The sequence below is a fragment of the Hemiscyllium ocellatum genome, chromosome 26 (assembly GCF_020745735.1).
Source record: "Hemiscyllium ocellatum isolate sHemOce1 chromosome 26, sHemOce1.pat.X.cur, whole genome shotgun sequence".
Taxonomy (NCBI): domain Eukaryota; kingdom Metazoa; phylum Chordata; class Chondrichthyes; order Orectolobiformes; family Hemiscylliidae; genus Hemiscyllium; species Hemiscyllium ocellatum.
Window position 1 is genome coordinate 20,310,435 of NC_083426.1, and position 144,179 is coordinate 20,454,613.

General features: G+C 40.8%; 1 protein-coding gene across 5 annotated transcripts; it reads left to right on the top strand.

Moving 5' to 3' along the window:
- Positions 1-41,079: 41,079 nt before the first annotated feature.
- On the top strand, positions 41,080-99,760 carry LOC132828382 (membrane cofactor protein-like). Of its 5 annotated transcripts, XM_060845436.1 has the most exons (13): positions 41,080-41,324; positions 51,687-51,878; positions 52,406-52,502; positions 53,500-53,573; positions 60,045-60,227; positions 61,784-61,969; positions 64,706-64,753; positions 71,365-71,385; positions 84,748-84,810; positions 91,680-91,709; positions 93,853-93,931; positions 94,853-94,923; positions 97,504-99,760. In XM_060845436.1, the coding sequence occupies exons 1-12, from the start codon at positions 41,270-41,272 to the stop codon at positions 94,899-94,901; spliced, it is 1,077 nt and encodes a 358-aa protein (XP_060701419.1). In that variant the 5' UTR covers positions 41,080-41,269; the 3' UTR covers positions 94,902-94,923; positions 97,504-99,760. The 5 variants fall into 5 exon arrangements, with proteins under 5 accessions (XP_060701419.1, XP_060701421.1, XP_060701420.1 ...); XM_060845438.1 differs by lacking the exon at positions 94,853-94,923; XM_060845437.1 differs by lacking the exon at positions 71,365-71,385.
- The last annotated feature ends 44,419 nt before the right edge of the window (positions 99,761-144,179 follow it).

Genomic DNA, 144,179 nt, shown 5'->3' on the forward strand with positions numbered 1-144,179 from the left:
TAGAAATGGTTTGTAATGAAAGATAGTAACAGTGAGGATACAGAGAGATTTCCAGTAGAATGAAGAATGGTACTAAATAAATTGGTGGGACCTAGACATTTCAACAGCCTTGCAAGAGTGGTCCCGGTTTTCTCATGTTCAGGGTTCTCTCCTCATAAGGCCTTAGGAGCCTAATGACAGCCATGTCTCCACCTGTCGGACCATCTCTGCCCTTTTGTGAGTTGTCTTCTCCTGTAATGAGAGAAAATTAGAAATTAAGTGAGATGATAGTGAGTGGTATGGCTGTTAGTCCTGATGCAGGCAAAAGGTGTTAAGATGTCCTGAGCAACTGAGTGGGCCGCACAGAGAGAGGCCATGCAAGGTTAGTGGAAAGTTGGTGGGGTGGATGAGAAGTTGAGGAAAGATGTTGCAAGCAACAATTCCAGAGCATGAACTTTGATAGGAGGTAGGTGCAGTAGAAGAGATAAAATAAGTAAGATAGAAAAGCGAAAAAAGTGGCTCATCCCTGGCACAACCACGAAAGTAATTAATATTCTTGTGGCATAGCTGGCCATTCCTCCACATCATGGAGATGCTACTGGCCAGGGTTGTTACCTCATACCGAGCCGCGGGGTCTGGTGGCATGACGTCCTCTACTGGCCCTCTGGGAAGAGGCCCCCTTGACAAGAGACTATATCCATCAGACAATCATAGCACCATCTATCACTGACCCAACATCGTTTGGAAACATTCTCGAAAGAGCAGGAAAGCTTTGGAATGGCAGTGCTTATTTCGGTGCACAACAGTCATTTAATGATGGTGTGGACACAAGCAATGCTAGTATTTCAGTGGAGAAGTTGCTCTGAGAACACTCATAGTAAGATGAAGATAGAATCATGATTGATGGATGTGATTTGTGTGCGGCAGATAGTTAATAAGGTGAATTTGTAAAGGTATAGTGTGTACCCACAAAAAACATTGAGACATCTTTCACTCAATCAAAACAAGGCAGATTCAGCCTGTTAAGTTTGTTTCTTTGCCAATGGATGCTGATAGATCAGCTGAGTGTTTCCAGCATTTTCTATTCTTAATTCAGGACAACTTCCCTGACATTGTACACTATGTCTCTGATCGGGAAAATTAAGATTTAGATGCTTTCTGATTAGAACATAGAAACGTACAGCACAGAACAGGCCCACGATGTGCCGAGACTAATTCCTAACCTAAAATAAAATAACCTAACCTACGCATCCCTGAATTCACTGTGCATGTCCAGCAGTTGTTTAAATGTCTTTAATGACTCTGCTTCCACACCACCGCTTGCAACGCATTCCATGCATTCACAACTCTCTGCATAAAAAACCCACCTGATGTCTCCTCTATACCTGTCTCCTAATATCTTAAAACTATGATCCCTCGTGTCAGTCAATTTTGCCCTGGCTATTGACTCTATCCATACCCCTCATTACCTTTTATACCTCGATCAGGTCACCTTTCCTCCTCCTTCTCTCCAGAGAGAAAAGTCCGAGCTTAGTCAATTTCTCTTCATAAGACAAGCCCTCCAGTCCAGGCAGCATCCTGGTAAACTTTCTTTGTGCCCTCTTCAAAGGCTCCATATCTTTCCTAAAACAGGGCGACCCGAACTGGACATAAAATTCCAAGTGTGGTCTCACCAGGGTCTTGTAGAGCTGCAGCAACACCTCGCGGCTCTTAAACTTGATCCCCCTGTTAATGAAAGCCAAAACACCATATGCTTTCTTAACAACCCTATCCGCATGAGTTGCAACTTTGAAGGATCTATGCATTTGAACACCATGATCCCTCTATTTCTCCACACTTCCAATAATCCTGTCTTTAATCCTATATTCAGCATTCAAGTTTGACCTTCCAAAATGCGTCACTTCGCATTTATCCAGGATGAACTCCATCTGCCATTTCTCAGCACAGCCCTGCATCCTGTCTATGTTGTGCTGCAGCCTGCAATAGCCCTCGATACTATCAATGGCACCTCCAACCTTTGTGTCATTGGCAAATTTACTCACCCACCCCTCAACCTCCTCATCCATGTCATTTATAAACACTACAAAGAGCAGAGGCCCAAAAAAAGAGTCCTGTGGCTCACCACTCACCTCCAGGCAGAATACTTCCCATCTACACCACTCTCTGCCTTCTGTCAGCCAATCAATTCGGAATCCAGACAGCCAAATCTCCCTGTATCCCATACCTCCTGACTTTATGAATGAGCCTACCATGGGGAACCTTATCAAATGCCTTGCTGAAGTCCATAATCGCTACATCCATGGCTCGATCTTTGTAGACCTGTCTTATCTCTTCCTCAAAGAATTCAATAAGATTTGTGAGGTGTGACCTACCCCTCACAAAGCCATGCTGACTGCCTTCAATCATGCTCTGCTTTTCCAAATAGTCAGAAATCCTATCCCTCAGAATTCTTTCCAATACCTTGCTGACCACAGACGTAAGACTGACTGGTCTGTAATTGTCATAGATTTCCCTATTCCCCTTCTGGAAAAGAGGAACAACATTCACCTCTCTCCAACCCTCCGGGATGACTCCAGTGGAGAGAGAGGAAGCAAAGATCTTCGCCAGTGGCTTAACAACCAAGGGTAAATCTGGTCTGGCCCTGGGAATATATTGGTCTTAATGTTTGCCGAAATTTCCAGCATATCAATTTCATCAATCTTGATTTGTTCAAGCCTGTTTCCCAGCTCCTCAAAGTTCTCATTCACAAAAAGGTCCCTTTCCTTCGTGAAAACTGAAGCAAAAATCTCATTTAAGGCTTCTATCTGCTCAGACTCCACGCACCAGTTCCCTGATCATTTTCTTATTCTTCATGTATGAGTAAAATACTTTCTCCCTAATCCTTCCTGCCAAGCCTTTTTCGTGTCCCCTTCTAGTTCTCCTCAATCCATTTCTGACCTCCTTTCTTGTAAGCCTGTTGTAATCCTGTAAAGCTGTGCTAGATCCTTGCTTCTTCCACCTTACGTAAGCTATCTTCTTCCTTTTGACAAGAAGCTCCTCTGTTCTCGTCATTCAAGGCTCCTTAAACTTACCCGTTCTTGCCTGTCTCAGAGGAACAAACTTATGCATCAGTTGCAACAACTGCACCTTAAATAGTCTCTACATGTCTGTTTTGCCCTTTCTGTGGAACAATTGCTCCCAATCTGTATTTCCCAACTCCTGTCTGATCACATCATAATTTCTTTTCCCCAATTGAATACCTTCCCTTGGTAACTGCTCCTTTCCCTCTCCAAGGCTATTGTAAATGTGAGGCAGTTGTGGTCACTGTCATCAAAGTGTTCTCCCACTGCGAGATCTGACACCTGTCCTGGCTCATTGCCGAGCACAAAATCCAAAATGGCCTCTCCTCTCGTCAGCCTGTCTACATACTGAGTAAGGAAAATCTCCTGAACACACCTGATAAAAATGGCTCCATCCAAACCATCTACACTAAGGAGGTTCCAGTCAATATTGGGAAAGTTGACATCACACATAATAACAACCTTGCTACATCTGCATTTTCCAAACTCTGCTGACCCATGAGTTCTTCAGTTACTGTAATCAACCTTGAAGAGTGTGGTACTGGAAAAGCACAGCTGGTCAGGCAGCATCCGAGGAGCAGGCAAGTCAGTGTTTCGAGCATTTAAAATCCTCGACTCTGATCTCCAGCATCTGCAATACTTGCTTTTTCTTACTTTTTCAACCTGTCAAGTATATGTGCACATTGTTGATCTGCTAAATGAGACATTTTCACAGCTCCTGTAATTGATCAGCCAGTTGCTCGCTGATGATCGTGTTGTCACTCTCAAACAGCAAATGTTTTAATGCGAAGTATGTTACTCATGCTGATGCCCCCACCCTCTTCAGGATGTAAGACAATGATGACATTTGTATGTATCCAATTCCTTCCCATCTCAGGTAGTTTTATTCATCCATGTCAAGATTGTCTTTTATGAATCCTATAAAAACTTTATTGCTTTCTTTTCACCAACATTTTATCCATTCCATCTGCACACAGTACTGTCTATAATCATCTACCGTTCGAGTACTTTTTGATACCAGTTGCTACTACTGCTGGACAAGTCAGATTCCAATTGAAATTGGGTTTCAAAGATAACATTTTGCTTTCTTCAATTTAACATGGTGGTCTTTCACTGAAACATAAGCATGCAATGCTTCAGAATTTAACAATAAAATAAATTTATTATACAAAATATGGTACTTAGGTATACATGACAATAAACAAAATCAAATTTAAAAAAAAATAAAAAAGGACAAACCAAGCCTTTACATATAATGTAACTTGAAAGCTATCAAAATATTTGGCAGAACAAAATCCCATCTTTCCCAATACCATCACATTATAGTACAGAAAACTTCTTATTATCTAGCACCTATGGGAAAAGGATTGTGCCAATTGATCAAATATTCTGACAATCAAGAGAGGTCTATATTATCAATGTAAAAACACATATTAAGTAAGAGAAATATATTGCAGGGGGGTATACACATCAATGTTATACTTTATTTATAGTATAAATCACTTAAATAATAATGCACTGTCGCCTTTTTACTCACACCCTTGACTGACTACACGGGCATAATTGTGGACCTTGGTATTTCAGGAGAAATTGACTTGAAATTGAATCAACTATTGGTATTTTGTGTGGCCATTCAATTGAACAACAAATATGTTTATGTTGAGGTAAATAAGTTTTTAAAAGTTAGAATAATTGGACAGAATAATACAGCACATTTTGCTGTATTTGATGTGCATAATTTTCGTTTGGTTGTCAAGAGTGTCAGTTCATAAATTGCCAGTTAAAACAAGGTTTGCTAGACTCACATGCCAGAGTAAGGTCCTTTCTCTCTCATATCTATAGATTGAAATTAACCTTTTTTAAACATTTTTTTTTAGCCTGATAGCCTTTTCCTTGATTATATACATAAACCTGAGCTTAGACCTTCTTAGCTACAAATAACCCTTTCTGGTCTGGAATGTTTAAACTAAAACCCTTATACTATGGTAACATATTCCAAATTATTCTGAACTATCCTTTCTTGAGGAGAAATTATTCTTACATTTAATCCCAGCCAGACGTTCTGCAAAATAACCAAGATCTTTCCAATTTATGGACTTTTCCTAAAGAAAAATAAATTCTTCATTCTCCCTAATGAAAAGCAAGATATTCCTTTCTAGTTTGTTTTCTCTGATTGTAGAACTCTCATAATATAACTAAACTCAGATTATTAGATTAGATTACTCACAGTGTGGAAAGGCCCTTCGGCCCAACATGTCCACACCGACCCGCCGAAGCACAACCCACCTATACCCCTACATATATCCCTTACCTAACACTACGGGCAATTTAGCATGGCCAATTCACCTGACCCGCACATCTTTGGACTGTGGGAGGAAACCAGAGCACCCGGAGGAAACCCACACAGACACGGGGAGAACGTGCAAACTCCACACAGTCAGTCGCCTGAGGTGGGAATTGAACCCAGGTCCCTGGTGCTGTGAGGCAGCAGTGCTAACCACTGTGCCATCGTGCCACCAAATTATCATGCCAGGAAGGTCACAGTTCCTTCCTTTTGATATATATAGGTTTGAAATCATGGTCCCAGAAATTCTGGCAAGTTAATTATTAAACCTCTTCATATATATAGTCCAAACCCAAATGTCACATCTCCATCGCCCCTCCCCCAAGTCCCTCCTCCCTACCTTTTATCTTAGCCTGCTGGACACACTTTCCTCATTCCTGAAGAAGGGCTTATGCCCGAAAAGTCGAATTTCCTGTTCCTTGGATGCTGCCTAACCTGCTGCGCTTTTCCAGCAACACATTTTCAGCTCAAAACCAAATGTCACTTGTTTAAATCAAGCTTTAAAATTTATTACATTAATTTATATAAATCACAAACGACATCACGGTATGTAAGTACAATGTTACATAATTATGTAACAACAACAAAAAAAACACATTATTTACACTATGAACCACTAGAACTGAAAACTAATAAGATGACCTGGGACGGGGGAGTCCAGAACTAGAGGGCCCAGGTTTAGGATGAGAGGGGGAAGATTTAAAAGCAACCTAAGGGGTAATCTTTTTCATGCAGAGGGTGGTGTGTGTATGCAATGAGCTCCCAGAAGTGGTAGATGCTGTTACAATTACAATATTTAAAAGACGTCTGGGTGGGTATATGCATAGGACGGGTTTAGAGATATATGGGTCAGGTGCTGGCAAATGGGACTAGATTAACTTAGGATATTTGGTCAGCATGGACAAGTTGGACTGAGGGGTCTGTTTCTGTGTTGAAATCTCTATGACTCTGACTCTAAATAGTTTAAAATATATATAAAAATGAGAAATGGATTGATCTTAAATATTATAGCATGAACTTGCAAGTATTTCCAGTGCTCCTACACACTCTATACAACTGTTGTTATGTATATATTGCATTTCCTGCTCAATTCTGACAAAAAAGACCTCACTTCTCTGCATTAGATTCTACCTACTGTTGTCTGCCCAATTTGCCAGCCTATCCACATTATGGCATATGCCTACCTGACCTTAGAAATGCTTCAATGACTTCCCATACATGAATCTATACATACAAATGTAAGAGCAGAAGTAATCCATTTAGATCCTGAAGCCTGCTATAACATTCAATAAGTTCATGAATTTATTCAGCTCTGTTAAAATATATAATAACTCTGCCTCCATTGCCTTTTGAGCTGAGTTCCAAAGGTGCACAATCTTATGAGAGAAAAAAAATCCTGCAATGGTAACACCTAATTTTAAAACAGTGTCCACTGCGTATAGATTCACTAACAAGAAAAAATATCATTTCCACCTTGTCAAGATTATGCAGGATATTATATCGTTCAGTCAGGGTGTCACAGTGTCTCAGTGGTTAGCACTGCTGCCTCACATCGCCAGAGACCTAGATTCAATTCCATCCTCAGGTCACTGTGTTGAGTTTGCACATTCTCCTTACATCTGTTTGGGTTTCCTCCCACAGTCCAAAGGTGTGTAAGTTAGATGGATTTGCCATGCTAAATTGCCCATTCTTAATTAGTAAGTGGATCAAGGCTAATGGGGTGAAGGCAGGAGAATGGGAATTGAGAAACATATCAGCCATGTTGAATGACAGAGTTGACTCAGTAGGCCGAAGGACCTAATTCTGATCCTATATTTATGGATTTGTGTCTTAGGAAATTCAAATATAGTACACGTATAGGCTCTCATTATCCACAACATATGTTACTGCTTCAAAGAACGCCAATAAATTTAATTAACCTTTGACAAAACAATGCTGAATTTTCCTGATTACTTTGAGATTTTCGAAGTGCATAACTATAATCTCTTCAATATTTGATTTTTACATTTCTCTGATGCCAGACATCAAGCTAGATGGCCTAGTTATGTATTTTCTTCCTCACTTTCTTGAATAAAAGGGTTATATTTGATACTCTCAAGTGCAATGGAATCTTTCCTGAATTTGGGTAATTTTGGAAAATTACACCAATGCAATTGCTAACCTGTAGGCAATATCTTTTGAGACCATAGGATGAAGACTATATGATTCCGAAAACATGTCAGTTTTCTGCAACTCCTGTGATTTTGTCTCCTCCCTTTCAACATCAGATTGAAGCTGAGAGAATCATTGATAATACATAGAAAGAGGTAGTCACATCGCAGGCTAAGACTCCACAGGCAGAAAGGGAATGGGTGACTACCAGGCAGACTAAGAGGATTAAGTAGGCAGTGCATAATCCTCTGTGGCCATTCCCCTGTAAAACAGATATACTGCTTTGGATACTATTAAGGGGAAAAGTCTTTCTGGGGAAACCAGCTACAGCCAAATTTGTGGCATCATGGTTGGTTCTGCTGTACAGGGGAGGAGTAAAAACTGTGGAAATGCAATAGTCTTAGGGGAGTCAAATGTCAGGGGATTAGATAGATGTTTCTGCAGCCACAAACTAGACTCCAGGGTGGTATATTACTTTTCTGTTGTTAGGATCAAGGATGTCTCAGACCAACTACAGGACATCCTGGATGGGGAGGGTGAAATAGGAAAAGTGAGGACTGTAGATGCTGGAGATCAGAGTTGGGAGTGTAATGCTGGAAAAGCACAAGCCAGTCAGGCAGCATCCGAGAAGCAGGAGAGTCAACATTTTAGCATAAGCTGTCCTGCTCCTCGGAGGCTGCCTGATCTGCTGTGCCTTCCCAGAACCACACTCATTGACTCTGATCTCCAGTATCTACAATCCTCACTTTTTCACAGTAAAAAAAGTAGTGGGAATGGGACAAGGAATGTTAAAAAGACAAACCTTAAGGCATTGTGCCTGAGAAAGGATCACGCAACCCGAAATATTAGCTCTAGTTTCTTTCCACAGATGCTGCCAGACCTGTTAAGCTTTTCCGACAATTTCTGTTTTTCTTTTTGATCTATTATAGGATTATTGGCAAGTTCCATTGTGGCATCAATGGGCCATCAAGAGCTAAAATGAAATCTGCTTTTGTTACATCACGTGGCTATACCAATGTCAAGTGATGCAGTTGGGTTAATGTAGCCTCAGCTACATTTCAGAGGAATATGAATTAGGTCATAGCTATGGTTCATAATTGTGTGGTTTGTTTAGATGATGTTTGTTATATTGTAACAATGAGAAGAGCGTGTTAGACAATTAGAAACCTATTTTACGTTTACTTAGGACATATTGTGGGACAGGGAAGTTGTTGCCAAGAATAGCAAAAGTAAAAGCTTTATCATAATTTCCCATTTTTAGTACCAAATAAGAAATCATGAGATTTTTATGAATGTGTGAATATGTATCAGATATTTTTGCTTAATTTTAACATGGTAGCACCTTCAATTTTGTTAAGCAATAATTAGAAGTGGTATGATCAGTGGAATGCTAGGTAGCCTTTGGCAAGCTGAATGTAATCCAAAAAAGTGTCCAAATGATGGCCACTTCAATTGTTCCATACGCTTCAAAATAGCGATGATGTGAGTGACTGGAGTTGGTGAAACTATTTGGAGGCTGATCAGATGGGGATGAGAACCCAGTGGGTACTTCTCCAAGAAACTACACCCAATATCTGAAGAAGTACTTCACCATAAAAAGTAGAATTTTAGACTGATGCTGGTTCTTCAACTCTGAAGTCTGCTAGACACAATAATAATGAAACACGGATCATTTACATGGATCATAATCCACAGTCCTTCACTGAAAAGTTTAAAATTTAGAAAGCAAGAATATTCAGGTAGAGTGTTTTGTTTCAAACATCTGTTGAAAAAAAATCTTTATGTTGGAATAAGTTAAAGGTTTAAGGAATGCTAAGATTATATAAGGTTGTACATAGGTTAAAGAATCATGAATGGATTTGTGTATCATATGCCTGACATTATTTTACGATGAAACATTTTTGAAATGGCTTCACATAATAAAAGTGGAGGCATGTAAAGACAATATCTTTTTTTTCTTGTATTTCTCATTGTGAACTTCCTTCCCAGTCTTTCCCTCTGCCCAGAACATGGTGATTTTTGTGCCTGTCTGTATCTGTGTCTGTACGGTAGGAAGAGTTTAAACTAAGGTTCATAATTATAACTAAAATCCATTTATTTGAAATAAATGGTCATTCTTGTTCAGTACAGAAACTTGGCTGATGTTGTCTGTCAACCTGAGTCTAAATAACATTTAGGTTGGGGAACTTTGCTTAGTTTTATGGAGATGCTTAACTTTTGTGATGACCTCAGGAATAGTGAGGTTTGATTTCTAGTGCGGTGCCCAGTGAGGTACAAGAAGAAACAGTTGAAACTTCTTTTTGTGGTTTGTATTAAGGTCTTTATAACTCTCGAGTGTGTGTACATAGATAGAGAGAGAGAGAGTTTTTTTTGATTGTTTCCTTTCTTTTGTGTGATAAACTTGTGTTCTGTTGTTAAAGAACACTGAATTCTTGTGAATATATTTCAGTGACAGACTACCATGCTAACCAACTTCAAAAACTAAAGAAATGATCTGTCAAGCTGGATTTCTTAGGCTCTGATTTGTCCATTACCATCAATTAGGGCCATAACATTTGTCTGGCACTTTGTTGGTGCAAATGTTACTTGCAATTTCTCAACTTTAGCTTGAATATTGCCCAAGACCTTGCTCCATGCAGGCACAGGTTATTTCATTATCTGTAAAGTTGTAAATTGACCTCAACATTGTGCAGTCATCAGTAAATATCTCCACTTCTGATCTTCTAATGGTCAGGTCATTGAACTAGCTGAAGATGGTTTGAGATGAGGGCCTGAGCAACTCTTGCAAAAATATCCCAGACTGAAATCAAAAACCACAACTTGTGCTGAAAACAACAAATACTGGAAATTACAGCGGCTCAGACAGCATCCATGGACAGAGAGCAAGCTAATGTTTCAAGGCTAGATGACTTTTCATCAGAGTAGATATGAAGTGTGGAGGGGATAGTGTTTATGCTGTAGTTTTGAGGGGGAGGCATGGGGTTGGTGGCTGTAGGGTACTGGTGGACAACTTGTCATTCTTTTTGTTAGGTATAATTCTGTCACATGGCTTCTTCATGTTGAGGGGCCTCAATTTCAACATCCCTGAAATTCAGTACATTTGTCCATGCTTAGCTGTAAAATAAGGTTTGGAACTGTCTATTGTGTCAAAATTGAACTGAGCGTCAGTGTGCAGGTATACCATGCACTTTCATTTTTCTGCAATGTCATGTTTTCTTCATCATTGTCCTATCAACAAATTTTCTTCATTCAATCAATACATGCCATCACCCCCAATTATTATAGGTCTTTCAATATTTGCAGAAAAAAAAATCAGAGAATAATTGATGGAAGGCTTATAATGGAATTTCCACAAGAGGTCGGTGTAAGGATTCAGGTGGAACCCATCCCATCTGAATCATTGCCAGGCCCAGAGTCCCCGTGAATTATATAGCAAGGGCTGTGGTTAGTGGGGTGTTTAACTCTATGGAAGTAGCGAAAAGGGGCAAGAGCAAAGCAGAGGTTATTAAAGTTTCCAGAACAAATAATGGGACAGAGAGAATGGAATGGGTCTGGAATCTAACTTCAGACACAGCAAATAAGGAAACAACTGGAAAAAAGTGCAGTCAATTAGGAGTCAGACAGGGAGTGTTGTATTTGGAAATATCTCACTGTTCCTTCAATGTTGGTGAGTCAAAATTGTGGAACTCTCACTCATGGCATTGTGGGTTGACCTAAAGCAGATGGACTCCAGCATTTCAAAAAGGCAACTCACCTCTGACTTCACAGCTGCAAGTAGGATGGGCCAGCACACTTCCCATGAATGAATTGAAAATAAAATCCCACATCACCATCTATCAATCTTCCCCTTCTGAGTTTCTGTATTCAGACTGCCAAGGAGCATTCCATGCCCAGCCATAATAGCCCCAGCAGGATGGAAAAGTATAACAGCACAACAATAATGGAAAGGTTTGTTGCTTAATATGATATTTGGAGCCACAAACTCAGTTACTGGTGCTGCATACCTTGGATACCAGTATACAGTTGGGATGAGTAGAGAGTGATTCAGGCAGTTGGCCTTCAATCCTGTTAGGAGTAAAGAATGGTTTTGTGCCAGCTTACTGAAGGTTGGGTAACAGACAAGTACTGCTGCAGAGAATTTGAATCAGGGCGTTGTTCTGAAAGCATACAGATGTATCCTGAATGAACATGCACATTGAGTTTCTGAATGCATTTTTTGAGTTGGAACATAAAGGAGTGCAACTCTAAATTGACAGGGGAAGTAATGTCACTTTGCAGACCAAATCCTATCACTCTGTCTTGCTATAGATTCAAAAACTCCTCTTGCTACACTCTTCATGACCTTGAGGATATGGCAAGGTTTTCTAACAAATCTAAAAACTCATCAAGTACTACAAAGAAAGCATTCCAAATTTCTTTGAAACACTTGGAATAAAACTGTACTTACAATTTGGGTACCCTGTCCATCTTGGAGCTCAAACCATTGTTTTCTGAGTGAATGAAAAGCTGCCCCATGTGTGGACCAGATTTGGAGTCCGTTGTCATACTAGCTCGTTGGACAATCTAATATAAGAATAATGCTAAGTCATTGTCTCCTGGCACATACAGGACATGCACTTCCTTGCATGTTTATCCTAGAAGAACAATGAGGAATGACTACTTGATAAATTACACATGAAAAGCTGTGCACAGCACTTTGTAAGAATTGATATACTTTGGGAGGATTACTTACTATAAGTACCAAAATTTGAAAAGTGTAGCTGAGCAAAGAAACTTTGTACGTATACATAAATCCTTAAAGGTGGCACAGCAAATTAAGAATGTATTTTCGAAGAAGAATATGTGTTTAAATAAAGAAATACTTCAAAAAAAGAAGGGATCGTGCTAGAACCTGAAATCACTGGTAATGCATGAGATAAAAGTGTATAACGGAGTTTAATCATTTGGAATTTGGATGTTAAGAGTATAAGTAAGTTTATTGTGCTTCTAAGAAGGTAACAGTTTTTAAGACATCAGAAAGTCATTTGGAAAAGTGACTTTAAAATGACATTTCTAAGAAAACCTGAAACTTAGTAGGTGCCTAGTCAGACACCTATGGTGTTAATTGTTGAAGTGTTTACAACATGGAACTCTTAAGACATACAGAGAACAGGAAGAAGGGTTACACCCTAAATGTTGACTTCTCCACCTCCTGATGCTGCCTGGCTTGCTGTGTCTGTCCAGTCTCCTGCTTGTTTACCTCATATAGAAAACAAGGGCCACTAACTTTTTGAATTCAGTTCAGAAAAATCAGGTTTTTCAGTTAAGGTAATGGTGAATAGTTTTGATAAAGTGAATAGAAAAAATTCTATGCAAGTGGGTCAATAATTAACTATAGGTCATTGATTTTAAAAATGGCATAACAAGTTGAGGGAAGATAAGGAAGTTCTGGAATGCTGTACCTGAAAAAGGTTTGGAAGTTGATTCTACAAATAATTTTTAAAAGGGAGTTAAATAGATAGAAAATTTGAAACTTACAGGGCTATGGCCAAAAACAAAACGATGTTGGATCAAGTGCCAAGTTTTTAAAAATTGTGTCAAATGGTTTTCTCTGCTGAGTTTTCATTACATATCTGAAAACTACAGTTAGGTGATGCCAAGCTGTATGCTTCAAAAGCCAGATGATAATATGTAGAAAGAAAAGCTGTTACAAGTGAGGCAATTTCCAGTCTTGGAGTAGATTTATCACATTCTGGGCTTCAGAAATCTCCTCAGTTCAGTGTCAGCTTCAGCTAAATGAATCATCTAACTTAGCTTTCTGATTTGTTTTATCTCTTCTTGACACTCTTCAATTAAGATTGTAGCAATCTTGCCACTATATTAGAAGGTTGTGGATTTAAGCCTCGCTCCAGGGTTTCAGCACATAATTTAGGTTTAGGCTGTATTGCAGGTGCCATCTTTCAGATAAGATAATAAACTCAGGCCCCATTTGCCTTCTCAGTTAGGAGCCAAATGTCCCTTGCCATTATTTGAAGAAGGTTAGAAACTCTATGATTTCTGGATACTGCTTAACCTTTAACAAACAGCATCAAAAAAAAGTAATAATTTACCTCACTACTGTTTGTGTGACAAAATAATTGTCATCCTTTTCTGGTTATTCTTCAAAAGTACTTCATTATCTGCAAAGTGTTATCTATGAATGTGTAAGGTATTTTAGTATTGCAATAATTTCTTGTTTCTTTTAAAATGTATCTACTTATAATTTGCTCTAAATGTAATTAATTAAATTATAAACATCAGATACATGATATAAACTACACATTTTCTGTGATTATATTAAATTTTGACATGTTTGCCACTAGGGTGCAGTTCTGGATATTCAGTGTTAACATTCCTGTTGAATCTGTAATGAACTAATAGCAATTTGCAAAGTATCAGATATGTGAAATTCATTTTCTTAATGAACAGAAGACCGAATATTACAGCTGCTTTTAGCAATTTAGAAGTCATTTCTAACTGTTAAATATTTTAGGTTTTCAGAGACTCTAAAGAAACTAAGTCTAGCATTTAAATTATAAATAGTATAAATAGTCATTATAATTATTAATACATTATAAATAGTCCCTTGTCCACAGAATGTTCCAAAATATCTCATTGTAAATAAAGTACTTTTGAAGTGTAGTCTCTGTTGTAATGTAGGAAATCTAGCACCTAACTTAAGGCACACTAGTTTCCACAAAGAGCATGATAATGACCAGATGTGTTTTTAAATCTTGATTGAGGGATAGATATTGGCCAGGATTTCAGGAATAATAACCCTGGTTTTCTTTGAAACAGTGCCATGAGAACTTTTATGTTCACCTGAGAGAGAAAACAGGCTGTGCTTTAATAGCTCATACAAAAGCCAGTTTCCCTGTCAGTATCACATTCCTTCAGTATTGTACCAAAATGTCAGCTTAGACATTAAAAATCCAGTCTATGAAGCCAGAATACCCAACCTTCTGATACAGAGGTAAGGGTAATATCAATTGAACCACAGCTGACAATAATACTAGTTTAGCTGCCATTGTTTCACTATTTTCTATGTGTATTAATTTTCCTCTTTTCCCCTCCAATAGGCAAACAATATGAACTACTCATCATTCGATTTGTACCTCTATTTCTGACTGTGTCCTGTTGTAACCAATGCTGACTGCAGAGCAGCTCGATTGAAACGATTGCTTCTCTATTGATTTATGGTTTGATTTCCAAATAACACACAAATATACAAATATGATGTGATCAAACTGAATTTCTTATTTGAATGCAAGCACTAAACAATATAAATTAGATAAAACTCTGCGTGAAAAACTGCAGGTAATTATTCAGCATGTGAACAACATGTTGACACAAAATTAGCACAAAAGGAAATAAATACCTTGTATATTACAAAATAGTTTTTGTTCCAATTTAGTCGTATTATTTTTGATCCTTGTGTTGTATTTCTCACAACTGCATTTCACAGAATTTGTAGATCCAGATCTTTCAACTGGAGGATGATTGTCACTAAAGTTTTTCAATGAGAGATATGCATCTGAACAATGCAGATGTCCTGATGCAGGTGACTCTGCGAGAATTGCCTAGGAAGTTTAAATTTCTGATAGGCAATTATCTGTTATCTGGAACCCTCTACAAAGCTTCCCAACTGAATTGGAGTCAGAGACTTCAGAAGGTTCAAACTTGCTTACCTCAACAGTTACCCAGGAAATGTTAGAGGAAGTAAAACCTGTTCTAATTCCTGGCTAACAATTAAAGCAGTTTCCTCATCTCTCCAACAGCATCACTACAATCCCCCACCATGGGACTGGTTTCCCAAACCACCTGAGGCTTGACATCGACTCTAATCTCACCTGAGCCCCTGGAATCCTCAACAATATATCCTGCAGGTATACCATAGTCCTGATTCTCTCTTCTTATATCCCTCCAACTACCACTTGCCAAACTTCCAAATCTCAACTCCTGGCCTTACCTTATTCCACTCCAATATGACCTTTGACACTCAAGCCTGACTCAATTCATCAACTAGTCAATAACCTTACCGACCTGAAATCTGAACTCTACACCCCACTGGTACCTGTATACCCTCACCAATTGACAACTGTGTGCCACCTCTATGATATTTACCCCTCACCTACTTGCCACCCTCCTCTCCACGTAACTGCTGCCCTACTGCTCACCACTTGCCAACATATTTCCCTCCTAATCTGGAATCCACCCCATCTCATCCACCCCTCACCTACATACTGCCCAAACCTGTCACTTATCTTACAGAATTACCTTCTCTCAGTAGCTGTCACTGTGGCTTTAGGATTTTAAACCATGGAATATGGCAGTTAATGCTTTAAGAGGGGGTATAGTTTCAGCAGTGATTCATTCTGCTACAGTCTATGTAGATCACTTGACAGACCTGCAGTACTTCAGCTGGGAAGGCTTCTGGTTCAAAACTCGGTTGGAAAACTCTTCCAGAAAGCAATTTTCTCAGTGGGGAATGGGGATTACAACCCCAGGATAGGAAGATTTAGACTGTGTATTTCATTGAAAAGTTCTAATGTTGATCAAATTTTCTCTCCAAAGATTTATAGTTTGTTCAAAACAGCTGAATATAAGATCATGAGTGGGTAATTTCAGCTGTAAAGCCAGTTCTGCCATTTAGTTGGATCATGGGTTACTTGTACCTTACCTTACCTTCATCTACCAGCCATTATTATGTAATCTTTAATAACCTTGGCCATAATATTGAACACAACCTAACTCCTTCACCACCAGAACCAACCCAACCCAGCCCCATACTCCGTGATAGACCAGACCCAACCATCCAGTCAATCCCTTGGAGACAGTAAGAACTGCAGATGCTGGAAGCAAGAGTCAACAGATGTGAAGCTTGAAATGATCAACAGGTCAAACAGCATTGGAGGAACAGGAAAGTCAACAGTTCAGGCCAAAATCTCTCATCAGGACTGGGGAGTGAGAGGGGAGCCCAGAAGTAAATAGAGGAAGGTGGGGGGGATATGGGGGTGGGGCGGATGAGAAAAGAGGAGGTGGGATGGTGAAAGGTGGATGCAGGTGGAAGTTATTGTTATTGGTCAATGAGAAGAGTGGAGTGGATAGGTGAGTGGGAAGATGGACAGGTTGGGTTAAGTCTGGGATGCGAGGAGGAGGGGAGAGCTTTACGTGGGACAAGGCAGGGGGTGGAGGGATTTTGAAGCTGGTGAAGTCAATATTGAGACCATTGGGCTGTAAGCTCCCCAGACGAAATATCAACTACTGTTCCTCCAGATTATGTTTGGCCTCACTCTGACAGCGGAGGAGGCCAAAGGTGGACGCGTTGTCAAGAGAGTAGGAGACAGAATTAAAATGGATGGCAACCAGAAGGTCATTTTGCTTGATGCGTGCAGAGGGCAGATGCTCCATGAACCGGACCCCAAGCATTTGGTTTCCTTGATGTAGAGGAAATTACATCGGGAGCAACGGCTGCAATTGAGCAGGTTGGGTGAAGTGCAGTTTAAGACACAAACACTCTCTTGCTCATGCCATAAATAATACTTTATTTATTGTTCATGTGTTTCATTATAGATTCAGAGATGTAAAGCATGGAAACACACCTTTCGGACCAATTCATACATGCTGACCAGATATTCTAAACTGAGCTAGACCCATTTGCCAGCATTTAGCCCATAGCGCGCTAAACCCTTCCTATTCATGTACCCATTCAGGTGCCTTTTACAAGCTGAAATTGTACCTTTTAGCCTGTATTGTCTCTCCATGTTTCTTTCACTAATATGCACTAACTTACATTTCTCTGCATTAAAGTGTATTTGCCAGGTGTCAATGTCCCTCTGGGGTCATTCAACATCATCCTCACAATTCACTATTGTGTTCCACCAGTATGCATGAACTCACATTTCTCTGCATTAAAATTTATTTGCCAGGAGTCAATGTCTGTCTAAAGTCATTTAGCATCATCTTCACAACTCTCAAGCTTTTTTCATCTGCAAATTTAAAGATGATAAAACCACCACCATCTGCGTGAAACAGTTGCCCCTTAGGTCACTTTTCAATCTTGCCCCCTCACCTTAAATCTATGCCGTCTAATTTTGTACCATGCTACCCTGGGAAAAAAGATCTTGGCTATTCACCCTATCGATGCCTCTCATGATTTTATAAACATCTATAAGGTCACCCCTCAGCCTCCAATGCTCCAGGGAGAATAACCCCAGCATACTTAGTCTCTCCCAATAGCTCAAACCCTCTGAACATGGCAACATCCTTGTAAATCTTTCCTGAACCAAACTTTTTTTTCAAGTTTCACAGCATCCTTCCTCCATCAGGGAGACCAGAATTAAATGCAGTAGTCCAAAAGTGGCCTAACCAATGTCCTATGCAGCCGCAACATGACCTCCCAACTCCTATACTAACTGCTCTGTCCAATAAAGGCAAACATACCAAACACCTTCTTCACTATCCTACCTACGCATGACTCCACTTTCAAGGAATTATAAACCTGCACTCCAAGGTCACTTTGTTTAGCAACACTCCCTAGGATCTTACCATTAAGTGTATGAGTCCTGCCCTGATTTCCCATTCCAAATGTACCTCACAATTATCTAAATTCCATCTGCCACTCCTCAGCCCACCACCCATCTGAACATGGTCCCATTGTACTCGAAGATAACCTTCTTGGTTGTCAACTACACCACCAATTTTGGCATCATCCCAAATTTACTAACCATGTTCACATCCAAATCATCTATCCTCTCAGCCTGGATTAGGAGCTGGTTAAAAGACAGAAATCAGAGGGTAGTTATAGATAGGAATTTCTCAGATTAGAGACAAGTTGAAAATGGTGTTCTCCAGGGATCTGTGTTGGCACCTTTGCTTTTTCTGCCTTATATAAACAATTTGGAGATGAGTGTTGAGGTCAAAATCTCTAAATTTGCAGATGATAAAAAAGCTTGAGAAAATACTGAATTGTCAGGATGATGTTGAACGACTTCAGAGTGACATTGACACCTGGCAAATGCATTTCAATGCAGAGAAATGTGAGTTAGTGCATACTGGTAGAAGAAACATGAAGAAAGTACAGGCTCAAAGGTACAACTTTAAAGGAAGTACAGGAACAGAGGGACTTCGGGGTTCACATGCATTATTATCTGAAGGTGGCCAGGCAAGTTGAAGCAGTTGTTAAGAAGTCTTATAGAATTTATAGACAAAAGTATCGACTTAAAAGCAAGGAGGAGATGCTACACCTTGACAAATCATTGGTCAGACTACATTTGGAGTGTTGTGTTCAGTTCTGGGCACCTTATTTTAAGGAAGAATGTTAATTTATTAAAACTAATTAATCATTTATACTCTCTTGTAACCTAACACATTCCACCTCACTTTAACCTACCCAGCCAATCTTTGTCATCCACAAACTTATTTATCATTCCTCCTGTCCACACATCAACAACATCATAAATTAATATCATAAACAATAAAAGACCCAGTAATTATCCCTGTGAAATGCCACTGCATAACAGGCTCCAGTCACACAAATACTACTTCTACCGAATCATGAGCCCCTTCTCATGAACCTCCACATCCACCCATGACTCAGCAACCTCTCTTACTGTACATCCCCCTTACTCAATTGAATCTGTTTTTTCATACCCTTCCCCTGAGATTGCTGAAAACCCTCAGGCTTGCTAGACACCTACATAAGACTGCGTCACCTTGATTATAGTCCACTCCTCCTTTTTGACTTGGACAAGCTGGATGCAGGACCCCCAACTCCAACTTGGCCTTATCTGGCACAGAATGTTGTTTCCAACTTGGTCCTGCAGGATGCCAGATACCATTCCACCACATCCAACCCAGACCTTCAGGATGCAGGACCATCATTCACCAATTCTCAAATTGCATCTGCCAAATCAACCTCCTCTTCTGCTCCCCACACCCTGTACACCTCTCCAATATAGCTCAGGTCTACCAGGACTTGTTATGTAAAGGTAATAGGACATTGGCACCATTTTTCTGTGAAGTCACAGAGGTGCACATCATTGGGTATAGGGTGGAGTTAGAGTCTGGAAGGAATATTGAAAAATGTATATTTAAATATATGACTCTGTAAGACTCAGAAGTATATATTGGTACATTTATTGCACTTTTATTTTCAAAACAGAAGTCAAGGAAACCATCATTCCGCTGCATCGCTATGACATACTCTGATGAATTATAATCTATTGGCCTGGTCTGAAAACTAAGATTGATAGCTGACTGATTTTGCTGCATCTCCATGCCAATGGTGACCTATTCAATCAGCACCCTCTTCTCATGCTGTGTAAAATAATATCCCTTTGTTCAACTCTGTTTTTTATGTTGTAGTTCTGATGAATGCAAGATGAAAAACTTCAACTTCTCTCTTTTTTCCAGCAAGATTTAACTCAGAGAGCACATAGATATGAACACACAAAAATAGATTAATGATTCCTATCACTGCTTATGAGAGTAGCATGCTGGAAGTCAAGCCCCTCTATTTCCAGAGTCATCCCAAACTTAAAGTGTTTAAGTACACATAATTCCTCAATTTATCTGATTTTTATATGACCCTTGATGGAAAGCACAGACCAGTAACCAAAGTTACTATTTATTACACATAATTAAACTCTAGCTGTAGGTAAACAGTTATAAACCATTGACATATAACACTAATAAAACTCTGACGTCCTTATAAACTGCCCCTTACATACAAACGTAGGTGGGAAAAAAACATGGATGGAAGAAGATGTGGGAAAGCAGCTCAGTAGTCTTTGTTTCTGTCGAGTTGGTTCTTGCTGAACAGAACGTTACTTCTTGGCCTTCCTTTTCCAAATACTTCCATTGATTTACAAGAGATACAGGGTGGCTACTTCACTTGTAACAGGGCCCTGACTTAGCAATTAAAATGTGCTCCTTACAGCAAATGCTGAAGGAAAAAAACTAAACTGGTCTCTCTTCATGTTTAGAATGAGCTTTGACTGCAGAGGACAAAGAGATGGATCCTCAGCCTGTGGAGAGTGGATCACTTTTCTGTGTCTTATTCCCAGCCCCAAATGTTTCAGTTACCTGACAGTCAATCTCATGATTGTTAGCAGGCAAAAAGTGTTTGTCATTGATTACTGGTCATGATCACTCATCAACATTTTGTTACAAAGCAGTGCTGTCTCTGAATACAGAACCCCTTTGATCCAATTCATCTGCAATCTAATCTTCAATTACTACTTATTCAAGCAGCTGTTTACATGATGCTTGCCATAAGTGGCAGATTACTTGCTTCTCAAGTCATGCAGCAATCCTGTAAAATGCTGGTTTCAAAACAGTCCTTTCTTATTTCAATCCACCACTTTATCGAGCACAAAAATAAAAATATAGTCTTTACATGATCTATTATAAGTTAGAAACTGGTAATGATTACCATGTACCATAATAAACCAGTAACAATTATATTCCTTAAATCCCACAAAGTTTACTGTATTATTCTGACCAATTATTACAGCTTTTGAATTTATTTACCTCAATGTAAATATACTTGTTCAATTGGATGGCTACATGAAACATCAAGAGTTGATTCAATTTCGATGCAATTTCTCCTCAAATACCGGGATCTACTGTGATGTCTGAGTAGTCAGTTGACGGTGTAAGTGAGAAGTCTCTCTCCTGCTAAGTTTTATTTAAGGCAAACGTATATTATTATTTAAGTGATTTATGCTGTGAATAAAGTATAGCAGTGATGTGTAAATTCCCTGTAATTATGTTTCTATTACTTAGTGTGTGTTTTTAAATTGATTATGTCACCCTCTTTTTTTATCTGAAGTATTTGATAAACAGCACACTTCTGGTCCCAAAAGTACCGTCCAATAAAAAGTTTGCTATATTTAGTATAGAGGTTTATTAAATATTGGTACTTTGAACTATAAGTCTGAAGACTATCCTCGGGTTTCTCTCTACCAATTTATATCAGACACAAAACCCATTGTAGAAGAAGGGATAAGGTCTCGCATCAAGAGTTCAGGAAGCAGTGCAATGGTTACGAAGTAGATCTGAAAGATTGAACTCTCAGGATGACATCTGGTGCCACATACTAGCGAGTACAGAAATCGGAGAATAAACAGGTGAATGTATGGCTTAAGAGTTGGTGTGGGATTGAGGATTTTAGTTTCCTGGATCACTGGGGGAAGTGGGACCTTGACAATCGTGATGGTCTGCATTTGAACCACAATGGGAAGAACATCCTTGCAAGACTGTGTGCAAGTGCTGTTGGGGGAATTTAAACTGGTTCAGCAGGGGTACGGGACACAGTGCATGAGTTCAATAATGGCAGCATAACTTAGAAAAAGAACAAATGCAGAGAGAGTTCACCTATGTAGTGTCTCAGTGGAGTAGGACAGGACTGAAGTCTCTAATGCCAGGAGTCTTAGAGCCAAGACAGATGAATTGAGGCTATGGATCGACATTAAAACAGCCATGTTGTGGCAATCACAGAGACATCGTTGAAGAAGGGACAAGATTGGCAATTTAACTTTCCATGGTATAGGAAATGCAGTCAGGGCAGGGAAGGGTACTAAATTAGAGGTGGTGTCATATTATTAGTTAGGGCATCAGTTACTGCGGTAAGGAGGGATGATATTTTGAAAGAGTTGTTGAATTAGGCTTTGAGGGTAGAATTTACGAATAAAAAGGAGGCAGTCATATTGTTAGGAGTGTATTATGTAGGCCCCCAAACAGCAGACAATTGAGGAGCAGATATGTAGTCAATTCACTATGACGTATAAAAATAGATCGGGGATTTCAAATAACCAAACATAAATTGGGATAGTCTTCATAAAAAGGGTTCAGAAGGGCAGATTTCTTGAAATGTATACAGGAGAGCTTGTTATATAAACATATAGATGGTCTTGCAAGTGATGGTGCAATGTGAGACCTAATTCTGGGAATGAAACCAGACAGTTATTAGAGATGACAGTGGGGGACTATTTTATTGATAATGAAATGATTTAGTGACAGGGGTCAGTAGTTGGTGGTAGAAGTGGGGCTTGGGGCAGAGATTGCTGAGTGAGTGGGGACTGGATTGTTAAGAGTTGCTTATCTGTTGGAGGAGGGAAGTCAGAATGGTGTTTAATGGTGAGCAGCGTGAAACTTTGAGGGAGTAGCATGCACAGCATTGATGAGATCGAGGAAGCAGTCTGTAATTAAATATTCTATATGTGCAATGTTGTACAGGGTAAGATTTTGTATTTGGGCAACTCTTTTGGTCTGCTCAACCTGTCAATGTTGTTATGCTGAACTTCCCCTCTTATTTACATCTCCAGTCACCCCAAATCTATATATGCATATCTCAACAGCCCTGCCTTCTTCCTTGGTCTTTCTGGTTTCAGCAGTCCCCTTCTCTGTTATCCCATTGTGTCATCCTACCCTTCCACCTGCCCTCAGTTCCATCTATTGAGCTGTTCCTCCCCTTTATTTTAGAGATGACCCACTAAATTAATCTAATACTAGAAAACACATATAATTGCTTGTGGAAGGAGTTATCTTAATTGCCTTGGAGTGGGAGGAGATGTGGGATTCGAGATTATAGGTCTCTTCACTAACCCATTCACAAACACTTTATATTTACTCATTCATATTTACTCGTTCATAAATCCCACTATAACATCGGCTCATTCATTTATTCAGAAAACCGTGGTTCAGTAGTGTTATATATTTTACTATCACAAGATTGACCAAATTAAAACAACCCATTAGTGCAGTTGAGGAGTTCAGCAGAAACCCATAGGGCAGGAAAGGATAAAAGGGGAGAATTAATTGAATCAGCGAAACCTCATTAGCTCAGAATCATAACTTCCAGTGGCAACAGTAGTGATAAAAAGAGAATTAAAGAGAGCAGGTGGATGTGATCATTTAACTTAGTAAAAGCCCTTGAGCACATAACAGGGAGTAACTAGGGTGGTTACGTGTGGTCTAAACCACTTAATTGAACAGACAGTTCTTAAGTACCTGTCTGAATGGGTCAGTTTCAAGCACTTTACAGATAAAATAAACAAACCATGGAAACCACAGAAAGGTGAATCATTTCAATGAATTGATAACTGCACCCTGTAAATGCTAGACATATCAATGAATTGATAACTGCATTCTGTAAATGTTAACACATTAATGAACCGATAACTGTATCCTGTAAATGTTAAACCTATGAATGTTCTGATACCTGTATCCTGAAAATGTTGATTATATTAATGAGCTAAAGTTATGATGTTGTGTAAGAAGGTCACTTCCACTCAATGCTGTAGATTCAGCTGAGAAACCTGTAACAGCAAGTTTTCTGAATAAAGACAACTCAAGGCCATTTTACCATCTCTGTCACTCACTCCGGTTCACAATCTAAAAAAGAACATCAACACGTTTCAAAGAAAGAGAAACCCAGACGGCAACAACATGAAATTAAGTCTTCTCACTCATTGAATTCAACCTGAAATATGTAACCATAAATAGGTTACGTGATGTGACAATCTCATGTTCAGAGAAACTCTTACAATTGATAATGCAGAATTTCATTCCACACGCAATAAAAGGCCGGTTTGTGAAACATAAATTAATCAATACTAGCTTGTGATTTAATTCTGACTAATATTTTAAACTAAGCAGAATACATTTTGAAAAAGTTAAAGTCATAATCAGTGACATTGGGACATTCATATTTTGCAAAAAAAACCCTCTTCTCTTAAGATGGCATTCCAAGTGATTATGAACTGAAGAAAAGGTTAACTTTGAAAGTGGAAAAAGGCTTCAACATTCCAAAACACAGATGTTAAAGAGGGTGGTGCTTACTATAACTTGGTGCCTCTGAAACATCCACATCAACTTCTTCAATGTAAGATATCCAAACTTAGCCTTGTCTATATATATTGTATATCATTTGTACTAAGCTTGCATTTCTGTTTTTCGAATTAGTAACTTGTGAATGGTTAACTTGTAAGTATTTATGTAGCCATGGTGATTTATTTTCAAATATTTTTTCAGGCATGGCTTTGGAATGAATTTTGTTTTTATTTATGTTAATTTTTTTTGACCCAGCAAAGTGAATAATGTATCATTGAGGCTTATTAGAGTATTCTGGAACTTATTTTAATGGTGAAACACCCATAACTGAAGAGATGGGGAGATTTGGTTTCTTTGTGTTTTGGAGCCCTCAGAATAGGATATCTATATAGACTTGTGAGAAGGGATGTATATAGACAATAGACAATAGGTGCAGGAGTAGGCCATTCTGCCCTTTGAGCCTGCACCACCATTCATTATGATCATGGCTGATCATCCTCAATCAGTATCCTGTTCTTGCCTTATCTCCATAACCCCCCTTGATTCCACTATCCTTGAGACCTCTATCCAACTCTTTCTTAAACAAATCCAGAGACTCGGCCTCCACTGCCTTCTGGGGCAGAGCATTCCACACACCCACCACTCTCTCTGGGTGAAGAAGTTTCTCCTCATCTCTATTCTAAATGGCCTACCCCTTATTTTTAAGCTATGTCCTCTGGTTCGGGACTCGCCCATCAGCGGAAACATGTTTCCTGCCTCCAGAGTGTCCAATCCTTTAATAATCTTATAGTCTCAATCAGATCCCTGCTCAGGCTTCTAAACTCAAGGGTATATAAGCCCAGTCGTTCCAATCTTTCAACATAAGACAGTCCCGCCATTCCAGGAATTGACCTCGTGAACCCACGCTGCACTCCCTCAATAGCCAGAATGTCTTTCCTCAAATTTGGAGACCAGAACTGCACACAGTATTCCAGGTGTGGTCTCACCAGGGCCCTGTACAGCTGCAGAAGAACTTCTTTGCTTCTATACTCAATCCCTCTTGTTATGAAGGCCAGCATGCTTTATACACTGAATCTGTGGGGCAGCATGGTGGCTCTGTGGTTAGCACTGCTGCCTCACAGTGTCAAGGACCTGGGTTTGATTCCAGCCTTGGATACCTGTCTATGTGGTGTATGCACATTTTCCCTGTGTCTGTGTGGGTTTCCTCTCACAGTCCACAGATGTGCAGGTGAGGTGAATTGGCCATGATAAATTGCCCATAGTGTTCAGGGATGTGTAGGTTAGGTGCATTGGTCAGGGTACATGTAGGATAATAGGGGAGGGGAATGGGTCTGTGTGTGTTACTCTTCAGATGGTCGGTGTGGACCTTTTGGGCTGAAAGACCTTTTTCCACACTGTGGGGATTCTAATTAACTAGGTTACCATAGAGTGAAAAATTAAATTTTAGAACCAGACCAGAAGCATTGGGATAAAACCCTGAAGATGTGTTAAAACTGAATTCATTTATGTTCAAGTGTGTGAAAGTGCCAGACAGAAGCCAGCTGTAGATCTAGTCAGCAAGTTGAAGTCTCCAGCCGTGGTGTTTTAAGTAATGCACCAGCAGTATTGTTATGATGTTGAAGATGTACTGTGCCATTAAGAGAGAGAGAGAATGCTGTTCTGAACTGAGAGATTACAAGCACCTGTATATATGACTAGATATTACTCCCACAGTGTACTGGAAAATTGAAATTTTATAACATTTGGCTATGAAATGGATACCTGAATTTTGGTTGCTGTTTTGACAACAATTCAAGGTGGGGGAGCAGATGGGACCCTCCAATCACATGGAATCAATGCATTTTTTTTTAATAAATATTTTTATTAGAAATCTTTTTAAATCTTTTACAAAATATCTATATACAAAAAAAAGAGGACTATCAAAAGACAGAAAGACAGAGGCAACACAACAATGTCATATCACAATCCTATTAACAATGAACTACCTACTATTCTACCAGAACAAATAAACTAAACTACAACCAAATTAAATAAAAATTAAATTGAGTTAAATTCAAATTAACTTAAATTATATCTCACTACTTTATTCTATTTCACTCATCACACCTCCAGTGAGGCTCCCATTCCTGGGAGCACGAGTCATTGTACCCATATTCTTTTCCCCCAGGCTCCACAGACGCCCGGGACTGATTCCCACGGCTATATCATGGCCCTAATTAGTATTGCTGATAAGTCTGTGTCAATATAATTTTAAAAGGCTGCCACGTGTTGTAAAACTGTTCCGTTTTGTGGTGCAGCATATTTGTGATGTAGTCTTGGGGGAGATGCTCCATCACCAGCCTACGCCACCCCATAAGATCTGGTGGATTTTCCAATGTCCAATTCATTAAAATGTTCTTCCTCGCACAGTGGGTAAGAATGTTATACAATCTCTTCCTGTGTTCCCCCAGAGAGGGCAAATTTGGCAAACCCAGAAGAAGAAATACTGGATCCACTTTAACTTCGATCTCCAGGATGTCCTTCAACTCCCTTACTACTTCAGTATCTCTGGATCTTACAACATGACCAGTAGCAGTGTGTAGGGATGCCTATACTAATTTTATATTTGGGACACGCTGGTGATGCTCCTCTCGAACGTAGCTAGCCTCTCTGGCGCCATATGAGCCCTATGTAAAATCTTCAATTGCATGGCCTGCGTTCTGTTACATACTGAAATTTTCCTTACATTTTCCCATGTAACTTCCCAACCCGCCATTGAAGTATCCTCTCCTAGCTCTCCATTCCACGTCTATAGAGTTCCTTCACATCCCCCAAGGCATGTCCTCTCTGTAAATGATACAAAGTACTAACTGAAAGAGCGCCCATACACTGGAGCACCCTTTTCTCCATGTCTGACTTGTAAAACTGATCTAGGAGCATGATCTTCCTCTGTATATAATCCCTTACCTAAAAGTACTGGAAAAGGTTGCTATTAGACGGGATCAATGTCAATTTCACCAGCTTCTTCATCTCCCCCCCCCCCCTCACCTTATCCCAGATCCAACCTTCCAACTCAGCATCACCCTCTTTAACTGCCTTACCTGTCCATCTTCCTTCACACCTATCAGCTCCACCCTCCACTCCAACCTTTCACCATCTGCGCCACCTTCGTCTACCTATCACATTCCCAGCTACCTCCCCCCACCCCAGTCATTTATCTCTCAGCCCCCTTAAAGTGACGGGAATACCCTGTAAAACACTTACGTTTGCAAAGGGCTGTGTAACAACCCTTTCTAAAAGATATCCAATCGCTGATGCTTGACCTGCTTGTGTTTCTTTGTTTTTGCCAGCATTTTCACATGTTCTTCAGTACAGGTAAATCGAAAACACTTACCTCTTTGATGTAACATTTTTGTGAGACCTTGAAATCTTCTTTGGATAATCCGAAATTCAGATAATCGATATTTGGATAATCAAGGTTCTTCAGTATTTGTGAGGTAAAAAGTTGAGGCTAACTACTCTTTTGAAAGAGATTCAAAAATATGATTTTTTTGTGGCTGTTAAAATGGAGTTATGTTACACACCAGGTGCTTTTACACACAGTGATCTGTGGTAAAATATTCATTCCTTGTGATGGGAATGTGGGTGGCTTTTCACAGGAAACTTACTGACATTTTTGATCCTGATGGCACATAAATGAGTTTGAACAATCAATCAGTATTTTTTACAGATGCAGGAGCAGTAACTGAAAAAGTGACAGGGACCAACACTGAGAAATGAATAACAAGGAACTGAAATCTCAAGATCTTTCGACACTTAAATAGTGAAAAGCTAGCTTCACGGTTGAGCTAATGGAGACTGGAAATGGAAACTATGCTTGGGAAGTAGAGAGAGGCTATAAGGAACAGAGGTTAATTAGACCATGGGATTCTTCATCACCAATCACGATATAGTAAGCTAAAGTTAACTTTAATTTGTAAAGAGATAAATATTTGAAACAAAACAATGTAAAAAACAATGATTTGGATGCAATGCAGTTACAGTCAAGTGCCAGCGTCAGGTGCTAGCCAAATCATCTTTTTGTGTATTTTAATTTTTAAAAATTCTATAAAATCTCTTCTTAATTGAGGCTGGGCCTAGTGAGTGACTATGAAATGTTGGTTTTCTGTTGAGAATGTTTTTGAGAAAAGTAACCCATCACTGAGCCCACTGTGCAACTGTCTCAAATTGATTCCAAATGGGTGAAACATAGTCACTTTAAAACTAGACATAATTACCAGTATATTTCAAAATATTTTCAATGCATTGTGTTTGCATTTCAGTCCTTAAGATTATAAGAAATAGGATCAGGACTAGGTTGTTCAACTCAAGTATGCTCCACTCTTCAATAGGATCATGGCTAATTTGATGCTCCTCCATAATATGCTCTTTCTCCATAATATTTCATTCCTCTACTGATCAAGACTCTATCTATCTCAGCTTTAAAAATACACAAAGACTCTGCCTGCCTACTACTTGGTCAAAAGTTGCATGACATCAGGTTACAGTCCAAAGATTTATTTAAAATCACAAGATTTCAGAGTGTTGCTCCTTCATCAGAAGAGTTGTAGAAGCACAAAATACAGAGGAACCTCGATTGTCTGAATATCAATTATCCAAATTTCAGATTATCCGAAGAAATCTCAAGGTCCCAATAGAAACATTACATCAAAGAGGTGTTTCAACACTGATTGCGTCTTTCGTTTACAATGATTAAAAATGAACCTGGCTTACTGAAATGATGCTGAGAACAGTCATGGACATTAATGGGAGCTCAGCCACTGTCTCCTAATGACGCCATTGGCCATGCGGCTGGTACAGCTGCCACCCCCATGCTGATTGATGATGTCACGTCTGCCCCCATTATGGCCACTTCCGCCCCCCACAATTCCTCATGCATCACATGTGACATCACTTCCGCCCCTCACATCATTACTGATGTCACACGCTCAGTGACTTCTGCCACCACTTCTGACTCCACCAATGCCACTCACCTGCAGTCTGCTGCCACACTCCCCACAGCTTTCACTGTCACTATTCCCAGCTCCCAGAACCCTGAGGGGAACACCGCCCCTGCTCATGATTCCACCCCCATTCCCTCCACCATCACACCCACTCCAGTTACCAGCTCCGCCCCCAAATCCCAGCTCCACACCAACACCAGATCCCAGCTCCCAGCCCTGCCGAGTTTTCACCATCCCTCCAGACCACCCCCTCAGAGGACGAACGATCAGTCCTCAGCAAAGGACTCACCTTCATCCCCCTCCATCCACGCATCAATGAATTTAATACACACTGTGACATTGAACACTTCTTCTGCTGCCTCCGCTCCAAGCTTACTTTCACAGTCAGGACTCCCGCCCACCTTCCGAGGACCCCTTCGTCCACCTCCAACACATTGCATCCACCTGGACACCCCGCGCTGACTTATTACTTGCCCTCGACCTCTTCATTTCCAACTGCCGCCGGGACATTAACCACCTCAACCTGTCTACCCCCCTCCCCCACTCCAACCTCTCACCCTCACAACGTGCAGCCCTCCAATCCCTCTGCTCCAATCCTGACCTCACCATCAAGCCAGCAGATAAAGGGGGTGCAGTGGTAGTCTGGCATACTGACCTCTACACCACTGAAGCCAAATGCCAACTCGAGGACACCTCTTCCTACCGCCCCTCGACCATGACCCCACCCCCCCATCACCAAACTATCATCTCCCAGATCATACAGAACCTCATCACCTCAGGAGACCGCCCACCCACAGCTTCCAACCTCATAGTCCGGGAACCCCACACTGCCATGTTCTACCTCCTTCCCAAGATCCACAAGCCTGACCACCTTGGTCGACCCATTGTCTCAGCATGCTCCTGCCCCACTGAACTCATTTCTACCTACCTCGACACTGTCCTATCCCCCCTAGTCCAGGAACTCCCCACATACGTTTGAGCCACCACCCATGCCCTCCACCTCCTCCAAGATTTCCGTTTCCCCGGCCCCCAATGCCTCATCTTCACCATGGGCATCCAATCCCTCTACATCTCCATCCGCCATGACCAGGGCCTCCAAACCCTCCGTTTTTTCCTCTCTCGACATCCCCAACAGTACCCTTCCACCAACACTCTCATTCGTTTGGCCGAACTGGTCCTCACCCTTAACGATTTCTTCTTCGAATCCTCCCATTTCCTCCAGACCAAAAGGGTAGCCATGGGCACACGTATGGACCCCAGCTATGCCTGTCTCTTTGTTGGCTAGGTAGAACAGTCGATCTTCCGTAATTACATCGGCACCACTCCCCACCTCTTCCTGCGCTACATTGATGACTGCATTGACGTCACCTCGTGCTCCCGCAGGAAGGTTGAGCAATTCATCAACTTCACCAACACATTTCACCCTGACCTTAAATTTACCTGGACCATCTCTGACACCTCCCTCCCCTTCCTGTACCTCTCCATCTCCATTAATGACGACCGACTTGACACTGACATTTTTTGCAAACCCACCGACTCCCACAGCTACCTGGATTACACCTCTTCCCACCCTACATCCTGTACAAATGCCATCCCATATTCCCAATTCCTCCGCCTCCAGCATATCTGCTCCCAGGAGGACCAGTTCCACCAGAGAACACAACAGATGGCCACCTTCTTTAGAGACCGCAATTTCCCTTCCCAAGTGGTTAAAGATGTCCTCCAATGCATCTCATCCACATCCCGCACCTCCGCCCTCAGACCCCACCCCTCCAACCGTAACAAGGACAGAACGCCCCTGGTGCTCACCTCCCACCCTGCCAACTTTCGCATAAACCAAATCATCCGCCGACATTTCCGCCACCTCCAAAAAGACCCCACTACTAGGGATATATTTCCTTCCCCACCCCTTTCCACCTTCCGCAAAGACGGTTCCCTTCGTGACTACCTGGTCAGGTCCACGCCCCTCTACAACCCACCCTCCCATCCTGGCACCTTCCCCTCGATTATCTGAAGGACACGAGTGGGGAGTATTTTGTTTTGTTAATTGAATGCCAGATAACATTGGACTGCAGACGCTGGAGATCAGAGTCAAATGTGTGGTGCTGGTAAAGCACAGCAGACCAGGCAGCATCCAATGAGGAGGAGAATCAACATTTTGGGCAAGAGCCCTGCATCAGGAATAACGCTTGTGAGCCGAGGGAGTGGGGAGATAAATGGGAGGAGGTAGGGCTGGGGGGAAAGTAGCTGAGAGCGTGATAGGTAGATGGAGGGTAATGGTGATAGGCCGTAGAGGAGGGTGGAGCGAATAGGTGGGAAGGAAGATGGACTGTAGGACAGGTCATGAGGGCAGTGCCGAGTTGGAAGATTGGAACTGGGATAAGGTGGGGGAGGGGAAATGAGCAAACTGGTGAAGTCCACATTGATGCCATGTGGTTGGAGGGTCCCGAGGTGGAAGATGAGGTGTTCTTCCTCCAGGCGACAGGTGGTTAGGTGTGGCGATGGAGGAGGCCCAGGGCCTGCATGTCCTTGGCAGTTTGGATGGGGGAGTTGAGGTGTTCATCCATGAGGCCAGGGGATTGGTTGGTGTGGGTGTCCCTAAGATGTTCTCTGAAGCGTTCTGCAAATAGACGTCCTGTCTCCCCAGTGTAGAAGAGAGCAACAGATACAGTAAATGATGTGTGGAAGTACAGGCAAAACTCTGATGGACATGGAAGGCTTCTTTGGGCACTTGAATGGAGATGAGGCGGGATTTGTCGGTGCACGTTTTGCAATTCCTATGGTGACAGGGGAAGGTGCAGGGAGGGGAGGTGGGTTGGTGGGGGTGGGGTGGGGGGGGGGGGCATGGACCTGATAAGAGAGTCGCCGAGGGCATGGTTTTTATGGAAAGTGGATGTGGGGGGGGGAGGAAAATATATGTCTGATGCTGGGGTGCTCTGGAGGTGACAGAAATGGCAGAGAATGATGCAATGTATACAGAGGTTGGTGGGTTGGAAGGTGAGGACTGGGGGCTTCTGTCTTTTTTGTGTTTGGAGTAGAAGGGTTCGAGGGCAGAGGTGTGGGAAGTGGATGAGATGCACTGGAAGGCATCATCAACCACGTGGGAGGTGAAATTGCGGTCTGTGAAGAAGGAGGCCACTTGGTGTGTTCTGTAGTGGAATTGGTCCTCCTGGGAGCAGATACAGTGGACGCGGCAGAATTGGGCATAAGAGACAGCATTTTTACAGTAGGTAGGATGGGAAGAGGTGTAGTCGAGGTAGCTGTGGGGGTTGGTGGGTTTATAGATGATGACCATGTTGAGTTGGTCACCGTTGATGGAGATGGAGAAGTCCAGGAAGGGGAGGGAGCTGTCTGAGATGGTCCAGGTGAACTTAAGGTCAGGATGGAATATGTTGGTGAAGTTGGTGAACTGTTCAACCCCCTTATGGGAGCATAAGGTGGCACCACATCAATGTCATGGAGGAAAAGATGGGGAATGGTGCTGGTGTAATTGCAGAAGATGGACTGTTCCATGTAACCGACAAAGAAACAGACATAGCTGGGGCCCATGCAGGTGCCCATGGCTACTCCTTTCATCCGGAGGAAGTGGGAGGATTCAAAGGAGAAGTAATTGAGGGCGAGGACCTCATAGTATAGTTAGCCAAGCATCGAGACCTTGCAATCTTGTTTGGATTACCCAAAATTCGGTTAATCAAATGCTGGATAATCGAGGTACCTCTGTACTCCATTTGCCAGTTTTTCACCCACATAAGCTATCAATACCTCTCTGTGAACTGTTTGTAACCCCCTCACAACCTGTCTTTCCATCTTTTTCTTGTTGTCTATAAATTTAGCTACTGTACATTTGTTTCTTTCCTTCAAGCCATTACCATATATACTTAAGTATAAGTTCATCCTGCAAAAGTCGATCCCCTATTTTTGGTCAAAATATCTCAAATTTTCCATATATCTTGTGTAAAAGCCAACTCTAGTTCTTCGCAGATCACAGATCAACATTTGTGAGTCAAGGTATTATCCTTTACATAAATGTTGCGATGAGGAAATGAATGTTTTTCATGCTCTAATATGATTTGATATACAATTCACACCAAATTGGCATGAAAGTGTAAGACACATCAGGTCAGAGTCAGGTGACAACCAATTTTGATGAACACAGTCATATACTTAGTTGAGATTTTGAAATTTCTTCATAATTTTGTGTGAAAATGACTTCCAGAAAAAAAGAAACAATATACAACAGCATTTAAATTAAAAGTGATTGTAGTTACAGAGAAGACAAATAATTGTTTAGCAGGAAGAGAATTTTGTGTTTCAGAGAAACGTTTGAGAGACCGGAAAAAGATATCAAACAGACTTCAGACACTGTGAAAACAAAAGTGTGCCATAGAGCTAAACCTAGGAAGTGGCTACAGTTGGAGAAAAAAGATTGCTGAATGAGAACGTAAATCGTCAAATGGAAAATGTGTTGTTTATGAAGCCATCTAAATTCATGCCCAAAACACATTAAAGAACGATGGAAGTTTGGATTTTAAACTAAGTGCTGGATGGTGCACAAGGTTCATGGGAAGGCATGATTTACAGCATGACAGAGAACTAAATGTGCACAAAAGCTGCTTGCTCAACTAGACATTAAGATACTAGAGTTTCACCAGTTTACAATCATAAAGCAGTAGATGGAAAACTATAAGTTATCATGCATTGAAACATGGGCGTAATGCCTATTACTCTAGATATGTCAGAGAATCGAACTGTCAAACCAAAAGGGAAAAAAAAACAGTTTGGTAAACCCTCTGCCATGAGGAAAGTAGATTTATTTTAATTCTTTCTTGTATGGCTGATGGCATGAAGTTAAAAACTGATGACTGTTTTTACGAGAAAAAACTTTGCCAAAGGAGAAATTTCCAAAATGAATTGTCACTCATATGCATCCACAAGGCTGGAAGTAGAAAATGATAAAGGAAGTTTGGAATTTATGACCTGGTGCACTATTCAAGGAAAAGAGTCAAGAGTGTGTTGCTGGAAAAGCACTGCTGGTCAGGCAGCATCCGAGGAGCAGGAGAATCGATGTTTCGGGTCGAAACGTCGATTCTCCTGCTCCTCGGATGCTGCCTGACCAGCTGTGCTTTTCCAGCAACACACTCTCGACTCTGATCTCCAGCATCTGCAGTCCTCACTTTCTCCTATGCAAGGAAAAGAGTTTCTCCAAGGTCATCTAGGATTTCAATACAAGGGGCCTAAGAAGGAAGACAGGTGAACTCAGGGTATGGTTAGGAACATGGGATTGTGATATCATAGCAATTACAGAAACATAGCTCAGGGATGGGCAGGACTGGCAGCTTAATGTTCCAGGATACAAATGCTACAGGAAGGATAGTGTTAGGACGGGGCTACCATCCCCGGTGTTCGTTTGAAGGAGAGAGACACTGGATCTGATTCAAAATATAAGCTTTTACCGAGAGAGAGAGACGTACGTAAATACAGTGAGATATTTACTGCTCACTGGAGAAAGCGCCTTCTGATCTATTGTTCTCTTTGTCTAGCTTTTAGCCCCTCACATCCCAGTGCTACATCCTTATTTGGTAAGAAGCGGTATTCTCTAATAGTATGGGTTCCAGAAGAGATAAGATTCAGTTACCTCAGTATGAGCTACGTGCAATCTAACACGGTTTCAATGTCCTGTTATCTGTTCACCCTCCCTGTGGCCCCATTATGCCATCAGTGTTTCAGTCTGTTCTTAGTGTAACATAATGGCTTACTGTTGTCTAGTGAAGCTCACAGTTTCCAGACTTGCTAATACTACCTTACGTGAGCACTACCTAACAATAAAGTTTCTGAACACAACCTACCCTTAATAATGCTTCCTAACAATAGAAAGGAAGGCAAGAAAGGAGGGGAAGTGGCATTTTTGAAAAGGGATAGCATTACAGCTGTGCTGAGGGAGGATATTCCCAGAAATACATCGAGGCAAGTTATTTGGGTGGAACTGAGAAATAAGAAAGGGATGATCACCTTATTGGGATTGTATTATAGACCCCCCAATAGTCAGAGGGAAATTGAGAAACAAACTTGTAAGGAGATCTCAGCTATCTGTAAGAATAATAGGGTAGTTATGGTAGGGGATTTTAACTTTCCAAAATCGACTGGGACTGCCATAATGTTAACGGTTTAGCTGGAGAGGAATTTCTTAAGTGCGTACAAGACAATTTTCTGATTCAGTATGTGGATGTACCTACTAGAGAAGGTGCAAAACTTGACCTACTCTTGGGAAATAAGGCAGGGCAGGTGACTAAGGTGTCAGTGGGGAAGCACTTTGAGGCCAGCGACCATAATTCTATTCATTTTAAAATAGTGGTGGAAAAGGATAGACCAGATCTAAAAGTTGAAGTTCTAAATTGGAGAAAGGCCAACTTTGACAGTATTAGGCAAGAACTTTTGAAAGCTGATTGGGGCAGATGTTCGCAGGTAAAGGGACGGCTGGAAAATGCGAAGTCTTCAGAAATTAGATAACAAGAATCCAGAGAAAGTATATTCCTGTCAGGGTGAAAGGAAAGGCTGGTAAGTATAGGGAATGCTGTATGACTAAAGAAATTGAGGGTTTGGTTAAGAAAAAGAAGGAAGCAGATGTCAGGTGTAGACAGGAAAGATTGAGTGAATCCTTAGAAGAGTATAAAGGAAGTAGGAGTATACTTAAGAGGGAAATCAGGAGGGCAAAACGGGGACATGAGATAGCTTTGGCAAATAGAATTAAGGAGAATCCAAAGGGTTTTTACAAATATATTAAGGACAAAGGGGTAGCTAGGGAGAGAATAAGCCCCTCAAAGATCACCAAGGCGGCCTTTGTGTGGAGCCACAGAAAGTGGGGGAGATACTAAATGAATATTTTTCATCAGTATTTACTGTGGAAAAGGATATGGAAGATATAAACTGAGAGAAATAGATGGTGACACCTTGCAAATTGTCCAGATTACAGAGGAAGAAGTGCTGGATGTCTTGAAATGGTTAAAGGTGGATAAATCCCCAGAACCTGATCAGGTGTACCCAAGAACTCTGTGGGAAGCTAGAGAAGTGATTGCTGGGCCTCTTGCTGAGATATTTGTATCATCGATAGTCACAGGTGAGGTGCCGGAAGACTAGAGGTTGGCAGACATGGTGCCACTGTTTAAGAAGAGCGGTAAAGACAAGCCAGGGAACTATAGACCGGTGAGCCTGACCTCAGTGGTGGGCAAATTGTTGGAGGGAATCCTGAGGGACAGGATGTACATGTATTTGGAAAGGCAAGGACTGATTAGGAATAGTCAACATAGCTTTGTGTATGGGAAATTATGTCTCACAAACTTGACTGAGTTTTTTTGAGGAAGTAACAAAGAAGATTGATGAGGGCAGAGCAGTAGATGTGATCTATCTGGACTTCAGTAAGGCATTCAACAAGGTTCCCCATGGGAGACTGATTAGCAAGGTTAGATCACATGGAATACAGGGAGAACTAGTCATTTGGATACAGAACTGGCTCAAAGGTAGAAGACAAAGGGTGGTGGTGGAGGGTTGTTTTTCAGACTGGAGGCCTGTGACCAGTGGAGTGCCACAAGGATCAGAGCTGGCCCCTCTACTTTTTGCCATTTACATAAATGATTTGGATGCGAGCATAAGAGGTACAGTTAGTAAGTTTGCAGATGATGCCGAAATTGGAGGTGTAGTGGACAGCAAAGAGGGTTACCTCAGATTACAACAGTATCTGGACCAGATGGGCCAATGGACTGAGAAGTGGCAATGGAGTTTAATTCAGATAAATGTGAGGTGCAGCATTTTGGGAAAGAAAATCTTAGCAGGACTTATACACTTAATGGTAAGGTCCTAGGGAGTGTTGCTGAACAAAGAGATCTTGGAGTGCAGGTTCATAGCTCCTTGAAAGTGGAGTTGCAAGTAGATAGGATAGTGAAGAAGGTGTTTGGTATGCTTTCCTTTATTGGTGAGAGTATTGAGTACAGGAGTTGGGAGGTCATGTTGCGGCTGTACAGGACATTGGTTTGGCCACTGTTGGAATATTGCGTGCAGTTCTGGTCTCCTTCCTATCGGAAAGATGTTGTGAAACTTGAAAGTGTTCAGAAAAGATTTACAAGGATGTTGTCAGGATTGGAAGATTTGAGCTATAGGGAGAGGCTGAACGGCTGGGGCTGTTTTCCCTGGAATGTCGGAGGCTGAGGGGTGACCTTGTAGAGTTTTACAAAATTATAAGGGGCATGAATAGGATAAGTAGACAAAGTCTTTTCCCTGGGGTTGGGGAGTCCAGACCTAGAGGGCATAGGTTTAGGATGAGAGGGGAAAGATATAAAAGAGACCTAAGGGGCAACATTTTCACACAGAGGGTGGTACGTGTATGGAATGAGCTGCCAGATGATGTGGTGGAGGCTGGTACAATTGCAATATTTGCATGGGTATATGAATAGGAAGGGTTTGGAGGGATATGGGCCGGGTGCTGGCAGGTGGGACTAGATTGGGTTGGGATATCTGGTCAGCTTGAACAGGTTGGACTGAAGGGTCTGTTTCCATGCTGTACATCTCTATGACTCTGTGACTCTATGACCAGTTTAGATCACATCTAGTGAAGGATATTGATTACAACATCCAATCACATAACGTTAACATAGCTGTAATTTCCGACAGACTTATAAGTGTTTTGCAACCAATAGATGTTGGTATCAATAAGCCATTTAAGGACATGATGAGAATGAAGTGGAATAACTAGATGCGTGATGGAGAGAAAACCTCCAGGTAAGGAGGCAGTGTGGGGGTCCATTACTACCGCTGATCTGTGAATGGATCATTGATTAATAGAAGGAAATAAAAGCTGACATCATTTCCAAATCATTCAAGAAATGTGGAATTCGAATGCTTTGGATGGTACAGAGGAAGATTATCTAAAGGATGACCTAGGTGGAGGAGAATTGGATGACATGCCACCTCTGACGACGGACAGCAAGGATGATAGGGATCCATGTGATGATATCATTCATCCTGATGATAATGAAGCTTTATTTGGTGCTGAAGAAGTTGAACAGTGTGATTTTGCAGAATTTTAACAAACTTTTTTATTTGACATGTTGAATTTAAGATGTATCATGATATTTAAAGCTGTGTTATGTTTCTGCTTCACTTTTTGTATGTATAAATAAGCACTTAAGAAACCATTTTTGTTTCTATGTCTTTATCCAGTCATTACTATAATTCTTTTTTTTTATTTGTTTAGAGGTCAGTTGGGGGTTCTGCTAATGACACCAGTGACTTTTCATTGACAAAGAGACAAAGCCAGGTGAGGACCTGGAAACAATAATTATTATGGAAGAGGTAGTGTTGGGCAAGTTAATGGAGCTAAGGATAGACAGGTCTCCTGGCCCTGATGAAATGCATTCCAGGGTACTAAAATAGCTGACGGGAGAAATAGCAAGTGCACTAGTAGTAATTTTCTGAAATAGGCAGTCCTAGCAGATTGGAAAACAGCAAATGTGACACCACTGTTTAAAAAAAGAAGTAGACAAAAGATGGGGAATTATAGACCGGTTAGCTGAAACTCTGTCGTGGGGAAGATGCTTGAGTCTATTATCAAGGAAGAAACAGCAAGGCATCTTGAAAAAAGTTGTCCAGTTGAACAGATGCAGCATGGATTCATGAAGGGCAGGTCATACTTAACAAATCTTTTGTAATTCTATGAAGACATTATGAGCAAGGTGGACAATGGGGACCCAGTGGATGTGGTGTACTTAGATTTCCAAAAGGCCTTTGACAAGATGCCGCACAAGAGGCTGTGGCATAAGATAAGGATGCATGGCATTACGGGTAAAGTATTAGCATGGAAAGAGGATTGGTTGATTAACAGTAAGCAAGGAGTGGGGATAAATGAGTGCTATTCTGGCTGGCAATCAGTAACTGGTGATGCTCCTCATGGATCAGTGTTGGGACCGCAATTATTCACAATTTATACAGATGATTTAGAGTTGGGGACCACATGTAGTCTGTCAAAGTTTGCAGATGACACTAAGATGAGTGGCAGAGCAAAGTGTGCAGAGGACTGTGGAACTTTGCAGAGGAGAAAGTGAGGACTGCAAATGCTGGAGATCAGAGCTGAAAATGTGTTGCTGGAAAGGCGCAGCAGTTCAGGCAGCATCCAAGAAGCAGGAGAATCGACGATTTCCTGAAGAAGGGCTCATGCCCGAAACATCGATTCTCCTGCTCCTTGGATGCTGCCTGACCTGCTGCGCTTTTCCAGCAACACATTTTCAACTTGGCAGAGGAACATGGATACTTTAAGTGAGTGGGTGAAGGTCTGGCAGATGCATTTCAATGTTAATAAATGTGAAGTCATCCATTTTGGTAGGAGTAACAGTAAAATGGATTATTACTTGAATGGTAAAAACTTTCAGCATGCTGCTATGCAGAGGGATCTGGGTGTTCTTGTGCATGAATCACAGAGGGTTGGTCTGCAGGTACAATAAATAATTAGGAAGGCAAATGGAATTTTGTCCTTCATTGATAAAAAAGCAGGGCGGTTATGTTGTAGCTGTACAGGGTCCTGGTGAGCCCACACCTGGAGTACTACGTGCAGTTTTGGTCTCCTTACTTGAGAAAGTATATACTGGCACTGGAGAGGGTGCAGAGGAAGTTCACTAGGTTGATTCTGAAGTTGAGGGGATTGGCTTATGAGGAGAGACTGAGTAGACTGGTATTATACTCATTGGAATTCAGGAGAATGGGCGGGGGGGGGGGATCTTATGGAAACATGTAAAATTATGAAGGGAATAGATAAGATAGAAATAGAGAGGATGTTTCCACTGGCAAGTGAAACGAGGACAAGATAGCATAGTCTTAAGATTAGAGGGAGCAGATTTAGGACTGAATTTAGAAGGAACTTCTTCACCCAGAGGGTTGTAAATCTATGGAATTCCTTGCCCTGTGAAGTAGTTGACACTACTTCAGTAAACATTTTTAAAGATAAGATTTTTTTTGAACAATAAAGGAATTCAGGGATAGGTTGAGAGCATTGGTAAGTGGAGTTGAGTCCATGAAAACGTCAGCCACGATCTTACTGAATGGCTGAGCTAACTCAAAGGGCCAGATGGCCTACTTCTGCTTCTTATTTACTGTATTTTGGTCTGTAGCATTAATTTCAGCCCCTCAACAGTTGTATCCATTAATAGTCAACCCCATAAAATCGACTTTTACATGAGTATATTTAATGTATATTGTAAACAGTTATGGTCCTAGCACTGATCCTGCAGAGCTCCACTGGTCACATGTCATGAGCCCGATAAACAACCCCTTGCCGCCCCCCACTCTCAGTTTCCTGCTCATTAGCTAACTCTCTATCCATCCAATGCACTACCTCCAATACAACTTATTATCTTATGACTTAACCTTAACACACTCTGGAGGTCCAAAGACAACATATTTCCTGGCTCCCCATTCGGTTAACAAAAAAAAACTCTATAATGTATTCGTCAGAGACAATTTCCCTTTCATGAAGCCATGCTGAAGCTCTTTGATTAGATCATTATTTTCCAAACGTGCTTCTATTCCTGCTATTGAGTATGGTGCACAGGAATAAGCCTGTCTGAAAAATGGCTCCAATCAAATTGTCACAGTGAAGGGAGGGTGTCATTGTGATTGCGTCTTCCGGAAGTTACTCGAGGATGTGATGCAGGTTCCGGTTGGGTGCAACCGGAAACTGGCTGGGGTTTATTTAGGAAAGCGTGAGTTGAGTACTTGTAAACTGGGAGTTCTCTCGAGAAGGCAAAGAAACTGGGTTAGAATTTAACGTCAAGTTTTTTTTAAAGAAAGAGTTTTATTTTAAAGATTTCAGAATCTCCACGAATATTTAAACAAAACGTAGACGGAGAGAAGGTTGTGAAATGTTGGGGAGACTGGTCCTCGCTCTGGTGGCCGTCTGGGTGGCCCGGGTAACGGGTAAGCAGCCTCTTTCCACCCACACCCCCGGCTCCTCCCCGCTGCTTCAGGCCTGTGTTTCCGAGACGCTGGGTATTTCAAAAAAAAAAGAGCAAAGCACCGAGTCTTCAGAATGGAAGGTCAAAGGGTCGTCTTTAACGAGCATTTTAAATTAGAAAAAGTCTGGTCGTGACACTTGTCGCAAATAGAACCAGACCAGCGGAAAGCAAGGCGACCAACATCGAGCAGTTCACTTCGGAAATGTAGAAAGGGTGGGGTGGCGGAAGACTGTGTCAACAGCAACTGAGCGCATTTCTTTGGAAAGCGTTACCGCACACAGACGGCAAATAATGAGTACGTTGAAACTTGAGAGCTGTAGCTCTGGAGTGTTAGGAGTTACAGGTCCGTCGAGTCCCAAAGGGGATTCGAAAACTGGGTGTGTCTTAAAATCAGCGTTGCTTTAACAAGTCAAATTAGTGAGTATATGGGACTTGGTGCAAATTTAGATTGGTTTGCAAACCTGAGATTTAAGGACTGTGGAAGGCTTGCCAGGAGTACAGACATAATGGAATCAGAGAGGTAAAAACAATGACTGCAGGTGCTGGAAACCAGATTCTGGATGAGTGGTGCTGAAAGAGCACAGCAGTTCAAGTGCCTTTGGATGCTACCTGAACTACTGTGCTCTTCCACACCACTAATCCAGAATAATGGAATCAGAGTTTAATGTAAGATTAGATTACTTAGTGTGGAAACAGGCCCTTCAGCCCAACAAGTCCACACAGACCTGCCAAAGTGCAACCCATCCATACCCCTACATTTACCCCTTACCTAACACTATGGGCAATTTAGCATAGCCAATTCACCTGCCCTGCACGTCTTTGGACTGTGGGAGAAAACCGGAGGAAACCTACGCAGACAGAACGTGCAAACTCCACACAGTGAGTCACCTGAGGTGGGAATTGAACCTGGGTCTCTGGCGCTGTGAGGCAGCAGTGCTAACCACTGTGCTGTCCATGAAAGAAAGGTATGATGGTTTTGACAGAGTTAGATGAAGCAGGGATAGATTATGGCAATGTTGCCTTGTTGTCAAGATGCTACTTTAAAATCAACTTCTGACCCAAGGTTTACCCAACATGACTTCATGTCTCTGTTTTTGATGTCAATTTTGTTTGTTCATATGAAGTACATTTTGAAAGGCTAAAGGCATTGTGTAAATAGAAATGAACAGCAATTTCTATCAGAAAGATGTTGTGAAACTTGGAAGGGTTCAGAAAAGATTTACAAGGTATTTGCCAGGGCTGGAGGGTTTGAGCTATAGGGAGAGGTTGAATAGGCTAGGGCTATTTTCCCTGGAGCATTGGAGGCTGAAGGGTGACCTGAGAGGTTTATAAAATCATGAGGGGCATAGATAGGATAAATAGACAGAAAGTCTTTTCCATGAGGTCTGGGGGTCCAGAAATAGAGGGCATAGGTTTAGGGTGAGAGGGGAAATATAGAGACCTTGGGGCACCTTTTTCACGTAGAGGGGGGTTCGTGTATGGAATGAGCTGCCAGAGGAAGTGGTAGAGGCTGGTACAACTGCAGTATTTAAGAGGCACCTCGACAGGCATATGAATAGGAAGGGTTTGGAGGGATATGGGCCGGGTGCTGGCAGGTGGGACTGAATTGGGTTGGGATATCTGGACCAGTGGTGCTGGAAAAGCACAGCAGCTCAGGCAGCATCTGAGGAACAGTAAAATCGACGTTTTGGGCAAAGGCCCTTCATCAGGAATACAGGCAAGCACCACTGGTCCAGAATCTGGTTTCCAGCATTAGGCAAGAACTTTTGAAAACTGATTGGAGGCAGATGTTCACAGGTAAAGGGACGGCTAGAAAATGAGAAGCCTTTAGAAATGAGAACCAGAATCCAGAGAAAGTATATTCCTGTCAGGGTGAAAGGGAAGGCTGATAGGTATAGGGAATACTGGATGACCAAAGAAATTGAAGGTTTGGTTAAGAAAAAGAAGGAAGCATATGTCAGGTATAGACAGGATAGATCAAGCGAATCCTTAGAGTATAAAGGAGGTAGGAGGGAAATCAGAAGGGCAAAACAGGGACATGAGATAGCTTTAGCAAATAGAATTAAGGAGAATCCAAAGGGTTTCTATAAATATATTAAGGACAAAAGGGTAACTTGGGAGAGAATAGGACCCCTCAAAGATATGCAAGGTGGCCTTTGTGTGGAGCCACAGAAAATGAGGGAGATACTAAACGAATATTTTTCATCAGTATTTACTGTGGAAAAGGATATTGAAGATCGACTGTAGGGTGACAGTCTAAATAGATGGTGACATCTTGCAAAATCTCCAGATTAGAGGAGGAAGTGCTGGATGTCTTGAAACGGTTAAAGGTGGATAAATCCCCAGGACCTGATCAGGTGTAGCTGAGAATTCTGTGTGAAGCTAGAGAAGTGATTGCTGGGCCTCTTGCTGAGATATTTGTATCATTGATAGTCACCGGTGAGGTGCCAGAAGACTGGAGGTTGGCAAATGTGGTGCCACTGTTTAAGAAGGGCGGTAAAGACAAGCCAGGAAACAATAGACCGGTGAGCCTGACCAACTTGTTGGAGGGAATCCTGAGGGACAGGATGTACATGTATTTGGAAAAGTAAGGACTAATTAGGGATAGTCAACATGGCTTTGTGTGTGGGAAATCATGTCTCTCAAACTTGATTTGAGTTTTTTTTTTGAAGTAGTAACAAAGAAGATTGATGAGGGCAGAGTAGTAGATGTGATCTATATGGACTTCAGTAAGGCATTCGACAAGGTTCCCCATGGGAGACTGATTCGCAAGGTTAGATCTCATGGAATACAGGGAGAACTGGCCATTTGGATACAGAACTGGCTCAAAGGTAGAAGACAGAGGGGGTGGTGGTGGAGGGTTGTTTTTCAGACTGGAGGCCTGCGACCAGTGGAGTGCCAAAAGGATCAAAGCTGGGTCCACTACTTTGTCATTTATATAAATGATTCTTATTCGAACATAAGAGGTACAGTTAGTAAGTTTGACACCAAAATTGGAGGTGTAGTGGACAGCAAAGAGGGTTACCTCAGATTACAACAGGATCTGGACCAGATGGGCCAATGGGCTGAGAAGTAGCAGATGGAGTTGAAATCTGCTAAATGTGAGGTGCTGCATTTTGGGAAAGCAAATCTTACAATTAAGTGTATAAGTCCTGCTAAGGTCCTAGGGAGTGTTGCTGAACCGAGACCTTGACGTGCAGGTTCGTAGCTCCTTGAAAGTGGAGTTGCAGGTAGATGTGATAGCGAAGAAGGCTTTTGGTATGCTTTCCTTTATTGGTTTGAGTTTGAGTTGGGAGGTCGTGTTGCGGCTGTGCAGGACCTTGGTCAGGCCACTGTTAGAATGTTGTGTGCAATTCTGGTCTCCTTCCTTTTGGAAAGACGTTGTGAAACTTGAAAGGGTTCAGAAAAGATTTACAAGGATGTTGCCAGGGTTGGAGGATCTGAGCTACAGGGAGAGGCTGAACAGGCTGGGGCTGTTTTCCCTGGAGTGTTGGAGGCTGAAGGGTGACCTTGTAGAGGTTTACAAAATTTGAGGGGCATGGATAGGATAAATAGACAGTCTTTTCTTTGGGATCTGGGAGTCCAGAGCTAGAGGGCATAGGTTTAGAGTGAGAGGGGGGAAGATGAGGTCTAATGGACAACCTTTTCATGCGGAGGGTGGTACATGTATGGAATGAGCTGCCAGAGGAAGTGGTTCAGGCTGGTACAATTATAACATTTTTTAAGAGGCATTTGGATGGGTATATGAATAGGAAGGGTTTGGAGGGATATGGGCTGGGTGCTGGCAGGTGGGACTAGATTGGGTTGGGATATCTGGTCGGCATGGACGGGTTGGACCGAAGGGTCTGTTTCCATGCTGTACGTCTGACTCTATTTTCCATCTATTAATCTGTTAGATACTACCTGAAAATTTTGGTAGTTTGATTATTTTACACTGTCTATCCAAGTATTGCATTTTCTACCAAATAGCAAATTTGATCTGCATCTTTAAAAGTTTGTTTGAGTTGTACAGATGGTAGTGAGAGACTCATGAGTGAGGGAAAGATATTTGGTACTGTGTATGTGCAGCTCTTGATCAGTTAACTTTGATTCTTTTTGATGGAAATCATAGAATTGCTTGTGTATTATCATGCACAGAGTAACAGATGAAATTGAAATAGAATTGCTGTCCATGTTAAAGGATGTTCCAGTTTTGACATGCTGGTTTTGAAGATATGCAGTGTAGCCATCAGTACAACTAACCATCCCTTAATGTTTAACTTAACGTGTGCTTGGGCAATGCATTAGTTTGTTTAATACATTTCTATTTTCTACCTCTAGACCAGAAAGCCTGAGTTCAAGTCCCATTTGTTCCAGTATATAATAACTCTGAACAGTTTTTTTTTTAAGTCTAAATATGGGGGCATAGCATGATTAAGAAGTTTGCAGCTGATGCACACACAAATTCTCATGGTTGACAGCCAAACTGCAAATTGTGCAAAAAGAAAAATGGGCAGTGGTTAGCACTGCTGCCTCACAGCATCAGGGTCCCAGGTTCGATGTGTGTGTGTGTGTCTGTCCCACAATGGCATTAGTCAGAGGGAAATGGGTCTGGGTGGGTTACTCTTCGGAGGGTCGGTGTGGACTTGTTGGGCTGAAGGGCCTGTTTCCACACTGTAGGGAATCTAATCTAATCTGAAAATTTCAGAAAATGAAATTAATCTGAAATTAGATAATGTATTTGGGGAAAGTCGTGCAAACAAGGGAACTCTTCAAATACTAAGACACCTTGAGGTGTGCAGGATAGAAAGGCCTTGGAGTGCAGATTAGCAGACCCATGGATTCTGCAGGCCAGATAGATAAGGTGCTTTAAGAATGAGAGAGAGAGACATTTTAGGTCATAGCTGGAATACTGTGTGCAGTTCTCGTTGCCAATTGAATCATGGAACAGAACATTCAGTCCAACCAGTCCATGCTGACCATAATCCTAAACCAAACTAGATCCACCTGTCAGTTCTCCCTACCCATCTCCCCACAGAGGTGGGTAAGAATCAAGACTGAGAGCAGGTTGAGACAACTTTATTTCCTTTTTTCTGCAGGTTAAACTGTTACCTGCTGAAGTTGAGGCATTAATGACTGCAGCTCACTAACGAACAGGTGAATGAGCCATTGTGTAACAGGGCCTCCTTCTGTTCTCTCCAACCCCCCCCCCCCCCCGTCCCAAATTTGGCGCTAGGCTACAAAACTCCAGAGCTTTCTATCAGCACAGGCGCATGATGGGGAGGTAGTGTTGGTCTCCAATGATATCACTGTCCACCAACCAGAATGCCCACTAGCTTGATGGGCAGGCTTTGAGCCAATAAGTGCTGTGAGCAAGGAATCCACCTACCCAAGCGGCAGGAATTGGAACTCCATGTACTGTCAGAGAATGTAGCAAATTGAGCTAAGTTTGTGTTCCTGACTTGGACCTGGTAGGAAGATGGGCAGTAGAAGATTAGGATTAGGTAAGTATTTAGGATTCTTCTTTACCAGGATTAGTTATACAGTCAAATCAACTTCTGCTAATAATACGGTATTTTGAACTGCAGCGTGAATTTCAGCCCCTCAAACAATTTGTGTAAGTTGACTCTCTCATTTCATCTTAAAAACTGTTTTCAAAATTCTACCTATACACGAGTATATATGGTAATTGCTCCAGAACTAACCTTGCCCACCCAAGCTCTTCCAGCAAAAACCTGCTCAGTAGTTCTAGTTAGGATTCTGTCAGAGTCATTTGGCTCCAGACCCCATTATAACCTTGGATCAAATATGGATGTCATAACCATCCCATGCAGATTTGCAGTGTAGTTGATGAACTTCCAGCATGTTTGATCTGCTCTTCCATTGTTTTTGTTTCAATTTTAAAAATATCTGAGAAAAACCTTCAGTTTAAACAAGCCCAAAGGTGGTTTATTCCGTAACTATTGGCGAACATTGAGTATAAACGTGAAACTAGTAAATAATACAGATACAAGGATTCCAAGTAAATATGGATAAAAATACTTACAAAGACAATAAGATTGGTTTGCCTTTACAGGCCTTTTATTTGCTTTAATTTGTTCTGTGGTGAAGTAGTTCAAAGCAAAGTGAGAATTCAGCTGCCATGGTTTCTGTAACTTTCTGCAGTTTGCTTATATAGGTGGGCTCAACAAATTCTGGGACTCCATGAAGTTTCTTTTTTTTTTATTTCAATTCTCATTCATTCCTTTTTAAAATAAAAGATCTAACTGTCTCCCCTTGACATTCCAAGGGATTGCCATCATGGAATCCTCTTCCAAACATTTGGGGGGATTGTCGGCACATATCCTTGGCTGGAAGAGCAATCAATTCTGTAATGACTCATTCTTACAACTCCAGTCTGTCCACTATCTACAAATTAGAAGGCTGAAAATGCATCATGTTGTCCTTGCGTGGATTGGTGCAGCTCCAACAAACCAGCAAGTGGAATAGCATGTCTGGTAAAGCATCTACTTGATCATCACTCAGTCCACCATCTTAAAATTTCAAACCCTCAATTAGAGCACCAATGTGCACCATCTACAAGATTCACCATGAGGTTTATCATCTTGTAGTGCAAGGAGGAATGTTTCATGGGTATGTTACAGGTTGCCAGTTCCCCTCCAAATACATACAGCCCTCAGTTCAAACTATATTTCTGCCACTTAACTAAATTGGGTCCAAGTCCTGGAAACTCCTAACTGCCTTGCAGATATGCCTTCACCAGATGCAGTTCAACCTTTTTTAAAAAGCAAGCCGTTGCCATCATCTCAAGGACAATTTAGATGGATAAGAAACACTGACCTTGCCAGCAGTATGCTCTTTCCACAAATGAACGAACAAATGGACCACCTTGTACCTGTAAAAAAATGAGGTCTGCAGATGCTGGAGATCACAGCTGCAAATGTTTTGCTGGTCAAAGCACAGCAGGCCAGGCAGCATCTCAGGAATAGAGAATTCGACGTTTCGAGCATAAGCCCTTCATCAGGAATAAGAGAGAGAGAGCCAAGCAGGCTAAGATAAAGGGTAGGGAGGAGGGACTAGGGGGAGGGGCGATGGAGGTGGGATAGGTGGAAGGAGGTCAAGGTGAGGGTGATAGGCCGGAGTGGGGTGGGGGCGGAGAGGTCAGGAAGAGGATTGCAGGTTAGGAGGGCGGTGCTGAGTTGAGGGAACCGACTGAGACAAGGTGGGGGGAGGGGAAATGAGGAACTGAAGAGTTTCTGTGCAGAGATGATGACCTGGGGGGTGCAGTGAGAGAGGGACTTACCTCCCCCTAGTCCCTCCTCCCTACCCTTTATCTTAGCCTGCTTGGCTCTCTCTCTCTTATTCCTGATGAAGGGCTTATGCTCGAAACGTCGAATTCTCTATTCCTGAGATGCTGCCTGGCCTGCTGTGCTTTGACCAGCAACACATTTGCACCTTGTACCTGATTGTGGCTACAGGAATGGCTCATTACCACCACCTTGAGGATAGTAAGTGCTGGTCCACTTCCTCTATATGAATGAAACAAAAGGATGTAATGCATTTCTTCTAGGAAGCTGTAGGCAAGTGTTTTTTTTTTGAATAAGAACATTGCAAATCAAGGAAATGAGCTAAATTTTATTCACTTTGACATTAGGCATGTCTTTGGAGCAGAGAAAGCCTTTCTTGGGACCAATTCTGGGATAGGTATATATTGGACAGGAATGATTGAGTTCCAGCAGGATTGGTTTAAACTAAATCTGGAAATTGAAAAACAAAGGTGGGCCAAGGAGTAAGTATTGGATTGCTCTGAACAGAAGTGGTATGAAATTTGCAGATTAAGGAGGACCATGAGGAATGAAGACTTGTTTAGAAGGCATGCATATGAATGCAGAGAAAGTGAGGACTATGGATGCTGGAGATCAGAGTCAAGTGTAGTGCTGGAAAATCACAGCAGATAAAGCAGTATCTGAGGAGCAGGAGAATTGACGTTTTGGGCATACGCTGATCAGGCACCATTCCTAATAAAGGGCTTATGCTGAAACATTGATTCTCCTGCTCCTTGGGTGCTGCCTGACCTTCTGTGCTCTGGCAGCACTACACTGTCTTGAAGATGATGCATGTGAGTGCCCATGGTATAATAACCAATGTTAGTGAACTTAATGAGAGATCTCGGAATATGATGTGATAATATTGGGAATTTGGCTTTAAAGCAGTGAGAAACAAGTGAGTGCTGAGAAAAGCTAGGGAAAAAGGGAGGTGAGGTGGTAACTTCAATTAAGGAAGACAATGTCCTTGCCCATTCTCTTTCAAACACTATATTTAATTAAAGCTGAGTTCAAAACAAACGATAGCCCTAAATAGTGAAAGTGAAGGATCAAATCTGCAAAGAAATCTCATTTTCATACTGAAAGTGGTTTTAGTAGGAGCCATATTGCTACTGTTCATATGTAGCATCTGAATTCCTGGGGCAGGTGGCTAAGACTGACATCAGACTTCAAGGAAGTGAGACTGAGCTTGGGTTGTTAAAAAAACTGAGGCTATTTGAAACAGAGGGGAAAAACCAGAATCCCTAAAAGATAAGATTTTAGTCTGAGACCATTATGCCAGGCTGAGGACAATGCATGTAAAGGACATCTGAAAAGTCAGTCCCTGGATTTAGCAGCAGGGATAGTGAAATAAAGCCACTGCAACAGCTTTACATTTTTAGACAGTTTAATATTCACAGCTGCATGCGTTGTACAAGGGTGGTCAGCATTGTTTTCGTGTGTATTTAGCCATTTGTTTAATGACTCGTTTTACACTGATGTGGTTTATAATCATTGAAACACAAGATGCATGTAATTTTGAAACTGTACTTATTGGACAGGTCCTGGGGAGTGTTGCTGGAAAAAAAAACTTTTAAGTGCAGGTTTAAAGTTCCTTGAAAGTATTGTTGCAGGTAGATAGGCTAGTGAAGATGTTTGATATGCTTTCCTTTATTGGTCAGAGTATAGAGTATAGGAGTTGGGAGGTCATGTTGCAGCTGTACAGGACATTGATTAGGCCACTTTTGGAATGTTGTGTGCAATTCTGTCCTTCTACTGGAATCTTTTAATTAAAAAGTTATGTTCTTTTTTCCTTGAGATTCTTGCATACTTGATGCAACTGTAACATGCCGACCTTTGTGAGCAACCAAAGTTTATTAGGCAAATATGGTACAAGCTTTCTGGAGAAACCCTTTTTAACACACTTCACAGAGCTTGCAGAGCTGTGTCAAAGACCTTTTTCTGAACAATGGACCGTTCCTCCTTTATGCAAAATCTGTACATCAGTCACTAATGCCCACAAAACAACCCCCAGCTGCTCCCTCTGTCACATGCCAGTCAGACACAATGCAGTGACCTAATCATCCCTTAATGGTCAAATCTGTTGTGAATCCTTTTTTATCTACAGGGTATAGTCAGAATTCCAACTGCAGTGTTCTTATTGATTTCTGAATAGGGTTGATGTAATTGTTTTACTTTGAATAACTTGAAATTGGCCATGCAAATGGTTCTGAATGGCAAGGGATGGGTATGTAAATTCCTTAGTCCACTTCTCAGACAGACATCTCACCCTAGCCTTGGACTATCCAATTTCCTGCAGGTTAGCAAAGTAAATTAACCCTTTAATATCTCAAAAGGACATTGTGTGTTCCTGAGTAGTTGGCTCGAGGTACCTAGTGAGGTCACTATCAGCACTATTCATGTTCCAAGCTTAGGAAGTTCAGTGGTGTATCATCACTCCATGTGCATTCCACAATATGGTAGGCAAAGTCACTGAGACAGGAATCTGCGATGAAATCCTGCTTAAATTGAACCATGCCTAAAGCTGAGACTTGAAGGCCTTGGCTTGCAATCATTGTCACATGTAGGAAGGGAAGTGCTGTGAAATCAACACTCTTTCTTTGTTTATGCTACCTTGGGTTTATCACTAATTCCATTGAATAGTGTTAAAATTTATTTTAACTTTGCTTTGTTAATTTTTTTTAAAAGCTTGTTCATTGGATTCATTGGTTACATTAATTGGTCACTATTTGGATCATATTGCATTCATATCTGGGTATAGACCAATAAAATATTTAGAGGACAAAATACAAAATGTATGAATAAGGAAGGGCCAAGCTGAAGCAGAAACTGACTTGAAATGGATTAGGAAATCAAAAAATTGTAAGATCTAAAATTGATAAAATTTGCCCTAGATGAATGTGGGGATAGAAGAAACAAAAAAGTCTGTTTTGTGGGAGATGTTTCAGATTTAAACTGTTTTAATTGATGGCTCATGATTTAAAGAGACTAACTGGTGACTATTGAATTTCTTTTTTAAGGTGACTGTGGTAGGCCTCCAAGAATCGAAAATGGTGATCTATCTGAGGAATACCGTGGTCGGGACTCTTTTCCTATTGGAGCCAGGGTCACCTACGATTGTTACGTGGGTTATGTATTTGCCAGTGGATTTACGAGATCCTCCTCTTGTCAAGCTGATTCAACCTGGGCTCCATTACGAGGCAGATGTGAACGTACGTAATCAGAATTTTTCTTTTTTTTTTCTCTCTCTCCATTTATCCCCATGTTTCCCTGCCCAGTCGTCATCGTTCCAGGAAGAAGCATTTGACAAGGGATTCCAAGAATGCAGACTTCTTCTCAGCTGTTATCCAGTGCTGTCCAAATCTGTTGGAATAATTGCTTAAATTCTGCTTATTCTTATATGTAGAGTAAGAAATTACCTGTCTAAAAGAATTGCATTTGTGACTATGGTTAAACTAGAGGTGGATCCTTCAATTTGTAATAGTTGCTAAAATACCCATGTGGCAGTAATCTTTTTCTAAACGTTGACTCAAGCACAGCCCTGTATTTTGGAGTTCTCAACCTTGGTTTTTTGACGTTATGGTTAAGCAAATATAAATTTGATGGTTGGGGCAGCACCATAGTCTGGAAAACTGTACAACTTATTTGAAATTTGCAAAGGAAAGGGCTCTTGGAAATTTGTAAAACCTCTACATTTTTCCTGTTTTTGTTTTTGTTTTTTTTTTTGCCCCTTTTTTAGCTATGAACTGTGGTAATCCAGGAGAGATTCTGAATGGGTATTATAACGCAGATGCTACGACTCTGGGGAATAAAGCTATTTTTCATTGTGACGAAGGGTAAGTATTCAGCACCAAAATGCTTCACAGAAGCTTATTTGTGTTCTGGCTAGTTCCTGCTGTGAACTTGCTGATTGAACGTTGTCATCTTAAGGGATTCAGACTGTGAAGAGAAAACATTTAATTTCTAGTTGATCAAAATTAATGATCAGTTGGGGGGTTGTGGCATGGTGGGTACAAGAGACTGCCTGCTGATGGGCTTTCCAATGCACGATGGAAATTCATTGATGTAACTAGTTTAAAATAACTGATTTTTTGCTAATAAGTTGTTTTCTGACTTCCCAAATCCTGTCCACCAAGTGCAAAGCACAGGTTGGGTGCATGATGCCATATTCTCTACTGGTTTAGATGAGTGAGTTCGAGCAACGCATATTTGACAGCATCCAAGACACAACAAGCCACTTGTTTGACACCACCCCAGCAACCACTTTCAACATTCACTCCTTGCATTACTGGATCACAGTGGCAGTAGTGTGTATCCTCTACAAAATCTGTTGCAACAGATTACCATACCACCTTTTAACAGCACTTTCCAAAACCTCTACCCTGTCAAACCAGGAAGATCGGATAGCAGGTACATCTCCTGGAAGCTCCACACGGTGTCTCAATGTTGATGTGGAAGTATATTACTGTTTCTTTACTGTTGGCTGAAAACCTGATAGGTCCAACCATTCACCACATGCACTGCATGAGTTCAAAAGACAATTCACCCCCATTACCTCGAGGAAAATCAAGAATGGGCAAGAATTGCTGGCTTAGCCAGGTACATGTCTCTGAAAAGTGACAATCTATACTGTGCTGCTTTTCTCCTTGTACAACAATAATGAACTCTTCTGATGTTTAATCATTCATCTTGTGATGTACAATAAAAGGGTATAAAGCCAAAGTAGTGTAATTATTTTGATAATTTATACTTGATCCTCATTCCTGAACACTTTGTTATACCACTTGCATTCATATGGGGCATGGTGAGTGACTTCAGTTTTCACTGTTTCAGTTATCGGATTGTTGGTACAAATTACCGCATGTGTACAGCAAACGGGTGGAGTGGCCAGGTCCCAACATGTGAAGGTAAGTGACAGTTCTGTGTTTTAAGTTTAGTTTGTTTTGATATCAAATTACTATTAAAGTGGGCGACAGGGTGGGAGTTAGAGATGTAGTTGGCAAGGAGTAGCAATGCTGCAAACTAGTTAAGACAAAGCTGACATCAGGGCTTCGGGGAACATGCATTCTTACAATACAGCCTTTAATATACTATGTTTTTTTGGCTGGAAAGGATTTTGACTGCACACTGCAATCTTTTTTTCAGTATGATAAAGAGGTAACCCAAGTCCAATTAAATAATAGCACCTATCTTAATGACTCGAGCAAAGGGAAAGGCTAAGCACAGGGAGGCTTAACACTTCATATTGAAAGCTAACCACGTTTTGATTGATCAAATCATCTGAACTCCTAATGGGGAAGAATCATCCAGGAAAGCTGTAGATAATCTGAAGAATTAATGCACAACTTTGAGACTCCTTGCTTGTTTCCCCACCACCTTATGTTCGTTCGTTGCGAATCTGATTTAGTGACTGAGCAGTCTTATTTTTATTATAGCTTACCATAAATGTCAATCAAACTAGGTTTCATACGGGAATCTGTCTCACCCAGTAATACTATCAGCACGTGTGATAATGAATCTATCATACCATTCCAGTGCCAGGTCATTTTTTCTTAAAGATCCAAAAGTCCCTTTATAAACAACTGAAGATTTTATTTCTCCCAGTTACCAAATTATCCTTTTTTTCATCTGTTAACCACTGCCAGTAAATCACCTGTGTTCCCAATTGAATAATGCTTATGCAAAGCACATTAAGAGCAATGCGAACCATTTGAAGGGAAAAGCTGGGGAAGAACTTTATTCAAAATGGCGTTGGAAGGGGAGATAAAGCTCTGTACCTGCTGTGATGTGTCTCTGAAGAAATCAAGAATATTGGTGGACACTGCATGCTTCCTCTCCTAGGATATCTGGCCCAGAGTTGGCCTACTTTTGACTTCAGATATCTGGATCGTTAGGATGTTTCCACAGCAGGAACGGCCTGTACAAGAATGACAGGTTGCACCTAAACTTGAAGGGCATCTAAATCCTTGCTAGTGCCACTTGAGGTTTCAAATTTGTGTTGGGAACCAGAACCGGTAGCATGTGCAGTGATTGAAGAGAAGTTGGAGTTAAGGCAACTATATTCTTAATAGGAAGGACAAGCAGGGCCAGTTTAATGAATACGGAGACTACAGTTTGAGTAGTATTTCTTTGATGCAAGGAGCATAACAGGTAAGGCAGATGAGCTAAGCACCTGGATTGCTACATGGAATTATGATGCTGTAACCATGAGGGAAGGCAAGACCAGCAGCTCAACATTCTATGGGTTTAGATAATCCCAGTGTGATAGGGATGTGAGAGAGAGGGAGGGGTGGGGGTGAAGCGTGGAATGGATTGCATTACTGATCAAGGAGAATGTCACAGATGTACTAAGAGATAATATCTCGGAGGGCTAATCCAGCAAGGGCATATCTGTAGAATTCAGGAGTATGAAAAATGTAATCATTGATAGTGTGTTACTAAGGCCTCCCAATTGCCAGTGGGAAATAGAGGACCAGAAATCTTAGCAAATTATACAAAGATGTTTTTTAAAAAAAAAAAGTGGTTTGCAGGAGGTGGTTTTAACTTCCCCAACATTGACTAGAATTCCCCTAGATCCAGCAACTTAGATGGTGCATCCTGTAAGGATGAAAGAGAAGGATGGTAAGATTCAGGAATCCTGGATGATGAGATTGAAAGTTATCGAAGGAGAAAGGAAGCACATGCAAGGCTCAAGAATCAAATCAGAAAAAGTCCTTGAATATACAGGAAGTGGAGGAAAACTTGATGAAAACTTGAAGAAATTAGGAGGGCTAAAAGGGGTTGTGAAATGTTCTCGGCACCTTTAGGCCACATTTGGAATATTGTGCAGTTCTGATCACGACAAGAAGGATGTGCAAGGTGTGACAAGCGTGCAAAAGATCTTTACCAAGATATTGTCTGAATTAGTGTATTAGCTATAAAATGAGGCTAGATAAGTTTGCATTATGTTTGGTAGAGCGTTAGAGGCTAAGGGGTTACCTGATGGTGTATAAAACTTGAAGCATGGATATGTTAAAAGTACAGATTTGAGACTGTCCAGGGAATCCCTTGTGGAATCAGACCTGTAAAGCCTCTCTCTTGGTTCATCCTGGAGATCGTACTTTTTTTGGAAGTCTGGAATAAAAGCCTCTTACAGATACTTCAGTTTAATTTTCATCATCCCCTTTATTCACTAATAGCATCACTGTTACAACATAACACTGATACTTACAAGCTAAACTAACTAGGTTCTAATAACCTAGTGTCTCAGCAGGCTACTCCGATGTACTGATACAAAGTGGCTTCCTTTATACAAAAGTTTACAAAAACATTGCATGTTCTTTACTGGACAAATAAGTGAAAGTCAATAATTTTGTAAGGAAAAAAAGTTAATTGGCAGGTCTGTGCACGCTTGACTGATCACTCCTACAGGCCTTGAGCTATCCATCAGGTGGGAAAAAGAAATCCTGCCAAGTTAGGCATCTGTGGAGAGATAAAGAAGTACCAATCTAAATTAAGTGGGAGATGTCATAACCTTGCACAGCGCGCAGGTCTGATATCATTGTTTTACAAAATGGCTACTTAGCAAGGAGGGCAAGCTTTCACCATTTAGAATGGCTTCCCAACAAATAATCATAGAGATGTACAGCATGGAAACAGACCCTTCGGTCCAACCCGTCCATGCCGACCAGATATCCTAACCCAATCTAGTCCCATCTACCAGCACCTGGCCCATATCCCTCCAAACCCTTCCTATTCATATACCCATCCAAATGTCTTTTAAATGTTGCAGTTGTACCAGCCTCCACCATATCCTCTGGCAGCTCATTCCATATACTTACCATGTGAAAAAGTTGCCCAGGTCTCTTTTATATCTTTCCCCCCTCACCCTAAACCTATGCCCTCGAGTTCTGGACTCCTCAACCCCAGGGAAAAGACTTTGCCTATTTATCCTATCCACGCCCTTCATAATTTTGTAAACCTCTAATGTCCCCCCCCCCTCAGCTTCTGATGCTCCAGGGAAAACAGCTCCAGCCTGTTCAGCCTCTCCCTGTAGCTCAGATCCTCCAACCTTGGCAACATCCTTGTAGATCTTTTCTGAACCCTTTCAAGTTTCACAACATCTTTCCAATAGGAAGGAGACCAGAATTGCACACAATATTCCAACAGTGGCCTGACCAATGTCCTGCATAGCTGCAACACGACCTCCCAACTCCTGTACTCAATACTCTGACCAATAAAGGAAAGCATACCAAACGCTGCCTTCACTATCCTATCTACCTGTGACTCCACTTTCAAGGAACTATGAACTTGCACTCCAAGGTCTCTTTGTTCAGCAACACTCCCTAGGACCTTACCATTAAGTGCATAAGTCCTGCTAAGATTTGCTTTCCCAAAATGTTGCACCTCGCATTTATCTGAATTAAACTCCATCTGCCACTTCTCAGCCCATTGGCCCATCTAGTCCAGATCCTGTTGTAATCTGAGGTAACCCTCTTGGCTGTCCACTAAACCTCCAATATTGGTGTCATCTGCAAACTTACTAACTGTACCTCTTATGCTCGCATCCAAATCATTTATGTAAATGACAAAAAGTAGAGAGCCTAGCACCGATCCTTGTGGCACTCCACTGGTCACAGGCTTCCAGTCTGAAAAACAACCGTCCACCGCCACCCTCTGTCTTCTACCTTTTTGAGCTAGTTCTCTATCCAAATGGCTAGTTCTCCCTGTATTCCATGAGATCTAACCTTGCTAATCAGTCTCCTATGGGGAACCTTGTCGAAGGCCTTACTGAAGTCCGTATAGATTACATCTACTGCTCTGCCCTCCTCAATCTTTGTTACTTCATCAAAAACTCAATCAAGTTTGAGAGACATGATTTCCCATACACAAAGCCATGTTTATATCCAGAATGATCAGTCCTTGCCTTTCCAAATACATGTACATCCTGCACCTCAGGATTCCCTCCAACAACTTAGCCACTACCGAGGTCAGACTCACTGGTCTATAGTTCCCTGGCTTGTCCTTACTACCTTTCTTAAACAGTTTCAGAATCTCTTTAATGTGAGGTTTAGAATAATTTTAAGCTGGGAACAGATTCCTAATTTTTTTCTTAAACACAGAATCATTCTGTACTTGAGGCTGAAATGTTACTGCAAGGTTGTATTTAAAATGATTAATTTGTCTCGATTAAACAGACCGTCTTTTTGAATTTGTGATTCAAACTCTTTTATAAGACATAAGATCTTTCTAGTTAGAATTGACAGTGGGGCAGTCTTGGTCTGTAAAAACAGCAAGTAAGTTCAGCCTTCTCAATATTAACTTTTTATAGAGCTTGCATTTCATAACCAAACATGGCTACTTAAAATCATCAAAGTCTCAATGCAATTAAATTCATTCATGGCAAGAAAGGACAAAGATAATTTTCTACTGGATTCAACAGCCTCAGTACTAAAATGGTCTCTCTGGTGTCCTCTTGAACTCTCAAGTCTGGGTTTTGTAATAGCAAAGACTACTTTTTCTGTCTGCCCTGCTTCCAAGGGATAATAAGAATCCATTATAACTGGCAGCATGTAACTGTTAATTACGAAGTTTTTGGTTGTATAGAGTTTTTTGTTTTAGGGTCAGAATCAAACACATTAATTTCACAAGGGAATGGCTGTGAATGTTTATCACTTGGTGTCCTGTTCTCTCTTACTCAGAGGCTGTGGCAAATGTCCTTTAATTGTTTTACAGCATCCCGTTATCACTTGGTAAGCCCAAGCGTCCCTATCTTTTTGCATATAAGTCCCCCTCCCCCAAATATGAACATGTGTTCTATAATGGGGCATTACATTTTACTCTAAATGTTTTAAGGCTATAAACTTTCTCAGGTTTTTTTCTCCCAGTGTGCAAATGCCAGATGTCTGAGTAGAAGTCTTTAAAGTGAGAAAGAGGAAGTTTTAAAGGAGATGTGCAAAAGTTTTTGTATTACAGGATGTACGTAAAACGACCACCTTAGTGATACATTTGCAATATATTGGTACAACATTCTGGTTTACAGCATTGATTGGTAATGATTAAATGATTTATCAATGTGCTCATTCACATGCCCATTTACTCACTCAGAGGTTCATTATTATCTATTTCATGACTGGCGGTATACAGAATTGGAGATGGTAGCAGAAGCTGCATTTAGTTAAAATGTCTTCCAGATAATGTTGTTTTGTTAGTGAATACAATAAAATGCTTTTACAATGAAATCTGATTAGCTAGACCTATCTAGCTATTCTTCATTACCTTTATTAATAAGAGATACATTGTTATTATGCCACAAATAGTTGGAAAACCGCAGCAGGTCAGGCACCATCCGAGGAGCAGGAAAATTGACATTTCAGGCATGAGCCCTTTATCAGGAATTGACGTTAAGCTTATCCCCAAAACATCTATTCTCCTGCTCCTCAGATGCTGCCTGAACCTGCTATGCTCTTCCAGCACCAGTGTCTACTCCAATCTCCAGCATCTGCAATTCCCAGTCATTGGCAAGATGATTCTATCACCAACATTTTAACTCTTAACACTGAGGAAGCCAAGTCAAAAAATTACTGTAGCAATTTCTCCCATTAAGAAAATCAAAACTGTTGGTAGTACTAAACAGTAAAGCACATCTGTGGGAATAAATATTAACACTTCAGATGGATGATCATCCATCAAAAAAGTTGTGTACTTAATTGACTTGTTTATATATCACTGGGTGAAAATCCTAGATTTTGTTTGCTAATGGTAATGAGGACTAATATTGACCTAAGAGTAAAAAGTGAGGTCTGCAGATGCTGGAGATCAGAGCTGAAAATGTGTTGCTGGTTAAAGCACAGCAGGTTAGGCAGCATCCAAGGAACAGGAAATTTGACGTTTCGGGCCAGAGCCCTTCATCAGGAATGAGGAAAGGGTAGGCCTATCTAGTTCAAAAGAATATTCACCTATAACCACCTCCTGACAGTAACTGTAACTGAACTTTCTCATGATGTGCACACCCTGGGGGGGGGGGGGGGGGGGGAAAACAATGTGGGTGATAAACTGTTTTTTTTCTCTTACTACCTCCCTTGCAGTATATTGCTTTCCTTAGATATGTAATTGGGATTTTGCGATGAGTGGTTTTGCAGATACAAAATTGAGGAAGGCATTATTTTTCCAGACATCGTAATGGGCCCCTGGACCTGGCTTCACATTCGCACAGCAGAACTGACTTGCTGAATTCCATCATTAAATGTATAGTAGAGACCATGAAGAAAATGACTGAATACACTGCCGAACAATGTAGTACATTCACACGTTATTAATGAGCGTGACTATAATTCATCAAAGAAAAGTTGTGATCGAACAGTCCCTTCCGATCATTCAATAATTTTCATTTTCTCTAGCCATCACATGTAGTGATCTTGCACCTATCAGAAATGGAAAAGCTCCGGTACCACCTGGTGACTCGTGGACATATGGGATGGTCGCAGAATATTCATGTGATGATGACTACTCATTGATTGGCGCAGCAGCCCTCACCTGCCAAGTAGATGGCACGTGGGACAAGGAACCACCTGACTGCAGAGGTACCTAAGTACAAGATCAGAATCAGCTTTAATTAAATGTTATAGCTGGAGTTGGGAAAGTTGATTCTTCATATCTTGGTATCTTATGCTTTGCAGTCAACTGTTGATTTTCATTATGGTGGTAAAAACAATGACTGCAGATGCTGGAAACCAGATTCTGGATTAGTGGTGCTGGAAGAGCACAGCAGTTCAGGCAGCATCCAAGGAGCAGCGAAATCGACGTTTTGGGCTAAAGCCCTTCATCAGGAATACGAGCAGAGAGCTTGAAGCGTGGAGAGATAAGCTGGTGGGGGTGGGGAGAAAGTATGCATGGTTTCCTGATAGGAAATGAGGGAGGGCTACCTGCACAAACTAAGACATTTCCTCTGCATTTGTTGTTTCCCTCCAATGGATTAGCAGAAATGAATCGAGAATTAAGTTAATGCTGAGTAGAGTAGACTTCCCACTAGGGTGAAGATGTTGTGGATGATGAGATTCTTCTAGACCATCACAGAACTCAAATGAATTGGTCTCTCCAAACCAAGCAAGACCTATTTGAAATCCGTCTCCAGTAGATGATAGCTGAGTCCATTAATCATTGTAGACTGTAGACTCAAATTAATCATGATGCCAACATTTGGTTTGTGTTGTGGGGGTGAATACAGCCTGTCTTTTTTTTTACTTGTAGCCAGCAAAAAGGGAATATTTAATGCTCCAGTTTATAACTACCCAATTGCTTACCTCTGTGTTCCTCTACTGAACAATGACCAGATGTAGTTTTGCAGCGGGAATTGAAGGCAGATTGCTGGTGCCGCTTAGATTTGATGTAGCTACAGATGGTAAACTATGGCATTATGGTTGAATAGTGTCAGATGTACAAGGGAGTGTCAGCCATTTTCTGTCAATTGCCATTGTCTGCTAATGAGCAGTGTTGCTTTGTGGCTGGTGTACCATTACACTGCTGGTGAGGGACAACCAGGGAATACCAACACTTGCCTGGTTGCACGTCAGCTTTTCAAAGGTGCACAGAGAAGGAATGCTGGTCTTTGTGGATGTCCAGTGAGTGGAGAGTTGATCCAGGAATGGGGTGTTTTGAATACTATGAGCAGTTTTTGAGCACCCAAGGAAAGATTTAAGATGTTTGGGTCGGTTCTTGATTAGTAACAGGATCAAGGGTTATGGAGAGAAAGTAGGAGAATGGTGTTGAAACGGAGCAGCTATGATCAAATGGCAAAACAGACTTGATGGGCAGAATGGCCTAATTTTAGTCAATTTTATAATGGGACTGGAATTGGAAATGAGGAATATCTAGGAGTGGGGTGGGTGGTTAAAGTGCATTTGGTGGGATAAGGGTTGAAATCTCAACAAGAATCCCTCAATGTGGCAAATCATGCTCAGCCAATAAACAGAAGATTCAACCCTACCTGTTTGTATTTTACTGGAATTAGAAATTTTTTGGTATGTTGCACAGTTGTAAAGAGGTTCTTGTAGCCTTTAGAATGAGCACAGTTTAAAACTTTTTTTGACCTTGAAATTTGGACAACACAATAGTTAAGCTTTAAATGTTCTTTTCCCAGTTGTTGAATGTCACCGTCCTGACACACCTGCAAATGGCTACATTGAAAGAGGATTTGGACGCAAGTACAAGTATCAGGACGAGATAGTCTTCCGCTGCAATGAAGGTTTTGAAATGATTGGTGCGAGTGTCATTAAATGCAGTGAGAATAACAGCTTTGTGCCATCGCCACCTATTTGTAGATTACGTGAGTAACCATCTCTTCAACTGGAAATAGTTTGTTATTGTCAGAATTAAAACGGAATTGAACTGTGAAATCATGGGTTGGACATTTTGGGGATGGGAGGAGGTTTGCCAGTAAATTGTTTGCAATCAGTGCCCTGTGGAGATTTTGGGCTTCCTCAGATTAGTGGAAAATTCCTAAAGTTGCGGTCTTGTGTTCAGGGCTGTGCCACAGCCTGTGGTGTGTGCTGACTCCAGAACCAGCAATCACAAAGGAGTGGGGATTTCAACTTCTCTTCCACCATGTTGGTTATTTGAAATCTCTAACATTCATTCAGGTATGCCGGAATGTTTTTGTTTTTTGTTTTTGTTTTGTTGATGACTATTTTCTTTTCCAGGGTGATTAGATTTTTAAACGTTCTTGGCAGTGGTCTTGTTCAGTTTTAGAAGATTTTCACTTGCCTTTGTTCCATACATATGTTTCAATTCTTAACATTCTCCCTGTATATTAAAAGGAGGATCTGTGAAAATACTTTTTATTGTTATAGGCTGTCAAAGTAGTCAATGACATTACTCCAGCACCACATTGAACACTACAATCTGTTGCTGTACTCTCATTGACCATTATCTTATCGCAAGGCTTTCTTTATAGTCAGCAGGGAGGATATTTCACCATTGAACAGAAAATCCAGCTCCATATATTTTAATGTGGATCTTGTTTCAATTAGCATGCTTTGTTTTTTACAAAAAAAGCTGTGAAGTTGTTTGCTACTTGGTGACCTAAGGCATAACAGAACAATTTGTTTTTTTTATTAATCACTGAAATAAGTGATTCAGATGTAGCTGCTTCCCTACTTTGAACCATTTGAGGAGAGGGATGAGAAGAAGCAATGAGGCAAGAGCTGGGGTGGATGAGGGATGCAAAAGAGGAGTGGGATTTGCGACTGGTACCTTGTTTATCAGGTGCCTTGGGTTCAGAGGAAAGTCATTCAATCATTGTTCTTTCCATTTTGATTTTTTCAAATATTAATGGAGGGAAACTCCAGCTTCATTAATTCATCAACTTACAGATAATTGATTTTATTAACTGTGTTTAATTCTTCATGTATCCAGATGCGCATCGGTACTTTGGTTCTAGTTTCCAATAACCTCTACCCTCTATTATAGGTACTCCCGCTCAAAAAGTTGTTTTGGTCCCAGCTTTCGCTGAGTAACAAATGCTTAGTGTAGTGCTCAAATCTGCCCTCACTCCAGTTATGCCAACACTGATTATAATTACTTACTTTTTAGCACCAAGTGTTGAATAATTGAGAAATCTAAGTTTAAAAATGTATTGGTGGAAATGTTTAAAAAGACTTCATTGTTATATATTTATAGGTCGCTATTTAAATGGTCAAATTTGCACATCTAATAATATCTACATTTTAATTCTCCAGGAACTTTCTTAGGGTGCCTGTACTTTGATTGACAGTTCGGGACTCTTTTTTTTCTAGATGTATAATTCCACCAGCAGCAACTGCAAGTAGGGTCACGGGAGGGGAGTGGGGATATATGAATCCAGGACCTGGGTTTGCTGGAGGTTGGAGAATGAAAGGATGTGAGCCTGGACTCGGCAAGTTCAGTGAGGTGGGTGGAGAGGAAGGATGAAGTGGGCATGAGGGAGAAGGTGTTGGAGAAGGAGGGAATGAATGTGTAGGACAGACTATTTCTGAAAACGGCTGTGTCTTGGTGGAGCTTCACTTCTTTGTCTGGATAGTATAGAGGGTTTGGCTGAAAACAACCTGCATGAGTGCATAAAATAACAATCTACAGATTACTTTGAAAAGTGTACCTGCGCTCTTATTTTACAGAGCATACAATTAACTGTGAGCTATAATAATTACACGTCATCGTGCTTTGTTGATTTTGGCATCTGCAAGTTAACTTTCATTCTTTAATGCATTAATTTCTGGGATTTGGCTATTACCACTTGCAAGACCAGCCTTTGCTTTATCTCCACCTTTGAGTTAAATTGAGGTCACAGTGAAAAACCACTTGCAAAGTATTGCCTTAATCTTTTGCAGTTTCTTTTTTTCCTTGTATACAATCCAGGCAGGTCACGTTCTGTTGTGATTTTATGAACTTCATCCTGTGTTGCATGCAATAACTGCACTAAATTGGATTTTTTGAGCTGGTTAGGTCACGTTAGTAATTTCTTTTGTTTGCAAGTGTATTTGTTCAGCTTTGATAGCAATAGAATGTAAAAGAAATGTCAACTATCGAAAGGGCCAAGAACAAATTGTTTAAAATAGATCACAAGTGGTTTAATATATAATGCCTTATCATAGATTTTCAGAACTCCACATCCACTAATTTTCAGACCTTTTTTCACTACTCATAATTGGTGCATGCATTAGATGGGGAAGTTAGCACCTGTCTGTCCACAATTGGTGATTTACGTGGCATTTCTAGTACGTTCTGAGTGTGATGCTGAACTACTCAACAAAAAAATCTACTTTTTAATAGATACTCATTGGTACAGTCTCTGTATATAAGTTTCATGGAATATTCTAGAATGTGTCCTTTTTTAACATTCTTTTGAGGGAATGGCAGTTTTTTTTAAATGTTAACACTTGTCATTTTGTTTGGACAATGTATAGAAACTGGAACAACTACAACTGAAGTTTGTGTGAAATGAACAATTTATTTAAACTGTCCTTTTTAGAAGCGGTCATGGTAATGCTGTCCATGTGACTCTTTTCAATTTTCTTTATCTATACAGCACCAACATCTAAACCTAAACCTAAACCTAAACCCACTACAACAATTGGTGAGTGCATGTTTAATATAGTGACAGTTACATAATATACAGAAACAGGCAGTTTGTTTGAACCAAACTGGTTTTCATTGTTCATACAATCGTATCTACTGCCATGTTCCCAGTTAGCCTAAAACCAACTTTTTCTAACCAATTCTTTATAACTGAAATGAAGGTTGTCTGTTGAGTACACTGAATACCCAATCAATTTACTACTTTTTGTAGTAAAAATACCTCCTGCTCTATCTTTGCTTCTCTTAAAATTTTAATCTCCTTCAATATCTGTTATGATCCTGGACAAAATCACTGTTGCAATCTGGTTAGAGACTAATAACTAACTTTTTTTAAAGCAGGCAAAGTTTAAAATCTCAGGTATTTAATGCATAAAGACACAAAATTCTACTGTTTTAAGTGAGGAACAAGAGGATGGCCAGAGTGAGGGTTGGGCCATTCAAGGATATTGAAGGGAACTTGTGCCTGGAGTTGGAGGAAGTAGGGCAGGTTCTTTTAAATGAATATTTTGCTTCAGTATTCATTACTGAGGGATCTTGACATTTTGAGGACAGCATGAAACAGACTGATGGAAGAACAGGAGGATTAGATTACTTAGTGTGGAAACAGGCCCTTCGGCCCAACAAGTCCACACCGACCTGCCAAAGTGCAACCCATCCATTCCCCTACACTTACCCCTTTACCTAACACGGGCAATTTAGCATGGCCGATTCACCTGACCTGTGCTGAAAGTTTTTTTTTGAAAAATCTAAGCATAGATAAATATCCTGGGCCAAATGGGATATAAGACCTAGATACTACAGGAACCAAGGGAAAAGAATGCTGTGCCTTTGACTATATTTGCATCCTCGCTGTCCACTGGAGTGGTGCTAGATGTTTGCAGGGTGGCAAATGTTGTTCTTGTTCAAGAAAGGAAATCGGGGATAATCCTGGGAACTACAGACTAGTCAGTCTTTTGCCAGTCGTGGGCAAAGTATTGGAGAGGATTCTGAGACAGGATTTATGATTACTTGGGGAGAACCAGAGTTAGCATGACTTTGTGAGTGGCAGGTTATGCCTAAAACCTTATTGAATTCTTTGAGGCCGTGTCAAAGCACATTTTGAAGGTAGAGCAGTGGATGTGATGTACATGGATTTTAGCAAGGTGTTTGATTAAAGGTTACTCATGGTAGGCTCCTTAAGAAAATGAGGCATGTGATGCAGGGAAATCTGGCTGTCTGGATACAGAATTGGCTAGTCCATAAAAGACAGGTGGTGGTAGATGGAAAGTATTTATTTAGCCTGGAACCAGTAATGGAGATTGGTTCTGGGTCCTCTGCTCTGTGATTTTCATAAATGACTTGGATGGAGAAGTTGAAGGGTGGGTTAGTAAGTCTGTGAATCACACGAAGGTTGGTGGAGTTGTGGATAGTGTGGAGGGCATGAACAGGATGGAGAACTGGGCTGATAAGTGGCAGATGGGGTTCAACCTGGAAAAGTGAAATTGTTCACTTTGAATGCAGTCTGCAGGGTTCTTGACAGTGTGGAGGAGTAGCAGGATCTTGGGATCCGCATTATAGATCCCTCAAAGTTGCCACTCAAGTTGATAGCCTTGTTAAGAAGGCGTTTGGTGTGTTGGCTTTCATTAGTAACGAGATTGAGTTAGAGCTGAGGTTATCCTGCAGCCCTGTAGAGCCCTGGTTAGATAATACTTGGAATAATGTTCAGTTCTGGTCACCTCATTATAGGAAAGATGTGTCGGCTTTGGAGAAGGTGCAGAGGAGGACATTCCTTATGAAAGGTTGAGGGAACTAGGGCTTTTCTCATTGGAGCAAAGAACAATGAGCGGTGACTTGATGTGTACAAAATGGGAGAAAGTGAGGACTGAAGATGCTGGAGATCAGAGTTAAAGGATGTGATGCTAGAAAAGCACAGTTGGTCAGGCAGTACCTGAGGAGCAGGAGAATCTACTATTTTGGGCATAAGCTTTTCATCCGGAATTCCTGCTGAACAGCTTGTGCTTGCAACAGGTGTACAAGATGGTGAGAGGCAGTGGATAGTCAGACCTTTTCCGAGGCAGAAATGCCTTATGAGGGGGGCATAACTTTAGGGGTAATTGCCCATAAACCTTCCTCCAATGTCGGAGTTAGGTTCTTTACCATCACTGCTGGCAGTGCATTCCACGCACTCACCACTGTGTGGAGCCTGATACATTAGGGACATTTTTAAGCATCTCTTGGATTAGCACATGAAGGGTATGTAGGTTAGTTTCCTCTTGGAATAGGATAAGAGGCTGGCACAACATTGAGGGTCAAAGGGTCTGTGCCTGTGCTGTACTGTACTGTTCTATGTTGACCACTAAAATCAACTTTACGTCAACTTTATAAATCAACTGAATTTCTCACGACCCACCCAGACATTAATTCTGTGGGTGATCAAATCTCATTTAAACTTTACCACCACCAAATATCCATTTTTGAAAATCTCTCCTCTTAACTTCCCCAATCATTCCAACTCTACCTCAGTGGGTTAGGACACTGTTGGAATATTGCATGCAGTTCTGATTTTCCTTCCTTTAGAAAGATGCTCTGAAACTTGAAAGGGTTCAGAAAAGATTTACAAGGATATTGCTAGGGTTGGAGGATTTTACTTATAGGGAGAGGTTGAATAGATTAGGGCTGTTTTCCCTGGAGTGTTGGTGGTGAGGGTTTATAAAATTGAGGGGTGTGGATAGGATAAATAGACAGTCTTTTCTCTGGGGTGGGGGAGTCCAGAACTAGAGGGCATAGGTTTAGGGTGAGAGGGGAAAAAGATAAGAGACCTAAGGGGCAATTTTTTCATGCAGAGGGTGGTGTGTTTATGGAATGAGTTGCCAGAGGAAATGGTGGAGGCTGGTACAATTGCAACATTTAAGAGGCATTTGGATGGGTATATGAATAGAAGGGGTTTGGAGGGATATGGGCCGGGTGCTGGCAGGTGAGACTAGATTGGGTTGGGATATCTGGCCGGCATGGACGAGTTGGACCGAAGGGTCTGCTTCCATGCTGTACATTTCTATGACTCTGACTACTCGTGTCCTGGTGGTTTAATCCTTTCCTCCTAGTGAACCCACAGGATTCTTAAGACTGCCTGTTAGCATTGAAAATCTGGCGCAATTTCAGCTTTTTGCCAAATAGCTAGCTCATCTTTTGAGGTACTGCTACTTATGGACTTATCCTTGCTGAACTATTTGCTTTCTAGCAGACCAGTTTCTTTCACCTTTACTGAGTTGACATGCTCCAGTGCTGAGCTGCTATAGCCCAGCAGAATAGAGTTACCAAGTTGCTTCCCCAAGTACCACCAGTTACTGTGCAAGCTATCAGCATTTATTTTGTGTGGAGTCCCTCTTCCACTCTCCCTAATCATTTTGCTGACTTAAAAATAACCAACTGTTCACACCCTTGATCTGTTTTGAGTAAATAGTTAATTTATGAAAAGGCTAGCGGGCCCCAGCCCAGTCCTAGACAGGATCAGATGGACAAGGTTTGTATAAAGATTTGTAGCTCGGGTGCCGGTTGCATTGGTTGTGGGTATGTTTGCCAAGCTGGGAAGTTGATTTGCAGATGTTGTCACTTGTCTAGGTGATACTTTTTTTAAGTGCTTTACAGCCTTCTGTGAAGCGTTGTAGTACTATCTTGAATCTTAGAGGATCCTCTATTATCCGAATGAGATGGACCCATGTATTCGTTTGGATAATTGGTTATTCGGTTAATTTAATTAAATGCCTTTTCCTCTGGGGCTTGGGTTTTCTGTAAACATCTGCAGCATCGCGGCACGCGCGAGCCCCCATCCAGCTCCCCCTCGCTCCCCCCATATAGTGCTTGCATACATTTTACTACTTTTTGACAGGTTCCACCTTTCTTCTGAAGGACAATGTTGGAGAGGTTATCTGGGGGAGTGGGGGGGGGTTTAGGTTACACACCTATGTAGAACTCCAGGGAAAGTGGGGGAAGAGACATAGGGTGGGAGGTCTGTTATTTAGAGACGGTGCCTGTGCTCCCATCAGTCCAGGACTGTTCTAGGCAGCACTTTTAATCATTATAAACAAAATACGTGATCCGTGTTGGACACACATATTTGGTATAATGCTTGTCGGGACCTCTATCTCCTTTGGATAATCCAATTTTCAGATAACTGGTATTCGGATAATTGAGGTTCCTCTGTATTTGGTTCTGTTTGTGTTTGTGGAGTTTGTAGAGGAGTGCTATGCCTCTTAGATGCTGCATTAGGACCCCTTTTTTTTCAAAAGGGCTAAAACACAACTGCAACACATGTTCTGCAAAAAGGAGGATAACACCTGTACAGAGGCTTCATCAAGAGTGGATATCTCTGCAACCTCATTCTCAGATGTCTAACTGACAATGCAGTGAGGACATGCCATGCCCCAACACACTAACCACTCTACCTTGTTTTAAAAAAAAATCTTGGAACTGACAGCCAGACCTCTCCGACTACTCTGATCCCTGACATCCCATAAACCAACAGCCACGCTTAGACAACAACTCACCAGAACAAAAGAATCTATGCCATGTGCAAGACAAACATAATTTACAAAGTTCCATGCAAAGACTGCAAGAAACCCTATATAGGTCAAACAGTTGACAAAGAGCAACCCACGTGCATTAACTAGCCACAAAACGCCACGATCAGCTGTCCCTAGTAGCTATACACAAATGACCAGGATCACTAAATCACCTGGAACAACACAACGATCAGAGGACAAACTAAACACAGGACAGCCAGAGAATTTCTAGAGGAATTGCACTCTTCCAAACTATCATCCACAAACAGACCTGGATCCAATATACCAGCCACTACAGCGAACAACCAGAAGCAGCAAGAACAGAACCAAACGAATTCTAGAAGAAACAGTATTGCAGCGCTTCACAGGAGGCTGCAAAGCACTGAAGATTTGAATTAAGGACAATATGTCTACAAATCAACTTCCTTGCTCAGCAATCATACCCACCACCACAGGATCAGATGGAATCAGCATTTGAACGTTTTGATTTCTATTTGAAATGTGGGCATCCCTGCTTCCTGCCCTGAGCAATGTCTTCTGTTAATGCTCTATCTCTATCTTTTAGTAATGTTTTGTTGTATTCCTTTTGCCTCAGGCAGAGATTCCCCAAATCGTTCCACTGTCCCCTCTCCTCTTGTAGCCCCTATATTCAACAGATTACACTCTGCCATGTACTAACCACCAACAAAATGCCACCATTAAAAGCATTGCTCCCCAATCACCTTCCTCTTTGAGAATTCTAAATGGACTTAATTTTCTGGCACACTGGTCTGCACTTCAATCATTGTCTGAATTTTTCACCTTTCTGTGGTCTTGTACCTCTTCTCTCCTTACCATTTTAAGGCTTCAGACACTGCAGGTCAAGCTGCAGCTGATTTATATCTTGCCATTCACAGCTCAGAATCCTGTTTGCTGTGTAGTGGGGAACCAAAAGCAGGTGAAGGGACTACTTTTTTGTGGAGGACCTTCATGTAATTGACAAGGCACAACCCAATCCTCTGCCTCTTGCTTAATTTTCTCTGGTAAAATAAAGAACTGCTGGAAATCTGAAACAAAAGCACAAATTGCTGATGTAGTTCAGCGGGTCTGGCACATTTGTGGAGAGAAAGAGTTAACATTTCAAATCTGGTGACTATTTGAGTTTCTACCTTGTTCTCATGCTGACTTGTCTTGTTCTTCCAGTGTTGAGTGAAGTACTTTGTGAGCTCCAAAGTACACTTTTGATTAAAATACTTTTTATAATTTCACTGACTTCAGCCTGCAATCTCCTCTGCTCTGCAAGATTTGGTTTCCGATTAGCTTTTCCAATGTTGTTTGCTTGCAAGTGGCAGCTGTTCATCTTTTACCATTTGCTGCTTGTGACATTTGTTTTTCTACTCAACCCAATGCAGCCTCCTTCAGCTGTACTGCTAATATTTGCCATCTTCAACCCAAGCACACCCTTCTGTTTTTTGAGTCCTCACCCAGCTTGATTAAACACTTCTAATTTTTTGCCATTTCTGAAAGGTCATTAACTGGAAATCCAAGCGTGTTTATATGTACAAAGTGTTTCATCCGATTTTAATAATAATTGTTTCAGACCTACCATCAAAAATGGCCTATTCTTGCATCAAATTAGATGTGGATACTGGAATCTGTGAATCCATTAATGGATGAAAATGTGTTGCTGGTTAAAGCACAGCAGGTCAGGCAGCATCTCAGGCCTATTCCTGAGATGCTGCCTGACCTGCTGTGCTTTAACCAGCAACACATTTTCAGCTGTGATCTCCAGCATCTGCAGACCTCATTTTTTAATCCATTAATGGAGATTACCTAAGAATGTTTCTTTTAAAATAAGGTGCTAATTTGGTTATGGATTCAGTTGATCAACTGTGTCATAATCCACACTGCATCCTTTACGCACGTTTAGTTTTATGGCAGTACTACTTCATTTTTTTTAAAAAATCCATTTGTGTAGGAACTGCAGCTTCTACCTCAAGTGTATTAAACAGAATTCAGTGTATTTAAATGCTATTTTATGGCAACATTGCCCACCTGACATTTTTTTTTCTTCCTCTCATTCCCTCTACAGTACCTGCTACTACAACAGTTGGTGAGTGCATTGTATTAACTTGATACCTACAACCCTGCTCGAGATACGGCAGTTTAGTCCAACCAAACTAACTTCTGTTTTTCATATGAGCAATTGTCCTAGTCCTGTACGCTTTGCCCGTTCCCAATGTAGCTTTATGCCATCTTCCTAAACTATTATTTCAACTTGTCTTGTATTTTAGACCACCCAACCATGAAGGGTTTGATTCTAAGTTTCCACAGCCTGTCCTTCTTGCTCCAACAGTAAACAGCCAGCTCCTGTCTCCTCTCTAGGAATTATGAAATAAGACTGCTGAAAGACAGCTTTTATTTCAGTCTGTTGTTACTGTCTCACTGTCTGAATTCTTCCTATTATGATTCTCTGTCGTGCTTACATGCCCTCCATCACTTTAACAGTTTCAATTAGTTGGCCTTAAACATCTCTCTTCACCACGAGCAACTAACTTCTCTGCATTCCAACTCTTACCAGAACAGTCTGCTCCACTCCCTTGGAAAACTGCTTCAACCCATGTCTACACTAGCACCTCTCTTTGCCTGGGTGACATTGTTCTCATTCTGAGCAGTTCTCCTTGACTATATATGCTTTCTTTTAAAAGAGATTGATTGATTGATGTATCTGAATTTCTGGTGGAGTCTCACCCAAGCCCTCTACAATTCTAGCAAGATGTTCTCACAATTTAAAATCTGTTTTGTAATGACAGCCAACATACTATTTGTCGTCTTAATAGCTTGTTATAAATACTTTAGTAACAATGTGTTCTTTCTAAATCTTTTGTTTTGAAGAGGGCATGGGTACTCTGTTACAAGTTTCATGTCTCTTAAAAAGTAAATTTGCTTTTATTTGTAAGTGATCAACATCTCATTTACCCCCATGTACTCCACCTGCTGCCTAGCTTGCTCATTACTGGTTTATAACTGTTTTGCAGCCCCTTCACAAATCTACTTTTCTATCTAACTACTTATTACACCTGCACAGTTGGATATGTTACTTTGGGCCTTTTCTTTGAGGTCATTGAATTAATTCATTCTTTTGAGTGATGCAAGGCTTAGTGGCAAGCTGAGCATTTGTTGGTCAATGTTAACTGGCGGTGACGGTGAACAACTTACTTGAACTGCTGCAGTTTAATCTGCAGCTGCTTCACTGTCAGGATGGTGCGCTTTGCAAGGTAACCTGCAGGTGGTGGTGTTCTGCATCTGCTCCCTTGTCCTACAATGTGGTGTGATTGTGTGCGTGCTTCTAAGGTGCTGTTGCATGTCATGTGATGTGCATATTGAATGTGGTACATGTCCATCAGTGGAAATTGGAATGTCTAAGTTGACAGATCAATTAGGCTACGTTGCCCTTTTTAGTAGAGTTCCTTTTTTAGAACTATATTGTTCAGTTAAGTAGAATCAAACTCCTGACTTGTAGATGGACAAGCTTTGGTGAATAAGGAAGTGAGTGACTCTGCAGGACTTGCAGTTTTAACTCACTTTTGCAGCTACAGTAGTAGATAATCCTGTTCAGTTTTTCGCGTATATTTACAAATAAAGGAATGTATTAGCAAATAGTTTTAACTTTTACAAACTTTTTTTACAATTTTATTAAAATACCTGTATTAAACAAATGCCCTAGTTAAGATAACTGACAAATCTATATCCAAATAACTCGAGTAGGGCTGCCATGTCTTAAAAATGGTCTGTGAGGTGCACGATGTTTGTGAAAATGTCCAAGGGAATGTGCTCCATAATTAATTTCTGCCATCCCAGCAAGCCCGGCGGGTTTTCAGACACCCAGTTTATCAGAATATTCTTCCGTGCACAGTATGCAAAAGTATTAGCTTCTTCCCATGCCCGTCTAAAGATAGTAAATTCGGTAGGCCTAAGAGGAGAGAGATCTAGTTTACTTTAACTTCAGTCCTCAATACCCTCCCTATCTCTCCTGCCACGACGCTCCAATAAACACTGAACCTGTGGCATGTCCAGAAGCAATGGATCAGAGTATCTACAGTTATTTTACATTTGGGGCACACTGAAGATGCCCCCATTTTTTTAAACTTCGCCAGACGGTGTAGTGCCAGATGTGCCCTGTGCAGAACTTTTAATTGCAAAGCGCATGTTATGTCACAGATTGAGATCTTTCTAGCATTCTCCCATATGTTCGTTCTTGTTTTTAGAGGAGATCTCCCCCTCCTAGCTCTTGCTCCCAGATCCCTTAACTAGTTAATTGCCTGCTGGGTGGCAGGATATGTAGGTACTAGTGGAACGTAGCAACAACCTCTGTATTGGACTTACAGGGCTTAGCAAGAAGCATAATCTTCTGGGTGAAATCCCTAACCAGAAAGAAACAGAAAAGATCTCTGCCGGGCAACCCGTATTTGCTGCTCAGTTGCTCAAAAGACATCATAACCTCAACCTCTCCCTCAAACTAGTCTCCCAAACTAGAAACTTCCCTCTGCCCATAGTTTGAACCCTAGGTTCATCAACCCTGTTCAGAACCCTGGCATGCCAACTATAAGCGTAAGTGGCGAAGTCTTGGATAAGCAACCCTCACTCTGCATCACCCTCCAGGCCTTGACTGTACTAATGACAATAGGGTTCCAACAGTGGTCCATGACTGTCCTCCTCTGATCTGTGAACAACAGGCTAATAAGAGGGTAGTTTGCCTGGCAGGCCTTAAGGTAAAAACACTGACTGCAGATGCTAGAAACCAGATTCTGGATTAGTGGTGCTGGAAGAGCACAGCAGTTCAGGCAGCATGTTTGGATCGTTACCTACCCAATTGCAGACAAAGGACAGATGGGAACTCAATTGGTACCTCCTGATGTCTGGGAAATATATTCCTCCCCCTCCTTGAGACAACTGCAACTTAGTAAATTTGAGGGGCTGTCCATGATGCCAGACAAAGGAACCAAACCATCCCATAAGCTTCTGCAGCGTTGACCTGGGAAACATTTATAGGGAGCAAATGAAGAACATTCATCTTGAGAGAGATTCGGCCCAGCCATGAAATTGCAAGATCTCTGGAGATCTCGCCTAATTGTCGAACGAGTGAGCAAAGTTCATACAAAATAACAGATCAAATTTGGGGGTAATAAAAATGCTTAAGTATGGGAACTTTGCCTGTGACTGCTTAAAAAGGAACTTAGTCACCTTCAACTTCTGGCACGTTAAGGTTCTCCAAAGGCATAGCCTCCAATTTTGCAAAGTTAATCTTATATCCTGAAATAGCCCCAAATGAATTGATACATTGTATCAAATGGGGTACAGAGGTCCTCCGGTTTGATTTTAAAAACAGAAGGACATCATCCGAATGCAGTGTAATCTTCGGTACCCTCCATCTCACTTTCGGACCAATTATGTGAATGTTCTGACGAAGAGCCACTGGCAGAGGCCATATCGTCAATGTAAACAACAATGGTGAGAGGGGGCAGCCTTGCTGACTACCCCTACCAATCATAAAATTCCCAGAGCTCACCCCGTTGGTGATTGCTGCCAGAGGGTGACGATATAAAACCTCCACCCACCTAGCAAAGACCCCACCCAACCTGAACTGTTCTAAGACATAAAGACAAGGCCATTCCACCCAGTCAAATGCTTTCTCTGTATCGAAGGAAATCAACAACCCCTGAATTGATCGTTGCTGACAAACTTGGACCATATTCAGCAACCTTCTAATATTAGAGGATCTCCAGCCCCTTACAAAGCCTGTCTGGTCCTCTTAAACAATATCGGTCAACACCTTTTCCAATCTCGGTGCCAGGATGTTGGACAGAATCTTGAAATCTGAATTTAATAGAGATGGGCACAATCCTCAGGAACCTTCCCTTTAAGAATCAAGGAAATACTAACTTCAGTCAAAGATGGTGGTAGATATAGAACATTACAGCACAGTACAGGCCCTTCAGCCCTCGATGTTGCGTCGCCCTGTCATTCTAATCTGAAGCCTATCCCACCTATGCTACTCCATCTACATCCAAATGCCTGTCCAGTGATGACTTAAATGCACTTAAAGTTGGCAAATCTTCTACCGTTGCAGGCAAAGCATTCCATACCCTTACTACTGAGTAAAGAAACTACCTCTGACATCTGTCTTATACCTATCTCCCTCACTTTAAAGTTGTGTCCCCTCGTGTTTGCTGTTCCCATACTTGGAAAAAGCTCTCCCTGTCCACCCTATCTAACCCTCTGATTATCTTGTATGTCTCTATTAAGTCACTTCTCAACCATCTTTCTAATGAGAACAGCCTCGAGGCCCTCAGCCTTTCCACGTAAGACATTCCTTCCATCCCAGGCAACATCCTAGTAAATCTCCTCTGCACCCTTTTCAAAGCTTCCACATCCTCCTCATAATATGGTGAGCGGAACTGTACACAATACTCCAAGTGTGCCATACCAGAGCTCTGCATAGCAGCAGCATAACCACCTGGTTCCAGAACTCAATCCCTCTTGATGAAGGCCAAAACACTCTATGCTGCCTTAACAACCCTGCCTATTTGGGTGGCAACTTTCGGGGATCTGTTTACATGGACACCTAGATCTCTCTGCTCACTGCACTCCCAAGAATCTTACCATTAGCCCAGTACTTACACTTTGGATGGAGTAATCGGAATGCATCATCTCTCACCTGTCCACATTAAACTACATTTGTCACCCCTCAGCCCAGCTCTGCATCCCATCTGTCTCTCTGCAACCTACTACATCCTTCATCACTATCCACAACTCCAACGACCTTAGTGTTGTCTGCAAATTTACTAACTCACCCTTCTAAGCCATCATCCAGGTCATTTATAAAAATGACAGTGGACCCAACACTGACCCTTGCGGTACACCGCTAGTAACGGGACACCAAGATGAACATGTTCCATCAACTACAACCCTCTGTTTTCTTTCAGCAAGCCAATTACTGATCCAAACCATATACACCACATCAACTGGTTTACTCTCATCTATCTGTTTGGTCACTTTGTCAAAAAAGTCAAGAAGATTTGTTAGGCATGATCTACCCTTCACAAAACCGTGCTGACTGTCCCTGATCAGATTATTCTTTTCCAGATGGTTATAATCCTATCTCTTAACCTTTTCCAACAACTGAAGTGAGACCCACTGGTTGTAATTACCAGGGTTGTCTACACCACCCTTTTTTTGAACAAGGGAACAATGTTTGCTATCCTCCAGTCCTCAGGCACTATTTCTGTAGACAATGATGATTTGAAGATCAATGCCAAAGGCTCGGCAATCTCTTCCCTTGCTTCCCAGAGGATCCTAGGATAGATCCCATCCGGCCCAGGGGGCTTGTCTATTTTCTCACACTGCAGTATTTCTGATACCTCTTCCTTGTGAACCTCAATCTCTTCTAGTCTAGATGCAAGTATCTCTATCTTCCTCACCAGCACTTTTTCATTTTCTATAGTGAACACGTTGAAAAATATCTTTAATGCATCCCCTATTTCCTCTGACTCCACACACAACTTCCCACTATCCTTGATTGGCCCTAATTTAACTCTTGTTCTTTTTTTATTCCTGACATACCTATGGAAAGCTTTGGGGTTAACCCTGATCCTACCTGCCAACAACTTCTCGTGTCTCCTCCTGGCTCTTCTGAGCTCTTTTTTTACGTCTTTCCTGACTTACTTGTAACCCTCAAGCACCCTAACTGAGTTTTCACATTTTGTCTTAGCATAAGTCTTTTTCTTGACCAGCGATTCCACGTCCTTTAGTAAATCACGACTCATGCGTTCTGTATCTTCCTGCCTGACAGGTACATACTTATCTAGGACACACAGGAGCTTTTCCTTGAATAAGCTCCACATTTTTAAAAGTGCTCATCCCCTGTAATTACCTTTCCCATTCCACGCTTCCTAAATCTTTCCTAATTGCATCGGAACTTCCCACCCAGCTGTAACTCTTGCTCGGTGGAGTACACCTATCCCTTTCCATCACTAAAGTAAACCTGACAGAATTGTGATCGCTGTCTCCAAAGTGCTCACCTACCTCCAAATCTAACACCTGGCCAGGCTTGTTACCCAGTACTAAATCTAAAGAGGCTTTGTCTCTTGTTGGCCTGTCTACATACTGTCAGGAAGCCCTTCTGCGCACACTGGACAAAAACTGACCCATCTATAGTACTCCTACTGTAGTAATCCCAGTCAACATTTGGATAGTTGAAGTCCCCCCGATAACTATCCTGCCTCTCGCTCCTATCGAGAACCATCTTTGCTATCCTTTCCTCTATATTTCTGGGACTATTTGGAGGCCTATAGAAAACTCCCAGCATGGTGACTTCTCCTTTCCTGTTTCTAACCTCAGCCCATACTACCTCAGTTAACGAGTCCCCAAACATCCTTTCTACAACTGTAATATTGTCCCTGATCAACAATGCCATACCTCCCCCTCTTTTACCACCACCTCTGTTCTTAATGAACATTCATTCATGAATATAGGAGTGATTGTACACCTCCAATATCTGCCCTGACAGAATCCCTATAATCTCTTAACTCACCTGGGAGACCATCTGGGCCCGGTGCTTTCCCACTCTGAAGTTGCCTAGCTGCCTCCTGTATTTCCTGAACTGTCAAGAGAGCATTAAGGAGAGAGGCCTGTTCCAAGGTTCCCCTGGGAGGTCCAGGTTCTTAAAAAGCCTCCATTTTAGCCCTCTTGTCCTCTCAACCTTCAGATGATACAATTTAGAATAAAAGCTCCAAAAAGCCTCCATCGTTTTAGCATCATATGTAAGGACCCTGGCGCTGTCTCTGATTGCAGTATGGATTAGGGAGCACGCTTTTTCCTAGTCAGGTACGCCAAATACCTCCCTGGCCTATCCCCATATTCGAACAGCCTTTGTCTAGCAAAAGCAAGTTTGTGTTTTGTGTCAGTATTGAATTCAAGGCAGCCTGGAGGGCTGATCTGCTGTAGCTTAGTCACTGAAGGCCATGCAAAATTTGTCACCTTGGCAGCTTTCAACTGCATCTCAAGTAGATGTTGCTGTTCCTCCTTTTGTCGTTTCCGGCTAGACGAATAGGAAATGGCTAATCCCCTCACAAAGGCCTTGTCAGTCTTCCATAGCATAGACTGACTACTAGCCGTACCTGAGTCGATAGTCAAGAATTCCTGAAACTCCTTCAAAAATATTTCACAAATTTTGGACTCCTTTAGGAGGAAAAGGTCCAAACACCAGTACTGCAAACCTAGCCCTTCGCTCTTGGCCTTAACCTCCAAATATACCGGCGTGTGATCAGAGATGGCTATATTCCCAATTTTACAAACCCCACCCCCGCCATCATAATGTGCTGTGTTCCAAAAGAACTCAGCTTAGAGAAAGCACTAATCAAAAACTTGGGTGGGGGGGGGGGGGAGGAATGTGCTGGAGGACAGTAGACATTTAAAATGCCATATTCCTCTCCATGCATCAGGGCTTTAAGTATCTCGAATTGTCCCTGCTGATCTTTCACCTGCTCTAATAATGTGAACGGAAGATATTTCCTGGATAAGTACCGCCACTCCCTATTTTAGTGGTAAAGGATAAAAAGAATGCCTGGTTTTAACCCCCCTGTTGCAATTTCAGGTGTTCCCCATCATCAAGATGGATTTCTCGCAACAAATGATATCATCCCTTTCCCTCTTAAGGCTAGAAAGCACTTTTTTTCCTTTAATAAGCGAATGACTTCCCTCAGTGTTCCAGGTGCACCATTTAATAAGACACTTAGCCATATCCCCTTTCAGAGACTCTTGAATCCCTGGGAGGGATAACCCAGATTACAAATTGTCAAGCACAAGTAAATACCAACTCAGTTGAAGAACTATAAATACAAAAACTACTTTCTCATAACTATTATTCCCAAAAAACAAAACAAAAACTGTAATTCCTTGAATGGAAGACTTTTCCCCCTGCCCACAGGGGGCACTGGTCCTACCCATCTCTTCTTCTGCACCCGCACACGCACCTCCTTCAAACCCGGACTGTGCCCCAGCCTTAGGCCAGAAAAAAAGCCAGGGAGATGATCCTTAATTTAAAAAAGAAAGTCAGGGTGATCATTCCACCTATCTCTGCCTTCATGTCACCCCTATTTGTGACTAAAAAAGAAACAGAACAAACAAAAAGGGGAGACAACAAAGAACATCCACAAAATTTCCCATTGGAAAATCCAGTCCTTTTATAAAAGGAACCAACTTATTCCAAGTTTTTTTCCCTCCAAAAAGAATTAGGGAGAAAGAAAGGAATTTTAAAAAAGGAAAACATAGGGAAAGAAGGAAAAGAGAACAAACATTAACTGTATTCTTCAGACCAGTCTGTTTTAAAGTGTGTACAAAGTTTTTAGCTTTATCTGCTGAGTCAAATGTATAAACTGAGTCCTTGTGGCTGAATCCACTGAACCCTTCACTGCAGGGTATCTCATGGAATACTGGATGCCCAGATTCCTCAGCCTCTTCAATGAAGTTAAAGGACTTCCTCTTTTGAATTAAAGCTGCTGAGAAATCCTGGAAAACCTGATTTTTGACCCCTTTTATAGCCTGTCATATTGAAAATGTAGGCTACTTATCCTTAGTATTGCTGCTTTCTGTTAACCAATCTGTATGTTGTTAATATTATCTACAATTCCTCCATGAGTCTTTAGCTTATGAGTTAACCAGTTGAATGGTACCTTATTGAACACCATTTGGAAATTGAATACACTTACCTGTTCCCTTTAAGTGGTGTCTTATTAGTTTTAAAAGACAAGTGACGAGGTCTCTGAATTGTTGGAACAACAATTATGACTGTTATGATTTAAAGTTAATCTTCAAGATGGCCTATAATTCTGACAGACAGATTTGGAAGTTGGGGTCAGTATTTTATGCATAAAATACTTAATTAGGCTCAACTGTTTCAGGCCAATTATCAACTAAAGAATTTTTTTAACAACTCATTTAATTGTGAGTATTAGAAATCGAAGTCCAACAATGAAGGTGATCTCCAAGAACACGCAGTACACTACGAAGTGTAACTCTACTCTAAGCAAAAAAAACTTGTTTTTAAAATAGCAGGTGATCACTCTAGGACCTTGGCAATAACTTAATGGCACAATCTACAATGTCCTTTGCTTTATGCACACCACATGCTTTGAAAAAAAATCTTGGCTTTTCAGTTTGTTTGATTTGCTTTTGTTTTAACAACTGATTGAACTTTTATTAATAAATGAGTAACAATGCATTTATAATTTGGGAAAGCGCTGATTTACAAGCTGCACTATTCCTAGGATTGTCACAAAACTCAACAATTTAATCAAATCACAAAGAACCTGATTTATCTGTCTGGAATTGGGTTCATAAAAAAACATTGACTAGGTTTCTGTATTTAATAAACAGTAATTCACATTACAAAATAATAGCTGTTTTTTTATCTTTAGAATTTAACTACATGAATACATGGCTCTACCAGTCAAGAATCTAACCCCCAGGTTGCTTTTAGGCTGATTACCATTAGCTTCTATAAATGATTTTTACAGTTGTGATCAATCAGCTACTTGTTGCCAGCCAAACACTATTGTGTCTAGAAATATAATTTCCCATTATTTGAACAAAGTAGCAGTGTGAACACCACATATGCAGTTCAATAACTTTTGTGCTGGTTTTGAGAATAGTACTTTTTCCATTTTTAGTCCAAACAAATGTACAGATTATGGTCGTTAAAGCATTTCTTTTCTTTTTTAAAAAGAAAACCTGGTCTGTATTGATCACTTGATTTCCAGAGACCAATGTGTAAAATGGTAAGGTCAGTCAGGGAAATGTTCTTGATATGCAAATATCAGTTTTGCTATGTAGCAATGCTGTAGTGCATGAGTTACTTTGAATGAACTGCATCATCCCCTTGTTCAAAGCTTACTAAGGCTGCTGTTGTATTGATGGCAATACTTATGTCAGTTACATGAGAATGATCAGTTAAAACTGTGTGAAAGTAGTTTAAGCAAATCGTCAGTTACCAGAATTGGGTTTCTTTCTAACAAAAACAAATTGCTAGAAAAACTCCAAGTCTGGCAGCATCTATGGAGATGAGTTTCAGGTCAGTAACTCCTCTTCTGAGCAGTTCTGAAAAACTGTCCCCAAAACTTTAAATCTGCTTTCTCTCCACATTTGCTTATAGATCTGAGTTTCTCCAGCAACTTTTATTTCCAATTTCTAGCATTTGGATTTCTTGCTTCATTTTGGATTTGTTTGTTTTTCTGGGTAAGAAATGTTCAATGTACAAGTTGAATTATTGGATCGTATGTGCAGCATTATGCATCCCTTGTTGAAGTAAGCAAATAATCGGAATTCCTGTAACTGTACAGTTCGTTAAAAATGAAGCGTACACCCTATGTTTGTCACCCAAAGTGCACTTAGCAAATCTGCTCTGGATTGTTGTACCAAGAGAATTTGGGGTATGGAATGAGGTTGCCTCTCATTCTTAACTCTATTGAGTTAGACTCTCTGTACTCAACCTCTCGTATTCACAGCCCATGGGAAGAGTTTTTTTCTTTACAATGGGTAAAGTGAAGATTTTAAAAATTGGAATGAAACCTGATCAGCTAATTTTTATGTATAAATATGCATAGTTCCAATTATCCAGTAAATCTACCTGTTTAATGTCCTAGAAAATTAACTTCAGTGTAGCAATTCTGTTTATTACCCTGAAGTGTTTAATTTGGAGCCCTTTAAATTGTTTTTTCCCTAATTAGTAGGGTAGATTCTGCCATTACATATATTGTACTTAGATGTACATATTTTGTCACAATTGCATCAATCAATATAAGATGACCAGCACCTAACCTAAGATTTGCGCCTTATATTCACAAAATCGAAGACTAACTTTTCCTGCAGTTATTCCATGAGTTTTATTTTGACACTTTTTTTTAGGTTACCTAAACTGGTTAGGAAAACTATTTAATTAAATTTATGAAAATTTAGTTTTCTATTCGTAAGCTGTCTTCATTTGTATAATTCATTAAGCATTGCCCCATTAGCACAATCTTCTAGAGCTTTCTGATGATTAAATGTAATATCTGTTTATTGTGCTTGTTATGTAGATCCGAAGATTTAGGCTGAAGGTTACCTGTTTTTTTTCTTTTCCCCCATTAACCCCACACTACCACCTAACTGCGGTAGTGCTTATTTTTCCCCAGCACCTATGGTGTGTGTGTGCAGTTGAGAGACACGAATTCTTATTCAATTTCCACCACCAGGAAGATAGGAAAACACCCAGGTGGCCAGTGACAAGTTACCTGCTTTATTGGAGATGTGGTTACTCTATAATTGGCTTTAAAACACCTCCTTGGGGAGGAGGAAAAAAAATTGTCTGGGATCTACTTTCTGGTCCTTCAGGCCTCTGTGTTTCACAGGGTGGTGCAATCTGAAGTCCATCAAACCTATACTATTCCATTCTCATCCATATGCCTATCCAACGACCATTTAAATGCCTGTAAAGTTGGCGAATCTATAACTGTTGCAAGCAGTGCATTCCACGCCCCTAATATTGAGTAAAGAAACTACCTCTGACATCTGTCCTATATCTATCCCTCTCATTTTAAAGCTATGCCCCCTCATGCCGTCCATCACCATCTGAAGAAAAAAGCTCTGATTTATCTACTTGATCTAACCTTCTGATTATCTTGCATGTCTCAATTAAGTCACCTCTCAACCTTCTCTCGAATGAAAACAGCCTCCAGTCCCTCAATCTTTCTTTCATAATCATAAAAATGTACGGCATGGAAACGGACCCATCGGTCCAACACGTCCATGCCGACCAGATATCCCGACCCAATCTAGTCCCACCTGCCAGTAGCTGGCCCATATCCTTCCAAACCCTTCCTATTCATGTACCCATCCAAATACTACTTAAATGTTGCAATTATATCAGCCTGCATCACTTCCTCTGGCAGCTCATTCCATACCCGTACCACTGTGTGAAAAAGTTGACCCATAGGTCTCTTTTATATCTTTCCCCTCTCACCCTAAACTTATGCCCTCTAGTTCTGGACTCTCCCAACCCAGGGAAAAGACTTTGTCTACTTACCCTATCCATGCGCCTCATAATTTTGTAAACTTCTATAATGTCACCCCTCAGCCTCCATTCCAGGGAAAACAGCACCAGATTATTCGACCTCTTCCTATAGCTCAAATCCTCCAACTCCGGCAACATTCTTGTAAATCTTTTCTGAACCCTTTCAAGTTTCACAACATCTTTCTGCTAGGAAGGAGACCAGAAATGCAGTGACCAGAACTGTGCACAATGCTCCGTGTGGCCGCACCAGAGTTTTGGCCAGCTTTGGCATGACCTCATGATTCCGAAACTTGATACCCCTACTAATAAATGTTAACACACCAAATGCCTCCTTAACAACCTTGAATCAGTTATTGATTGCATCAGTGAGTTTGGTTGTTAATTCATCATTCATATTAGGCGAGAAAGAAAAAGCAAGTATGATTTTTGTGTAAGTCCTCTCTAAACATTGCTCAGTGTACTAAAGAGTTTTAATACAATATTGAAAGCAAGTACTTCATTATTTTATAATTTCCATGAGCTTTCTCACATCTTAAAACTCAAGTATCCAGTTTAACCTTTTGATTCATTGGGTGGTTCTTGTACATCGTGATGACTTTAGTCTGTTTACTGCTCCTTCAGAGTAATTTTAAAAAAAAATCAGTCCATGACAAAGTACTTGTGGCATAATATAAACAAAGTTGATTTCTGGAGAAGTTAGGAAACCAACCTGCTCACTCACTCACTCGTGTTACATTCTCATGAGTAGTTCCTGAACACAAACAATGTTGTGAAATTTGAAAGGGTTCAGAAAAGGTTTAAAGGATGTTGCCAGGATAAGAGGATTTGAGCTTTAGGGAGAGGTTGAATATGTGGGGGCTGTTTTTCCCGAGAGGATCAGAGGCTGAAGGGTGACTTTACAGAGATTTATAAAATTGAGGGGCATGGATACTGTGAATAGCCATGGTCTTTTCCCCAGGCATGAGAGCCTAAAACTCGAGGGCATAGGTTTAACATGAGCAGGGAAAGATTTAAATAAAAACCAGAGGGCAGCTTTTCCATGCAGAGGGAGCTGCCAGAGGAAGTGGTGGAGGCTGGTACAATTGCAACATTCAAAAGGCACCTGGATGGGTATATGAAGGGTTTAGGTGGATTTCTGCTAAATGCTGACAAGTGGGGCTAGATTGGAGTATCAAGTCAACCTGTTGAATTGGACCAAGGATCTATTTCATATTGTACATCTGACTATAATGAAACTCTGAAACAATAGAGTAATTTGTGTGACCGGCAAGTGTCTGTGTCTTAACCCTCAATTTCTTTGTTCCTTTTTTAGCACAGTTTTCTTTTAACATATCCTTTTTGAACACTAATTTTTCCTTTGTCATCCAGCTGCTTTGACCACTGTTCCGACTAAATCTTGGGCCAATGTTACGATCAAGCCTACTGATGAAAGTAAGTCTGTTTCCAGAACTTAACGGAGTATTCTTGGTTTCATATCTAACTAGAACTTACGAAATGGCTGTAACAATTTTCTATATTTTAGTGCATATTTGCACTGCCATCATGCGGAATGCAAATTGTTTTTAGTGATTGCTTTTAAAGGAGTCTGGCACTTCATTCACATTTCTCATGGAAGTATCGAATAGAAAAAACTATTGTAGACTCCTGTCTTAAAATTGTATCTCTTTTTATTGAATACTTTTCTGCAATTCTGCAAAGCCAATTGTTTTTTGGCTTTAAAGGAAAATTTGACTTTTTTACTATTTATCTCAGACTGCAAGATTGTGCCCTGTGGTAGAGAATTCCAAAGGTTTCAATTAACAAACTTCATCTTAAAACTAAATACCATCCCCCTCTTTGTTAAATTGTGTCTGTGACTCTGGACTCCTATCTCTAAACTGTTTTGTAGTTTTCAATGAGATCATCACTCATTCATTCTGCTAAACTCTTTTATGGCATGCTTTGGAGTCTTCCTTTGAAGTAATCCCTTTTTGGATCTTTCACTAATTTTTATAATTTGTCCAAATTTCTCCAGTTTGTTTTTACTTTTCATCACACTGTTCCCACAACTGAAATGCCTTTGCAGCTGCATCCATTTGAATTCCCTTTGGGCTGTAGAACTGGTTTCTAAGTTCAGGTGGTTGTTGCAGTTGTAATTTAAGATCTGCTGGTCGTTCTTGATAAATCAGTTGAAGTTTCATCAGAGAAATTGGGAAGAGGAGTAAACCATGTCGAGCCTGCCTCAGCATTCCATACAATCATGGCTGTTCAAACTCTTCAGTGACTCTCATCAACTTCATTTCCATAATGCTGTGCACTGTTGATAAATCAAAATCAACCTCTACCTTTTTACACATTCTCCAAGACTGAGCCCTCCATGGTAAAGAATTCTGAATGTTCACAACCCTTGAGGAAAAGAACTGTTTAATCTTAAAACAAGTGCCATTCCCATTTTTTTTTCTTAATTGTGCTCAGGATTCTACACTCTCCAACCAGAATGTCTACCTATCTCTTCTGTTTTTGTAGGTTTGAATGAGATCAACACTCATTCATTCTCCTAAACTCTAGTGAATACAAGCATAGATTGCCCAACTTCTCATAAGACAGTTCTACTATACCAAGGACAAATGCCATCTTGGAGTCTCATTAGTACCAGTCTGTCCAAATTGATAAATCCCCTGTGACTTGGTCTTCCTTCCCTCCTGTACAACTGAGCTGCTCAAGATTCATCTAATGTGGTCTGACCGCACTCCCTTAAGGAAGTAACACCTTAATTAGCCTCCAAAACACAACTGATTTTGTGAACAGGACCTCTGGGGACTCCTGCACATCTGCCTGCTTCTCTTGGCATTTTCTGGATGTTGGTTATTTCCTTCCCACCTCCCAGGCCTTTATATTGCAATGCAACCACCTCTTTGCATAAGCACTCCATGCAACACTCTTGTGACCCAGATGAAGCTTCTGCAGCTGAAACAGAACCTGTACTTGTCCAAAACGGGTGGGTTTGGGTTTAGGGTGAATGGGGAAAGGTTTGAGGAGGACCTGAGAAGCAGCTTTTTCTGCACTGGCACATATGTAGGGGCAGGCTGCTGGGGGAGGTGGCGGAGTTTGGTGGTGTTGCAGTGTTTGAAAGACATCTGGATGGATATATGAATAGGAAAGATTTAGAGGGATATGGGCCAAATACTGGCAAATAGGATGAGCTCAGTTTAGGCTATCTGGTTGGCATGGAGATGGACCGAAGGGTCTGTTTCCAAGTCCATGACTCTGTCTGTCTGTCAAGGGTGTCTCTTAGATATTATTGTTATGCCTGTCTGCCCTGCTTCATTTTGTGTATCCTGGGTGCTTAATGCTCTGTGTAACAAAAAAGAAACTTGCCTCTCGCATCTCCTGTTAAGCCCTTTTTACCTTGGATTCGTGACCCCTGATTGGTATTTTAGCCCTGGGAGACAGACTCCATCTGTTTATTCTGTCCAGGCCTCTTGTGATTTTGTAGACTTCTATCAGGATTCATCTCCTCCTTTTTGGTCAAGTGAAACCAGGCAACATCCTAGTAAAATGTTTCTGTACCCTCTCCAAAGCTTCTACGCCATTCTGGTAGTGTTGCGACCCAAACAATATACAGTATTTCAAATGCAGCCTTACAAAAGTTCTATACAGCTGCAGTGTGACAATTTTTAAGATCTGTGCCATAACTGATGAAGGCAAGCACACCATAGACCGTCTTGACCACCTTTTTTTTTTATTCATTTGTGTTGCCACTTTCAGGGAACTGTGGATTTATATTCAAAGATCCCTTTGTATGTTGATGCCTGCCAAGGGTTCTGCCATTTAATGTAAATGTCCTTCCAGATGTAGACCTTCCAAATCCATCACCTCATTTGTCTGGGTTAAAGTCAATAGACAATAGGTGCAGGAGTAGGCCATTCAGCCCTTCGAGCCTGCATCACCATTCAATATGATCATGGCTGATCATTCCTAATCAGTATCCGCTCCCTGCCTTATCTCCATAACCCTTGATTCCACTATCTTTGAGAGCTCTATCCAACTCTTTCTTAAATGAATCCAGAGACTGGGCCTCCACTGTCCTCTGGGGCAGAGCATTCCACACAGCCACCACACTCTGGGTGAAGAAGTTTCTCCTCGTCTCTGTCCTAAATGGTCTACCCCGTATTTTTAAGCTGTGTCCTCTGGTTCGGCACTCACCCATCAGCAGAAACATGTTTCCTGCTGCCAGTGTCCAATCCTTTCATAATCTTATACGTCTCGATCAGATCCCCTTTCAGTCTTCTAAACTCAAGGGTATACAAGCCCAGTCGTTTCAGTCTTTCAGTGTAAGGTAATCCCTCCATTCCAGGAATTGATCTCGAACCTACGCTGCACTCCCTCAATTGTCAGAATGTCTTTCCTCAAATTTGGCGACCAGAACTGCACACAGTACCCCAGGTCTGGTCTCACCAGGGCCCTGTACAGCTGCAGAAGCACCTCTTTGCTTCTATACTCAATCTCTCTCTTGTTATGAAGGCCAGCATGCTATTAGCTTTCTTCACTACCTGCTGTTCCTGCATGCTTACCTTCATTGACTGGTGTACAAGAACACCCAGATCTCTCTGTACTGCCCCTTTTACCTAAATTAATTCCATTGAGGTAGTAATCTGCCTTCCTGTTCTTGCCACCAAAGTGGATAGCCATACACTTACCCACATTAAACTGCATCTGCCCACTCACCTAACTTGTCCAGGTCACCCTGTAATCTCCTAACATCCTCATCACATTTCACCCTGCCACCCAGCTTTGTATCATCAGCAAATTTACTAATGTTATTGCTGATACCATCTTCTATATCATTAACATATATTGTAAAAAGCTGCGGTCCCAGCACGGATCCTTGCGGTACCCCACTGGTGACTGCCTGCCATTCCGAAATGGAGCCATTTATCACTACCCTTTGTTTCCTATCAGCCAACCAATTTTCAATCCAATCTAGTACTTTGCCCCCAATACCATGCGCCCTAAGTTTACTCACTAACCACCTATGTGGAACTTTATCAAAAGCTTTCTGAAAGTCCAGGTACACTACATCTACTGGATCTCCCTCGTCCATCTTCAGAGTTACATCCTCAAAACTCCAGAAGATTAGTCGAGCACAATTTCCCTTTCATAAATCCATGCTGACCCTGTCCTATCCTGTTACTACTATCCAGATGTGCCGTAATCTCATCCTTTTATAATAAACTCCAGCATCTTTCCCACCACTGAGGTCAGACTAACTGGTCTATAATTTCCTGCTTTCTCTCTCCCACCTTTCTTAAAAAGTGGTACAACATGAGCCACTCTCCAATCCTCAGGTACCGATCCTGAATCTATCGAATTCTGGAAAATCATCACCAATGCAGCCACGATTTCGCGAGTCACCACCTTCAGTACCCTGGGATGTAGACCATCAGGCCCTGGGGACTTATCAACTTTTAGACCCAACAGTCTCTCCAACACCAAATCCTGGCAAATACAGATTCCCTTAAGTTCAGGTCCTTCAGTCACTGTTACCTCAGGGAGATTGCTTGTGTCTTCCCCAGTGAACACAGATCTGAAGTACCCATTTAATTCTTCTGCCATTTCTTTGTTCCCTGTAATATATTCCCCTGTTTCTGTCTTCAAGGGCCCAATTTTAGTCCTAACCATTTTTTTGCCTTGCACATACTTGAAAAAGCTTTTACCATCCTCCTTTATATTATTGGCCAGTTTACCTTCGTACCTCATTTTCCCTCTGCGTATTTCCTTCTTAGTAATCCTCTGTTGCTCTTGAAAAGCTTCCCAGTCCTCTGTTTTCCCACTTATCTTTGCTATGTTATACTTTTTCTCTCCCAACTTTATATGTTTCTTAACTTCCCTTGTCATCCACAGCTGCCCATGCCTCCTCCTGGGATCTACCTTCCTTTTAGGAATGAACTGATCTTCAACTTCTGCATTATACACAAATACCTGCCATTGTTCCACCATGGTCATCCCTGCTAAGGTATTGCACCATTGAACTTTGGCCAGCTCCTCCCTCATAGCTCCATAGTTCCCTTTATTCAACAGAAGTACTGTCACTTCCGACTATACCCTCTCCCCCTCAAATTGCAGGTTGAAACTTATTGTATTATGGTTACTGCTTCCCAATGGCTCCTTCACTTCGAGGTCCCTGACCAATTCTGATTCATACAGCTGCTCTAAGAATCCATCTCTGAGGCACTCCACAAAGTCTCTTTTGTGAGGTCCAATACCATCCTGATTCTCCCAGTCTACCTGCATGTTAAGTCCATCTGCTGTTTCTCTGCCCAAGTCTCCAGCCTATCTATAATCCTGCTGTATTCTCACAATCTGGAGCTCTCTCAATCTGTTGTCTGCAAACTTACTAATCAGGGCACCTACATTCTCTTCCAGATCATTTTATTTGTTATTACAAACAACATTCTCAACTCCCAATGAATGCAGGCTCTGTGTAATTGGTGAGACCATGTCAGGAGGATTGTATGCACAGTTTTGTGGGCTACTGTATGAGGAATGATGCTCTGGCTATGGAGGGAGTACAGCAAAGACCACTTTTCCTGGGAATGGTAGGACTGACAGATGAAGTGACTGGGTTGGTCAGGGATAATGTTCACTTGGGATTTGAGGAGTGATCTTCTTTAAAAACCTATAAAATTCTAACGAGGTAGAGGGTTTGAGTTGTAGGGAAAGGCTGAATAGACTGAGGCTATTTTTGTTGAATCAGAGGCTGAGGGGTGACCTTAGATTTATAAAATCATGAGGGTGCATAGACAAGATATTTTCCCTGGTATGGGGGAGTCCAAACATAGAGGGCATGTGTTTAAGGTGAGTGGGGCAAAATTCAAAAGGACCTAAGGGGAAATGTTTTTTCCATGCAGACACGTGTGTGTATGGAATGAACTGCCAGGTTCAATGGTATGATGACAATATTTAAAAGGTACCTGAAAGGTTTAGAAGGATTTGGGCCAGATGTTGGCAAATGGGACTAGATTAATTTAGGATATTTGGTTGGCATGGATGAGTTGACTCGAGTCTGTTTCCGTGCTGTACAATTCTGATTCTATGCCTATAACTGTCATCAATCTAGAATACCATTTGGGCCTATAACTTTCCATCTATTATAGACCATACATTCTACCTGACTGAGTTGCACTGCCATGTCTTGTCTTCCTCCTATTTTGCATTGGATTACTTATTATGTATTGTTTTATTATACTTGATTTTTCCTTAATCGTGGTGTTTCAGTTACATTCAAGAATAACTGAGTAATTTAAGGGCAGTCCTTTTAATAGTTTCTTAATGTACTGATAGGTAGTTAGAAAGCACCTCCCTATCCTTCGCCAAATATCCACTCAGCTCTTGGTAAAACTTGCTTGAAACACCTCTTGTTCCCTCTGAACCAATGTCCCAGATATATTCAGTCAGCCTTGGTTTCTATCTCCTGCACACTGACCATACCCTTACTGGAAGACACCATGCAAACTTGAAGCACCAAATAGTCTGCACCTGTGCCATAACACCCGTGACTCCAATTCCCATGCCAACTTTCAAAGAACCTTTTTAGCAGGGTCTTGATCTGTATGTAGTGTAAGATGTATTAAAAAGTACAAAATAGGAGAAGTAGACAATTCATTCTTTTTTGAGCTTGTTCCCCTAGTCAGTATGATCATGTTTAGCCTATTCCCACTTTCTTTTCATACCCATTTGATTCCTTCAGTCCTAAGAAGTGTATCTTAAACCCTCTCGCTTGAAAAGGTCTCACTTGCTTTCTAAGGCAGAAAATTCCCCAGATTCACCACTTTGGATGAAGAAATTTCTCCTCACTGCAGTCGTAAATGGCTTGCCCTGTTTCTTTTTTAAATTGCGACCCTTAGTTCTGGATCCCTAATGAATTCTAGGAATGTGGAACAGTATTTTTAATGGATGCTGCAACAAGATCCGTGAAGCCGGACCTTTTAGGGAAAACTACAGCAAATATGGTAACATAAGTTAGTTCAGTTTGCATCCAAAGGAATGCATTTAGATCAAGGTTCAAATGTTGTAACTTAGACTTTGTTTGAATTTATATATGGAAGCAAACTTTAAAAACTGCTGTGTCAATATGTGTAGTACTGATCCCTTCCAACTTATGACTAGTTGTTCTTTCAAACCTATTGTGCTGGCTGAATAAAAACTGTTCTGTTAACCAGAAGGATAATTATGATTTGAAGAATTGCTGTGCAATGTTGTGTTTTTAATAACTTTTATTATCAACTTTAAATGTTCCTTTTTTGTCGATCTTATTGCAGCACCGACACTAAGTACAGGAGCAATTGTTGGTAAGTTGGAAACTTAAGTCCTGCACTTTAGTTGTTGTCAGGTTTACTAACTCATCAGTTTGTTTTTTTTAAAAATCTGTGTAGTTTTATTTATGGTTTGTGGGCATCACTTGTCACCATTTGTTAATGTCTAGTTGCTCTAGCACTGAGTGGCTGACCCGACCCGACCATTATAGCTGACCATTCTGAGAACCACACTGCTGTGAATTTGGAATTGTTCGGGCTAAAAGAATTAAAGTTGCAAACCAAACTCTAAGGCTCAATTACTTACTTTGCTGGAATGCAAAGCCTTTTTTAAAAAAAAATTGACTTCAAAAACTGATGAAATTGCCACAGTTGCAGAAATACTTGCAAATTAATTAACTTTGGACACCCCACCTAACTCAAACGAGAAACCAAAATTTACAATAAATAACATTCAAAGTGTAAAAATCACAGCTGAAGCTAACAATGAATATTTGCAAATAATAACTACAGCTGTGATACTCTAAAACAGTAAATGCTACAGACCCTCAACTGGACAAGGAACATGCAGAAAGAATAGATGTTCATATTTTGTCTTATGGACTCTTGTCAAAACTGGACACTTGGCTAAACCAATTGAGAATTCTTGAGTAACCTGGCATGTGATTCCTTGATTCTTCAGTTTGCAAGGCACTCATCAGGAGTATTATGGATTTTTACTTTTATGATGTTGGAATTGCACTCCTGTCAAAGCTGGTCCTTTTTTGTTTAAAAGCTGTTCCTTTTCTCAAGGATACTGTCTCCTTGATTTTATTTTTCAGAGGGGTCATAAAACACTGAAATGGCTGGGTTTGGTACAGAGATAAAAGAATATTAAGAGGCCTTTTCTGTTTATAGGTTAACGGATGAGACTTTAGACCAAAGCTTTTAGGTTTTTAGAAGTAACCTGTTAAGGGGGCGTGGCCACTCTGAGCAGATCAGTCCAGAACTAGTTAGGGAGTTTACCTGTTGGCTATGTGGAAACAGGTTGCTAAACACACTGCCCTCTTAATTTCAACTTGTAAGCATTTGTTCCACTTTTCAACGTTTTTAAAGGGCTTTACTTATTGAGACTTGTATATATTTGGAACAGCATAATTAACTCTAATTTGAATAGGCAGAGTTCTGTAGGGGTTCTTTACTTTGTGTTTCATTATGTAAATTTCTGAATAAATTTTTGTCTGTTTTTAAAACCTAGTCAACCTAGCTAACTTACTCTGGGTAATTTTCACTGTACACTTAACCAAAACAAATTGCAAAGTTATGGTCTGGGCTGACTGCTTACTGTTTGAGTGGTCTGGCCTAGTCCATAACCCAACCAAGCAAGAGGCTTGAAACGGCTTATTTGATCGGTGTCTTGTTCACTACTAGTGCATGCTGGCAGCAGTGTACAGCGTATATAAGATGTACTGTTGTAACAAGTCAATTATTCTTACAAACCCATGACCCATACCTAGAAGGGCAGTGGATGCATAGGAATGCCACTTGCAAGTTTTACTTTAAGTCTCTCTCTATCTTGACATGGAACTAAATCACCAATCTTCACTATCATTGACAACAACATTGACCAAATGGACTGCGTGGTTCAAGAAGGTAGCTTACCACCATCACCTGAAGGGCAATTAAGAATAGGCAACAGATGCTGATTTCCCATGAAAGAACATAAAAAGCAAAAGTAATTGACTAAAGAGTGGTAGGCAAATTGAAGAGAAATTTTCTGTGCAAATTATAATCTGGAGTGCAATCCTCAAAGAACAAAATTTTTAAACACTTAATTGGGGCAAGATGCAGTGGAGTGATTCCACTGGGATAACTGTCAGAGTTGGTGCAGTCACAATGGCCCAGATGCCTTCTGTGCAATGTCATTCTTTGATCAAGGAATGGAAGACCACTTTGTCCAGTTTGATTTTAATTTGGTGCTATGAATACATTTTAAAATGGAGAACAAAGATATGGAAATACTATTCTTAATGTTTTGTCATTATTAAATGTTTGATTGTGCTTCATGAGAAACAAGCCAAAATCAATTGAGACTGCTGACAATTGATGGAAATGTCTTCCAGATTAAGTATTTCAATTGAGATTTTTTGTACTGGGATTGATTTTTCTTATTTCAACTGTTATCTCGTGTATTTTTAAGGAATTAGTATCGTTGTTGTTGTTGCTGGTGTCGTCATCATCGTCGTCATTGTTAAAAGGTGGTCTAAGAAAAAAGAAGGGTAAGGCCACTTTCAATATTTATTGAATTACCATTGGGGCTGATGGGTTATAAACACATTGCATAGTGTCTGTTTTTTCTTTCCCCATATACTGTTCCTCTCTTCCATTATTTCACTTTTGTGTTGGAAGCTGCTTCGTTTACAGAATAAAAAGGGCTTTGGAAAAATAATTCTAAAATGTATGTAACCCTCAATGGGAAGGGGCAATCACATTACTGCTCATGTGTTGGTTGGGCCATACATTCTTATCTGTTTTGTGTGGGGTGGATAGTGGAATAGATTCTTGTTTTAATATGAAAGAGGTCAAACTGCAGAATACTTTGCCTGCCATCCCCTTGCATAGGTAGTTTCAAGGTTATAGGTCTCCCCTTTTCACAACAAAAAAAAAATCAGTTGAGCGTTTCTTGTAATAATTCAACCTAAATTCTTGTATGACAACTGGGAAGTTTCACCAGCTGTGAAGTGCCATGGGAGTCCTGTATTTGGGAGGCATCTTTTAAATGCAGTTTTTTTTCTTTCCTGTCTGTGTCCCAGTTGCCATTCTTTTTTTAAAAATATTTGAAGCTTTTTGTATCAACTTTGGGGTAAAAGGATGCAGAAAATAGTCTTAACTCTGTTAACTCTTAAAATGATTTGTGTGAAGCAAGACAACTTTTTCTCTGCTTCCCTTCAAAGTATATGTAGGGGATTATTGAGTATCATAGCTTTTTGCATGTAGGTGATCTATTTCTGAATATGGATGTACGATGTGTAGTTCTTCCAAGTGAAATTGAATTTAGTTACTCCAAGTAGTGCTGACAATTGCAAATGTTCATTTGTCCATGATTTCTGTGCTTTGAGTGTTAATTCTGTTGAAATATTAAACAATTGTTTTTCTATCCCATTATTATCTCATTTTTGCTTGTCATATTACCATTCCAGACAATATACCACTCCTGAGAAAGTTGTTCATGAAGTCCAATTACGCTGACCCCTAACTAAAACTTAGAAAGGTATAAATTTTACAAGTCTTCAAACTACTTTCAGTCTCTTCAGAATTGTTGTAGTACAGTGTTTAGGTGTTTTTATATTTGGACATATTCAGGTTATTGTTCTAGCTTATTTTGTATAGATTGAGGATCATCTGTGAATTCCTGACATGAGCTGTTATGTTGGATGTAGGAGAGATGGGGAACATTAAAAACCTACATTGATCTAAATGTTGTTAAAAATGGGGATTATATTTAACTGAAATTCTTTGAAGAAATGAGAGCAAACTCTCTCTGGTATTTTGACATGGAACCTTTTAACATGACAAAGTTATTTGGGCAGATTACTTTAAAACAAGTTCAGGGAAGATTCTTGGACTTGATAATTCAATTCACAGTTCTGAAAACTTAACTGATCTCAATCTCATTGAAAGAATTAGATTGTTGGTGTAAGATTGCAAAAAAAAGATTGCTTTGGTAACTGAGGGAATGTTTTGGCAATTCTACTGTTTATCTATTGGAAATTGAAATTCATTCATAACTAACTACAAGCAGTTGACAGCATACAAAAGTAGCAGAAGATTTCAAGAGGCAGCAATGCTAAATGTCCATGTTATATATGGAAGCTATTACATCTCCATGATACTACCCAGTAACAAGATTGTACAAGCATAGTCAACAACACTCTTAGAGGTGATTTTAAAAAAAGCTGATGACTTCTGGATTGGCTTGGGCAAAAAGGAATAGAGATAAAGCATTGGCAAATCAACAGCTGCAGTAGGACCAAAGGGATAGTCTGTTAGTGACCAAAAGAGAGAATACTGGAAAATCTCAGCAGTTTGGCAGCATCTGTAAGGAGAGAAAAGAGCTGACATTTCGAGTCTAACTGATCCTTTGACAAAAGGTGAGTTAGACTCAAAACAACATGTTCTCTTTTCTCCCTCCAGATGCTGCCAGACCTGCTGAGATTTTCCAGCATTTTCTCTTTTAGTTTTAGATTCCAGCATCTGCAGTAATTTGCTTTTATTTTAGTCTCAGTGAGGTGTACTTCAGAACTTTTGAATTGGATTTAACCTCTATTAAATCAATGACTTTAACTGTGGAATGGTGAAAAAGGTGTGCATGGATTTGAAGTACTTTGAGGAAAGGGTTTAGTAATGGCTGATTATGTTTAGAGAAGAGTATTTTGAGTGGGAAAGGATTACATTCACAACTAGCCTGTCGATAGAAGACAAATTACATGGGCATAGATGAGTGAAGCAGGAGTTGGAAATCATGGGCAAAGTGAACTTGAGCATGAACAGAGGTGGGAGGAAAAGCTTGTGCAAGATACTGGTTCAGGGTGAGGAAGACCCTTTGTTTGCAGAGGTAATAGAGAAAATGGAAATGCTGACTAAAGTGCACAGCTGCTTTTGGTGATCCTGGCAGAGGCAGGGGAGACTTTAAGAAAGTTGGCTGTGGAGAAAATAAACTAGGTGTTTGCATTGTTTGTCAATAATCCCAAGTGACTTTTTGTAGCAAGCAAGAGTGGAAAATGAATAATCAAACTGGATCTGCCTCTGGATAGCTAGACTAATTGAGCAAAGCTGCTCATGGGAATAATGAGATTATACAAGTAGACTGGTTGGACAATGAAGAGAAATTAGAAGGAAAAGATCACTTTCAGTAAATCTCTTTATTTTGGATAAAAATTCATTTTGAAGATGCAGTGAATGGATTATCAGGAAACCTTAGATTGTGTGGCTGATTTACAAGGCAGGTGTGGCCTAGAATTGCCCTTCCAGTTCCACTCTGCAACTTGAAAATGTGCTGTAATAAGTTGGTTCTCCAATCTGTGGGCATTCCTAAACCAGTTTATACACTTCCAGTGTATAATGATACATGCCACATTATTCCTTTTAAATTCCTCAGAAGATTTTCTTTAATGATACTAAGCTTTTTTTTATCAACATACATTCAGATATTGCAGGACTATAGTAGAAAAACTAAGGTGGTCCATCATTCCTTATACCCAAGGTTGGGAAGAAAAATTATTTTTGTTCAGCATCTTTAATGACCACAAGATGTCCCAAAGAATGTGCATTACTTTTTTGAGAGAACTTAACAGCATATATATTATATATAGCAAATTCCTTCAATACAATAACACTTCTGTTGAATTGAACAGATGTTGACTGGCATTACAAAAGGAAAGTACTGGAGAAACTCTGGTCTGATAGCAACAGTGGAGAAAGAGACTTAACATTTTCAGTCCAGTGCAACTTCAGAACTGAATGGGGCTGCAAAGTTTTCTGTTGAGGGGCAGGAGGAGCAAATAAACTGATGGCGAGAATACCTAGAGCAAAAGACAAAGGGTTACTAATGATAAAGAGAAATGTAAAATTGGTGTAAATTGTGAGGTGAGAGAAATTCGATCTGCTCTTGAAAGCAAAGTCAACATGATGGTTGAAAGCTTGCAAAGAGGGAATGAACTCCTAATTCTGTTTATTTTCAGAGGCGGTCAGATGCAATGTGTATCTTTTTTTGACCATCTTACAGATGTACTGCATTGAAGACTTTTTTTTGTTAATTATCTACATTTTTTTTCTCTTGCCCATCTCTCAGGCCAATATGAATGGTTCATCACGTGGGATGTCTACTTCTGCCTTGTCCTAATTTCCTTAATCTTGTCCGTGGAGCAACTGGACCTGAACAAATCTTCACACTAGTGTATAATCTACAATGGACACTGTTACCCCACATACAAAAAAAAAATTGTACTGAATTTCTTTTCTTTTAATGAAAACATTCTGATTAGCATTAGATGAGCAATGTGGTCACGATAACAATATTAATGGAAACATGTTCCATCCTTAAACAGAGCTCTCTCACAATTTCCTCCTGCTCATCAGTTAAAGTTTACTGAATTTTCTTCCTACTGTAATCACAATTGTCTTTATTCTGCACTTTAAAGCATTTGATGCTGATGTAAGCTTTTCTTCGAAGCAATGGAGTTGATATTAGTCTTGACAAGTGTGGTAGAGGTATGAGTATTGCAGTTGAGTACTTTTGTTAGTGTCAATTGCTTAAGTTTTTTTTGTGGAGGTGCTAGTATTGGACTGAGGTAGACAAGGTCAGATATCACATGGTACCAGATTATTTCAAATGGCATTTGGTTTGAAACTAAATTTTAAAAATCTGGACTATAACCAGGTGTCATGTGATATCTGACACTTTTAAACAATGACCCACATTAGAAATTTACTATAAAAGTACTTAAATATAGATTTTCTCATCATTCACCAAAATCAGAATATCTCACTGAAGAAGCTATTTAAAGATCTTTATGGAAAGACAGAACAAAAATAAACATTTTGTCAAAAGTTCAGCCTTGATTTAAGTATTTTTCTTGAATTTTTAAGGAACAAGCATTACCTCCTTGAGGTCTGTTATAATTTCAGCATCTATCATTTGAAGAGACCATCTTCCTAACTACAACTCTTGATTCCTTTAAAGTCTTCAGGAATTAAATTCCATAACAAAGTTGTGCTCCTTCCTAGAATCTAAGCTTAGGCACTGGTTTGCCATTCAAGTTGAAAAGAACTCTACAATAACAATCATCTCTAAATTGAGCTTGAGTACATGAATAAATATTGTTTTAATATACACTTGATTGATTTTAACTTCAAAATGTTGAGTCAGTTGTTTTTGTCCAATTAAGACAAATACCCACTTTGAGAAATCGGATGTTTTTGGAAGAAATTTAGAAATACAGTGGAAACGTTTGTATGTTCTGAGTTTGCACACTTCATTTTAGAGGCCATAATCATAGTTATACTATTAAACAACTTCACGTAGCAAAATCATTGCCAGGAGCTAGAATTGTAAAGGTGAGATGACATTGCTCACTTTTACTAGCATTGATGATACATGTAGACTTAAGTTAGTATAACTCCTGTTCTAGCAGAGGCAAGTGAACTCTGTTTAAATCAAACTCAGCATGATTACTAAAGGTATCAATAAAATTTCTGGAATAATGAGGCCTCTATTTTTAATTGCCAGTCACCATGGATAAACTACAGCAACTCTACATCAAACAAAGTATTAATCAATCTAAGAAGTAAAATGTAGAAGTTGACCTTTAAAGATCATACTTTGACCCTTGCAGTTGTATCACATAGATTGGCTGGAAGCCGTTGTGATTATCGGTTGTTTATGTTGCAAATGATTTGCAAAATCCTTTATTTTGAAAAGGAATATGAAGGATTATTTTTTGTATGATATTCGATTAGATTGTCCAATAACTTTCAAATTTTCTGCATGTTTGTAGGCGAGTCTTTAATTTTAATGACATTTTGCAAATTTCACCTTGCATCTGAAGGCTGAAAGAAAATATGCTTTACACTCAAATGCCAGGACTGTTTTCTAGCTGGTTGACTATTTGAATATATTGTATTTGAGGTCACATCAATGCTTATTGGATCACTAGCCAACCTAGTAATTATTGATAAGGAATAGAGCAGCTGTGGACTTGTGACCATCTGTTACGTTAATGTTGCACTATAAATGTTTTAAGGTAAAGGTACAAAGTCATTCTAAAAAGATTTCATAACATTGGTTAATCTTTCATAGTTGAATGATCAATTGACCAAAGAGTGTACCTTAAAAAAAAAACCCAATCCTTTCACATACTGAAGGAACGTGTAAAAGGAAATGCAGTTTCAAAACCCAGATTAATATTCCAATTGCTAATTTCTTAACCTTAATAAAATTGGAGCTTTTTGCTCTACCTGTATTTCCATCATGTATATCCTGCTTTGTACTGTCACTTTGTTCCTTTGAAGCACCTGTCTAATAAAGTGGTGAAGCTTTGTTCTGATTAGTTCTGTCTTGAGTGCTCTTGTATCTAAAATAAAACTTGAACAGCTTTGTATTCTAAAATTTCTATCCATTACCTAGTTACTATCAAACAGAATTGCAGCTTTGCTTAAAGTAGATACTGCTGGGTGTGGATTTATTGCAACATTTGATATTAACTTAACCAATCAATTGATTAGCTATTGCATGACATGTTAAATTTAGCAATATTGAGGGGAAATTGGAAATCAAACTGAGCACTGCTAAAGCTTTGTATCTATCATTCTTCCTCAACCATCACATGGTAAATATTCACCTTATTTAGTTTTCTCGATCCTAATCTAATCTCTACTGTGTATAATTTGAGGCATGGTGTTTTTATTATCCATGCTTCCACAACATTTTAGCTCTGAATTATTTGGAGGTTTTAGTCTTAATCCTGTTTCTGATAAATAACTGCACTCCATTTTATCAGCTTCCTGCACCATTGGGTAACAGACAGCAAATCCAATTGTTTTTATTGTTTTGACTACTAGATGGCTCTAGCTACATATAATGAAATCCATGCATTTGATGGACTTGCAAAGTGAACATGATGCTATTACAACAAATAGTAAAATGGTATTACCAATACTTTGTTATATCCTACTGAATCCACTAACTACTGGTTGAGATCTAAATTTTTGTTTTATATATAATGGCTATTAATTGGCAAATGGTGAATATTCAAGCAGTTAAGCGTATAATTTTCTTTAGTTTGGAGATGTTTTTAATATCCAGTGAGTAGATCTATTAGCATGAACTACTGTGGACGCAGGCACATCCCTGGACACTATGGGAAATTTATCATTGCCAGTTCAACTTATCTGCAAAACTTTAGATTTTGGGGGGAAATGCACATAGATACTGAAAGAGTGCTCGCCACAAAGTCAGCCAAGGGTAGAATTAGACCTGGATCCCTGCTGCTGTGAGGCACCAGTGCTAATCACTGAGCCACCAAGCTCTCTCTACATGTTTATATTTTATTAACAATTCGCAGTTTACTAAACAATTAACATTTACAGCTATATACAAAGAAACAGCAATTATAAAGGGAGAGGAGTGGCAAAGCCAAGCCCCAAACCCTGACATTCAACCGATTTTCAGGGAAATGAGGACAAATCATTACTAACAATGACATTTGTGCATATAAGTCCAATTACGTAAAAGAGCTCCCTTTTTAGATTTAACATCTTCAATTGCTCATTGGACATGACAATTGACCCTTAATTAACCCTCAATGGTCTGGTTTGTATATATTATTTCTAATCCTACCTTAACAAATGAAGAGTTCTTTTCCCAACTCTACTAGAAGAGAAACTTGCTGGTTCTTGCCAGAAATTTGATGCAAGCCACCTATTGAGTAATTGGGGGTGCTTTTGGACATGGCTAATTTGTATGATGTACTCACTACAAAGAATGCAACCATCTCAGTAGAAAATTATTAGTTAGACTATTTGCCACTTAGGCCAGAACTAAATCCAAAGAACACACAATAAGGGTGTAGGTTTGATATCCAGACGTTTCATTACCTGGCTAGGTAACACAATCAGTGGCAACCTCCAAGTGAAGCGAAGCTGTTCTATTCTGCTTTCTATTTAGGTTTGTCCTGGTTGGGGTTCCTGGGGTTTGTGGTGATGTCATTTCCTGTTTTTCTGAAGTTGATAGATGGTATCTAGGTCTAAGTTTGTTTATGGCATTGTGGTTGGAGTGTCAGGCCTCTAGGAATTCTCTGGCATGTCTTTGCTTAGCCTGTCCCAGGATAGATGTGGTGTTCCAGTCGAAATGTGTAGGGCTACGAGGGAGAGAGGGTCGTGTCTTTTTGTGGTTAGCTGGTGTTCGTGTATCCTGGTGTCTAACTTTCTTCCTGTTTGTCCTACGTGGTGTTTGTGGCAGTCCTTGCATGGAATTTTGTAGACTGCGTTGATTTTTGTCCAGTGGATATACTGGGTCTTTTAAGTTTTTTTTTCGAGTGTGTTGCTGGGTTTGTGTGCTACTAGGATTCTGAGGGGTCTTAGGCTGGCTGTCATTTCTGAAACTACTTTGTATGGTAAGGTGGTTAGCACTTCTGATTGTTGTGGTTTGTTCTTGAGGAATCTGCAGACTGTGTTTGGAGTATCTGTTCTTGAATACTTTGTATAGATGGTTCTCCTGTTTTCTGAAGTTTGTGCTGCAGTGTGCGGTGGCTCATTGGAATAGTGTTCTGACACAGCTTTGTGTGTGCCGGGATGGTTGCTGGTGTAGTTAAGTATTTGGTCAGTGTTTTGTTGGTTTTTCTGTATACGCATGTTGATGGAGGGAACATCGACCTGGCAAAGGAAACACTTACCACACTTTTTTGGAAGAGACCATCACACACCCCAAACACCACCAATCGCATTACCAACGAAAACATCATGGAGCTAGTGGACCTGTGTCTCACCACCCACTTCACCTTTTAACAACATAATTTACAAAGAAACCAATGGCACACTCATGGGATCTCTGCGATCAGGATTCATAGCAGAAGCAGTAATGCAAAGACTGGAACATACAGCTCTACCAACCATCAAACCAAAAATCTGAGTCCGCTACCTAGATGACACAGTTGTCGTCACAAAACAAAACAAGATAGACATTTAATATCAACAACACCCTCATAGGCATAAAGTTCACCAAGGCAGAAGAAACTGACGATAAACTCACATTCCTGGATTTCACAGTTGAAAGAAAGGACAATGGAGAACTACAAACCTGCGTATACAGAAAACCGCTAAAGGCTGACCAAATACTTAACTGCACCAGCAACCATCCCAACACACACACACACAGCTGTGTCAGAATACTATTGCAATGAGCCACCTCACACTGCAGCACAGCCGAACTTAGGAAAACAGAGGAGAACCACCTATATAACGTATTCCAGAAGAAAGGATACTCAAAAAATACAGTCTGCAGATTCCTCGAGAACAAACCACGACAAGCAGACCAAACACAGTCAGAAACGCTAACCACCTTACCATTCATCAAAGTAGTTTCAGAAATGACAGCCAGACTAAGACCCCTCAGAATCCTAGTAGCACACAAACCCACCAACACACTCGAACAAAAACTAACTAACTTAAAAGACCCAGTACATCCACTGGACAAAACCAACGTCATCTACAAAATTCCATGCAAGGACTGCCACAAACACTACGTAGGACAAACAGGCAAAAAGTTAGCCACCAGGATGCACGAACACCAGCTAACCACAAAAAGACATGACCCTCTCTCTCCCTCATAGCCCTACACACGGAGGAGAAAAAAAATACCATTCCGACTGGGACAGGTGCAGCAAAGATATGCCAGAGAATTCCTAGAGGCCTGCCACTCTAACCACAATGCCATAAACAAACACAGATCTAGATACCATCTATCAACCCCTCAGAAAACAAACAGGAAATAACATCACCACAAAGCCCAGGAACTCCATCCAGGACAAACATTTAAATAGAAAGCAGGAGATGACAGCTTCGCTTTACTTGGAGGTCGCAACTGATGATGTTACCTAACCAGGTAATGAAACGTCTGGATATCAAACTTATAACTCGGCAAGCAAACCTAACCCTAAACCTCAACCTGAGCTACAAATCTTACAAAGTTATTTTGTTTTTGTATTATGTGGCTTACAGGATCAATAGCCCCAGCACCATTTCCTCAGTTATTTTTCTCTTTAGAAAATAATTCAGTTGTCTTTGAAAAGCCACAATTCTATGATGGAGGCAGATGCATTTAGGAGTGTATTATGGACTAGACCAAACCAGCTATTTTAAAAATGTTCCTGGTGTAATTCCGTTGGTCAGACTACTCAACATTGAAGTGTATTTGCTTAACAGTAAAATACAGACAAAAACAACTTAACTATCAATGCTTTCATAAAAACTTTCAATTTAGTAACATCCCATAAACACACTTTTTGGTAAATTTAAATTCAGTAAGAGAGTCTCACATGCAATGTAGGAAGAAAATCTCTAGCTTTCAGATGTAACAGAGAAAAACAGCTTCCACATTTAGCTTCACGAACCCATCAGCTGGTACTGGGGGGAACAAAAATCAAAAAATCCTGGCTCTGGGGAAGCTTGACCTCACCCGTTCACACTATTATTGTTTAAAAAGTGAGGTCTGCAGATGCTGGAGATCAGAGCTGAAAATGTGTTGCTGGTTAAAGCACAGCAGGTCAGGCAGCATCCAAAGAACAGGAAATTCGACGTTTCGGGCCAGAGCCATTCCTGATGAAGGGCTCTGGCCCGAAACGTTGAATTTCCTGTTCCTTGGATGCTGCCTGACCTGCTGCGCTTTAACCAGCAACACATTTTCAACACTATTATTGTTCCAAATTTTTAAAAGACAAACATTAAGTTGTTTATTGAATTTAAATAGCTCAGTGCCTTTCAGAGAAATATTCAAACAAAATACACCTTTTAAAGCTACAGTATTGTCACACGTTTTATTCACAATTTAAATTACTCATTCCTTAATTTTCACTTTTTACCCTGGTCCTTTTTGCCAGTCATGTGAATCTGTTCTCAATACTCATGATCGGGAGAGTTTCTATCTCTACTCTGGGCCTAGGTTTTAAAGCTGATCATGTTTCCTCTCAAATTTCAACCTTTCCTCCTCTCAGAGAGAACAGTCCCAGCTTTATCATTATGTATCTGTATTTCCTTGGGAATTGAAATAACTCTAGAGGCTGGTATCCCATCACCAAATCAATGAACACAGTCTGCAGATTTCTCAGTAACAAACCCAACCAAGCAGACAAAACATGCCCAGAAACCCTAGCCACTCTTCCCCTTCATTAAAGACATCTCAGAAATGACTGCCAGACTACTCCAACCCCTTGCCATCATGGTAGCCCACAAACCCACCAACACACAAAAACAGCAGCTAATGAACTTGAAAGACCCAATATAGACAACGAGCAAAACTAATGTCATTTACAAAATATCATTTAAGGACTGTAACAAACACTACATTGGACAAACAGGCAGAAAACTAGCCCCCAGGATACATTAACACCAACTAACCGCAAAAAGACATGATTCTCTCTAACTAGTATCTTTATATACGGATGAGGAAGGAACTACTTCGATTGGGACAAGCCAAACAATGACACTCATGAGAATTCCTGGAAGCATAGCATTCTAACCGGAATTCTATCAATAAACACAGAGTTAGACCCCATCTACCATCCCCTAAGAAAAGGAACAGGAAGTGACTTCACCATAGGAAATAACATCACCAATCTTAAGAAACCCAAACATATAAATAGAAAGTAGGAATCATCAACAGTGCTTCACCTGAGCCCACTGAAGATGTTACCTAGTAAGGTGATGAAATGTCTGGAAATGAACCTTCCAGCTCAGCAAGCAAACCTATGTCCAAAATCATCCTTTGCTTACACATGAAAAGTCCTTGACTCTAGTACTGCCTCACCAGAGTCAGAGTTCCAGAATCTCTAACACCCCTTTATCTGTCAGCCAGACCTCTCTGATAGGACCAGCTTAACTTTTATGAGCTCTAGCTGGCTGACCTTGTTATAATCACTAGAGAAATAATTTCTGCCTTTGCATGTTTGTTTGTGGCGATCACTACTGCATCAGCCCAAAGGTGGGCTTCTCTCTATGCAAGGGGATTTAACCAATTATATGACCACATTTGTCTGTATCCCAAATATCTGAATGAAATAGAGTCATATAGATGGACAGCATGGAAACAGCCACTTTGGTCCAACCCATCTAGGCTGACCAAATATCTCAACCCAATCTAGTCCCACCTGCCAGCACCCAGCCCATATCCCTCCAAACCCTTCCTATTCATATATCCATCCAAATGCCTCTTAAATGTTGCAATTGTACCAGCCTCCACCACTTCCTCTGGCAGCTCATTCCATACTCGTACCACCCTCTGTGTGAAAAAGTTGTCCCTTAGGCCTCTTTTATATCTTTCCCCTCTCACCCTAAACCTATGCCCTTTAGTTCTGAACTCCCGACCCCAGGGAAAAGACTGCCTATTTACCCTATCCATGCTCCTCATAATTTTGTAAACCTCTATAAGGTCACCCCTCAGCCTCCAAAGCTCCAGGGAAAACAGCCCTAGCCTGTTCAGCCTCTCCCTACAGCTCAAATCCTCCAACCCTGGCAAGATCCTTGTAAATCTTTTCTGAACTCTTTCAAGTTTCACAACATCTTTCCGATAGGAGGGAGACCAGAATTGCACGGAATATTCCAACAGTGGCCTAAACAATGTCCTGTATAGCCAATAAAGAAAATAAATCATGACCTATCCTCACACTGTTAAAAATTACACAACACCAGGTTATAGTCCAACAAGTTAAATTGGAAGCACTATTCTCACACTGAAAGAGATCACTTCAGCACTGGCTGTGGCAAGAGTTTTCGGTAAGCTTGATGCCAGAAATGGCAAGTGGAGTATTAAACTAGGCATGGAAACTTTGCTGTCAATATTCATCACATCCTTTGGATCGTAGAAATTTCTGTTGAAGTGAGCCAGTGTTTTGCAGCAGGAAGTGGATAGGACCATAGGGAATGCTGTTAGAACTATTGCTCATTTTTCATTGTTAAATTATTTTAATTTTGAACTGTGGACTGTCAGCTGAGAGCTTCAGGTGACTTTTTGACTGTGAATAGCTGGCTTTTTTTTTTAAACAAAAAGAAAAATATATTTATGAGGCCAGGCCTGGAAGCTAACTACAAATTGATTAACGCTCGACTCTTTGCTTCCGGGGATGCATTATGCTCAAAGATGACAGACGTTTGACTGTTATCTGGGCCGTGTGAGGAGGCAACTGGTCTAAGAGAAACCAAATTTTGAAACAGTTTTGAATAGTTTTGAGGATAGAAGGGTTGTGCTTCAGAAAGCTACACAATGGAGTTTTGATTGCTTCCTGGTTGTTGTCTAATTATCAATTTGTTGAAAGTTTGGAGAATACAATCTGTTATAAATGTTAAGTGAATATTCCTCAGTGTACTAAATGCTGGGTGCATTCATGAGTGTCTTCAGAAACCAGGCAAGATAGAAATCCTGTGATGTTAGAGATCATGAATTCTTCAAGTGAATTGGCTAGTTGCATTTCATTTTTCTTTTGATTTATTCCTCTGCTGAGCTTGCAAGTCAGCGTGCAGGGCTAAAGTCAAACAAGATTGGTGTTTAAATCATAGATGTTAGTTAGATTATCTTGTCATTCAATTTAGCACTTTTGAAGCTACTGTATATATAAATTGTTAAATGTTTTCGTTTGCACTATAAATCTGGTATCAGTTGTTCAAAGTCTGGCTAGGAAACGTTGGGGGTAATTGAAGGTCATTAAATATTTTAATTTTCCTACATGGGCTGGGAGGCTCTGTCTCGGTAGATGACAGACAGATATGACATTAAAGTGGGACAGCATGGTGGCTCAGTGGTTAGCACTGCTGCCTCAGCAGCAGGGACCCAGGTTCGATTCCCGCTGAAATCTGTTCAAAACTGTTTCAAAATTTGATTTCTCTTAGACCAGTTACCTTCCCACATGGCCCAGTTAACATTCAAATATCTGTCATCTTTGAGCATAATGCATTTCTGGAAGCAAAACATCGAGCATTAAATCAATTTGTAGTTGGGCGACTGTCCATGTGGAGTTTGCACATTCTCCTTGTGTCTGCGTGGGTTTCCTCTGGCTGCTCCGGTTTCCTCTCACAGTCCAAAGATGTGCAGGTCAGGTGAATTGCCATTCTAAATTGCCCATGGTGTCAGATGCAATAGTCAGAGGGAAATGGGTCTGGATGGGTTACTCTTTGGAGGGTCGGTGTGGACTTGTTGAGCCGAAGGGCCTGTTTCTACTCTGTAGGGAATCTAATCTATTCGAGGCAGCTCAACCTGCATCCTCTCTTGGTTTGTCCCGGAGATCGTACTCTGTGGCAGGCTGGAATATAAATCTCTTACAGTTTACTTTAAATTATTACCTTTATTTACCAATGGCATCAATGTTACACTATAACATAGATACCTACAAGCCAGGCTTGAGCTAAGGTTCTAAAACCTTTAGCAGAGTAGCGGTGCCAGCTCTTACTTCTAAGAGCTCTCTCAGGCTACTCTCAAACAAACTGTCTTTATACAAAATTTGGTATTAAAAGTACAAAAACATCACATGTCCCTAATCAGATAAGCAGCAGTAAAATGGCAAAAGTTTGCAGAGGAAGAGAAACTCATTGACAGGTCTGAGTACGCTGACTAAGCCACAAGCACATCAAAAGGGGAAAACCTTGATCCAGCCAGGCCAAATGGTCAAGTGTTTTGGCTAGTACATCATGATGAGATACTAGTCTAAATTATGCAGAAAAGATCATGAGGTAATCTTGCTCAGCTAACATGTCCACTGTCATTGTCCTACAAAATGGCTTTTTCTTTAAAAATCATCTTAGATTCCCAGAATGCAAATTAAATTCATAACATTCCCAGATCTCGGGGTCCAGGGAACAAACGTTCAACCAGTGTTCACTCGAATCAGACCATAAATGGTTAAACTTTCCACCAGCTTTTGTCATGTCTCTCTCTGCCCCCCCTCGAACCCTTTAGTCAGTGAATGTAATTTACAGAAAAGTTTCCTCTCTCTTACTCACATAATGTCCTTACTGTGGCACTTTCAGCCTTTGTTTTCCTAGCCTGTAAGGTAATGAGACATTCACATTCCAGGACAGTCAAGATGAGGGATCTGAGCTTCATAAATTCAAATCTGCTCAGTGTGGTAAACATGAAAATTTATCAGGATTGTTATATTGCATGCATATTATTACTCATCTTTTTAAATTACAAGTTCTTTTCCTATTGAGTATGAATTTTATTAAGAGTCTTTGATATAATCCAGCAATTTAGTTATTCTATATCCTATTGTGAAATATGCGCCTGTGGCATGAAAAGGAAGTACTGCCACACATTCCACAAGTGAACAAATGTTAATGCTTTATTTACACCAATCCATTGACACTAAGAATAGATGTCCCCAGTTCCTCAGAGCAAACACTTGCCTGCATTCTGTGCAGCAAATGTGTTACATTTAAGGCTACACAATTTCTCATTCCCTCCTTTTATTATTTCATGATAATACAGCGTGTACAAGTACAACTGGTCCATTCAATCAATTTGTATTTTCAACAAGTCGAGCACCTCTTCTGGAGAGTCGTCATTCGGAGGAACATAGTCTGAAAGATACCTGATTTTGGCATAAAAGTTCAGATCTGGAGGTACAGGAGTGAACAAAGGTTGATTAACAGATTCCTCTTTGGCTTAGGCAAAGGTTTTGCGATTTACACATGAAAGAAGTGAAACTATCACTGTATTCTAACAGATGAAAGGCTTAACAAACAATCAATTTTTCAATGTATAATTTCAGTTACGTCACACTGCAAATTTTTGCTATAAATTCTGTGTTACAATCGAGCCCTCCACTATCACCTGATGAAGGAGCGTAAAAAAATGTTGCCCCGAAAGCTAGTGTGCTTCCAATTAAACCTGTTGGACTATAACCTGGTGTTGTGTGATTTTTAACTTTGTACATCCCAGTCCAACACCGACATCTCCAATCATATCTGATCTAGGGCCATCTCAACACTCCAGCTAGGAATAAGGGCTCCCATCAACGTAAACCACTAGGTTTGTTATTGGCAGAAGTCATGCAAGTCTCGTTTTTCCACTAATTTTTATTCCGTAGTGACTCACATACCGGTGGGCTTTCTATTCATCATTTACCTTAGGTATTATATGGTGGAGGGTAAAATGTGGTAAGGTGTGCACTAAAGCACAATGTCTATACCAATCATTGGGTAAATATGGGTAGGCCTTGCTTTCGCATAGCCAATGAAGGCCAAACAGAGTCACAAGGGCTCACTTCTGAAAGTGAATGACGAGTCCACTCATAGCGAGGCTGAACCTTGTAAGCAGTGGATGCTATCAAAAGTTTGGTTATTCAAGTGTATTAGCAGATGGAGAGTTGGAGTACAACCAGTGTCTTTGATAACATTTTTACACAGTACTTGCTTCACTTGCCCCATGTCATTGATTCTGGAAGTTCTTTCAATGCACCATTCTAACAATGGAACAACGTTAACGTTGAATCCTTTAGGTTTGTGAGTGCACTTCATACAGCAATGCACATTTTCTACCAAATGAATTTTGTCATCGCAGGTGAGGGATTGCACAAGTGGGTGAGTCTTATTCATACATTGTATATCAGAATGATGGAAGAGTGAGCAGACAACACATGGATCGGAGTGTTTAGCTTGAATAAAGAAATCATTGGCAAGAGAAGGGGGATTAGGGGTGCATAGTATTATTGGTCTTTTCACCTTTCCAGCTTGTCTTTTAATCTTCAGTAACTACTGATTGCAGAAACTGTATAAAGGTATTTCTGCCAGTAGTGGTAGAACAGATAAAAGAAGGTTCTGTCAAGAAAGTATAGGTTGGCAGTCTCAGAGCAATAGATGCCTCAGGGTTCTGTGATTTTGGTATTGTGTTCAATATTGCAATTCATATATTTCACTTTCAGGAGAGGAACAGACAAACATTTAAAAATAACAGTTTTCAGCTGATGGACTGGATGAAGTTATGGAATCATGTCATCTCATGACAACTGGCATCGATGTGTTGTGAGGGTGACAATAATGTCGAAAGTGATATTTGGATGTGCAATGTGAATAGCTTAAATGAGTTTGAGCTGGGCAGCTGCATTCATAGCTTCCAACAGTATTGGTACAAGTTTCATGGAGTTGACAATGCTATCCACAGGGGAAGCAGAGAGGTAAATAATACATTCATCGTCATCGGAGATCCTAAAACACCAGTGCCATTGTCAGCATAGCCATGATTACATTGGCATTCTACACCTAATTTGTTTGTTTTGTTTCTGCTATTGGCATCAGGGTGACAAGTGGGACACATTAGTGTTCTCACGGTATCAAGGGTAGTGTTCAGAATCGCAAAAAGGGTAGCAAAACGGGTAGTGGTTAGCAGAGTGAGTGTTGTTAATTTCTGCTGTATTGTGGTCATCGGGATTGTCTTGTCATGAGTGGTAGTAACAACATCAGTAATAGTGATGATATGGTCATCAGTATAGGGAGAAGAGTCATTGGACATCTAACCATCTTGTTGTTTCAGCAGGTGGCATCCTCCAAAGTATCATTGAGATTGATAAAATTAATTCCTGTGACATTGTTCATACCAACAAATGTGCATACCACCTTAGTCACTTCTCCATTTGATTCATTAGCATCGACACAAATTTCATTCATACACAGTCACGTTGGAAGTTTAGCTAGTCGGAGATATTACAGATGGGTAGGTTGCAATGGGCGCACGTGCTTCATTGGGTTTTCATCGGGTGATTGCCGCTTGTACTAATGCTAGGATTGTGAGGGTGATAAAGGCTTGCAATGTCCTTTGTAGATCCATGTTGAACGGCCTTTCACTTTTACCATAGTTTCAGTTGTCAGACGTGCTTGATAAGGACTCTTAAGGACCTTTCCAGCGAGGGCCCAATTTTTCCCGATGAATGTATTTCAATAGTACACAGTCACCAGAGTTGGAGCTCTTTCTTCTTCCTTCCCTGGTACCCAATAGGCTTCTTTGACCTGTTGATGATAAGACTGCAATGCTTTGATTGGCTCAATCAGGTACCTGTACATTTCTTCTGCCATGACATGCACATCTACAGGATGTTGGGCCATCATTGGTGCAGACCAGGGAGTCATCAGGGGATTTCCATATGCTCGAGAATCTGTCTTTTACTGGATCATGGTTCTCATATTAAAAAGGGCAATTGGGAATACTTGCAGCCAATTTAGGCCTGGTTCTCTATCAACTTGCTTAGGTGGCATTTAAAGTACCATTGGCTCTTTCTACAATTGCCGCTGCTTGGGGACGGTTGGCACAATGGAATCACCGATTCATATTCAGACTTTTACATTGTTCTTTGTTTAGCTCCGCACAGAATTGGGGGCAATTATGGGAAGAGACAGTTACTGGGATTCCAAACGTGGGTATGATTTCCCTTAGTAGAATTTTACAGGTAGTTTTTGCTGGGCAGTCAGTACAGGGATAAGCTTCAATCCATTTACGAAATACATCAATAATCACTAAGCAATACTTATAACAATGACATCTAGGTAATTCTATAAAACCTAACTGGATAGTATCAAAAAGGCAAGGGTGCTTCACCTGGTGGAGACTTTACACCTTACCCAGAATTGTACTTTTTACAAATTAGGCAATTTGCAGTGGTTTGTTTTGCTTTTTCTTGCAGATGGGGATTCCACCAAGTTTGGAGAATCCTGTCCATCATTCCCTCCTTGCCTACATGCATATGTGTATGAACATAATCAACTGGCAAAAGCGAGTCAGGCAGACATGTCTGTCCTACTGGTGTAACCCAAAGTTCAGTATAACTATTTACATAACAACCATGGTTCATCCATCTTTGTTTCCCCTCATCAGAGGTACCCCCCTATGGGTCCATATTTGCTCAAGGTCAGGCATGGTCGGGGTCTCAGAAGAGGAAAAAGGAGGGTCTTTGGTTTCCTGTCAGCCAGTTGAGTGACCGTATCTCTTTGCTCAAAAGCTGCCTTCTTAGCAGCCGCATCAGCAGCATGGTTGCCTTTGTGACATGAGATGCATCGGAGGAAGGAGCAGAACATTTAATAATTGCCAACTGAGAGGGATGTTGAATAGCATGGCAGAGGTTAGCAATGTAGGCAGCATTGACGATAGGGGTTCTGATAAAGTAAGAAAGCCACACTATTACCAGAGTTGACCAAAATCATGGGCTCATCCAAATGTATAGTGGGAGTCGATGTAGATATTAGCTGACTTTCCTTCAGCAAGTGCGCAAGCATGTGTGAGAGCAAGGTGCTCAGCTTGTTGGGCAGAACAGGATGGATCGATGGAATAAGCTTCTATTATTTGAGACAAAGTGACAATCACCTATCCTGATATACATTTGCTCTATGGAGAGATAGAAGAGCCATCAACAAAAAGCATAAAATCTGGGTTAACAAGATGATCCATAAGATCAGGATGTGACCAAGTAACAAGGTCATTTAGGACAAAACAGCCATGGGGAGGATCGAGCAATTCAAGAGGTTCCTCTTACAAGAATGAGGTGGGGTTAACATTAGAACAGTATTTAAAAGACAGAAGCGGATTCTAAAGCAATGAGATCTCATCGCGACTAAGTCAGGCCACAGTGAGGTGTTGAGTACGTTTAGAGGTAAGCAAAGACCCCGCAGAATGGGAGGTAAAGACTTCCATGATTTGATGTAAAGTTATAGTAGAGGCAGCCAACATCGTGGTATGGATGGCTGGGAGAATCTGGGTACATAAAGGCACACCTTGAGCAACAGGGTCAGGTTTAGTGGAATAATAGGCAACAGGGCACCATGAGGAGCCATGTTGCTGGGTGAGAACAACTGAAGCACATTTTCAAGGATGGTCACACTGAGGCAGAAGAGGCAAACTTACAAAGGTCGGCCTAATGCAGGACCTGAAGAGAGGATAGTTTTAAGTTCTGTAAAGGCTTGTAGGTTGTTCAGGAGTGAGATCATACTGTTGAGGGGCACAAGATGAGGACAAGAGAGATGATTTTTGAGTTAGAAGGGCACAATTGGGAATCTATTGTCGGCAATAATTAACAACACCTAGAAATGACCTAATCAGTTTGGGAGTGGTTGGAGGAGCAATATAAAGAGTAGGATCAATATGTTCAGGTGTCAAGATACAGATATGTTCAGATTCAGAGATGAGAGTACCTAGGAATTTTGACTTTTTCTGATTCGTCTTAACCTTACTCGGGGATACAACACAGCCACGTTGATGGAGATGGTTCAGTAAGGTAGTGCAGTCAGTGTGATTGGAAGATTCATCAGGACTAGCAAGAAGGAGGTCATCGACATATTGAACTAGGGTAGAGCCTCCAGGAAATTTAAGTGATTCAAGCTGAGTGTGAAGGGTCTCTGAAGCAAAGTGCGGGCAAGTGAACAAACCCTTGAGGTAGGCCGGTCCACATATATTGATGGTCCTTAAAAGTGAAGGCAAAAAGGTATTACCTATCTGGATGCAATGGAATGCAAAGAAAATAAATGTTGGAGGTCATCAGTAATAATAATATTGGCATTAGCTGGTACTTGGCAGAGGATAGTAGCAGGATTGGCAACGAGAGGGTGAAGGGGCTTAACGATTTTATTTACTTCATGAAGATCTCGAACAAGTCACCATTTTGGTTTAGGAATCGGAAAAATGGGGTGTATTGATGCGAGAATGGCATGGGACTAGGATGCCTTGCTGTAAGAAAGAGTCAATAACAGGTTGAATGCCACCTTCACTTTCTGGTTTCGGGGTATTGGGGTATAGAGGGGAGAGTGGAATTAGGTTTAACAGGAATAGAGATGGGTGGGATTCTAGCAAGGAGAAAGTGAGGACTGCAGATGCTGGAGATCAGAGCTGAAAGTGTGTTGCTGGAAAAGCGCAGCAGGTCAGGCAGCATCCAAGGAGCAGGAGAGTCGACGTTTCGGGCCTGAGCTCATTCCTGAAGAAGGGCTCAGGCCCGAAACGTCAAATCTCCTGCTCCTTGGATGCTGCCTGACCTGCTGCGCTTTTCCAGCAACACACTTTCAACCGGGATTCTAGCAAGACACACTTCTGTTTTAAAGGCCACCCAGACTTCAGGGTACACTACATCCTATGAGCTGGGGTGGGCATAATGATGATGAAGGTTGCCGTGAATTGAATAAGGCTGAGCGTACAGTAAGATCAAATCCAGAGCAAGCATCTGAATATAATGGGAGGTATGATCAACTTGTTCAAAAAGAATCTTAGTGACAAAGATTAGTTCTTTGGCTTGGTGGTCTGGATTTACGTGAATGGTGACATGTGGGAAAATAAAAGGGCCAGCTTTCCAAATAGGAGGAGGAACTGACATGAAGACGGCACTGCCAGCAGGTGAAGTGATCTCACCAATCACCCAAGTGTGTTGAGTGGTCCCCAGCAAGGGATCAAAGTATTGTTCAAGGTTGTGGTCAGTCCCAGAGTGGTCATAAGCTAAAGTAATGTCGCTCACTCCAACATTATGTAAAGTAGGATTAAAACAGTGAGGATTCAAATCAAGAGATCACCATTGAGGGGACTTTAGTTTGGTGTTGACACATTGGACAAAATGAGATGGATTCTGAATTTAGAACACCCTCGTCATGACATGCCTCTAACTTTACGCCAAATCGTGGAAGTCTATACCTCCCATTCTACAGTGTCTTGAGTAATATGTAGAAGACAGAGGAGATCTCTAGCGAGTAGAGGGATATGTAACCTATCAGTAATAACAAAGCAAAAAGAGAGCGAGATACAATTTTCCACACCACTCCATGAGGGACAATTAGAGGAACCATCAAATCCTTGTAGGGCTTCAACATTGTCTGAGATTTGAAAGTCAAAGGCATTTACAAGATTAGTGGGAAGTGATGATAGTGACTCCCGTGTCAACCATGAATTCAATATCATGACCATTAACGTTAAGGGTTAGCATAGGTTCATCCTCAGGGTTAGCGATAACCATGGGACAATTCAAGGGAGGATGATGACCAGCATCAGAGAGTCAGGTTTGGAAAGCCTTCTGTGCAGTAAAAGGAGCGACCGATTGGAGTCCTTGGGGAGGGGGATCAGAAGGTTGCTTCTTTTCTTCCATTCCGATGATGAACAGGGGCTGCCTTGGGAAAGGGCAGTTCTTGGACCAATGTCCTTGTTGATACAGTTGAAGCAAATGTCTGGTCGTTTGGGGGCTGTAGAGGGTGGGAGAGGTGGAGAGGAATAGAAAGAGGATGTATAGGGGGTAAAGGGCATGATAGACTGTTGGAGAGGGTACATTGGAGGACCCCAAGGTCCAAAGGGATGTTGTTGTTATACGGTAACAGTCCTATTGTCTTGCCATACTGAATGACAGTATAATGGTTCCATTCAATAGCCTAGCTGGCCTTGAGGACAGGAAGATCCATTTGGATGCTAGTTTTAGGTTTAGCCCCTGTAGTTTGGGCAAATTCGGTCTTAACCTTAACTGTAAAGGCCTTACTCTCGGGGTCTGGATTAGAATGGTGCTGGAAAAGCACAGCAGTTTGGGCAGCATTCGAGGAGTAGTAAAATCGATGTTTCGGTCAAAAGCCTTCATCAGGAATACAGGCAGAGAGCCTGAAGGGCGGAGAGATAAATGAGAGGAGGGTGGGGGTGGAGTGAAAGTAGCATCGAGTACCATAGGTGAGTCGGAGAGGGGATGAAGGTGATAGGTCAGGAGGGTGGAGTGGATAGGTGGAAAAGAATTAGGCAGGTAGGACAAGTCATGGGTGGGGGAAGGGGAAATGAGGAAACTATTGAAGTCCACATTGATGCCCAGAGGTTGAAATGTTCCGAGGTGTCTGGTGGTGAGGGAGTAGCAGTGAAGGAGGCCCAGGACCTCCATGTCCTCAGCAGAGCGGGAGGGGGATTTGAAATGTTGGGCCACAGGGCAGTGTGGTTGATTGGTGCGGTGTCCCAGAGATGTTCCCTAAAATATTCTGCTAGGAGGCATCCAGTCTCCCCAATATAGAGGAGACTGCATTGGGAGCAACGGATACAATAAATGATATTAGTGGATGTGCAGGTAAAACTTTGATGGATGTGGAAGCCTCCTTTAGGGCCTTGGATGGAGCTGAGGGAGGTGGTGTGGGTGCAGGTTTTGCAATTCCTGCGGTGGCAGGGGAAGGTGCCAGGATGGGAGGGTGGGTTGTAGGGGGGAACGGTCTTTCTGGAACGAGTCCGCCCTCAGACCCCACCCCTCCAACTGTAACAAGGACAGAACACCCCTGGTGCTCACCTTGACCCTACCAACCTTTGCATAAACCAAATCTTCCGCTGATATTTCCTCCACCTCCAAACGGACCCCACCACCAGTGATATATTCCTCTCCCCACCCCTTTCCGCCTTCTGCAAAGACAGTTCGCTCCGTGACTACCTGGTCAGGTCCACGCTCCCCTACACCTTACCCTCCCATCCTGGCACCTTCCCCTGCCACAACAGGAATTGCAAAACCTGCACCCACACCTCCTCCCTCACCTCCATCCAAGGCACTGAAGGAGCCTTCCACATCCATCAAAGTTTTACTTGTACATCCACCAATATCATTTATTGTATCTGTTGCTCCTAATGCGGTCTCCTGTACATTGGGGATACTGGACGCTTCCTAGGAGACCGTTTTAGGGAACATCTCTGGGACACCTGCACCAATCAACCACACCACCCTGTGGCCCAACATTTCAACTCTGCCGAGGACGTGGACGTCCTGAGCCTCCTTCACCGCCACTCCATCACCACCAGACGCCTGGAGGAAGAACGCCTCACCTTCCGCTCGGAACACTTCAACCTCAGGGCATCAATGTGGACTTCAACAGTTTCCTCATTTCCCCTTCCCCAACCTCACCCCAGCTCCAAACTTCCAGCTCAGCACTGTCCCCATGACTTATGCTACCTGCCTATCTTCTTTTCCACCTATCCACTCCAACCCCCCCCTCCCCCCGACCTATCACCTTCATCCCCTTCCCCACTCACCTACTGTACTCTATGCTACTTTCTCCCACCCCCACCCTCCTCTATTTTATCTCTCCACCCTTCAGGCTCTCCGCCTGTATTCCTGATGAAGAGCTTTTGCCCGAAACAACGATTTTACTGCTCCTCGGATGCTGCCTGAAGTGCTGTGTTTTTCCAGCACCATTTTATTCTAGACTCTAGTTTCCAGCATCTGCAGTCATTTTTTAACCTTGCTGTCAGGGTCCTTTAGTTCCCAGAAGTAACACACTTCTTGGCTGAATTGTTCAACATCGGCACATTGCCAGTGCATATTATGGGTTTTAATAGCTTTCTGTACCTGGTCAGGAAGGACAGTCACACACAAGGCATTAAATTGGGGTGATGGTACTTATGGGTACTGAGCATCACCAGGGCACCATAGCAGTCCTTAAAGCAGACAAGGAAATCCTGAGCTCCTTCGCTTGAGCGAGGTTTACATGTGAGGACCATACTCATATCAATTGCACAGCTCACTGCTTGACAGAGGCAAGTAATAATCCAATCTGATTTATTAGGTTCACCTGGATGCATAATCATGAGTTGGGTATGATTATTACATTGTAAAATGTCTATGAATTTAGTCCATTTTTCAGGGGAATGAGCGCATTCTATGAGGTTAAGTAAGTCTTGGGAGGCCGCATTGTAAATAATTCTAGTCCTATTAATATAATTAACGAATCGTCCTGGATTCTTTCCATAGTCTGGAGCCTTTTTGATGATGATAGAGAGTTCATGAGCCTTCCAAGATTGATCAAGATGAACAAATGGATTTTGTCCCGGATTCTGGGCAAGTGGGTTAGGGACTCTTCTAGTCAGGAAATTTCCCCTTGGCCATTTCATATCAGGGTGAACACGAGGACTAACATTAAAGTCCCTAAACTTTGATTGTAATTCATCAGGGTCTTCAGGACTCATTTGAAGTGGGGCAGTGTCACTCAAAGGAGCCTTCTCAGGGTTCCCTTCATGTCTTAATCTTAGTTGATGCGTGTGGGTGGCAATAGGATTATGGTAACCTTGATCATCCAAATTCTCACTATGCTGGACAGGAGAGGCAAATGAGGAGAAATAGGTGTGGGCCTTGGCACGGTTGTCCTCAGAATAGGAAGGAGGGGTTCAGGTGCTTTCGTTTCATAGCACTTGTTTGCTTTGGTCGTACTACGGGTGGGTTGCGAGGAAGTTCCTACTGGGAACTGGAAGAGGTCGGTTAACAGGAGGGGGGCCATAATAAAAGATTTCGTCTTCTAAATCCCCAATTCAAATTCCTCACCCGCTTGTTCTCTAATAATGGGTCCTTGGGATAGACGGGGTATAAGAAGTTGTCATTGTCCATCTGGTCCCACATCTGGCTGCAGCTACAGTCTGATTTTTATTTACCAGTTTCCCTTTTCTTTGGTGTCCCTGAAATTTCAGATTAGGTTGTGGTTCTCTGCCTTTATTTTTTTGCTATTGTTTTCTAGCCAACTCCAATTCTGTTTCTAAATCATGTGCTTCACATTTGCGTTTAAGTTCAGATCCTTCCTCAGTTAATGGACTGATACCCCTTTTAATACAGTTTTGGTTCCATGATGATTGCATGGATTTTTCCCATTTTTCTTTCGCTACATTTTTCCACAATGATATGGCTTCTTTCTTTTTACTCCTACAACCTTTTTTCTATATCTCTTGTTTAACTCTCATAAGTGGATTTAGATCATGTGTGCCTCCCAGAGGCCAGTCTTTATTCTGTTGGGCAGTTGCACCCGATATTCCCCTTAATTGTTTCTTATAATTAGAATACATACTTAATATTTCTGTTCAGGGACATTTGCCCTCTATCTTACCTAGGGTCACACCCATATTTATGGTATTTACGGTAAACCTTCACAAAATTCTTACCACTGTCTCTTACCAAGGTCTCTATTTTTAGTGTCTAGTTAAACAACCTCATTTGGGGTTCTTTCAGGGTATGTGAGAGTGAAATGGGGGAAGCAGTACACAAAAATGCAGACATAGAGCAACCAAGGTATAGCCTTACTTTGTGGGCCCATTGGTCTTGAGTCCAACCTTTAGATGAAGCTCCTCTTTTTCAGTTTCACTCACACATAATCCTTGCTGGAACCCTGCTCGCAGCGCCATATTGTTAAAGTACCTATTCAAGGCGGCTCACGGAATCCCAGAGATCGTACTGTGACAGTCTGGAATATAAAACTTTTGCAGACAGTTTAGTTTAAACTATTACCTTTATTTACCAATGATAATGTTACACTGTAACATAGATAGCTACAAGGAGAAGGCGAGGACTGCAGATGCTGGAGGCCAGAGTTGAAAAGTGTGTTGCTGGAAAAATACAGCAGGCCAGGCAGCATCCGAGGAGCAGGAGAATCGACGTTTCCTGAAGAAGGGCTTATGCCCGAAACATCGATTCTCCTGCTCCTCGGATGTTGCCTGGCCTGCTGTGTTTTTCCAGCACCACATTTTTCAACTCATAGATAACTACAAGCCAGAGTTCTAAAACCTTTAGCATAGTAATGGAGCCAGCTCTGACCCCTAAGAGTTCTCTCGGGCTCCTCTTTACTGCTGCAAACTGCCTTTATACAGAATTTGGTATTATAATTACAAATATGTCAAATGTCCTTAATCAGATAAGCAGCAATAAAATGGCAAAAGTTTGCAGAGGAAGAGAAACTCATTGACAGGTCTAAGTACGCTGACTAATTAAGCCACATGCACATCAAAATGGGGACCCTGGATCAAGCCAGGCCCAAATAGTCAATTGCTTTGGCTAGTACACCATAATGAGTGACTAGTCTAAATTGTGTGGAAAAGGTCATGTGGTAATCTTGCTCAGCTAATATGTCCAGTGTCATTGTCTTACAAAATCGCTTTTCCTTTTAAAATCATCTTAGATTCACAGAATGCAAACTAAATTCATAATCTCAGATAATTCCCAGATCGCGGGGTTCAGGGAATAACACACACATGTTCAATCCATGACAAGCCAGTGTTCACTCAAATCTGACCATAAATGGTTAAACGTTCCACCAGCTTTTGTCATCTGTCACTCTCTATGTCCCTCGAACCCTTCAGTCAGCAAAAGTAATTTACAGAAGAAAGTTCTCTCTCTCTCACTCACACTGCCACTTTCAGCCTTTGTGTTTTCCTAGACTATAAGGTAACAAGACATTCACATTCCAGGACAGTCAGGATGAGGGAACTGAGCTACATAAATTCAAATCTGCTCAGTGTGGTATAGATGAAAATGTATCAGGATTGTTCTATTACGTGCATATTCCACTCAGCTTATTAAATTACAAGTTCATTTTCTATTGAGTATGAATTTTAAGAGTCTTTGATAAAATCCAGCAATTTCGTCATTCTAAATCCTATTGTGAAATATGCGCGTATTGATAGATGAGAAGGAAGTACTGCCACACATTCCACAAGTGAACAAATGTTAACGCCTTATTCACACCGATCCATTGACACCAAGAACAGATGTCCCCAATTCCTCTGTATTAAACACTTGCCTGCATTCTCTGCAGCAAATGTGCCACATTTAAGGCTACATGTTTTCTCAATGTCGATAGGAAAGATCATGACTACATCTACATGAAGCCCTAGAAGGAACCACAAACTGGAATTAAGTTGAACACAAAACAAATACAATGTGAAAGTGACAGCACGTTAATTTTTCAGCACGGTGAATACTGGACCAATTCAAGCTGAGCCCTGAAAGAAGCTTGACTGACCCTAGGATGGAAGCCACAAGTCGACAATTTTCCTCACTTTGATACAGCACATGAGCTCTTCCATATTTCATATGTCAGTACGCAAAGCAAAGTTGCAGGAGCTGATAAAAGACATGGCAGAGTGCCAGTGGTCACAGTCACATGATAAGAATTTTAGCAAATTCAAAAATGGTAATATGGCAGAAGACAAGTCTATCATACTGCAACAGAAAAGTAAAACTGTCAAACTGCAAGTAAATGTTTCTACAGAATGAATGGAATGGTCCTAATACAGGAAGTAAAGTCAAAGTTGCATCCAAAGTTCTAACCTCTGCTGAAGACAGATATACCAATACAAAAATAGCTTCAGGCAACCTGAACATGTGTGAGAAGCTTTGTATACTTTGTTACGGTAAAATGTTCATACTGGAGAGTGATTATTGAATGAATTTACGAGAACAATCTGCATCTTATCAGAAATTACACCTCATTGGAAGAAGTGTTCTGCTTGCAGGGTCCAGAATAATCTTATCCAAAACCATGCAGATACAGCTTCTCCAAAAGATACACAATTGGCCCATAGAAAGGGAGAAGTGCAAACTCAAAGCCAAATCTACTACTAAATATCTATATTTAAAGACGTTGAGGATATGGTTCCACGTGCAATGTATGCCAGAAGTACAAAAATAACAAAACAAGACAATAGCTATTGAAGAAACACTCAGACCATGCTGTACTGTAGAATCAATTCATTCCCACTTGACCAAGAATGGTATCCTATTGTAACAAACTACCTCTCAATGTTTCCATAAAACTTAAGACCAGTAATAATCATTGCAGCAGTACAAAGGGATTGATTACTGCAATAAGGAGAGATGATATATTAGAAAGATCTCAAATGGGGATTTGTAGATAGAATTTAAAAACGTTAAGGGGGCATTTACTTTACTGGGAATATATTATAGGCCCCCACACAGTCAGCAGGAAATAGAGGAGCAAATATGTAGACAGTTCACCGAAGTGTGCAAGAGCAATTATACCAGGGGATTTCAACTTCCCTAACATAGATTGAATTGGTCAAAATATTAAGAGTTTAGAAGGGGCAGATTTCTTGAAATACATCCAGGGGAGCTTTTTGTAGCAATACATAGAAGGCTGAACAAGAGATGTTGCAGTCAGGATCTGGTTCTGAGGAAAGAAGCTGGACATGTGTTTGATATGGCAGTAGAGGAACATTCTAGTGATAGCAACCGCAACACAGTATGTTTCACATTCATTCTGAACAAGGTAAGGCCTGTGAAAGGTGGCTTTGGATCGGCGGGAGGGGAGGCAGATTTTATTAAAATGAGCAGAATCTGGCCATGGTTAACTGGGAACAGCTCATTGTGGATAAATCTACAGCAGAGCAGTGGGGAGGCATTCTAAAAGGAGCTGAGGGCAGTAAAGGCCCAATATGCACCCTTTTGAGGGACATGTAGGAGCAATAAGTTCAGAGAACCCTGGATGCCTGGGACAATTCAGGACAGGATGAGGAGGAAGACCAGGGCTTTTAGCAAGTCCAAAGTGAGCAAGTCAGCTGCAGCACTAAAGGAATAAGGGAAGTGCAGAATGGAACTTAAGAAAGCAATTAGAAGACCAAACAGGGGCCATGGAAAAGAACTTTTGAACAAGATTATGGAGAATCACAAGATATTTTATAAATACATTAAAGGGAAGAGGTTAGCCACGCCAATTGTAGTGTCCATTAGGGATCAAGGTGGAAGCCCGTCTGCGAAGCCACAGGATATTGGAAGGGTGTTAAATGAATACTTGGGAGGGGTCACTTGGGAAAAGGAGAACATAGGTACTGAATTCAGGAAAATGGACTGTGAGGAAGTTGCACAGTTTGACAGAGGAAATGAGGAGGCATTGGAGGCTCTGTCAGGCTTAAAAATATACAAATTCCCTGGCCTGGATGAATTGCATCCCAAGCTACTGTGGGAGGTAAGGCAGGGAATTGCAAGGGCTCTGACACATGATTAATTCCTCTCTGTACACAGGGGAGATGTCAAAGGACTCAAGGATGGCAAATGTGGTTTCACTTTTCAGGAAGAGTGGTAGAGGTGAACCAGGAAATTACAGACTTGTAAGTCTGGCATCAGAGGGAAACAATTGGAGAAAATTTAATGGACTGAATGAATGCCCACTTGAAAAGGCATGGATTAGTTAGGGGTAGTCAGCATAGCTTTGTCAGAGGGAGGCCATGCCTAGCAAATTTGTTTAACTTTTTTGAAAATGTGATCAAGTGTGTGGATGAAGGAAGTTCAGTTAATATAATTTAGCAAGGTCCTTTATGTGAGATGACTGATTGAGAAGGTTAAAGCACATGAAAATGAGGGTGACTTGGTGAGATGAATCAGAAACTAGTTTATTTGTAGGACACAAAAGGTAGTGGTAGAAGGTTGTTTGAGTGACTGGGACCCTTATTGTCTGTTATAATTTATATGGATGAAAATGTGGGGGAACATTAAGCAATCTTGCAGATGACACTGAAATTGGTAGAGTGGTTAATAATGAAAATGATGGTTGAAGATGACGACTGACAGGAAGATATAAATGGATTGGTTAGATGGGCAGACCAGTGGCAGATGGTATTTAAATCTGATACATGTGAGGTGATGTACTTTGGAAGAAGAACCAAGATGAGGGAATATATAGTGAATGGCAGAACACTGGGTAGATTGGAGGAAGAGTGTGATCTTAGGATAATTATTCACAGATCCCTGAAGTCAGCAGAACATATGAATAGGATATCTAAGAAGGAACATTGGATACTTGGTTTCATCAGTCATTGTGCAGAGTATAAGAGTAAGGAGATAATGTTGGAGTTGTACAGACTGTTGGTTTGGTTGGAGTACTGTGCGCAGTTCAGGTGACTTCTCTACAGAAAGGATGTGATAGCACTAGAGACAGAGGAGATTCATCAGGATTTTGCCAGGAATGGAGAAATTGAGTTATAAGGAAGGACTAAACAGACTTGGATTGCTGTCTTTAGAGCAGAGAAGATTGAGGGAGGACAATGATTGGGACATAAGGTTATGAGAGGTACAGACTGGATGAATAGGGAGAGCTGATCCACTTGGTTGAGGGGTCAATCATGAGAGGGCATAATTTTTTCAGGAAGGGGCAAGAGATTCAGAGGGCATTTAGAGAAAAAAAACCTTTTTCACTCAGTGGATGGGGGGAATGTGATCGCACTTCTTGAGAAGGTAGTGAAAATCGGAAACCTTACACCCTTTAAAATATTTGAGTGAGTACTTCAAATGTGATCACATTGAAGGATATGGGACAGGTGCAGGAAATTAGGATTTGGGTACTTTTAATGGCAGTTATGTCCGTCGGTGCAGACCAGATGGGCCGTATGACTTTATGAATCTATAAAAAGCCAATTAAAAAATATCTTATTCAAGATTTCAACTTAAATTAGAGAACTAAAATCAGAGTACTCGCTGTGCTGTCCTGCCTCAGGCCCCTCGTTTGTCTCGTTATTCAATCATTTTAGTTATATATTTCAATTATAAAGTTAGTACAGTACAATAAAGTTTCTTGAATCGAGTTCAAATCCCGTGCTATAGTGTAGAGAAAGAAGACTGTTAACATTTACCAAAAGATCAGTCATTTTCCTTGTAAAATCTTCATTGTTGCTGGCTGGCTTACTCCTACCTTCTCTTAGACCCATCCCCTACCTTCCCCTTCAGCTCTCCAACTTCATCTTTCCATTCAATTTCCGCCGCCACAGCTGTTAGGATTTCGGACCAGGGGATGGGCGGAGTTTCTTGTGGAGGAGGGGTGGTTATGCTGAAATGGGCGTGTTCAGAGGTGTCTACAAAGTAGTGTGTGCAATATATAAAATAAAACGAAGAATTGACAATCGAACCACAATATGAAATTGACCTGGACGCCTTCAATAACAGATCAACTCATAACTGGGATCTTGGCAACTCTTCCAGACCCAAGAAACTCTGACATTGACAAACGTTGGAAATGGGAGAGAGACTGGGGCTCGTTTTAGTGGCCATCCTGATGGTTTGGGTGGCCAATGTAACAGGTAATTACTCACGATCGTTTATTGTTAAATTACATTATAGTTGTCATTTAAAAAGGATCCTAAGCTTTACAACACTTCAATTGAGAAAGCATCCAAATCTGATGGAATTTTGACAAAATTACGTGTAAAAGATTTATCCTCAGAAATATCCAAAATTAAATCAATAAATGGGGAAAGTTTTTATGATAATTATTTTATACAGATTCATTTGTATGATGTGGGCGTCGGTGGTTATTACCCATCCCTAATTGCCCTTGAGAAGGTGTTGGTGAGCTGCCTCCTTGTATGATTATAGTCTACCTGCTGTGGGTTGACCCACGATGTCATTAAGAGAATTCCAGAATTTTGACCCAGTGACAGTATATTTCTAAGTCAGGATGGTGAGTCGCTTGATGGGGAACTTCAAGGTGGTGGTGTTCCCACGTATCTGCTGCCCTTGTCCTTCTAGTTGGAAGTGGTTGTGGGTTTGGAAGGTGCTGTCTCAGGATCTTTGGTGAATTTCTGCAGTGCATTTTGTAGATGGTACACACTGCTGCTACTGAGCATCGGTGATGGAGAGAGTGAATGTAGTGCCAGTCAAACAGGCAGCATTGTCCTGGATGGTGTCAAGTTTTTTGAGTGTTGTTGGAGCTGCATCATGCAAGCAAGTGGGGTGTACAGGTCATTCTGCTATAGCGTGACAGCTGTGTTCCTCTGCAACCTTGCACAATAGAAAATCACACAATGGAAAACCACTATACAAAATTACAATGTCGAAGGTTGCTAGTAAAAAATCGCTCTACCCATTTAGTAGAAGGTTTGGGTTAACCAAACAATGTCCACAATTCGTTTATCACATTATAGCCAATTCATGCTGATGAAACACGTGTTATCGCAGAACAACCTGTATTTTATCACACTTCTAACTTGTGCCTTGTAGATGGTGGGCAGGCTTTATCCCAAATAGAGTACTGTTACAAGATAGTCAATGGGCAGTAAGGAGGTGAGTACTCGCTATAGTATTCTTAGCCTCTGACGTGCTGTTGTAGCCACTGTATTTATGTGGTGAGTCCAGTTATGTGTTTGGTCAAAGATAACGCCTAGGATATTGATAGTGGGAGATTCATTAATGCTAACACCATTGAGTGTCAAAGGGTGGTGGTTAGATTGTCTCTTATTGGTGATGGCCATAGCCTGGCATCTGTGTGATGTGAATGTTAGTTGTCACAAATTAGGTGATTGCAAGTTCTGCACTGGTGTGAAATAAATCATGATTACACAGTCTTTGAGAGTACTTCGTGCGGGGAATCATTCTAAAGACATTGAAATGTTTCAATTGTGATTTTAGGTAAATGTAATGGCAAAAGTTTATCCCAAATAAGTGATCAATGCTGGATGTCAGTGGTGCGCAAGTGCTATCTTATAAAGGGCCAGCTTAGAAAACACTCCTTGATTTCTAGGGAGTGATGAAAAAAACTTAGTCAAACTTTACTTTTGCTTTTAGAATGCATGTGTGACTGGAAAGGGCAGAATTCATTTCCAATCACTAATTACCCTTGAGAGAGTGCTGGTAAACTATCTTGTTGAATTCCTGCAGTCCATGAGGTGTCGACATACCCATGATAGTAAGAGAAGTCCATTTTTTGATAGTAACAATGAAGGTATAACAAAATATTTCCAAGTTAGAGTGATGTGTGACGTGTTCTTATATGTAGTGGGGGTAGAAGTTTGCAAGCTCTCAAAGAAGCCTTGACAAGTTGCTACAGATTCTAGATCATACATATTAGAGCCATATGGTGGAGAGAATTCATGTTTAAGTTGGTGGATGAGAGATGCTATTCAAGTAGGTTGTGTTGTCTTTAATGTTGTCATGCTTCTTGAGTGTTTTGAAGTTAAGTAAATGGTCCAGGTAAATGGAGAACATTTCATTCCTATCCTTAAGTGTGCCTTGTGGATAGGTGTTGGGAAGTCAGTTTCTTGCCACAGAAATCCTAGCTTCAGTCCTACTCTTGTAGCCACAGCGTTTATATGGTAGGGCAGTTCAATTTCTAGTCAGTGGTGACCTGCCAGAATGTTAATAATAGGGCATTGAGTAATGGCAATATCATTGAATCTCATGATATCAATGAACTGGTTAGTTAGGCTGAAAAGTGCAAATAGAATTCCTTCTGTTGAAGCATGAGGCACACAGCATTTGAGAAATTCAAATAAAGCAATGGAATACAACTAAGTAAAATATGGAGAAGTGTCAAGGAACAAAGGCATTTTGTATGTCCACAGATCCCTGAAGGTTGTGCTACAATTAAATGAAGTAGATAGAAAAGCAAACAGGAAACTATTCTTTATTAGCCAAGGGACATAAGACCAGGGAAATCATGCTGAAATGGTATATAAAAACCTAGATAATCAATGGTTGAAATACTTTTAGCTGCCACACCAGAGAAAGGCTGTGAATACATTTGTAAGGTTACAGATTCACCACAGGTGGTTCAGGATGGCAGTCAGGGGTATCACCCTTGGAATCCTCATCCTTGACTCCAGACCGTATGGAGTCTGAAGGCATAGGTCAAATGGTAGGGTAATCAAATTATTTCTGATTATTATCTTACCAGCAACTCCAGAACCCTTCTCAACCTGTATTTCTTCATACTAAACACCAACTGAAAGACACAGTTTCAGTGTCAAGAAGTACCATAGGTGGAAGATTACAATGTCCATCAGCAAGAGTGGATCTGTGGATTGCTAGTAATCAAGTGGTCTCAGTTCTAAAAGACATAGTTGGTGGACTGGGTCTGTGGTAAGTGAATAAGCAAGTGAAAATAACTTTCACCAAGCTACCGATTGCGGAATCTACCAATTACTGAATGAGTAGGAGTGAAGCCACTCAGCCTTTGTAAAGATTAACTCCAACCTTTTCATCAAGGATGTCATTCACTGTGTTGTGTGGCCCTATCACTGTACTAAATGGGATAGCTTTCAAACAAATCTAGTAACTCATAACTAGGTAACCAGGAGGAACTGTAGACCATCAACAGCAGACTTGTAGATGTCAATAATCTGTAACCTCAATCTGTTATCTCCCCACTGTACCATTGCACAGAAACATAGAGAAGAGGAGTGGGCCATCGGCCCTTTGAGCCTGCTACACTAATCATTAAGATCATGGCTAATCATAGAATACCTACAATCTAGATAGAGACCATTTGGCCCATAAAATCTCCACCAACACTCTGAAGAGTATTTCACCCTATTCCCTGTAAACCCACATTTACCTTGGAAATCCACCTTTCTTGCATATTACTGGACACTATGGACATTTTACCTTGGCAAATTTACTTAATCTGCATATCTTGGACTGTGGGAGAAATCCGGAACACCCAAAGGAAACCCACATAGCCACGCGGAGAATGTGCAAACTCCACAGAGACAGTCACACAAGATTGGAATTGGATCTGCTTCCTGGCTCTATGAAGCAGCAGTGCTAACCACTTAGCCATCATGCTGATCCGCTAGCTCAATGTCATGTTCTTGCTTTCTCCATATATCCCTTGATGTCTTCAATATAAAAAAAACCATCTCCTTGACTTGGCTTCTACAACTTTTTGTGGCAGAGAATTCCACAGGTTCACTACCCTTTGACTGAAGAGGTTGTTCCTCATCTCAGTCCTAAACAAACTACCCGAAATGCTGAGAATGTGACACTGGGTCTAGCTTCCCCAACCAAGAAAAACATCATGCATCTAATCTGTCCAGTCTTGTTAGAATTTCAATCATATTTGCTCTCATCCTTCTAAATCTCAGTGAATACAGACTCAGTCGAAGCAATTACTCCTCATAGGACAGTCCTGCCATCCCCTGTATCAGACAACTGAATCTCCATTGCACTCCCTCCATGGCAAATGTATCCTTTCTTGAGTAGGGAGGAAGAAATTGTATGCAGGACACTGGATGTGATGCCACAAGGCCCTGTATAACTGCAGCAAGACATCCTAAAATGAGATCATCTTGCAATGAAAACCAATATAACATTTGCCTTCCTAGTTGCTCCCTGTACCTGCCTGTCTGTTTTCATTGACTAGTGTACAAAGGATACCCAGATCCTTTCGCAGATCCAAACTCCCCAACATATTACCACCTAAATAAAACTCTTGCTTTCTGTTTCTCATGCAGGAGTTTAAACCTTCACATTTAGCCACATCATTTTATATCTGCCATGTGTTTGCCCACTCATTTGTGGGCAGCACGGTGGCACAGTGGTTAGCACTGCTGCCTCACAGCGCCTGAGACCCGGCTTCAATTCCCGACTCAGGCGACTGACTGTGTGGAGTTTGCACGTTCTCCCCGTGTCTGCGTGGGTTTCCTCCGGGTGCTCCGGTTTCCTCACACAGTCCAAAAAATGTGCGGGTCAGGTGAATTGGCCATGCTAAATTGCCCGTAGTGTTAGGTAAAGGGTAAATGTAGGGGTATGGATGGGTTGCGCTTTGGCGGGTCGGTGTGGACTTGTTGGGCCGAAGGTCCTGTTTCCACACTGTAAGTAATCTTAAAAAAAAAATTCAACTTGTCTAAATCACCTTGAAGTCTCTTTAAATTGTCCTCACAACTCGTAATCCCAGTCAGTTTTATGTTGTCAGCAAACTTGGAAATGTGGCATTTGATTTCCTCATCCAAGTAATACAAATGTGTCATGCTTGGCTAGGGCCCAAGCACTGATCCTTGCATTGACCCATCAATTACTTCCTGGCACACAGAAAAAGCCGCATTTATTCCCACTCTCTGTTTCTTGTCTGTCAACCAATTCTCAATCCATACAAATATATTGCCGTGTATCCCGTGTATCTCATGAAACCTCTTATGAAGGACCTGATCAAAAGCCTTCTGAAAGTCTAAATACACCATCCACTGATTCTCCCTTATCTATTCAACTAGATACATCCTCAAAAAGCTCCTGTAGATTTGTTAAGCACATTTTATCTTCCAGAAATCCATGCTGAGTTGTGTAATCTTATGAATGATTTCAAAACGATCTGTTATCACATCTATTTCAATACATTCTGGCATTTGCCACATTGCTGAAATTAGGCTAACTGCTCTGTAATTTTTTTTTCCTAACCCTGTTCTTAAAATGATAAGGTTGTATTTACCATTCTCTAATCTGTATAAATTACTCAGAGTCTTTCAAATTTTGGAAGCTGACCACCAATATATCCAATATTTCCAGCAACAGTTTCTTTCATATTCTGAAGTTCAGATTATCACGCCTTGTGGATTTGTCATCTTCAACCTCATTCATCTTGACAGCACCATTTTGAAACTAGTACTGATTCCCTTCAATTTCACTCTTTCACTACACTCTTGATTTCCCAACATTTCTGGGTGATAATTTGTTCCTTCTTTCATGAAGACAAAACAAAAGTGGATGTTCAATTCTTCTGTCATTATGCTCCATGATAATTCCTCTGATTTCCAACTGCCATCATGTTCCTTGTATTATATCAATGAAGATTACAAGAAGGCATCCATAAATATCAGGTATCAGCTTGGTGATACTATAATGTAGGATTCCTAACATGTAAGATAGCAGAATTCTAAATGCAATATGCAGAAGTAAGTAACTCCACAACCAACTGATGTCAGTTAAATTCCAGTCTAGCCAAATTGAGTTGTGAATAATGATGGATAATTAAACAACTCACTGAAGGAGAAGACTCCACAAATATCCTCATCTTCACTGAAGGAGGAGCCCGGCACATCACTGCAAAAGATAAGGCATGTCTATTATCAGCCAATTCTATGCACTCTATGTGATATGAAGAAACAGTTGGACGAACTAGATACTGCAAAGATGCAGGGACCTGACAATATCCAAGAAATACTCCTGAAGACCTGTGCTCCAGAACTAGCCACACCCCTAGTCAGACTTGTTCAGTTAATCTACAATACTGACATCTACCCAATAATATGGAAAATTGTCCAGTTATGCCCTGTACATGAAAAATAGGACAAATTTAACCCAACCAGTTACCACTCTATCAGTCTACTCTCGATTATCAGCTAAGTGATGGAAGGTGTTGTCATCATCCCTGTCAAGCAGTACCTGCTCAGCAATAACTTGCTCGCTGATGCCCAGTTTGAGATCCGCTATGGCCACTCGGTTCCTGAGCTCATTACAGCCTATGTTACCTTAATGGCATATTTGACTGAGTGTGGCATCAAGGAGCTTCAGCAAAATTGGAGTAATTGGGAATCAGGTGGAAACTCTCCCAAGGAAGATAGATGCTGGAAGTCAGTCATCTCAAATCCAGGACATCTCCACAGGAATTTCTCAGCTTTTCCCTGGCTTATCTATCTTAAGCTACTTCATAAATGACTTTCCCTCCATCATAAAGTGGGCCTGATTATTGCACAATGTTCAATACCATTCACAACTTCTCAGATACTAAAACAGTTCATGCTGAAATGTAACAAAATCTGGACAATATCCATGTTTGAGCTGACAAGTAGCAAGTAATGATCGCACCCAATAAATGCCAAGTAATAGCCATCTCCAATAAGAGACAGTCTAACCATCATCCTATGACATCCAGCAGAAACCAAACTGAACTAGCCATATAAATTAAATGGAACAAAAGCAGGCCAGAGCTACCAATACTGAAAAGTAACTCTCTTCCTTACTAGCCAAAGCTTTTCCACCCACTGCAAAGGCACAAGTCAGGAGTGTGATGGAATACTCCCTAGTTGCCTGGATGAGTGTAGCTCCAACAAGACAAAAGACAGATGATAGCATCTAGGACAAAGCAGTCCACTTGATTGGCAACACAATCACAAACATCTACTCCTTGTCCCACCAATGCTGATTAGCAGCAGTATGTACCATCTACAGGATGCCTGGAGGAATTCACCAAGGCTCCTTGGACATCACCTTCTAAACCCACAACCACTACCATCTTGAAGGACAAGTGTTAGAGATACATGATAACACCACCACCACCACCTGTACTTGGAAATATGTCACTGTTGCTCTAGTGTCACTGGGTCAAGATTCTAAAATTCCTTTCCCAAGGGCATTATGGATCCACCTACAGCATGATCTGTAGCCGTTCACCACCACCTTCTCAAGGAATGAATTAAAAAAAAACTATCTGAGCAATGTGCAAATTAGCAAGGAGTAAACAAGGTTAGTGGGGTAACTGAGTGGCTAAAGGATTGCTTTAGGAGAAATAGCATCCAATTAATGCGGCACTGGCAACAGTACTGAGGAAAAGATTACTGTTCCTTTGGAAAGGCTTCATTTGAACTATGCATGTAACTATGGTTGTAGATAGGGTTTACATTCATTAATTGGAGGTAGAGTTCAGTTGAAGAGAAGTTTTAAGAAATCAAAAAGAATCTAAAAGAGCAGAAGCGTAGAGAGGTGAAGATTCAAATGGTAATCAAAGTGTAACAGCAAGTGTAGAAATTATAAGAAGCGTACAGCTGTAATTTGAACCAAAGAAAGTAATAATGATAAAAAGTCAAAGCTTAAGGTGATCCTTCCTCTGAGACTCGGGGCAAAAGGGGCATTTTCAGGATGGCAATCTGTAACTAATAGTGCCGCAAAGATTAGTGCTGGAGTCACATTTATTTACAATATATATTAATGACATTGATGACAGAAATGACTGTATTACTCTGACCTTATCCATGATGTGGAGATGCCGGTATTTGACTGGGAAAGGCTCTTGACTTTGTCAACTTCAAAGTTTGCAGGTGACACAAAAATAGGTGGGGAGGTAAGTGGTGCGGATGACAGTCGAGGGAAAATGACAGGTTATGCAAGCCCTTGGTAGATGGAATATAATGTGGGAAAATAGAAGGTTATGCACTTTGTCAGGAAGAATAGAAGAACTGAATATTGTTTAAATGGAAAAAGGCTGCAGAAAGCTGCAGCAGAAGGGGATTTGGGAGTGCTCCAGCATAAATCACAAAAAAAAACACCAGCATCCAATTTCAGTAGGTAACAGGGAAGGCAAATGGACTACGTTTCAAAGGGAATATGGTATTATAATAGAGAGATCTTGCCAAAACTAAACAAGGCAATTGTCAGACCACAGCTGGAGCACTGCAAATAGTTTCAGCCTTCTTATCTAAGGAAAGATGCATTGACATGGGAGACAGTCCAGAGTAAGTCCATTAACTGATTCTGGTCATGGAGGGATTTTCTTATGAGGAGAGATTGAGGAGCTTGGATTTACACTCATTATTTAGAAGAATGAGGGGTAACCTCATGAAAACATGAAGGATTCCAGGGGAGTTGATAGAGTAGATACAGAAAGGTTGTTTCCATCAATGGGAGAGTTTAGGACCAGAGGGCAAAATCTTAGAGAAGGGGTCATCCATTTAAAGCAAAGGTGAAGATTTTTTTTCTCAGAGGTTAATCATTCTGTGGAATTCTTTACCACAGAAGGCTGCCCAGGCTGGGTCATTAGGTATAGAGTTGAAAAATGTGTTGCTGGAAAAGCGCAGCAGGTCAGGTAGCATCCAAGGAGCAGGAGAGTCGACGTTTCGGGCACAAGCCCTTCTTCACGAATTCTGCCCGAAACATCGATTTTCCTGCTCCTTGGATGTTGCCTGACCTGCTGCACTTTTCCAGCAACACATTTTTCAACTCTGATTTTTCAGCTCTGATCCCCAGCATCTGCAGTCCTCACTTTCTCCTCATTAGGTAGAGCCAAGGCTGAGATAGACAGATGTTTAATCAATAAAGGAATCTAGGGTTATGAAGATAAAGCAGGAAAAGGGAGTTGAGGTTTACTAGATCAGATATGATCGCATTGAATATCACTGCAGAATGAATGGGCAGAATGGCCTGCCTCTGCTCCTATATTTTTATGGTCTTATGGTACCATAGCATGACAAAGGCAGCAGAATTTTCCTGCACGTTTCTTTCCACAGCACACTCCATTCGAATTTTGGATTTTATATCACCATTCCTTCACTGTTGCTTGGTCAATAGCTCAAGGACTGTAACGATTCAAGAAGACAGTTCACCTCTGCCTTCTCAAGGGCAAGCAGTCTGTTCAGCAGTGTCCATGAATGAAAAAAAATCACCGCAATTCAAACATTTGTTCAACCACTAATAGCATTATGAGTAATAATGAGTTTTTAAAAATCAAAATACACATCAAATTCTATTATAAGAAAGTGGAAGTAATGCAGCATTAACTTTCAGGTTCCTGTGTTAGCTGATTTTTCAAGCACTTACCTTTTCTTCAGTGGCCTTACCTGATGTACATGAAAATATGGTGATTTTGGAATGATCATTACAGATATTCCGAAAATAATTCTGTTTGCTCTGGTAGTTCAAAATCTTCTGAATCTCCTTTCCAGAATCAAAAATTCAAATGTTAGGCATGGCCAGTATGAGTATGTTACACTGTCAACTGTGGGAAGAAAATCAGAGAGAGAGTAAAGGGTAACTGGACTCAAAACATTAACTCTTTCTTTTCTCTTGACAGATGCAACAAGACCTGTGAGTTTCTCCAGCACTTTCTGTTTGTATTTAAAATTTCCAGCATCTGTATTTCTTTGTGTTTATACTTCTGTTATAGAATGTTGTTCATTTATCAAGCAAACCTACACAGGAAATAGGACAGCTGTGTGCCATTTCCCTATTGGGTCCTATTGTATATAAAAATATGATGGATGTAACTTGGATATAAGCAACTCATACTCAATACATCAGTTGCCTGGGCTAAAGACTTTTAAAGGTTCACAATTTGGGGTGAAGAAATTTCTTCTCATTTCAGTCGTAAATAGCCAATACCTTAAATCAAAGAGTATAATATGAGTAGGTCAACTCCTAAATATGGAGGTGAAACTGCAGGAAAAGTATAGTAGCTGCCTAAAGAGGAAATGGATTACAAGTGCCACTGAGATCATCAAAGTTGATTGAAAAGTAGAGAGGGGAATGAGAACCAACTAAATGCTGAGCTCAAAAGCTCATGAAATTATATCAGAGTATTACAAGTATCATTAGATGAGCAAATCAGGAGCTATCAAAAAGTAAAAGAAAGCAACATCATAAAGTCAGGCCCAATATCATGGGATTAACCTAATGGTCCAAAACTAATTGCAACATCATGTGCCAAGTTTAAAAATGGATGGCTTCATCTAGTTTAGAGGGGAAACCCATAAGGTACATAGATAAATTAGCTCACTGGAGTTAATCTATTGGATGGATTAGGATTAGGGTTAGGTTTAGGATCAAGCCGAATTCAGTACTTGGAATCTGATCTGTGCTTGTCCCATGATGGCAAAATTCATTTTTTAAATCACTTCTTGAGTTTGTAGTTCTATATTTACCATGGTGGTCTAAAGTACCAAAGACTACAATAGCTAAATCGTGAAAGGTGGTGGCTAATTAGTCATCTAACAGGGAGGCTGCAGGCTCACGAACATCCCTATTCTCAATGCTGAGGATCCCAGTGGATTATCATCAGTGCAAAAGGCAAAACTAACATATTTATAACCATCTTCAGCCAGAAGTACAAAGTAGTTGGTCCATCTCAGTCTCCTCCTGAGATGGATTACAGATACCAGTCTTCAATGAATTCCATTCCCTCACGTTATTAAGAAACTGCTGAAAATATGGATAATGCAAAAGCTGATGGTCAGGACAGCATTCCAGCAATAATACTGAAAACAAACTTCAGAACTACCATGTCCCCAGCTAAGTGACCACTTCAACGCTGGCACCAACCCAAAAATGTGGAACCTTCTACTAAAAGCAAGATAAATTCAACCTTGTCAAATCCTTGCTTATTGCTGTACTTTTAATCATCAGCAATGTAATGTAGGGAATCGTCAGCTGTGCTGTCAGGCAGCCACTTACAAAACAATAATGTTTGTTTGTGCTTAATCTGGATTTTGCCATTTAGCTCCTCATTACACCCTTGGTATAAACATAAACAAAAGAACCCAACTCGAAGTGCTAACTGGAAGTCACTACCCTTGACATCAAGGCATCATTGATCAAGTAAAGCACTTAGGAATCTTGACAAAACTGGATTCAATATAAATCAACAGGGCGAATCCCTTCACTGGTCTGAACTATACCTATCTCAAAGGGCATTGATGTTGGTTGTTTAATATCAACCATCTCCACCCCAGGCCATCTCTGCAGGAGTTTGTCAGAGTAGTGTCCTCAGCCTAACCACCTTCAGTTGCTTCATCATTGAATTTCTCACCATCATTAGGCCAGAATCACAGATTTTTGCTGATGATTGCTCAATGCTCAACAACATTTGCCACTTCTCAGATGCAGAAGCTATGTCCAAATGCAGCAGGTCCAGGTTTGGGCTAAATATGTGGAAAGTACCATTCGCACCACAGAAGTGCCAAGCAATGACCAAGTCCAAGAAGAAAGAACTGAACCAACAGTCCTTGATGTTCAATGGTCATTCCACTGTTGTATCTTCCATTGCCTAGAAACTGAACAAAACTAGTTCTATAAAGGCTGTGGCTACAAGAGCAGTTCAAGGGTTAGGAAATTTGTGGCAAATAATTTACCTCTTCTCCTCCAAAAGCCTGTTCCCCATCGAGAAGGCACAAATTAGAAGTGTGATGGAATAGTCTCTATGAGCCTGAAGGAGAGCATCTCCAACAGTGGTTAGCACTGCCGCCTCACAGCACCTGAGACCCGGGTTCAATTCCCGACTCAGGCGACTGACTGTGTGGAGTTTGCACGTTCTCCCCGTGTCTGCGTGGGTTTCCTCCGGGTGCTCTGGTTTCCTCCCACAGTCACAAAGATGTGCGGGTCAGGTGAATTGGCCATGCTAAATTGCCCGTAGTGTTAGGTAAGGGGTAAATGTAGGGGTATGGGTGGGTTGCGCTTCAGCGGGTCGGTGTGGACTTGTTGGGCCGAAGGGCCTGTTTCCACACTGTAAGTAATCTAATCTAATCTAACAACACTCAATAAGCTTGACATCTTCCACTACTTTTTAGATTTACTCCCTGCATCACAGACACACCATCACTGCAGTATGCCATCTTCAAGATGCTTTGACCATAAAACCACATGATGCAGGAGCAGAAATAAGACATCGGAGCAGAAATTAGGCCATTCAGCCCACCGGGTCTGCTCTGCCATTCAATCATGGCTGATAAATTTTTCAACCTGATTCTCCTGCTTTCTCCCCATAACCCTTGATCCCCTTGATACTCAAGAATCTATCTATGTCATTCTTAAATATACTCAATGACCTGACCACCACAGCCTTCTATGGCAATGAATTCCACAGATTCACTACTCTCTGGCTGAAGAACCTTCTCCTTATCTCTGTTCTAAAAGGACTTCCCTTTACTCTAAGGCTGGTCCTAGTCTGTCCTACCAAGGGAAACATGTTCCCAACATCTATTCTGTCCAGGCCATTCAGAATTCTATACGTTTCAGTTAGATTGCCCCTCATCCTTCTAAACTCCATCGAGTATAAAGTCAGAGTCCGCAAATATTTCTCATGTTAAGCTTGTCATTCCTGGGACCATTCTCGTGAACACTCAAGCCCTTCAGTTCTGGCAACATTCTTTGTAGTTTTTTTCTATACCCTTTCTAGTTTAATAACATCCTTCTTATAGCAGAGAAACCAGAATTAAAGCAGTAGTCTAAAACTGGCCTCACCGATGTCTTGTTCAGGTCAACATGACATCCCAACTCCTATACTGTTAAAAATCACACAACACTAGGTTATAGTCCAACAGGTTTAATTGAAAGCACACTAGCTTTCAGGTGATGAAGGAGCGTCGCTCCGAAAGCTAGTGCTTCCAATTAAACCTGTTGGACTATGACCTGGTGTTGTGTGATTTTTAACTTTGTACACCCCAGACCAACACTGGCATCTCTAAATCATGACAACTCCTATACTCAATGTTTTCTTCACCACCCTGTCTACCTGCGACTCCACTTTTAAGGAACTATGAACCTGATCCCCAGGTTCCTCTGTTCAACAACACTCACAAGTATTTTGTATTTTGTGATCTGTTTTTATACTACAAGACACATTGTGTTATATTTTTCTCCTTTTACATGTGGATATTTTTGATGATTCTTGACTCTTGACCAATCCTGAAGGTTGTTGTCAAATACCCAAGATGGTTTGCAGACTGTAGGTTTGCTTGGACAATAGTTAAATAATTGAGAATGTTCTTAAAATATTGGTCTCTTTAGATGCTGTGTGTAACCCATCAGAAGATCCACCTGAAACCTTGTTGGTCTGATGGTGATATTTATTAATAGAATGTTGTGATCTTGTTGACAACTGATTACAAATCTCCCAATTTGAATTCACCATTTTGACTCTGAATTCTCCTATGCTTGAAGATATGTCAAATTGTTATATAGTTTCCATATAGTTCAAAAGATGGCCATTTCTGTGGAGTTCTGGCAACCAGCAGTTGGATTTAAAAGTAGCCTTTTATCTATTGATAAACACTGTTTTTACATTCCAATTGATGCCCATATTCTGAAACACAGCAATACCTTTCATTCCCCTTAAGATAGAGGAAAGAATGTAAATATTTTAACTGTCTTGTGGGAAGACAACAGGTGTAAAGAGTAGGTATTCAAAGGTCCTCGGCCATGATTAAATAATCAGTGAACTTGTGTTTAATTCATTGACTCTGATATTGATGGAAAGAAGACGCTTAGAAATCTGGAAAAAGTCAGATTGGGGACATGGAACAGTACCTTTTATTGTATCCTGCCTGGGCAACTGGCAAAATTCTCAGCCGGAGTGTCTATCATTTGGGAAAATCTGTGAGAGGAAAGCTCATCATGAGACAATTGTTAACAATCAAAAAGCCAGCATTTAGAGTTAGGAGTGTAGTGAGTTGGGTTGGGAGGAGATTGCTTGATGTGTGTGATCAACTGCACAGAGAGAATTCATCAGGGTTTGGAGGGACTGTGGGATTGGTCACATTTAGCAAAAGGGAAGGCTGAAGGATCCCTAGAGGGGTGGAGGGAGCACCAACCCTCATATTACCTGAAGAGGATAGTTATAAAATGTAAAATGTACTTGCACATTGGATTTACCAGCTCTTGCCTCCCTCCCAGGGGTATGGAAAACCTGTACAGTGACTGTAAGGTTTGGATAGGGCTCCTATCACCATGGGAGTCTAATTTGAACACTAATGAATTGCCATGCACCTCCATAGCACCATATCTAGATGCCACAAACTCAATTGTATAAACAACAAGAAGAGAGTATGCAATAATTTGGAGATGTGTTCCCCATTTAGTCATTTTTAGCTCCTCTCCTGCCTGTCATGGTGGTGGTTAATATTGTGGCCATTAATCCATTTCAGTAATAAGATATGCACAGTGTTGAGTCCAAGAGTAGTTCCATATTTCCTGCACGTTTTGAAGTCTGTCATTCTCCACAGAATCTGGCTTGGCTCTATTTGTGCAATTGTTTTAAACAATTGTTTCTGGTCATGGTTCTTCTTCATTGTGTCACTTCATAGGAGTCAGCTGCATAACAGAATTGGTACTAAAATATATACAAGGAGAAAAATCATTGTAGAAATGTAATATTCCTTGCATTGGATCAAGCGAGGAGATTAGCTGTTCTGTTGTCCTCATGACCCTGCAAATAGTTCTGAAAAAATGGCAAGAAGTGTGCAGAAAATATAAAACTTCAAAAGGAGCTAAGAAATGTACATAACATTTTGTGTTCTGTCACTACAAAAATGTATTACATAGAGATTTGTTCCACTTTCACCTAAGTTGTGTGAAGTTATAGGTGACACTTATCTAATATGCTAAATACTGAAGAAGTAAATTGATTTTAAAGAGGATTGTCACCATGCAAAGTAGTTGAAATAAAATAATCTCTAAATCACCAATACTAAAATGTCTAGACTCAATGAGGAAGTACTTCTACTGCACAACCTGTCTGAAAAAGAGCAGATTATGTCTTATGCAAAAAAACCCCAGCTTGTACCACATGCACACAGGAAACAGATAGACATGCTCAGCTAGTGCATTTGATCTGAAGAAATTAAAATGCATCTTTGTCGTGAGTTGACAGACTATTTAAATTAATTTTAATGAGTAAAATCACAAAAATCAAGAAAATGATGTAACCACTTCAAAATACCGTTGTTTTAAAAAATGTAATGAAATGTATCTTGTTGGTAATACTTAGCAGAGGATGTATATTGACCACATATGACCAGAAACACAGAACCATAGGAAGTTGAAGTTGTTTCTAACCTGGACAATTACGGTACATGAAAAAATGAATTTGTGTAAAATGATAAACAACAGCATGACATGAGAATTGCCATATTTTGCTACTGTATGTTTTAACAGTAAAGCTGAAGTCTGTATATAAGAGGGACAAGGAAAGTCAACTTGATTCAAGAGGATATGGAGTGATGCACTCATTTCAGTTATAACAAATTCTAGGAATATCTTTGAAAAACTAAAGAAAGCAATTCAATCGTAAATGAGTTCTTAGATTTTAACAGTTAGTGAAGTCCCTCAGCTGTAACTACGAACTTGCTGATAAAGTCCAGTCACAGCTCATTCAATGAGGTGTAACTTTTAACAATTTTTGTAATAAGAACAAATGAAGTTTTTAATCAGTTGAATGGTTTTTACATGATTGCACACTGTGGCCTCTTCGATTGTGCACCTAATGGGAAAGCATAGAGTTATTTAGACCAGCTTCTATATTTCTCAACTTAACAACATGTAGACAGCAGATGTTGCTGTCAGCTACAGAGGAGTGATGATGGTGAAGGCTGATAGTTACACCCCATTACCCATGCAATGTCTAGACTTACAGTCTTAAATAATATAACACCTCACTTGTTTGAACTATTAATATTGTGTGATTCTCAGACTTTGCAATCAGTATAGATTTTAATTATAGCTGATGTTTATGTCCTATTGAGGAAGGAACATTATCCATATTATATGGATCTTATATACACAGAGTTCCCTTACAGTGATTACTATGATTCATAGTTACTTTGTAATTTAACAGCTCATCAATAAAGATCTTTGTAATTGTCTCCCACTTCATTAACATTAATCCCAAACCCTATATTGTACAGTATACAGACTTGGTTTATCGCATTGATTATAATCCCAAACCCTATTCTGTGAACACAGTGCAGACCTGGTCAATTTCATTGATATTAATTCTAAACCTTATACTCTGTACACAATGCAGAGGTCTATCCCAATGATAATAATCTCAAAACCTTCAGTGTGTACACAATGCAGACCAGGTCTTTCCCATTGTTAATAATCCTAAACCCTATACAATGCAGAGCTCGATTTCTTTGAATATATTTATCTAAAAGATACAAAAATATTGAAAATAGGGCAAAAGACTGTTTAAGTGATCAAGTATCATCCAATTGGGTAATACAGTAGCGCCTCGATTTACAAACTTAATCTGTTCGGGGACCCGGTTCGCGAACCGAAAAGTTCGCGAACTGAATTAATTTTTTCCATTGCTTGGATAGCGTAAGAATGCTTGGACGGCTGTTCACAGCGCACGCGCCAAAGACAAACTGAATGAGATCACGTGGGGCCCGAAAGCTTTTGCGTTCAAGAAACGCGTAGCAAAGCAGAACAATGAAACCACGTGGTCGCACATGGGCTTTTTGCATTCGTACCATGAATTTCGTATGTATGTTGAAGCAAAATTTTACGTACAATCCTGTTCGTAAACCGATTTGTTCGTGAATGGGGTCGTTTGGATGTCAAGGCGCTACTGTACATATTTCTGTTTTTTCAATTGGCATAGAAAAGAAGTGCATCACAAGGGTGGATGTGTTGGCTGTCTGTTGCCTGGAATGTGAGAGTAAGTCATGTGATGATGAAGGCTTCGGAATATATTTAATCACAATTGTTAATAGGAAATTGAGTGGATAGATGGTAAATAGATTTGCCCTGGCTCTTTCCACTCTTGTTAAAGCCGATATTTGGTTATATTTTCCTATGCAAGTTTCATCAGGCCAAGCTTGGATGATGTCCAGGTTTTGCTATATGTGGGTGTGGGCTGCTTCATTACCTGAAGGTGCTTAAATAAGTAGTGGGATGTTTCTTGGTATGTAAGCTTAAAGATTACAGTAAACATAGTCAAGACAGCCCATGTCTAATCTAAAGATGGAAAGTTAGTTCTTTATAAAACAACTAAAAATAAGTAGATCTCCATCAATGTCTTAGAACTGAGATAATTGGCCTCTAGCCAGCACAATGTTTTTATTAGGTATGACTCCAGTGACTGGAGAGTTTTCCCTCATGTGCACTGACATCAAATTAATGAAGGCTCCTTGATACAAAGCTCAGTAAAATGTTGCTTTGATGTTGGGGACAGCCTTCCTTTACTTGTCTCTGGAGCAAAGCTGTAAAGAAATCTAGAAGCAGCTGATTCTGATCCTTGGACTAATACTGAGAGAGGAGGAACAGCCATAGGTCTTATATGCTGCAAATGTGTTGCTGGTCAAAGCACAGCAGGTTAGGCAGCATCTCAGGAATAGAGAATTCGACGTTTCGAGCATAAGCCCTTCATCAGGATGAAGGGCTTATGCTCGAAACGTCGAATTCTCTATTCCTGAGATGCTGCCTAACCTGCTGTGCTTTGACCAGCAACACATTTGCAGCTGTGATCTCCAGCATCTGCAGACCTCATTTTTTACTCATAGGTCTTATATGGAAAGGAAATAGCCCAGGATCTATATTAGGACATGGCCAGCATACAGGATCTGACCTGGGATGGAGAAGTGACTGTTGACCAGTTTGTGGTACTGAATAGTAAAGAGGTTGTGGTAGAGTCAGGATGGTGAATGCTAAGTGAAAGGAACTGTTTAAAATTCTGAGAACCTATTTCATGGGAAGTAGTAAGTAAAGAGGTAAGTGGGATATATTTTGAGCAGAGAGAAGTTTGGGTTGGTTGTGCTGAGATCCATTTCAATATTTTAATGACGACTGTTTCAATTGTAAATATTGATATAAAATATTAATTGAAATATGTCAAATAAAATTATATTTCTGGTCAGAATTGTGCCCTTTATCTAAGACTATTACAATGCATGCACCATTCAATGTCAGGAATATTTTAACTGCTTAGTGACTGCAGATGGATTCCTCCCCTTTCCCCTATCTCATGGCTGAGAGGAAAGACTTGTTGTGATAGATATCTTTCTCGACTGGACCACTCACTTGTTTGTAAAATAGGCCATAAAATACAGTAAATTAAGTGTATAAATCCCTAGGGATATTGAACACTCTGAGGAATCTATTATGTAACTGTGTGTTTTGCTTGAACCAGTGTGATAAATAAGAAAGTAAAAGGACTGCACACCTGCTGCCAAGCTGTTAAGGGGATTCAAGTCTTTAAAAGCAGTTTTTTGGGGCATCACTTGTTCAGAGCAAAGAGGAAGACAAGGCCAGAGAAAGAGAGACACGAAAGCTGTCCTTTACAAGAATTGAACAAAGAATCTGATCTTCTTCCATTAGAAGACAATGTGGATATGAGTGACAGACTTCTTGCCAGTGTGAGTCTGTGTGTTGCTATTTTTGTATGAGTGGCAAATGAAGTATAGAAATATGTGTATATGACTGAATATGTGTGCGTGTGAATCTGAGCATATGAGTGTTTATATGTACTTATGAAGTTTAAGTATCCATAGTCTAGTGAAACTAAAATTCAGTTCTTGGTCATTATCTAATGATCCTAATGTTGAAGTGAACTCGAAGATATTGACTGTGAAGCCAGAATAGGGCTGGCTACAAGGCTGTCAACTAACAAACATCACACTAAAGCTCATGGTTTGTGCTCACACATGAAGAACAAACCTTGAATGAGGAGCCTCTTCCCAGGATCTGAAGACTGATAAAAAAAGAATCATAAGTGACTGAAAAGATTGTGACCCACACAACATGGCCCAAGTACTGATACTGTGGGCTGTTACATAATGATTTGTTTTTC

Bases quoted from the DNA above. Each gene is read 5' to 3' on its own strand.
- LOC132828382 (XM_060845436.1), top strand. From the start codon at position 41,270: ATGTTGGGGAGACTGGTCCTCGCTCTGGTGGCCGTCTGGGTGGCCCGG. The intron at 53,574-60,044 runs GTAAGTGACAGT...CATTTTCTCTAG, and splicing joins CCAGGTCCCAACATGTGAAG to CCATCACATGTAGTGATCTT. The intron at 71,386-84,747 runs GTGAGTGCATTG...TTTGTCATCCAG, and splicing joins ACCTGCTACTACAACAGTTG to CTGCTTTGACCACTGTTCCG.